The sequence below is a fragment of the Thalassophryne amazonica genome, chromosome 18 (genome assembly GCF_902500255.1).
Source record: "Thalassophryne amazonica chromosome 18, fThaAma1.1, whole genome shotgun sequence".
Classification (NCBI taxonomy): domain Eukaryota; kingdom Metazoa; phylum Chordata; class Actinopteri; order Batrachoidiformes; family Batrachoididae; genus Thalassophryne; species Thalassophryne amazonica.
Window position 1 is genome coordinate 19,038,656 of NC_047120.1, and position 108,322 is coordinate 19,146,977.

General features: G+C 43.3%; 1 protein-coding gene and 3 long non-coding RNA genes across 5 annotated transcripts in view; 2 read left to right on the top strand and 2 right to left on the bottom strand.

Moving 5' to 3' along the window:
* Nucleotides 1-11,678, bottom strand: part of LOC117530507 — a 112,387-nt gene extending 100,709 nt beyond the window's left edge. Inside the window, exon 1 of the long non-coding RNA XR_004566386.1 lies at nucleotides 11,192-11,678. This is a non-coding gene — a long non-coding RNA (uncharacterized LOC117530507). The remainder of the gene's footprint in view (nucleotides 1-11,191) is intronic.
* Nucleotides 11,679-24,743: 13,065 nt separating this feature from the next.
* LOC117530514 lies at nucleotides 24,744-51,124 on the top strand. The gene is made up of 2 exons (XR_004566394.1): nucleotides 24,744-24,944; nucleotides 50,934-51,124. It is a non-coding gene; the product is annotated as an uncharacterized LOC117530514 (long non-coding RNA).
* Nucleotides 51,125-55,067: 3,943 nt separating this feature from the next.
* LOC117530517 lies at nucleotides 55,068-56,960 on the top strand. Its single transcript, XR_004566396.1, has 2 exons — nucleotides 55,068-55,618; nucleotides 55,773-56,960. It is a non-coding gene; the product is annotated as an uncharacterized LOC117530517 (long non-coding RNA).
* A 25,853-nt stretch (nucleotides 56,961-82,813) lies between these two features.
* LOC117530499 (microfibril-associated glycoprotein 4-like) lies at nucleotides 82,814-96,757 on the bottom strand. Of its 2 annotated transcripts, none has more exons than XM_034193415.1 (6): nucleotides 96,660-96,757; nucleotides 94,313-94,465; nucleotides 94,190-94,228; nucleotides 93,681-93,777; nucleotides 85,972-86,134; nucleotides 82,814-83,097 (listed from the first exon to the last, which is right to left on the bottom strand). In XM_034193415.1, exons 1-6 carry the CDS (start codon nucleotides 96,663-96,665, stop codon nucleotides 82,839-82,841), a joined length of 717 nt encoding a protein of 238 aa, XP_034049306.1. In that variant the 5' UTR covers nucleotides 96,666-96,757; the 3' UTR covers nucleotides 82,814-82,838. The 2 variants fall into 2 exon arrangements, with proteins under 2 accessions (XP_034049306.1, XP_034049305.1); XM_034193414.1 differs by having other exon boundaries at nucleotides 82,814-83,092; nucleotides 85,967-86,134.
* Nucleotides 96,758-108,322: the final 11,565 nt, after the last annotated feature.

Here is a 108,322-nt window from a genome sequence, read left to right on the forward strand (position 1 = left end):
GAATGATGAACAGGTAGTTTCTGTAGCTAGCTGAGTTAGCTGAACTAGCTCTCATCCAATGCAATTACCTTAGCCAGCAAATGCTAAATGTCCATATGCTAAACCACTTTAAAATAACAGACACCTTACTGCAGGACAAACTTCGAGTTGAAAAGTGCTCAGTAGTCCAAAAAGCATTAACAAGTGTCCATTAACGACCACTGGCTTTTTTCACTCACGTCAAGCTACTACTCACAACAGACTGACAGCGGTGGTATACAGACACAGCACTTCCTTTTGCTCTTCACAATAAAACAAAAATAAGATACATCAAAAGCATTTTATACTTGTTTTAACTATGCCAGGTAGTTTTAACAGTTTTTCATTCCTTTAAAGATACATGAAATACCCATATTTATGTAATATATTTAACAATTCAAACTTTTTAACCCTCTTAACTAACAAATCTCATGAACTTTGTCATACATTTGTCCGGGTTACACCCTCCCCATGCTAAATGTCTGGTGTCCTCATCAGACAAACAACTACAACTATGTGAAGGTGCAATTAAGTTTACCAATGTGTATGGTAATACCCCTATGTACTATTGTGAGAGGTTGATCTTTGGATTTGCCGGGTTGATCATAAGTCAGTTTGACGACAGGTTTAACCGTTCGTCTGGGTCTAGAAGGTGTTTGTGTCAGTATTATGGCACGAGGACTTGGTTGTCGTGTGTCTTCTTCACTTGAGACAGGTTCAGGCTCTGAATCTGATTCAGTGGCACCATCTTGCTCATTATCCTCTTCAACAGAATGATCTCCTTCTGAGACACTGTCATTCATAGGCATATTTCTTTCTCTCTGGTCAAGGTGTGTCATGACTGGTTTCATTTCTCTCTCTTGAGTAGCTGTTCAAGGTAAGTACTGTAGGATCTTGGGGTCTTACATACTCAAAATCGGAAGACTTGGATGACAGCTCGGCTCCATTTGTGCTGAATGATCAACAGAAGTATGCTCACTCCGCAGATTTCTTTGTGCAGTGGCTTTCTTTGCACCTCTTCCACTTCATCTTGCATAGGGATTCTCACAAGATCTCCAATCGGCAAGAGATTGTCCCTGTGCAGGGTTTTCACTTTTCCATAGCCATTTTGGGGTTTCAACTTGTACACTGGGAGGTTTGGTAGCTGTTCAAGGATGATGTAGGGAACATCATTCCAACGATTTTCAAGTTTGTGTTTCCCCTTTAGACCAAGGTTCTTCACCAAGACTCTGTCCCCTGGTTAAAGGTTCTGGACCCCAATCTTTTGTCATAGGCTTTCTTGTTGCGAAGGTGAGCTTTGTTAGAGACTTCAGCAGCCATTTTGTAAGCCTTTTGTAGGTCTTTCTTCAGCTTTGTAACATAAGCCCAGTGTTGCGTTTCTCCTTTGTCATTTGGAAAGGTACCAAAGCACAGATCAACAGGGAGCCTGGCTTCTCGCCCAAACATAAGGAAATAAGGGAGTACCAGTGGAATCACATTTGGGTACTGTTATAAGCATGTACGAGATGAACACATGCTGGCTCCATTGACGTTTCTTCTCTTGACTTAGGGTGCCTAGCATTGACAGTAGGGTTCTGGTTGAAGCGCTCAGGTTGCGGGTCACCCTGGGGATGATACAGCCTTGTACGTGACTTCCATATTCCTAATATTTTCAGAAGCTCTTTAATGAGTCTGGACTCAAAGTCTCTGCCTTGATCCGAATGGATACGTGCAGGTAAGCCATAGTGGATGAAAATACTTTTCCACAAGGATTTTGGCGACTGTGAGAGCTGTTTGGTTTGGTGGTGGGAAAAGCTTGGGCGTATCTCGTAAAGTGGTCTGTTACCACTAGCTCATTGCTTATTCCTTTTGAATCAAGTTCCATCGAAGGAATCTATGCAGACCAGGTCCATGGGGCCTGTGGTCACAATCTGGTGCAAGGGTGCAGCTCTTTGGCATGGAGTTTTTCCTTAGAACACACTCTCTACAGTTTTTTATGTACTGCTTACCACCTGCATGGCCATTCTTTGCCAGAAGAACCTGCTTCTGAGCATGTCAGTGGTTCTCATCCACCCCTAAATGGCCAAGGTCATCATGCATGGACTTCAAGACAACTGTCCTAAACTTAGTTGCAGTACAAGCTGGTTGTCTGCTGGTTTGTCTGTTTTCCCTGTGTGGCTAGGTACTCACACGGTATAGTAGTCCATCTTTCATGACTAACTTTGCAATGTCTCTTTTCATGGCTTGCATTTCAGGATTTGACTTTACATCTTCAGGCAACTTGCCTGAGTTCATGGCCTGCATGGTAGTCTTTATGACTACATCTTGACTTTGGGCAATGATCAGCTCTTGTTGAGACATTTGGTTTAAGGTATTGAGTTGTATGCGTGTTGGGTAAGCATACACATCAGGGAGGACTTCGGGAGGAGCTCCAAGTTGCTAATGTACTTGGGGGAGTCTTTAGGAGAGTCAAGAGCACCAACATGCTGGCATATTGACTTAACGCCAGAGTGTGAGATACTTTGCCACTCCATCTCGTCTCTTGGTTCCATCCTGGGACAACAGATCTGCATCAATATTGTTCCGTCCAGGGACGGTAGATGATGTCAAAATCGTACACTGACAGATCCGACAAGCCACCAATGTCCCGTTGCGTTAAGTTTGGCAGTGGTGAGGGCATACGTTAGCGGATTGTTGTCAGTGGCGTACAGTGAAGCGGGCTCCATATAAATAATCATGGAACTTCTCAACCTATCGCCCACTTTAAGGACAGGAACTCCAGCTGGTGGATGGGGTAGTTTCTCTCAGAGGGGCTTAGTTGGCGACTCGCAAAGGCCACAGATCTCAGTCCTTTGGGCTACTCTCGATAAAGGACGGCCGCAAGACCACTTAGCTTGCATCAACATGCAATACATATTGCTTGTTTTGGATCAGCAAAAGCCAATACTGGGGCGTTTGTGAGGCAATGTTTGATCTTTTCCAAAAGCCTCGGGTGCATGACTCATCCCATCTGTCAACAAATGGTTCCCTTTCATTCAAATAGGTATTGTTTGTTTGTTTTTGGGACTTTTCCCTCGCTGTGTGGGGAGGAATATCCCTTGGTAAGGGATGTCAGAGGGCGAACAATTGACGAGTAGCTTTTGATGAATCGTCGGTAGTAACCACAGAAACCTAAGAAGGATCGCATGGCCTTTAGGTTGTGGGGTCTGGGCCAGTGGGTAACAGCTTCAATCTTTGTCGAGTCAGCAGCAATGCCATCAGCTGAGACAATGTGGCCGACGTACTTGACTTCTGTCTGACAAAACTGGCACTTGTCAATCGAAATCTTTAGACCTACTTCTTGAAGTCGGTCGATGACTTTCAACAGCCTTTCCTCGTGTTCCTCTAATGTGTCGGCCAAACACGATCAAATCATCCAAATACTACAAGGACTTGAAGGAGGTTCATGTCACCAACCTTCGCTTCTCCATCAAGCTTGGAAGGTTGCAGGTGCTCCAGTGATGCCCTTGGGGCATTCTATCAAACTCATAGAAGCCCAGAGGACAGATAAAGGCAGTTTTTTTTCTTTGTCCTCTTCTTTCATGGGGATATCTGATAATAGCCACTCTCAGATCCAGAATGGTAAACCACTGCTACCTGAGAGGCAATCAAGGCTTCGTCAAATGCGTGGAGTAGTATGTTGTCCGTATGGTACGGCTATTCAGTGTACGGTAGTCTATACACATCCGGACATCTCCGTTTTTTTTCTGACGATTAAGGGCTTCTGGACTCTTTGATAATCCCGGCTGCTAACAGTAGTTCTGATGTGACAGCGCACATCATCGATATCTGCAGGAGCGATGCGACGGGATAGTTCACGGAATGGTCTTGGATCTGACATACGGATGCTGTGCTCAACTCCCTTGGCTAATCCTACATCACGCTCATCTAGGGAGAAGACTGTTGCTCTTTCAGCTAGCCTTTGATGTAGTCTTGTATTCCATTGCTCAGGAACAGGCGATTCTCCGAAGTCTATCTGACTGGCATCAAATTGCTTGGGCTTGGACTGATGACAGGGTACTGTTGTGACAACATCAGCAACACAGAGTTGCCCTACAATAGCGCCAACAGGTAAATTTACACTCTTTAGCGACTCATTTTGAATCAGGACCATACATTGGTTGTTTTCAGTGGCACTGCTCGGTATCACCATAGGTTGGAGTAATACCTCTGCAGGCAGTGGATTGGTTGCTGAGGCTTCAATCATCAGGATTTCTTTAGGGAGGAGCAAATCTAACATGACAGAACAGGTAGCTTTGAGGCTGCCCCCTGCAGGTATGGTTAGGGATCCAGAACCTTCCCATTTTACAAAGCCTACTGCAGCGTCCTCTTCAGTGGTTGATGGGGTAATGCTTGTCTTTGTACTGGGGCAAGAGCTTTGAATACCAAGAGCATGAGCTGAAATGCCAGGGGTGTCACAGCATAGCTGGGCCAAGCGTTTGGAAAGACTGGCTTTGGCATTAGTCCCTATGATGACAGGTGTCTGATCAGGACCTGGCTGATCGGGACAAATCAGGGCTAGGACAGACATGGTGGTTGGGGCTCCAGTCACTTTCTTTGGGAACTCCATATCAACAACCACATAACCAAGGTAGGGGTAGCTAGAGTCACTTAGGCCCCATATATCAAGTTTGTTCACTGATGAGTGATGGGCATATTTGGCAGTATCGTCTGTACCAGGACTCAAAAATGATGCTGACACGGGAACCACTGTCCAACAGTGCATCACATAGGTGCCCATTTACTTTTAAGGGCTCAACTGAAGGTGGGCCTATTAAGCCTTCAGGTACTCCGGGCTCCAGGAGATCTATCGCACTTTTTCTCATTGTGCAGTTAGGATCAGTAGGGGGTGTGGCTTCAGCTTTTGGCAGTGACCTATTGGTCTTGGCTTTTTTTAGTGCTTGGAGCAGTCTCGAATAACTTGCTTTGGTTTTCAGGTCTGCTGCATTTTCCCTGCCATATGACCATTTTCACCACAACGGTAGCAAAGCGTTCTTCACTTTCGGTTGAGGGACTTGACTGGTATGTTAACCACCATTACAACTTGTGGAGCTGAGTTTGACGTCTTGAGGTCTTGGAATTCACTTTTTGCTGCAAGTGCTTGACCGTGTTTTTCAGTGTTATTACTTCAGGATCCAATCTGGTTGCGGTATCAGTATTAGCTGGACTCCTTTCAGTAATTGCCTCTTCAGGCTGAGGTTGAGTGGCGAGAGCTGCAAACATTCGACTTGACTTCCTTTATTTCTGCTCGCAGGTGTTGTATTTCCGACTGTCTATTCTCTGCTTGAAACTTTGGTATGGACAGTGTGGACTGACTGGTTGAGCTTTACTCGGGAGGCTTCGTACTCCTCTTCTGTCCGGATTTCTCTTAATAGCTCTAAAAAGGTGGGGGGTTTGGCTCGCCTTTCTCTTAATCTGAGTTGCAACAACATTAAGTCAGCATTGACTGCCCCTTTAAGCAGCTGATCGACTCTGTTTGTGTCCATATTTTTGGCTGGCAGGCCACCTCGTTGTATGACTTTGGTCAGTGTACGCTCAAGCCTTCTGAGGAAGTCTGACAGCTTTTCCCCAGGTTGTTGTTGTAAGAGTCTAAAAGAGAAATACAAATCATCACCAGACTCAGCTAGGCCAAAAGCACTTTCGAGGGCTTCTAAGCACTTTACTGGTGTAATATCAGGACCTGATAGGCGTATTGCTTTGATCACTTCCAGAGCTGGTCTCTTTAAACTCTCCATTATCCTTCTTCTTTTGTCTTTGTCAGAGCCATCACTTTCCTCAACCATCAGGTAAGCTTGCTCTAGCCAATGGTCAAATTGTTCCTCTCCAGCTGAAGTAGGTAAAATACCTGAGAAGACACGCAGGCGGCGATACCCTCCGCTCTCTGCAGCAGGTTTGTTTGTCTTGTCTATTAGGTCAGTAACAGCACGAATGAGGGACTCTTCTGGAGAGGGAGTAGGCTGTGAATCAGCAAACAGAGCTTGTACATCATTCATGGTTTTTCCCTCTGCCTGTAAGAGAGCGATCAGTTTAAGGTTAAAGTCATCCTGAAGACTGGACTCATCAAATGCAGTGATAATTGGCCAGGCTGCCAAGGCTTCTGGTGCTGCCATTTCTGGTGGGACACGTTCTCTCGGCATTCACAAAGCACAAGCATTTCCTTTTCAGAGTCACCAAAAGTCCTTCCTCTGACTCGGACTCGACCAAGACACTTAATGGTTTGCATCGTCTCTTCGATGACTGTTATCGCTGTGTTTTCAGGGACAACTGTCAGCAGGGCATGGCCCTCACTGAGCCCCTCTACACGACACCACTTCTTCAGCTTGTCAACTAAGGTGTTGGCCATGTTGTATGTGTATAAATGTGAATATTAGGGGGGAAATTAGAACTATAGGTGTGACTGTAGGGTTATAAAACACAGTAAGCAAAGTAAGTATATCCCAATTAATCTCAATATGATCCCAATTAATCTCAATACTATCCCAGCAGTGCCTCCATTTTATGTAGCCTGTTATGGATTGGGGGGTGTTTGGCTGGCCCTGTTTTCTCTGTGTCTCCCCAGGTGGTTCTGGGGGGGTTTATTGTCATGGAGTGGGGGGTGTTTGGCTGGGCCTGCTTTCTCTGTGTCTCCCCAGGTGGTTTGCATTTGGTCCTGAGTTGAGAAGAGGTGAAGTGTGCAGAGGATCAGAGAACCTTACTCATTGCCTGCACCTGCTGCCTGTCTACAAGTGCAGATCAACAGGAGAACAGCTGGAGTGCATTCCCTGATGAGGCCTGCTGGATTTAAGCCCTGAAGATACAGGGCTTCTTTGCCAGAGGATTACCTTTGTGCCATCCGTGTGAGGCTGACTTGGAGAGATCAGCTTCATTACAATAGACGCTGAGGACCGCTCCGGGTTTGACGCACGTGTCTGAGAGAGAGGAGAAGTGAGGTTCTCAAGCTGTACTGCGCACTTCCTGAGGTACCTTAATGTTTATGGTTTCTAATAATTAACAGCTGTAATTGAGCGTGTTACGTTAATTGTTTGGTTCGCTCCTCACCGCCGTTCATGGAAAGTGTTGGTTGGCACTTGCGGTGAGGAGCTACCTTTAACGTAAGCCTGGAAGTGTTTGCTGAGTATATGCTTGCGTGAACTTCCCTCTGAGTTGAAGGTTTGGGCTGACTAACCTCGTTCTCCTCTTCACAGACGCGGTGGTCCGTGCAGCCGCCTGGGGGGGGGTGTCAGCAGGGTTCCTGAGTCCAGAACATTTGTGGCTCCGGTCCATTTGCACGCGCCGTCCTCCCACGCCAGACCGCTGCTCCCTTTTGCACATTATCACACAGTTGGTTAATAAATCAGTTTTCTTTGAACCGCTCTCTGTTCTTTTAACGCTGGGTCCGGTCAGACGCTGGTTCGGGTCCTCCGGGCCGCGTCAGCACACAGAACAGAATCCTCTGGCCAAACATCACGGACCCAGCGGCAGCAGAGTTGGTACCGTGCCGGGAAGGTGGCAGCAGACGTTGGAAGTTATCCGGGATCAGTTGCGGGTGCTCTCCGCCCGGGTTGTGCGTGTTAGTGATCCTAATATTGAATAATAGTTTGAACTCTCTTGCAGCCGTGTTCCTGTGATGTTGCCTTGTCTATGGAATTGGCGTTAAGCGTGATCAGCGACAGCTTCGCTTCACACTCCAACCGGATGAGAGGTTAGACGGGAGCTGCATGAGTGTGTGATTGGAGGGTGAACGCGCACGGCGGAGTTCTGCAGCACGGGTCGCTTTGCGTCCTGCTGTTACAGTCGTAGCCCCGTTTCCCCGGGTGAAGATGGCTACTACGTCTGTTGTATCAGCTCCGGACTTATTAGTTAAATCACACTTTAGCTGTATGCTACACGTAGCTGCTCACAAGTAAAGCAGTGTGTGTTGAGTTTACTCGGGTGCCACAGGGCTTTTCATTTTTAGCACTCTGGCTCCCCCTGCTGGTGACTGAGCCACATTACCATCACAGCTCTTAAGGTAGAACATAGATGTTCTATTTTTTGAGCATGACGGTATAAGTCACTTATCAGTTAGTTTCTTGTTGCTTTATTAATTGTGGGGGTTTTATATGTGGGATTTAAACTGTTTTTTGTGGGTTATAGCACTGGTAGTTGGTCCGGTGGTATGGACAGATAGGCTGTCTGGAGCACAGTACTGGACTCAGGTAATTAGATGCCAAAACTCACTCGTTTAAGTTTGTGGTAGGACAATAGCTGTGTTGACACAGATGTATCTGTGCACGTGTCTAGTGGTGTCTGAATGAGAGTGTTTGACTTAAGGTGAAGGTTTGAGGCTGAGAGATGAGAGGCACATTAATCACTCCTCAAAGCTTGGACTGTCACTTTGGTCACAGGAGCAAGGTGAATGACCAAAAAAAAAAAAAAAAAAAAAAAAAAAAAAAAAAAAAAAAGGTAAATGCAAGTCATCATACTCCACATTCAATGCTGCTGGTTATCAGTGCACATGTACTTTTTGTTTTATTATTTGTTAGGTTTTTATTTTAGTCCCACCCCCAGGATTTGATTGTAAATGTCCTCTGGGGGGTGATGAGGGAGGGGTGATTGGGGTCGTTTTGTTTTTTATTTCCCGGTCCTCTACCTCCAACCCTAGTCACTTCTGTACCGTTTGTCATTAGTGTTGCTAGGGTGGTGCAGGTTGGTGACGCTGGGGGTTTCCCCGAAAACCTCTGCACCTGGGAGGGGGGGTTTAGGGGCGTTTTATTTTATGTTAATTCCCTGTTCCACCTCCGGCCTCAGCGCGCTGTTGAGCCGTACGCCATCGGCATGGCTGAGGTTTGATGCAGTGGAATATACTTCCAGCTAGGAGCTGGGTTGAAAGTCGGGGGCGTGGCGCCGGTTTGTGCCGTACGCCATTACCGCAGTTCCACTCCTCCCGTTTGACTTTTAGGTATAGTCATAGGTAATGACACTGGACGTACTTCCAGTTTCCCCTGCGCTAAGGGGGTGGGGTTGGGCTCGTTTTGTCCTGTTTTCTCCCCTGGATTCAGTTGTTTTGAGCTGTTTGCCATTACAGTACCTGACAACTGGTTCTGGAGGGTTTCCAGGGTCTCTCTGGGTTCTGGGGGGGGGCAACAGGTTTTTCCGTTTTCTGTTTTCCCCCGGGGTTGTTTGTGTGTCCACTGGGGGGCTTGGGGTTTGTTATGTTTCTCCCAGTTTCCATTCTCAGGGTATGACTGTGATGTCCTCTGGGGAGAAATATGGCTGTGGGTCCAACTGGCCGTGAGTGGCCGGGGCTGGGTTTGTTTGGTCATGGGGGTGTCTCCTGGAGTTTGATGGGACGGTCCTCTGGGAGACGCAAAAAGCTAATGTATGCGACTTTGGATCTCAGATGAACCTCGGCTATGGTTATTACTCCTGGAGCTGGCGATGATGTCCTCTGGGGAGTGTTGGGCTCTACATGTCGTCTGGGGGGGTGTTAATTTGTTTTTCTTTTATTGGGATTATGTTTGGATTGTGTTTGTGGGGCTCTGTTGGGGTTTTGGGATTGTATTTTTTCTTTTCCTCCCCAGGGTTTGATGGGACGGTCCTCTGGGGGGGTTGTTGGGGTTCTTCTATTTGTTTTATGTTGGACTATATTGTGGGACTCCTTTGGGGTGTTTTGGACTGTTTTTGTTTTGCTACCAGCCAACATGCCAGCCAAGTTGCCTTGTCTCGTCACCGGCCTGTCATGTGTTTCCGCCGTGGACCCAGGAGGGTCGCGCCACATGTCTCCCTGCCGTGGACCATGGAGGATGGTGCCGTTTTCGGAGCAGGTCCGTGTGGTCGCCGGGAGGCTTCCCTTTGAGGAAGGGGTATTGTTATGGATTGGGGGGTGTTTGGCTGGCCCTGTTTTTCTCTGTCTCCCCAGGTGGTTCTGGGGGGGGGGGTTATTGTCATGGAGTGGGGGGTGTTTGGCTGGGCCTGCTTTCTCTGTGTCTCCCCAGGTGGTTTGCATTTGGTCCTGAGTTGAGAAGAGGTGAAGTGTGCAGAGGATCAGAGAACCTTACTCATTGCCTGCACCTGCTGCCTGTCTACACGTGCAAATCAACAGGAGAACAGCTGGAGTGCATTCCCTGATGAGGCCTGCAGGATTTAAGCCCTGAAGATACAGGGCTTCTTTGCCAGAGGATTACCTTTGTGCCATCCGTGTGAGGCTGACTTGGAGAGATCAGCTTCATTACAATAGACGCTGAGGACCGCTCCGGGTTTGATGCACGTGTCTGTGAGAGAGGAGAAGTGAGGTTCTCAAGCTGTACTGCGCACTTCCTGAGGTACCTTAATGTTTATGGTTTCTAATAATTAACAGCTGTAATTGAGCGTGTTACATAATTGTTTGGTTCGCTCCTCACCGCCGTTCATGGAAAGTGTTGGTTGGCACTTGCGGTGAGGAGCTACCTTTAACGTAAGCCTGGAAGTGTTTGCTGAGTATATGCTTGTGTGAACTTCCCTCTGAGTTGAAGGTTTGGGCTGACTAACCTCGTTCTCCTCTTCACAGACTTGGTGGTCCGTGCAGCCGCCTAGGGGGGTGTCAGAAAGGTTCCTGAGTCCAGAACATTTGTGGCTCCGGTCCATTTGCACGCGCCGTCCTCCCACGCCAGACCGCTGCTCCCTTTTGCACATTATCACACAGTTGGTTAATAAATCTGTTTTCTTTGAACCGCTCTCTGTTCTTTTAACGCTGGGTCCGGTCAGACGCTGGTTCGGGTCCTCCGGGCCGCGTCGGCACACAGAACATAGCCCACCTTTACCCACGGTACTAGGTAAGGGCTCCCCGAGCTCTTATATTTAGTATTAGAGACTACTGAAGGTTAACTACTTTAACTTACTGCCTCTTTAGTCTCATGTGCCCTTTAAGTGCAATATTACTCTTAATTCACCCTTCAACACACAGTGGTCAAATCAAATCACAGCCACATACACTCTTAGACTTCTCCAAAATGACCAAACCATAATTAAGTTTGAACTTATTTACTGAACATATAACAGAAAACATACAGAGCTCATAAAACACATTTTATCCCAAACAGAGCTCACAAAACACATCTTATCCCAAATTTTGCACTATATACTCTATGTGAGTGGCCCACTCACCACACACACACACACACACACCAGCCAGCTTATTTAGTTACCAAAACCTTACAGTTGCAGGCCCGAGTGATGCTTGGGAGCGGCGACGCCCAGAACTTAACGGCCGCCTCACTCTCGGAGCAAAACCAAAATAAAGAGGTCCCTGGTTTAGTAGTTCAACAGGTATGGACTCTTGTCCAAGTTCAGGGGAAGAGGAAGAAACCAAACCGTGTCCTAAGATGGTGATGCTGCCACCCCTCTGCTGGTTCAGGCTTAAGCTCCAGTGAGTGATCTCCAGGAAAGGATGTCCTCCAAAGGCACACTTTTAGCACTTCACAAATGACTAGTCGTCATCTCCAAGCCGTAATGATGAACAGGTAGTTTCTGTAGCTAGCTGAGTTAGCTGAACTAGCTCTCATCCAATGCAATTACTTAGCCAGCAAATGCTAAATGTCCATATGCTAAACCACTTTAAAATAACACAGACACCTTACTGCAGGACAAACTTCGAGTTGAAAAGTCCTCAGGTAGTCCAAAAAGCATTAACAAGTGTCCATTAACGGCCACTGAGTTAACGATCAGGAAACTTAGTCAAAAAGCGGCGCACATGTTAACTTCAAAGTGCGTACCTGGCGGTACATCAAAAGCATCTCCCTCCTGACTTTTTTCACTCACGTCAAGCAACTACAACAGACTGACAGCGGTGGTATACAGACACAGCACTTCCTTTCGCTCTTCACAATAAAACAAAAATAAGATCCATCAAACTTTTCTAATAATTTTCCAAATTATTAGAAAAGTTATTCAATAATAGATTAGACAAATTCATAAATAAACATAAATTACTTACTGATAGTCAATATGGATTCAGAGCACATAGTTCAACATCACTTGCATTAATAGAATCAGTTGAGGAGATTACAAACGCCATAGACCACAAATTACATTCAGTTGGAATATTTATAGACCTTAAAAAGGCTTTTGATACAATCAATCATGACATATTAATCAATAAACTTGAACAGTATGGGATTAGGGGGTTGGTGTTGCACTGGGTGAGAAGCTACTTAAGTAACAGAAAACAATTTGTGAAGTTGGGGGAATATACATCATCATGCTTGGACAATGCTTGTGGCGTCCCACAGGGGTCAGTATTGGGTCCAAAACTGTTTCTAATTTATATAAATGATATTGTCGATGTTTCCAAAATATTAAAATTAGTATTATTTGCAGATGACACAAGCATTTTTTGTTCAGGGGGGGGATTTGCAGGAGTTACTGAGGAGGATCAGTATAGAAATGGGAAAATTGAAAATATGGTTTGACAGAAACAAATTATCATTAAACTTAAGTAAAACAAAATACATGTTATTTGGCTATTGTAATACAGACATACAGGTTCAGTTACAAGTCGAGGGGGTAGATATTGAAAGGGTACATAAAAATAAGTTTCTGGGGGGTGATAATAGATGATAAGATAAACTGGAAGACTCATATAAAACATATACAAAGTAAACTGTCAAGAAGCATTTCAGTTCTAAACAAAGCAAAACATATTCTGGACCACAACGCACTCCGCATTCTTTACTGCTCACTGGTTTTACCATATTTACAGTACTGTGCAAAGGTATGAGGTAATACTTATAAAGGTACAACACAATCACTATCAGTAATGCAGAAAAGAGCTATAAGAATTATTCATAATACTGGCTATAGAGATCATACAAATCCACTATTTTTTACAATCCAAATTCTTAAAATTCACAGACTTTCACAGACTTCATTTTCAAACAGTACAAATCGTGTATAAAGCAATAAACAATTTACTTCCAGCAAATATTAAAAATATGTTTTTTAACAGATCAGGGGATTGCAGTCTGAGGGAGAAATTTAATTTAAAGCATCAGTGGGCACGAACAACATTAAAAGGTTTCTGTATTTCTGTCTGTGGGGTGAGGATGTGGAACAGATTGGGAGTGGGGCTCAAGCAATGTCCAAGCATGAACCAGTTCAAACAGCGGTACAAAAATATGTTTTTTTTCTAGGTATAGGGAGGAGGAAGGGTAATGAGGGTTAGGGTGTTTTTGTTTTTTGCTTCGGCTTGTAAATATATAGTATTTTGTATGTAAGTAGGTATGTGTAGGTGTATATTTATGTTTGTATATATATATATATATATATATATATATATATATATATATATATATATATATATATATATATATATATATATATATATATATATATATATATATATATATATATATATATTGATATCGGTTTAGGTGTGTAGGAATCTATGTATATATGTGGCAAAGGGTATCACTGGTTGTGGGGAAGAAGGGGTAGGGAAAAATAAGCTGATGCTTCACCCTACCCCTTTTCGGACATGTTGGGTACACAGTAGGAACTTTTTTGTTGTTGTCTTCACTGATCTATCTTGTAATTGTTGTATCAAATGTTCGAAATAAACAGTTTTCATTCATTTATTCATTCATTCATTCAAAAGCATTTTATACTTTACTTGTTTTTAACTATGCCCAGGTAGTTTTAACAGTTCTCATTCCTTTAAAACATACATGAAATACCCATATTTATGTAATATATGTTGTGTGTTGGGGTGCTTGGCTGGACACTGTTTTGTTGGGTTTGTGTTTGTTTTCCTTCCTAGGTGGTCTGGGACTGACCTCTGGGAAAATTGTGCTGCAGAAGAGTCTCTCACCTGTTGTGAAAGTGTTGGAACACGGACCCACAACAGGGGGCGCAATGAACGGACAATGGAGAAGGTAAATAACAAGATTTACTTCTGTGAAACAGGCACAATTAATATAACAAACACAATTTGGGGTCGAATCCGCTGGTGTCGTGTGGGCAGGCTCGAAGGTAGGAGACGTCCGTCTCAGTCGAACCGGAACCACCCAGATCTCCTCTGCCACCGAACCCTGGAAATACTGGAACCGCCAAGTCCCGAATTCCCAGGTGGCCACTGCCTCCGCTCGTCGGATCCGGTACTGCTGGCAGGAGAGAGCGACAACACACAGGCGTGGATGACCGCACCCAGTAACGGAGAGGGGAGAAGCCGCCTCCACCTCTTGTCAAAGAACGGCAGGAAGGTGAGTACTTATCCAAAACAGTGAAGCTATCTGTAGTCACCAGTCCTGAAAAGGTTTAATAGGTTTAGCTGGTTAATATATATAAATGCAGAGAATACTACCTTAGTCTTAGGCGATATCTCGGCACTGAGGTGGAGACGCCGTCCTCCTGATATACCTCTGTGCTGAGTGGAACAGCTGTGTCTGGTGATGGGTGACAGCTGTCACCCAGGCTACTCCCATGATGCGGCAGCGCCCTCTGGTGCCTGGAGCCCGCACTCCAGGCAGGGCGCCCTCTGGTGGTGGTGGGCCAGCAGTACCTCCTCTTCAGCGGCCCACACAACACTCACCTCTGTGATGATTGGTTGCACCTGTTGCATCCTCGTGCGGCTCTTTATCAGGATGATCTGCAACACCTGTGACATTCACGTGCAGACTAAGGACTCTCAGCTGGCATCAATGAAGAAATGAGGAGTTGCATTTAAGCCAGCAGTGATGAGGGCTGTTTGCCGGAGAATACAACCTTGTTACGACCTTGTATCGACCGTTGGGGACGCTGAGGGCCGCTCCAGAGTTTGACGTTACATCTGTGAAGGAGGACTAGGGTGAGAGGCAAAAGCTGTCAGCACACGTCAGAGGTGATTATCTTTAAAGGCTTATTTGTGAATATAATGTGGTGTTTTTTGCACAGCTAAATTTGAACATTGAAGAAATTGTCTTGTTTGCTCCTCGCGGCTGTGGTGTGCGGAATAATAAACCTACACAAGCCATGAGCAGCTGTTCATCTGAATTAACTCTGAAACCTGAACTGAACGTGTTGCTGATAAGTGTTCCTTTAATAGCTTTCTGGTAATAGTATCAAATAATCTCACCTCTGTTCCCCCTCCACAGAGTACAGTTCTGGGAAAAGCCCCCTGGGGGGTGTCGGCGGAAAACCTGAGTCCAGAACGTTCGGGCTCCAGTCCGTTGAGGCGCTGAGAGAGCGCACATCCTCTTCACCCCACCAGTATTATTTAATTTGTATTTCTTGTACAGTACCGAAGGGTGATTAGAAAATAAAATTGTTTCTTTTGGAGCTGCTTCTGGTTATTTAGCGCTGGGTTCAGTCAGACGCTGGACCGCTCCTCGAGCCGCGTCCCACACATAACAGAATTCTCCGGCCACACCAGTATGGACCCAGCGGCAAAAGCAGCTCCATTTCAGGAGAGAGTCCAGAAACACCTGGAGATGATTTGGGAGCAAGTACAGCACCTTTCAATCCAAATTAAGCAGACAGACGCCCGAGTGACGGAGCTTCTAGCGCAGGCTGTTCCGCTTCCTGCGGCTGCAGCTCCGGTTCCATCAAGCCCGGGGCGGATAAGTTCGCCATCTAGAGATTCGGCAGTTGAACCGGTTATTTGTCACCCAGAGCCTTATTCGGGAAATGTAGAGGCTTGTGCTCCTGTTATGTGGGCCGCTGAAGAGGAGGTACTGCTGGCCCACCACCACCAGAGGGCACCCTGCTTGGAGTGCGGGCTCCAAGCACGAGAGGGCGCCAGACCCAGAAGAAGTAACAGCTGTCATTCATCCTCTGCACCAGCTGTCACTCGTTCATCATCATCATCACCATAAAGGCCGGACTGCAACTCCACCTCCTCGCCGAGAAATCGACTACTGAAGAGGTAATTTCTCTGCTGACTCATACGTTGTGTAATAATCTGAACTTCTGTTGCAGCCGTTTTCCTGGTGTTTTCCTTATCTGTGGGATTGGCGTTTGGTGTGGTTAATCAGGAGCTGCACGAGTGTGTGATTGGAGGTGGAGGTGCTCCCTCCTAACTGTGTGCAGACTGTGGATTACTGAGTGTGCGGACTCACACTCATTCATCTTGTCTCTGCTTTCTGCCAGCAGTACCAGGGTCGACAGCCGAAGACAGAGGCCACCTGGGGACTCGGGACTTGGCGGCTCCGGTGTTCTTCAGACCGTTGGTGGTGGAAGCCGTGTGGGACGCGGCTTCTCTCTCATCGGGGGTCTTCTATCTTCGAGCCTGCCCACACGTCACCTGGTATCAATTGACTTTGCAAATTCTGTGTATTTAGTTGTGTATTATCACAACATTAAATTGTTACTTTTTGGCTTATTCATTGTCCGTTCATTTGCGCCCCCTGTTGTGGGTCCGTGCTACGACACCTTCCCAACAGGATTTCTCGGCCATTCGTCATGGATTCCGAGGGGCGTCAACCCGAGCTTGAACGGCCAATGAAAGAGCCAGGAGCGCAGGCGTCAGCGGGAGGCGTGTTGAGTGAGCTGCAGCAAATCTTAACCGCCTTCACGGCTCGGCTGGATTTAGTGGCCGAGCAGAATGTTCTCCTTAACCGGAGGGTGGAGGCTCTCACCACCAGGGTGGAAGCGCGCGATCAGGGCGCTGCTGCAGCCACTCCTCTTGCTGGTCCTGGGCCCGTAACAGACGTTCCACTGGTCATTCAACGACCCCCCCCACCGTCCCCTGAAGCATACATAAGCCCTCCGGAACCATACGGAGGCTGTGTTGAGACGTGCGCAGACTTCCTCATGCAGTGTTCGCTCGTCTTTTCACAGCCTCCTGTCATGTACGAGTCAGACGCCAGCCGGGTGGCTTATGTTATTAGTCTGCTTCGAGGAGAGGCACGCGCCTGGGCTACGGCGCTTTGGGAGCAGAATTCTCGGCTCCTAACGTCTTATGCTGAGTTTATACGGGAGTTCAAACAAGTTTTTGACCATCCCAACAGAGGCGAGACCGCTTCGAGCGTGCTGCTGTCAATGAGACAGGGGCGTCGCAGCGCAGCCGAGTATGCAGTCGACTTCCGCATCGCGGCAGCGAGGTCCGGCTGGAATAACGTTGCGCTCTGCGCCGCCTTCGTAAATGGACTATCTCCGGTCCTGAAGGAGCACCTGCTGGCTAAGGAGGAACCGCGGGATTTTGACGGGCTTGTCGATTTGGTTATACGCTTAGACAACCGTTTGAATGAGCATCGTCGGGAGCAGGCCAGGGGGCATGACCGGGCACAAGCCGTCCCTCCCCCTTCCGGTTCCGAAAGGGTGACGTCGTCCCCACGCTTCACTGCAAGAGAGCTCCGTGTGGCTACAGCTCCCCCTGCTGAGGAGGCTATGGACACGAGCAGGGCCAAAGTAAAAACAAACGTCAGACAAAGGAGGCTGGCCCACGGGGAGTGTTTTGTCTGCGGCTCTTGTGAGCATATGCAGAAGGACTGCCCCAAAACGGTCAAACTACAACGCCCGTCCTTAGAAACTGGGCTAAGGGTGGGTCATAACACGCACGCGGGGAAATCCCGCAAATCTGCACGAATCCCAGTAACGATCCTTTGTGGGGATTTAACCCTTCATGCCCCAGCACTGGTAGACACGGGGTCAGAAGGGAATCTGCTGGATAGCAGATGGGCAAAGGAAGTAGGGCTCCCCCTGGTGGCTCTGCCGGCACCATTGCAGGTGCGAGCACTAGATGGCACCCTGCTTCCATTAATCACACATCAGACACAGCCAGTGGCCTTGGTTGTGTCTGGAAATCACAGGGAGGAGATCGTGTTCCATGTAACACCTTCTACCTCCCGAGTGATTTTGGGATTTCCATGGATGGTGAAGCACAATCCCCGGATAGATTGGCCGTCCGGGGTTGTGACGCAGTGGAGCGAAACCTGCCACAGGGAGTGTTTAGGATCCTCGGTTCCTCCCGGCACGACGGCTAATGAGGAGGTTAAAGTCCCCCCCAATCTATCGGCGGTGCCAAAGGAGTACCACGATCTTGCTGACGTTTTCAGCAAAGATCTGGCGCTCACTCTTCCCCCGCACCGACCGTACGATTGTGCCATCCATTTGGTCCCGGGCGCTGAGTACCCGTCCAGTAGGTTGTACAACCTCTCACGTCCGGAACGTGAATCAATGGAGACCTACATCCGGGACTCTTTAGCTGCCGGGCTGATCCGGAACTCCACCTCCCCGATGGGTGCTGGTTTCTTTTTTGTGGGCAAAAAGGACGGCGGACTCCGTCCATGCATTGATTACAGAGGGCTGAACGAGATCACGGTTCGCAACCGATACCCGTTACCTCTGTTGGATTCAATCTTCACGCCCCTGCATGGAACCCAAATTTTCACTAAATTGGATCTTAGAAACGCGTACCACCTGGTTCGGATCCAGAAGGGAGAGGAATGGAAGACGGGAATTAACACCCCGTTAGGTCACTTTGAGTACCTGGTCATGCCGTTCGGCCTCACTAACGCCCCTGCGACATTCCAAGCTTTGGTAAATGATGTCTTGCCGGACTTCCTGCATCGGTTCGTCTTCGTATATCTGGACGATATACTCATCTTTTCCCCGGACCGTGAGACCCATGTCCAGCATGTACGTCAGGTCCTACAGCGGTTGTTGGAGAACCGGCTGTTTGTGAAGGGCGAGAAGTGCGAGTTCCACCGCACTTCTTTGTCCTTCCTGGGGTTCATCATCTCCTCCAACTCCGTCCCCCTGATCCAGCCAAGGTTGCGGCGGTGAGAGATTGGCCCCAACCAACAAGCCACAGGAAATTGCAGCAGTTCCTCGGCTTTGCAAATTTCTACAGGAGGTTCATTAAAGGCTACAGTCAGGTAGTTAGCCCTCTGACTGCCCTGACCTCCACCAAGGTCCCCTTCACCTGGTCAGATCGGTGCGATGCCGCGTTCCAGGAGTTGAAACACCGGTTCTTGACTGCACCAGTTCTGGTGCAGCCTGATCCTGATCGCCAGTACATAGTGGAAGTGGACGCCTCTGACTCAGGGATAGGAGCCGTGCTGTCCCAGAGCGTGGAGGCTGATAAGGTTCTCCATCCTTGTGCCTATTTTTCCCGCAGGTTGACCCCAGCTGAACGGAACTATGACGTCGGCAATCGGGAGCTCCTCGCGGTGAAGGAGGCTCTTGAAGAGTGGAGACACCTGCTGGAGGGGGCGTCGTTGCCTTTCACGGTTTTCACGGACCATCGGAACCTGGAGTACATCCGGACCGCCAAGCGGCTGAACCCCAGGCAAGCCCGCTGGTCTCTGTTCTTCGGGCGCTTTGACTTCCGGATCACGTATCGCCCCGGGACCAAAAACCAAAAATCAGATGCATTGTCCCGGGTGCACGAAGAATAAGCCAAAGCGGGGCTGTCGAACCCCACCGAGACCATCATCCCCGAGTCCACTGTCATAGCCTCCCTCACCTGGGACATGGAGAAGACCGTCCGGGAGGCCCTGGCAAGGAGCCCGGACCCAGGGACGGGCCCCAAGAACAGAATGTACGTCCCACCAGAGGCAAGAGCTGCCGTATTGGACTTCTGTCACGGGTCCAAGCTCTCCTGTCATCCCGGAGTGCGTAGGACCGTGGCAGTAGTCCAGCAGCGCTTCTGGTGGGCGTCCCTGGAAACCGACGTCCGGGACTACGTCCAGGCCTGTACCATCTGCGCCAGGGGCAAGGCAGACCATCGGAGGACCTCGGGGCTCCTCCAACCCCTGCCGGTGCCTCATCGCCCCTGGTCTCACATCGGCCTGGACTTCATCATGGGCCTTCCGCCGTCCCAGGGCAACACCATTATTCTCATGATAGTGGACCGGTTCTCCAAGGCGGCCCACTTCATGGCCCTCCCGAAGCTCCCGACGGCCCAGGAGATGGCAGACCTCCTGGTCCACCACGTCATGCGGCTGCATGGGATACCATCGGACATTGTATCAGATCATGGTCCCCAGTTCTCTTCGCAGGTGTGGAAGAGTTTCTGTAAGGAGCTGGGGGCCACCGTGAGTCTCTCGTCTGGGTACCACCCCCAGACAAATGGCCAGGCAGAGCGGGCTAACCAGGAGTTGGAACAGGCCCTTCGCTGCGTCACCTCCGTGCACCCGGCGGCCTGGAGTCACCATCTGGCCTGGATCGAGTATGCCCATAACAGCCAAGTCTCGTCTGCTACCGGCCTCTCCCCTTTTCAGGCATGTTTGGGGTACCAGCCCCCATTGTTCCCGCTGGTGGAGGGAGAGGTCGGTGTGCCCTCGGTCCAGGCCCACCTCAGGAGGTGCCGCCGGGTGTGGCGGACCGCCCGCTCTGCCCTGTTAAAGGCCCGGACGAGGGCCAAGACCCATGCGGACCGCCGGCGTTCCCCGGCCCCCACATACCAGCCCGGGCAGGAGGTGTGGCTCTCAACCAAGGACATCCCTCTCCATGTTGACTCCCCAAAACTGAAGGACAGGTACATCGGACCATTTCGTATCCTCAAGATATCCTCCACTGCAGTGGAAGTTGATCAACCCGCAGTGAAGCCGGGAGTTGGAGCTTCACTGCGGATTCACCCTGTGTTTCATGTGTCCCGTCTGAAACCACACCACACCTCGCCCCTCTGTGCCCCGGGACCTACACCGCCTCCTGCCCGGCTCATTGACGGGGAGCCTGCCTGGACAGTCTGCAGGCTCCTGGACGTCCGTCGTAAGGGCCGGGGGTTCCAATATCTGGTGGACTGGGAGGGGTATGGACCTGAAGAACGCTCCTGGGTGAAGAGGAGCTTCATCCTGGACCCAGCCCTCCTGGCCGATTTTTACACGAGACATCCGGACAAGCCTGGTCGGATGCCAGGAGGCGCCCGTTGAGGGGGGGTCCTGTTATGTGGGCCACTGAAGAGAAGGTACTGCTGGCCCACCACCACCAGAGGGCACCCTGCTTGGAGTGCGGGCTCCAAGCACGAGAGGGCGCCAGACCCAGAAGAAGTGACAGCTGTCATTCATCCTCTGCACCAGCTGTCACTCGTTCATCATCATCATCATCATCACCATAAAGGCCGGACTGCAACTCCACCTCCTCACCGAGAAATCGACTACTGAAGAGGTAATTTCTCTGCTGACTCATACGTTGTGTAATAATCTGAACTTCTGTTGCAGCCGTTTTCCTGGTGTTTTCCTTATCTGTGGGATTGGCGTTTGGTGTGACAGCGACAGCTTCGCCTCACACCCCAAACCAGATAAGTGGTTAATCAGGAGCTGCACGAGTGTGTGATTGGAGGTGGAGGTGCTCCCTCCTAACTGTGTGCAGACTGTGGATTACTGAGTGTGCGGACTCACACTCATTCATCTTGTCTCTGCTTTCTGCCAGCAGTACCAGGGTCGACAGCCGAAGACAGAGGCCACCTGGGGACTCGGGACTTGGCGGCTCCCGTGTTCTTCAGACCGTTGGTGGTGGAAGCCGTGTGGGACGCGGCTTCTCTCTCGTCGGGGGTCTTCTATCTTCGAGCCTGCCCACACGTCACCTGGTGTCAATTGACTTTGCAAATTCTGTGTATTTAGTTGTGTATTATCACAACATTAAATTGTTACTTTTTGGCTTATTCATTGTCCGTTCATTTGCGCCCCCTGTTGTGGGTCCGTGCTACGACACCTTCCCAACATGCTCCGTTTTTAATGCAGTGTTCTTTAGTTTTTTCTCAGCGACCGGCATCTTTTTCTTCTGAGAGTAGCCGCGTTGCATACGTTATAAATCTGCTGCGGGGTGATGCCCTGACGTGGGCCACTGCATTGTGGAGCAGCAAATCACCACTGTTGGAAACCTTCAATGAATTTTCCCGTGAATTTCGTTTGGTTTTTGATCATCCGGTGAAGGCAGATACATCGGTTCAGCGATTGCTGAATCTCCGACAGGGGCGACGTAGTGCAGCAGACTATTCTGTGGATTTTCAAATCTTTTCTGCACAATCTGGTGGAACGCTGCTGCTTTGAGGGGGGTGTTTATAGACGGGTTGAACGATTTCCTGAAAGACGAGCTAGCGGTCCATGACGAACCGAAGGAATTAGATGAGTTGATATCCTTGGTTATCCGTCTGGACGATCGGATTAAGGAGCGTGGACGGGAGAGAGGGCGAGTGTCCGAGCGGACTTTTGGGTCTCAGGGTTCTCCCCGACACAAGTCCGGACCACTTCTTCTTCGTGCCACTGAGACTCCTCCGACGGGACCTCTAGCTCCTCTAGTGGAGGAGCCGATGCAACTCGGAAGGAATAGAACTGTTATATTGCCCCGGTCGACTGAGCGACAGGAAACAGCTCAGTGATGTTGCTCCAGGTGTTTTTTGGAGGGGTTGAGATGTAAATGGGGAAAAATTGGTATTTTGATTTATGGGCACAGAATTTGTATGTAGTCCTGGTGGAGTGAACAGGCTGATTGGAGTTCGTTTGGACTCAGGTGAGTAGGAGTTTTTTTTATTGTTTATAGTTATTTACATTTTTTTTTTTTTTTTAGTGGGGTGGGTTGTTTTGTTTTGTTGTTTTTTACTTCCCTGTCCCCTACCCCTGCCTCACACACTTCTGGCCGTCTGTCTTTGGTGTTGTGGGGTGGTGCAGGTTGGTTACGCTGGGCGTTCCCATGAAAACCTCTGCACCTGGGGGGGGTCCAGGGTCCTTTGTTTGAGTTTAGTTGATTCCCGGTTCCACTCCAGCCTCAGCAAGCCTCTGACCGTTCGCCATTGGCATCGCTGAGGTGTTGGGCAGTGGGGATATACTCCGGTCGGAGCGGTGGGGCCGATCAGAGCCATACACCTTTTCTGTTGCTCCCCCCTCCCGATAGGCTGGAGTATGGTCGGAGAGACGACTCCGGCCTTGGTGCCGGTTTTCCCCTGCCCTTGGGGATGGAGCTGGGTTATTTTTTCCCCCGTCGTCTTCCCCGGCTCAGTGGTCCTGAGCCGTTCGCCATGACGTACTTGCCGACCGACTCTAAGGGTGTTCCGGGGTTTTCGGTGTGCTGGGGAGGTCCACGGGGCTGTCATTTGTTTTTGTTTGCCCCTGGGGTGGTTTTTGGGGTTCCCTGGGGTTCTGTGAATTTTATGTTGTTTGTGTTTCCTCCTATCTCCCCCTCTGGGGTTTTGATGGAACGGTCCTCTGGGGGGGGGGAGGTTGACTGTGGAGCCAGCTGGCCGAGTTTGGCTGGGGTGGGGGTTTTTCTGGGTCGTGGGAGTGTCCCCTGGGGTTTGATGGGACGGTCCTCTGAGGGGCGTTTGAGACTCCCGGATACACCTGGGGACTCCTGGAAGGTCCCGGCCATGGTTACTACTCCTGGAGTTGCCATGGATGACCTCTGGGAGGAATTGGGCTCTACAGGTCGGAAGGAGGGTGTTATTTGTTTTTTGTTTCTCGCCGGGGTTTGATGAGACGGTCCCCTGGGGTGGTGTTGGGGTGGGTGTTATGATTTTCTTTTTGTGTTTTCCCCAGTGTGCTTCCCTGGGATGTGTTGATGGTGTTCTCTGGGGGGATGCTGGTTTTTTTTTTTTTGTATTTTTGTTTTTTTATGTGGGGTTGTGTTGGGACTCTTTTGGGGTTTTTGGGGGTGTTTTTGTTTTGTTGCCAGCCTGCCTTCTGGCCGCATTTCCTGGCCCTGTTGCCTGCTGTGGACCCTGTGGGCGTCGTTGCTGCCTGTTTCCTGTTTGGACCCCGACGAGAGGGGCGGTTTTCGGGTCAGGTCTGTGCGGTCGCCGGGAGGCTTCCCGTTAATGGGGGGGGGGTACTGTTGTGTGTTGGGGGGCTTGGCTGGACACTGTTTTGTTGGGTTTGTGTTTGTTTTCCTTCCTAGGTGGTCTGGGACTGACCTCTGGGAAAATTGTGCTGCAGAAGAGTCTCTCACCTCTGTGATGATTGGTTGCTCCTGTTGCATCCTCATGTTGCATCCCACACATAACAATATATTTAACAATTCAAACTTTTTAACCCTCTTTAACTAACAAATCTCATGAACTTTGTCAATACATTTGTCCGGGTTACACACAAATGCAAGGCTATTAAGCTAAGATAACAATATTTAACTTCTTTATTAACAACTGAAAACAGAAAGGAAGTTTGAAAAGAGGAAAGCTTTACTAACACAAACAAACTTCAACAAATACTTTTTTTAAAAGGCAGGTTAGTAACAACAAAAATACAAACAGAAATATTTTAGGGTTACCTTACAAAAAGTTTCAGCATGTTCTGATCTGCAACAAAATGACTGTTCTATAAGAAATTTCATTGATAGGGTAAAACAGCCTACAGATGTAAATCTCAGTGTCCACTATCAGCGTAAACTTTATGTTCATTTTGCATGTTTAACTGCTGCAGTTTTTTGGGAGGGTATATCCACAGACATATATGGACTATATACATGTGATGATTTTTTTTACTCCATGATCTTAACCAGTCTAATTTAGCAAGTCAATATCAATTTGATCTTATTTTGAGTGGTTGTGCACCTTAATAAGGCAGTCAAACAGGCAATATGTATACAAAGCCCATGGTAATAAAAATAACCATAAGATATACATTACAAAGACAATATTAGTACTTAATTTGGATTTAATACATTACATGGTTAAAAATTTGTAAATTAATCTTGCTTTTATTTTATTTTTTAAAACGGCTAAAAAAAAAAATGTTTAGACTCTTATTTTGAACGGTCACATTGCAGCCCATGTGACTAGCCACAGCCTATCGGGTTTGTTTTTTGTTTGTTTTTTTTTCTCCTGCAAGTACCAGAGAGAAACGCGCAGCATTTTGGCGCTGCTGTTTGAGAGAAGTTGCTGCTTTAAAGAGAAAAATGAGTGGAAAAGGCATCTATTTAACATTTTGGAGCTGCTGCTTTAAAGAGATAAACAAGCGGAAAAGCCGTCAATTTAAAGTGGTTTTGTTCTTTGAGGAGTCATTTTTGTTTTTTCGCATTGTCCAACGTTTGGTGAGATTTTCTACATTGCTGAACGGGACTTGGTGAGTAAACATTGTATTTTATGCAAAGGATATTTTGACATTGGTCATTTCGTAGAAGTGTGGTGGCAGATGTTTTATGGTAATTTTGAAACTGAATTCTGTTTAATTGAAGCATGGGCCTGTTCATTGTCTTTTGTGTGTGTGTGTGTTTTTGTTTGTTTTTTTGTTGTTTTTTTTTTTTCGTCGTGAGAGTGCTTCACATAAGCGCTAATTAAGATGAAAATTTACATTTATTGGTACTGGAAGCTACTTTTGTATTATGTAACTTATTTATGCATTTTGTTACTATGGTAGGCTAATGTCTGAGTTGGATTCCACGTGCGAGAAACAAGATGGCACTTGTCCTCAGTCGAACCTTGTGTTTTTACGTGCGCACGTAAGCGAATTGTCTGTGAACATTATTTTTATTAACTACACAGATGTATAATTAAACAAATGGTGACTGGTTTATCACACAACTATGACAGAGTTTTGGGGGGAAGAGCGAGCAGCAGCCTCGCAGCAGGGGCAGCGGACAGTTTTTTTTTTTTAATTGATTACATATGCACGCGTGAATGGGACAGGACGTCCTCAAGCAGAGGCGGTAGGACCGCTGAAAGCAGCTGTCATCCAGACACAGCTCTTGCAGCAAATAATGAAACTCCCCATGAGGATGTTGTGAACCCAGGGACGGTGCCGCTGGCGACGTCTGTCAGCTTTCCACAACAATTAAGAGCACAGCAACTCGCTCCATGTGATCAAGGTCCGCCATGTTGACTTGACGGACACACCACCATCGCCCGGTGTGTCGCTCTGCTTTCGCTGCGAAAATTCGCCCCAGTGCGTCATCAAATAGGAGGAGCTTCCATTCCGCTCGCCGGCTCCGGTTGTCAGTCAAGTTAACATGGCAGACCTTGATCACACGGAGGGAGTTACTGTGCTCTTAATTGTTGTGGAAAGCTGACAAACGTCGCCAGCGGCGCCGTCCCTGGGTTCACAATATCCTCATGAGACGTTCCCAATTCAGGGAGTTTCATTATTTGCTGCAGGGGCTGCGTATGAATGACGGCCGCTTTCAGCGGTCCTACCGCCTCTACAGGACCCAGTTTGAGTACCTTCTGTCCTGTCAAGCACACACATGTAAACAATATAAAAAAAAACTGGCTGCTGCTCACTCTTCCCCCCAAACTCTCATAATTGTTTATAAACCAGTCACCATTTGTTTTATTATACATCTGTGTAGTTAATAGATAAAATAATCTTCACGGATGATTCACTCACGCACGCACGTGAAAGGAAAAAAAACTGTCCACTGCAGCTCGCTCTTCCCCCACTCTGTCATAATTGTGAAATAAAGGACAAAAGGGACATAAGTCCTGCTCACAGGCTGGCTACCAGAGACAGGACATGTTCACATCCAACTCAGTGAAACTCCAGACATCTCCACGTCACTACATATTCACTCCCTGATTGGTCATCACGGTGCGACAAGATGAAAATGTTCAGATTTTTCAACTTGGGGAGGAGGGCGATGCGATATCGCGCCACAAACGCGCCATTCACTTTATTCGCGTCGCTTCATTTGCGTCCATTGCGTCGCGGTGCGTGTCTGGGCGCCCGGTGTGAACGCGGATTTACTATGCACAACTGTTTAAAAAAAAATGCTGCAAGTGTCTAATTCTCCCGTTTATGCCGATGAAATTTTAATGTTTGCACTTTCTGTATTAATATATGACTTTCAACAGAAAAGTTTGATAACGGTTTCCTGATAAAATGCAACTGCATGATATTAACCAAAGTCTAATTTATTGAATCAATATCAATTTTGGGCTTTTGTTACTATGGTAGGCTATTAAGGTGGTCGACTTAAAGGTTTTGTTGTGCGCTTGTTAGCAAGGCAGTCGAACAGGCATAGTTAGCAAGCTGTTTAAAAAAACCCCACAAATGTCCGTTTCTCCCGTTTATGCCAATGGCATTTTGAGAGTGGACTTAGATTAGTGGTTGGTGAATTAGGTGATTTTTGTCTCTAGTTTTTTTTTTTTTTTGTTGTTGTTGTTTTGTTTTAAATTTGGCTACATTATTTGTACAAAAGAAAAATTAATGGCCTTTCACATAGAGTGCATAAACGCATCACACCAAAAAACAGTGCTTGCGGGACGCTCCGCCGAAATCACACACTGCCACTGTCATCAAGATGCCACGGTCAAAGTTTTTCGACATATACAGAACATAACATACAACTCTGTCATTTGCAGTTTTCCTCAAGAGTTTGCCATTCTCAATCCTCAAACGCTAATCTGGTGGTTTTTTTTGTTTTGTTTTTTTTTCTCAGAAATAATGGATTATTCAGAAAGAACCAAAAGGAGGAAAATAGCAGCAAGAGTGGAGGAACATTTGCATCTCATTGAAAAGGAATGTATGATTGATTTGTTGTCACGTGATTCTGAACAGGAATACCCACAGGATTTGTTAGAACATTCTGAAAGGAAACATTCGGCAGATACTTTCTACAATGCTAGCGATCAGAACTGTTTTGAAAATTCATCATATGATTAGGGCTGTCACAATTATTACAATATTCGTCATTCACGATTATTTTTCATATTCGCGATTACCGTGAATTATTTTATCCACAAAGCATAAAACGACTCAGAATCTGACGTCATTGTGCTGCAGCCTCGCTGTCGTTTTAAGGCGGGACAATAACATGGAGGCTGAAGAGCGATCCGTCCTGCCGTTTGGATAAGACGGCCGATTAAAACAGTGGCCGTCTTCTTCAAAAGCCGTCTAAAATGCGGAGCTGTCGGTGTGTGTGTTTCTGTGTGTGCACGCGGAGTCAACAGGCTGCAGACTGTGAAGGAGGTGGTGGGTGAGAGAGATTCCTGAATGCAGGCGCGACACGTTACAGTCTGAGAACCATCAGTGCGCAGCGAGCGCGGAGCAGAGAGAGGATTTTAACTTGAGTGAACGTGTTAAAAACAAAACCAAAACGTGAAGCTGCTTTTACTTCTCTCTGAACTTTCTCTAAAGGTGTGATTTTGCCGTTACCGTCCTGTTCACACCATGTGCGAGTCGTATGCTGAATTTATGAGATCATGAGATGAAATAAACGGTCAAATATCTTTAAAAACATATTTAAAAATGAGAATATATGAATGAACTGAGCCACAAAAAAAAAAAAACCCTGACATGAAGAAGCTGTGGTGATGTTCAGACACACAGATCACAAAACGCAGGTGAGAACTCTGAACTTTAACAGCTGTTATTTTCCAAAGGTATTTATTTGTTCAATATGGGCTTAATGCAGTGTTTAAGCACAAAACGTGACTGATGAGGAGAAACAATTTCAGAAATGCAACAGAAACAACAACAATTCAGAAAAGGTTGGGACTGTATGTAAAATGAAGATAAAAATAAAAATGTTGCACCATTCCAGTTTCTCCACTCACAGAAGCCAAACGTTCTTCCAGAGTTATGTAATTATACTACAATACAACCCCTGGCAAAAATTATGGAATCACCGGCCTCGGAGGATGTTCATTCAGTTGTTTAATTTTGTAGAAAAAAAGCAGATCACAGACATGACACGAAACTAAAGTCATTTCAAATGGCAACTTTCTGGCTTTAAGAAACACTATAAGAAATCAAGAAAAAAAGATTGTGGCAGTCAGTAACGGTTACTTTTTTAGACCAAGCAGAGGAAGAAAATATGGAATCACTCAATTCTGAGGAAAAAATTATGGAATCACCCTGTAAATTTTCATCCCCAAAACTAACACCTGCATCATATCAGATCTGCTCGTTAGTCTACATCTAAAAAGGAGTGATCACACCTTGGAGAGCTGTTGCACCAAGTGGACTGACATGAATCATGGCTCCAACACGAGAGATGTCAATTGAAACAAAGGAGAGGATTATCAAACTCTTAAAAGAGAGTAAATCATCACGCAATGTTGCAAAAGATGTTGGTTGTTCACAGTCAGCTGTGTCTAAACTCGACCAAATACAAACATGGGAAGGTTGTTAAAGGCAAACATACTGGTAGACCAAGGAAGACATCAAAGCGTCAAGACAGAAAACTTAAAGCAATATGTCTCAAAAATCGAAAAATGTACAACAAAACAAATGAGGAACGAATGGGAGGAAACTGGAGTCAACGTCTGTGACCGAACTGTAAGAAACCGCCTAAAGGAAATGGGATTTACATACAGAAAAGCTAAACGAAAGGCATCATTAACACCTAAACAGAAAAAAACAAGGTTACAATGGGCTAAAGAAAAGCAATTGTGGACTGTGGATGACTGGATGAAAGTCATATTCAGTGATGAATCTCGAATCTGCATTGGGCAAGGTGATGATGCTGGAACTGTTGTTTGGTGCCTTTCCAATGAGATTTATAAAGATGACTGCCTGAAGAGAACATGTAAATTTCCACAGTCATTGATGATATGGGGCTGCATGTCAGGTAAAGGCACTGGGGAGATGGCTGTCATTACATCATCAATAAATGCACAAGTTTATGTTGATATTTTGGACAATTGAAAGGATGTTTGGGGATGATATCATTTTTCAAGATGATAATGCATCTTGCCATAGAGCAAAAACTGCAAAAACATTCCTTGCAAAAAGACACATAGGGTCAGTGTCAATGAGCAGATCTGATTCGATGCAGGTGTTAATTTGGGGGATGAAAATTTACAGGGTGATCCCATAATTTTTTCCTCAGAATTGAGTGATTCCATATTTTTTTCCTCTGCTTGGTCTAAAAAAGTAACCATTACTGACTGCCACAATCTTTTTTTCTTGATTTCTTATAGTGTTTCTTAAAGCCAGAAAGTTGCCATTTGAAATGACTTTAGTTTTGTGTCATGTCTGTGATCTGCTTTTTTTCTACAAAATTAAACAACTGAATGAACATCCTCTGAGGCCGGTGATTCCATAATTTTTTGCCAGGGGTTGTAGTAGAATATAAAGAAGGGGAAAAAAAGAAAAAAAAAAAGACAATATATTCGTTAGGGCTGCAACAACGAATCGATAAAATCGATTACAACAGGCGATGGCAACACATTGCGTCATCGATGCGTTGTGTCAAGCGATTATGGCGCCAGAAGCTGCTGGCCGCTTCTGACGGCGACCAGTGCACAGAGCAGATCAGACGCTGTTTCGTACAACTACACAGTTACAATATGGCAGATGCAAGTAGACAAAAGAAAGTTAAGACTTTAAAAGTGTGGGAGCACTTTACATTAAACAACGCAAAGACGTTTGTTAACTGCAACGTTTGCAAGTCGGACCTCACATGGCACAGGAGGCTCAGGCTGTCTGCGCGTCTCCCAGAGCAGCAAGGTGAGGGGCAGAGAGGGAGAGAAAAAGAAAGAACAGTAACAGCACCGACAGTTTTTTATTAATGTTGTCAAAGTCCTACCATCGACATTAACGCCTGTCCGATTGTCCGGGACAAGTGTAAAATGTGATCAGACAAGTAAAAGTTCTAAATCGTTGTACGACCGGACAAGTGGCTTTTTTTTTTTTTTTTTTTTTTTCCCCTTGGTTTAAAACATTTAAAGGTTCCTTCTTGCACCTCGTGAGAAAGCGTCTTTGGTTTTTCCTGCCACACTCCACGCAGCTCCAGAAATTCATTTATAGGCTTTATTTTACTGTTGAAAGTCTTCGTTTCCAAAGTTTGCTCAAGTACGGTGTGTGAGAGAGAGGGAGGGAGAAATAAATAAATACGTATATGGGAAATGACCACAATAGTTGACCACATAGTTTATAAGTTATCCAGAGAATGTTGCACATATAGTGAGTCAGGCTACAGTTTTTGATTTAGGTTTTATGGTTAACTGGTTATGCTAATTGCTCATTTGCAGCAATAAAATACCTCTTTTTTCACCATATACGTATTTTATAACATTTATGTTTCACTGTTGTTTTATGGCAACTTAGCACTTTGATAAAGCAGTGCCATTTGAAATAATTATTTTTGTTCTTTATTATAAACTGTTTTATTCTTTATTATTTTATATTTCAACAGCCAAGGGACATTTGACAATTTGTTGATTTTCAAGTATTTTAAGTTTTCAAATAATGTTCTGTTGTTAAATAAAGTGATGAAGGAGGTGGTGGCCAAGTGGTTAATGTAATGTGGAGTTGCGTCAGGAAGGGCATCCGGCGTAAAACCTGTGCCAATTCAACATGCAGATCCACCTTGGATTTGCTGTGGCGACCCCAAGTGCAAACAAGGGAGCAGCCGAAGGGACTTACTATTAAATAAAGTGATGGAAGGAGAGAAAAATTGTTTCCCTGGCACATTTTTTAAAAATTCCCCGCTAATCCGATTAATCGTGTCGAAACCCCATCAGATTAATAGATTACCCAAATAATCGTTTGTTGCAGCCCTAATATTCGTCAATCGCAATTATTTGTCTGACAATTAATCGTCTCCAGAAATTCCTAATCGTGACAGCCCTACATATGATTTAGAAGATGAATATTCCTCTGATATTTTTATATGAGTGTAAGGTCACATTAGAGGATTTAGATGCTGAAAACTGGGTGCCAGGTGATATGCCAGGTTATGATAGTGACTGTGATTTGGGTGGAGATGAATGCTCTGATTTGGAAGATGATCACAATGATTTATGTGGGCTTGCAGAGTGGGCTGCAGAATTCAACATACTGCAAACAGCACTGTCTGCACTTCTTAAAATCTTAAGAAGGAAGGGCCTTGACATCCCAATGGATGCCAGCACTCTTATGGCCACTGACAGATCTTGCAATGTGATGACTGTGGCTCGGGGGGCCCTACTACCACTTTGGAATCGACAATGCTCTCATAACTGAACTAACATCTTTGGGACACTTAGCAAATGTGACTGATACTCTCACACTTCGAATCAACATTGATGGATTGCCTTTATTCCGTAGCTCCAGTATGAGCCTGTGGCCTATTCTGGATATGATTAAAGAAATTCCAGGGTGTAATGTGTTTGTAATTGGAGTGTACTCAGGTGCGTCCAAACCCACAAATGTCCAAGAGTATTTGCAAGAATTCATTGTGGATATGAAAGCCATTTCTCAGAGTGGTATTGTGTACAATGGTTTACATTTCAGGGTGGCATTACCCGACGCTTTTATTTGTGATGCACCTGCTCGTGCCTTTCTTAAATGCTCCAAAGGCCATACGGGCTATTATGGATGTGAGAGGTGCACTCAAAAAGGCCAGCACATGAATGGGAAGGTGGTTTATCCTGAAATATCAGCAGAGCTCAGGATGGATGAACAATTTGGTAGGCAAGGCTATCACCAGCACCAACTGTCAGCCTCTCCCCTAAATGATCTCGGTATAGGTTTAGTTACTGGTTTTGTGTTAGATTATATGCACCTTGTGTGCTTGGGGGCAATGCGTAATCTAATATTTCTTTGGATGAAGGGACCGCTGAAATGCAGGCAGTCTATGAAGTTTTTTGTTGCTATGTCAGCATATATGCTTTCTATCAGGCAGTATTTACCTAGCAATTTTGCAAGGAAACCACAATCGATGTTTGAGTTCAGCACATGGAAAGCTACAGAGCTTTGGCAATTTTTACTTTACACTGGTCCTGTTGTTCTCCGCAATAATATACCCATTAAAATGTACAGAAACGTTTTACTTCTGGCTGTATCTATGAGAACTCTTCTGAGTCCTGTTTTATGTTCTCCTGACCATTGTAACGATGCTGAGGAGATTTTGAAACTCTTTGTAACAGTTTTTTGCTGCAATTTATGGCACTGAATTTGTCAGCTATAACATTCATGCATTGATCCACCTAGCTCAAGATGCACGAAAATTTGGCCCATTGGATAGTGTGTCATCGTTTCCCTTTGAGACATTTTTAGGTAAACTGAAAAAACTTGTCCGTCGGCCTAAAAACCCTGTCCAACAACTTGTCAGGTGGATCCACGAGAAGCAGAAAGTTGCAAGCCAAAAGACCACATCAGCTTTCAGCCCACTTAAGCAGCTCCACTTTTCTGGACCAGTGATTAATTCAATTGCAACATGGGAACAATACAGGTGTTACAATGATGGAAAAACATTGATCTCCTCCTCTCGTGGCGATGACTGCTTTTCTGTAGGGGGGAGGGTTCTTGTTGTGCGGAATATTTTGTCACATTCTGGAACTGTTAAAGTCCTTTGTAACTTTTTCAAAACTGCCAAATCCATTTTCAACTATCCACTGGACTCATCACGCCTCGGAATTCTTTTTGTTTTCAATTTATCTTAACACTTGCAGCTTTTACCTGTGGATGAGTTTAAAAACAAAAGTGGTTTTGTTGCTATTCAAGACTGGATATGTGGCATTGCCACTCCTGCACTAGTGGGGTGTTGTTGTTGTTGTTGTTGTGTTTTTTGTTTTTTTTATTCTGAATTTGTGTATTTGTTTTTCTTTAAGCATGTTACCTTTTGCAATAGTCGAGTTTCAAAATGGAGGTCTGGCTGTGATAGCAACTAGATGGTTTACAAGAATGGAGGAGGATGAGTGCTATTGGCTACCAGCAAGGGTGAACATGAGAAAGGCAGTCATCGAACAACAGGACCCTCGGTGACTGGGAGACATACAAGTTAACCGTCAAGAGAAATTGACATTATCGGATATGATGAGTTCACTGTTGAGTCTGTTTAGATTTGCTCTGAGTGAAACTAATGGCCACTCATTTGTCTGTCTCCCACAGCAACATATGAAATTGCCCGCATAAAATTAGCAGAGTACGAAGAGAACACAGATGTGCCAACAGAGTCTGATTCCACAGAGAATATGGGAAAGGGGAAACGCAAAAAGAGGTCAGGCTATTTGCATTATTAAATGATAGATACTAAAATGGTGATGACACTTTGATTTTTCCAATGGCACAGGAAGGACAAGTTTTGTGGGAGATTTAAGTGCATTTGGCTCAAAGTTGTCAAAACAAGGGAGGGAAAACCAGATATATGATTAAATAATACTAAATGTAATCACTTAATCAAAGTAACAATCACGTTTAAAGGGGGAAAAATACTTATAGAAATGTATGTGTGCATGCCTGAAGCGGGCATAGGGTGTTGGAACAAATAAGGATCCATATGGGGAGTCTCTCTGGTATGGTCCAGAATGTAGTCATACTGTATATAGATCAGATTGATACATTTTGCGATGTTCTTGCGAATCTGCAAATTCAACCCTTTGTGGGTAACCTCCAGCAAAATCAAGCATTTTAAGCTGCAACAAACTTAAAGGTCCGTGAAATTCTGGAAGGAATGATAGATGTATAGTGGTGTCACCTATTGTCCAAAAGTGGTCCTTCGTTTATCGCAGAAGTTACGTTCTAAAAATAACCCGCAATAGGTGAAATCCACAAAGTAGTCAGCGTTATTATTTACAGTTATTATAGATGTTGGCTGTAAAACCCCTCACTACACACTTTATACACTTTTCTCAAACAGGCATTAACATTTTCTCACTTTCGTCTCCAGTGCTTTTAGAACTAATGAATTTAATTTAAATGATCAACATACGAGGTTGGACACATAAGAAATTATTAAATAGTGACTCACCACTATTTCACAGTTCCTCTGACCGCGCCTCTTCATCCTGGCACCGCTTCGCTGTAGCGTCTTTTTCCAGTGAGTCACACCTCAGTGCAGGTGTCTTTCCAAGTGAAGAACACAGTTATGGGTAGTTGTTGGCGCTCTATTCTTCTGGGCGAGAAGATTATAAAGAGACACGCAGAACACAATGTGCGTGCTGTCCCTTTGTCACTGCATCCAGTGTTACAGTTGCAGGGTATGGATGTGGGACCCGCAAAAAATCCAAGTCATTAAAAAGATACAAACCTCTCTGACCATGGAGCTCCGTGACTGCGGTTACCGAGATCATGCAGCGCTGCGGATTTTTCCGCAAGAACTCTATCCTTGCGGGCTGCCAGACTGCTCCGCATCAAAACAGCGAGCATAGTCTCCAGACCTGTTGCTGGAGTTGGTCGCAGCTCCACACATTTGACGGGGGTGGTGTGAGTGGCCCGCTGCGGCGTTTACAGAGTCCACAGATTCGGTAAGCGCATCGTCGGCAGTGAGAGCAGTCGCGGTGATGCCGACTGGTGCTGCGACCGGCCTGCCTGATAAAGACACAATGCGCTGTTAAAAAAAAAAAAAAAGCATGCAAAATTGCACTAAAAAAAAAAATCTGCGAAACTGTGAGGCCGCGAAAGGTGAACCGCGTTATAGCGAGGGACCACTGTATTTTTTACCAAATGTTTTTTAAAATGCTTTAACTCATTGATTGTGCTCGTATATTATACATTTCTAGGCGAGTGATTTCATCCAGTGAGGATGAGGATGATGATTGGTCTGGCAGCAGGCCTACACCTCCATCCACCCTCAGGGCTATGCAGACACCTCCGCCGCCTCCATCCACCCTTGGGTCTTCACCTCCACCACCTCAGGATAACCATAGATGGCCCATTGTTTCGGCCTGTCACGATGTCACCATTTCACCACATACCCCACAAACACAAATTAGGGACAGCATGTTTGCTCGCCTCATAACGCTGATTAAGGATAAGGACAAGAGTGGAATTGTCACTGGCTTCATCAACACACCTGAAAGATAAAAGAAATGGGGAAAAGTGAACTGTGCCCTCAGGAAACACTGTAAGAATTTTTCTATAAATATTGTCCTGTTCAAACAGGATTTTAGATAAGATTATGTGACTTTTTTTCATTAATCTAGATTTTCTTTTATTGGGGAAAAAAATGTTGCTTTGAATGGATTTACATGAATTTACACAAGAATGTAAATGAGTTTTTATTAATGTAGACTTTTTTCATGGGGGAAAAAGACACTGTGGCTTTGAGTGGATTTACAGGAATTTACATAAGATGTGGCTCTTTGTTTAAAAAAAAAAAAAAAAAAAAGTGTGTGAGAAAGAGAGTGAGTGAGTGACAAAACTGACTGGGACCCAGGTTGGCATCCCGGGTGGAGCCCACTCACAAGCCCATATGGGCCCCGTTCAAAACATTTGAACACAAACAACACAATATATTCTTAGCTCAATAAAGGATAAAACAGTAAACTGATTCTGAATAGAGAAAGAAGCACAATTGGTTAATATTAAAACATTCAAATAAAACAATATATCAATATATCCTTCAGACAAAATTGTCGATCTGCACAACTGTTGGTGTAATTATGCCCTTGGTTTCAGTGCAAAAGGCTCCCTGTTCAAACCCCACCTCTGCCACATTTCTTCATTCGGTGTTTCAGCATTTCTCATAATGCCCCTGTCGCATACATGTCAACCCCTTTGAGGGTCCACCTGTATAACCAAGTGAGAAAATCCACAAAATCCTTATAACCTCCAAATCGCACCAAAATCATTATTACAGTACACACAACCTCATAGCGGTATCGCATAACTGGGTTTTTGTCCACATACACTCAACAAAAATATAAACGCAACACTTTTGGTTTTGCTCTCATTTTGTATGAGATGAACTCAAAGATCTAAAACTTTTTCCACATATACAATATTACCATTTCTCTCAAATATTGTTCACAAACCAGTCTGAATCTGTGATAGTGAGCACTTCTCCTTTGTTGAGATAATCCATCCCACCTCACAGGTGTGCCATATCAAGATGCTGATTAGACACCATGATTAGTGCACAGGTGTGCCTTAGACTGCCCACAATAAAAGGCCACTCTGAAAGGTGCAGTTTTATCACACAACACAATGCCACAGATGTCGCAAGATTTGAGGGAGCGTGCAATTGGCATGCTGACAGCAGGAATGTCAACCAGAACTGTTGCTCGTGTATTGAATGTTCATTTCTCTACCATAAGCCGTCTCCAAAGGCGTTTCAGAGAATTTGGCAGTACATCCAACCAGCCTCACAACCGCAGACCACGTGTAACTACACCAGCCCAGGACCTCCACATCCAGCATGTTCACCTCCAAGATCATCTGAGACCATCCACTCGGACAGCTACTGGAACAATCGGTTTGCATAACCAAAGAATTTCTGCACAAACTGTCAGAAACTGTCTCAGGGAAGCTCATCTGCATGCTCGTCGTCCTCATCGGGGTCTCGACCTGACTCAAGTTCGTCGTTGTAACCGATTTGAGTGGGCAAATGCTCACATTTGCTGCCGTTTGGCACGTTGGAGAGGTGTTCTCTTCACGGATGATGCGAAGGAGATGTGTTGCACTGCATGAGGCAAATGGTGGTCACACCAGATACTGACTGGTATCCCCCCCCAATAAAACAAAACTGCACCTTTCAGAGTGGCCTTTTATTGTGGGCAGTCTAAGGCACACCTGTGCACTAATCATGGTGTCTAATCAGCATCTTGATATGGCACACCTGTGAGGTGGGATGGATTATCTCAGCAAAGGAGAAGTGCTCAATATCACAGATTTAGACTGGTTTGTGCACAGTATTTGAGGGAAATGGTGATATTGTGTATGTGGAAAAAGTTTTAGATCGTTGAGTTAATCTCATACAAAATGGGAGCAAAACCAAAAGTGTTGCGTTTATATTTTTTGTTGAGTATATTATGAGTTGCCACAATGACATTAAAGTCAGGATCATTAGTATTTCTTCCACAGTTGAATTTCAAACAATAGAGATCTAGTATTAATGCGTCAAGCTGAATTTTATAGAACTGAATGTGTCAAATTTAGTTATTTTTTACAGAAACAAGAACTGTGTGTCACTAGTGGAAATACATTAATAAAATGAAAAATAAATTGAATATAACGACAAGTCACGAATGCCACGAAGTACACATTCTTGGCCGCTGATCATGAATGTGATTATTCGGGGCAGAGGCGTCAGGTGTCCTCAGGAACTACTGCAACCTGTTACCACACGTTACGATTAATGGCACATGTTGCCGGACAGTTATCAGGAACCATTACGCACGGTCAAGAATAGTGTTCCGTGTTGTTGCGTGCTATTGTGCGTAACAGCGCATCATTAAGTCCTGTCATATTGTAAACGAGGTGAATTGTCTCCACACCCATATTCATCCAACCGAATTCAGATCGCTCCAGTTTTTCAGAAGAACTTTGTGACTGCATACATAGTTGGGCTCTGTGCCATGGAGTGGCGCAGAGAGGAGGAGGAGGAGGACAGCGCCAGATGTGTGGCTTCATGCGGCTCTCGTCTGGCGCGTTTTACCAAACATCAGGCACATGCAGCAGGTGGAACACCTGCAGGAGAGCGCTGAACAGCACTGAAATTAGACTTTTAGCCGACTTGGTGTCAGAAATCAAACTGAATGTTGTGCAGCAGGGTTTAACTGTGCGCGCGCTTCTTCCTCTGCCAGACTGGAGGAGGTGCAGAGATGTCGGGCAGCACGTGAGTCTCCTCTCGCTCCTCTGGTTGCTCAGACTCGTTCTCCCGCTCATCGGTTACAACAGCAGGTGGAACACCTGCAGGAGCATCCTGAGGAGCTTCAAAAGTCCAGCAAACTATGTGGGAGGAGGAAAAAAGAAGCCACAAGAGAAGAGTAAGGACTGCAGCAGTGACACTGAAACATGTTTCTATATATCAGTTAGGAACATAAGATATTACGTTATTTGGACATATATAAATCATGCATATCCAAGAGATATTTTCTCCACTGTCTCTTCAATTAATGTTATCTTCTTATTTGTGGACCTGAACATTTTTTTCTGTTCAGATGAAGTCAGTAACTGAACCCGTTGTTGACACAGGACCAACTAAGGACTACCCCCACCTCAGACTCAAATTCAAGAAGGTTGGTGTTGATTTCATGTTTTTGGTGAATCAGATTCAGGACCAGCGCGTGCTCCCAGACCTGACCCGTCTGTATGAAAACTGTCAGGTTTCTAATGTTGTGTTAAAAATGTCTGTGTGTCTGTTCATTATCATTTGCTTCAGGCTCAAGAAGAATGTCAGAAAAAGATCAAGGCAGACGAAAAGATCCATAAAGAACATCTGGCTGCCATTAAAGCTGGAAGAGGACACTACGCACAAACAAAAGAAAACAGGTTAGTGTGACTTTGGATTTGGATCCAAGTCTCTCTGGACATGTTTCTGTTCCTCAACATTGTTACATGAGACATTTTTTCAAGAACTGAACCAAATGTATTTCACAAAATGGAGAACAGGTTCCACTCACCAAAAAGATGTTGGTTTAATTCCTGGATATTCATCTCTACATGTTGACATGTCCTTGAACCTTGGACACAGCTGTCACTCAAAACAAACACAACCTAATGACTCAGAAATCTATGGTTTAAAGATTTTATGGGAAATTAATTGCTTTAAAAAAAACAAATGGCCTCAAGTCGCCAGTCAAGGAAATGCATGTTTTGGCACTTCTGTGTTGGCTAAATGCCAAGACATGCAGAGTCCTGGTAACAGCCTTGTTGTGGTACATCTGATAAAACCCATCTCTTGAGCTTGCCTGGCTTATCACACAAATGGCCCCTGAGAGACACTACAGAACTCTGGACAGTGGCTCACAAAACCTCCAAGTGACCCTTGATCCATGCTATGCTGAAAAGACATAGATGAAAAGGACCCTTTGGTCATCACACCCCTGTCATTCTTGTAGACAGAAGGGCAAATCATTCAGTCCAGACCTTGTTTTTCCATCCTGTTCCTGTGTAATTGACTCTGTTTATGTTTGAACAGATGCACACTTTTAACACTGTATGCATAATTGCCCCGGCTGTGATGGGGATAAAAGCTGGGCTCAGAAAGCCACACTTTACATTCATTTCATTATTTGTTTTATATAATGGCTAAAATAGATCCTTGTCATTTGACAGTTTATAAACAGAAAAGGGACTTAAGGCCCGATACCACTGCCGTTTAGGAAGATTTGTGTATGGATTGCGCACAAAATTGGCTCATATTCTCCAAACATCCGCAGTATTCGTGAAACATGCTTGTATGAGTCGGCCGACACCCGCACACGTCCGCATTTATTTGCAGGGGCACGTTTTTCTGTTGCCAGGATTTTTGAGCTGCACGTGTGTGCGCGCGCGTGTGTAGGGACGTACTACTTAATTACTTATTAAGTATGTCTTTCTTAATTATTTGTGATGAATTTATTACATTTGATTCATGCATAATTAAGGCTAAGGTGTACTCATTATAAAGTGCCACTTTGATTGTCAAGTTGTCATAATGAAGACAATCCACAAAATGTCAACTTGTCATGACAAAAACTGAATGATAGTGACAGCAGTCATAAACGCTTATGACATCGACATAATGTTTATGGCACATTCATGACTGTCATGTAACAGTTATGACACTGTCATGTTACTATTATGACGGTACCTTCAAGTAAAGTGTTAGCGCATCTTGTGTGTACTCAGTAGTGGCTGAGTTAAAATTCCTTTTTCACAAAAACATGCAAATTGCTATTTTAGTTTTTTTTTGTTTGTTTTGTTGTTTTGTTTGTTTTTTTTTTTTGTTTGTTTGTTTTTTTTTTAAGCTGAGCAAGTCATTCGTTTTAGACTGTGGAATACTCCAAAGAATATTTGACTTCTCTGGGCTGATCTTCATGACATGTAAACTGAAATCAAATTGAAACTACTCAAATATTTTATGACCGAAATGCCAGCATAGCTGCAGCTTGAACACTGGTACAAATAGCCCTGGTCTTCCCTAACCCATTATAACTGGTCCGCTGTACCAATAAAGATCACAGCTTTTACCCACTAAAACAAACAAACATCACTCTTTCGTTTTATCTTAAATTTTCATCCTCATTTTCACACCAGGAGCAAAGTTCTTCTCAGTCTCATTCTCTTTATTTATTTCATTCATAAAATAAAACAAAAACACAAGAGTAAATACAATTACCAAGTTACCATGAATGAAAAGGAGCAGAAAGTAATAACTTATAACATCTGCCCCATCATACACATGAAAATATAACAGTTCCATCAAACGCCATATGGCTTTTTTAAGACATAACGCATAACACAGAGCAGTTTAAAAAGCACTACTCTGAAATTTCATATTTTTTCAGCACAGACAATTTTAAGTTCTTTTTAAACACATGCATTGACTTAGAAATTTATATTTCATTTGTCAACTGTTCCATAAACCAACACCTCTGACTGAAATACACTTTCCTTTAGTTGTAGTTCTATACCTGGGTTTTACGAAAACTTCAGTTCCTTTCAATTCATATTTACTTTCTCTTTTGGTGAATCTATTTTGTAGATTAATAGGTAATTTTTTAAAATGAGTTTTGTACATAGCTTTTAAAATATCCATTTCTACCAATTCAGTAAATTTCAAGATTTTCAACTGTATAAAAATTGGGTTTGTTGGACTTCTGTATCCACTTCCACTCACTATTCTCACAGCTCTTTTCTGTAAAATAAAAACTGGATTAATGTAAGTTTTACAAGCACTTCCCCAAACTTCAGTACAGTAGGTCAGATATGGAACAATCAGTGAGTTATACAACATAAGCAAGGCAACCTTATTTAGAAAGTGTTTAACCCTATGTAATACAGCTATTATTTGTGCTACCTTAATTTTCACATAGTCAATATGTGATTTCCAGGTCAAATGTTCATCTAAAGTAACACCCAAAAACTTCATGTGCTCTTTCGATCTGTAATCCTTCAGTAAATAATGACACATCTATATCTTTACTTTACTTTACCATACTTGTATAGTTTTTTTCAATATTTTATGGTTCAGTGTGGTTCAACAAATATACTTACTAAATACTGTTTTTTTTTTTTTTCTCAAAGGCATTTGCAATTTGTTCCGTTAATTCCATGATTGCTGTAGCAGTTGAATAATTTGGGCGAAATCCATGTTGACTGTTTGTTAAAACATTATATTTACTGATAAATTTAGTAAGTCTTACTACAAATAATTTCTCTAAAATCTTTGATAACTGTGGTAGAAGTGATATAGATCTATAATTTGTGAATTCATGTTTATTTCCTTTTTTATAAAGCGGAATTATTTTAGCGATTTTCATGCAGTGTGGAAATACCCCTTTACTAAATGATAACTTGCAAATCAATCAATCAATCAATTTTTTTTTTATATAGCGCCAAATCACAACAAACAGTTGCCCCAAGGCGCCTTATATTGTAAGGCAAGGCCATACAATAATGATGTAAAACCCCAACGGTCAAAACGACCCCCTGTGAGCAAGCACTTGGCTACAGTGGGAAGGAAAAACTCCCTTTTAACAGGAAGAAACCTCCAGCAGAACCAGGCTCAGGGAGGGGCAGTCTTCTGCTGGGACTGGTTGGGGCTGAGGGAGAGAACCAGGAAAAAGATATGCTGTGGAGGGGAGCAGAGATCGATCACTAATGATTAAATGCAGAGTGGTGCATACAGAGCAAAAAGAGAAAGAAACAGTGCATCATGGGAACCCCCCAGCAGTCTACGTCTATAGCAGCATAACTAAGGGATGGTTCAGGGTCACCTGATCCAGCCCTAACTATAAGCTTTAGCAAAAAGGAAAGTTTTAAGCCTAATCTTAAAAGTAGAGAGGGTGTCTGTCTCCCTGATCTGAATTGGGAGCTGGTTCCACAGGAGAGGAGCCTGAAAGCTGAAGGCTCTGCCTCCCATTCTACTCTTACAAACCCTAGGAACTACAAGTAAGCCTGCAGTCTGAGAGCGAAGCGCTCTATTGGGGTGATATGGTACTACGAGGTCCCTAAGATAAGATGGGACCTGATTATTCAAAACCTTATAAGTAAGAAGAAGAATTTTAAATTCTATTCTAGAATTAACAGGAAGCCAATGAAGAGAGGCCAATATGGGTGAGATATGCTCTCTCCTTCTAGTCCCCGTCAGCACTCTAGCTGCAGCATTTTGAATTAACTGAAGGCTTTTTAGGGAACTTTTAGGACAACCTGATAATAATGAATTACAATAGTCCAGCCTAGAGGAAATAAATGCATGAATTAGTTTTTCAGCATCACTCTGAGACAAGACCTTTCTGATTTTAGAGATATTGCGTAAATGCAAAAAAGCAGTCCTACATATTTGTTTAATATGCGCTTTGAATGACATATCCTGATCAAAAATGACTCCAAGATTTCTCACAGTATTACTAGAGGTCAGGGTAATGCCATCCAGAGTAAGGATCTGGTTAGACACCATGTTTCTAAGATTTGTGGGGCCAAGTACAATAACTTCAGTTTTATCTGAGTTTAAAAGCAGGAAATTAGAGGTCATCCATGTCTTTATGTCTGTAAGACAATCCTGCAGTTTAGCTAATTGGTGTGTGTCCTCTGGCTTCATGGATAGATAAAGCTGGGTATCATCTGCGTAACAATGAAAATTTAAGCAATACCGTCTAATAATACTGCCTAAGGGAAGCATATATAAAGTGAATAAAATTGGTCCTAGCACAGAACCTTGTGGAACTCCATAATTAACTTTAGTCTGTGAAGAAGATTCCCCATTTACATGAACAAATTGTAATCTATTAGACAAATATGATTCAAACCACCGCAGTGCAGTGCCTTTAATACCTATGGCATGCTCTAATCTCTGTAATAAAATGTTATGGTCAACAGTATCAAAAGCAGCACTGAGGTCTAACAGAACAAGCACAGAGATGAGTCCACTGTCCGAGGCCATAAGAAGATCATTTGTAACCTTCACTAATGCTGTTTCTGTACTATGATGAATTCTAAAACCTGACTGAAACTCTTCAAATAGACCATTCCTCTGCAGATGATCAGTTAGCTGTTTTACAACTACCCTTTCAAGAATTTTTGAGAGAAAAGGAAGGTTGGAGATTGGCCTATAATTAGCTAAGATAGCTGGGTCAAGTGATGGCTTTTTAAGTAATGGTTTAATTACTGCCACCTTAAAAGCCTGTGGTACATAGCCAACTAACAAAGATAGATTGATCATATTTAAGATCGAAGCATTAAATAATGGTAGGGCTTCCTTGAGCAGCCTGGTAGGAATGGGGTCTAATAAACATGTTGATGGTTTGGATGAAGTAACTAATGAAAATAACTCAGACAGAACAATCAGAGAGAAAGAGTCTAACCAAATACCGGCATCACTGAAAGCAGCCAAAGATAACGATACGTCTTTGGGATGGTTATGAGTAATTTTTTCTCTAATAGTTAAAATTTTGTTAGCAAAGAAAGTCATGAACTCATTACTAGTTAAAGATAATGGAATACTCAGCTCAATAGAGCTCTGACTCTTTGTCAGCCTGGCTACAGTGCTGAAAAGAAACCTGGGGTTGTTCTTATTTTCTTCAATTAGTGATGAGTAGAAAGATGTCCTAGCTTTACGGAGGGCTTTTTTATAGAGCAACAGACTCTTTTTCCAGGCTAAGTGAAGATCTTCTAAATTAGTGAGACGCCATTTCCTCTCCAACTTACGGGTTATCTGCTTTAAGCTACGAGTTTGAGAGTTATACCATGGAGTCAGACACTTCTGATTTAAAGCTCTCTTTTTCAGAGGAGCTACAGCATCCAAAGTTGTCTTCAATGAGGATGTAAAACTATTGACGAGATACTCTATCTCCCTTACAGAGTTTAGGTAGCTACTCTGCACTGTGTTGTTATATGGCATTAGAGAACATAAAGAAGGAATCATATCCTTAAACCTAGTTACAGCGCTTTCTGAAAGACTTCTAGTGTAATGAAACTTATTCCCTACTGCTGGGTAGTCCATCAGAGTAAATGTAAATGTTATTAAAAAATGATCAGACAGAAGGGAGTTTTCAGGGAATACTGTTAAGTCTTCTATTTCCATACCATAAGTCAGAACAAGATCTAAGATATGATTAAAGTGGTGGGTGGACTCATTTACTTTTTGAGCAAAGCCAATAGAGTCTAATAATAGATTAAATGCAGTGTTGAGGCTGTCATTCTCAGCATCTGTGTGGATGTTAAAATCGCCCACTATAATTATCTTATCTGAGCTAAGCACTAAGTCAGACAAAAGGTCTGAAAATTCACAGAGAAACTCACAGTAACGACCAGGTGGACGATAGATAATAACAAATAAAACTGGTTTTTGGGACTTCCAATTTGGATGGACAAGACTAAGAGACAAGCTTTCAAATGAATTAAAGCTCTGTCTGGGTTTTTGATTAATTAATAAGCTGGAATGGAAGATTGCTGCTAATCCACCGCCCCGGCCCGTGCTACGAGCATTCTGACAGTTAGTGTGACTCGGGGGTGTTGACTCATTTAAACTAACATATTCATCCTGCTGTAACCAGGTTTCTGTTAGGCAGAATAAATCAATATGTTGTTCAATTATTATATCATTTACCAACAGGGACTTAGAAGAGAGAGACCTAATGTTTAATAGACCACATTTAACTGTTTTAGTCTGTGGTGCAGTTGAAGGTGCTATATTATTTTTTCTTTTTGAATTTTTATGCTTAAATAGATTTTTGCTGGTTATTGGTAGTCTGGGAGCAGGCACCGTCTCTACGGGGATGGGGTAATGAGGGGATGGCAGGGGGAGAGAAGCTGCAGAGAGGTGTGTAAGACTACAACTCTGCTTCCTGGTCCCAACCCTGGATAGTCATTGTTTGGAGGATTTAAGAAAATTAGCCAGATTTCTAGAAATGAGAGCTGCTCCATCCAAAGTGGGATGGATGCCGTCTCTCCTAACAAGACCAGGTTTTCCCCAGAAGCTTTGCCAATTATCTATGAAGCCCACCTCAATTATTACATCTATAATTTTCTTAATTACCAACATGTTCATATCTGCATAGTCATTAGATTTTTTTTTTATTTGCACATTGCTGGACAATTTTAATATTTCATTCATTTCTATTTTTTTCAAGAAAAATATTGTTGACATTGTCTTTTATAGTTTCTAGATCAATGTTATCATTTGGAATTTGTTGGGCCAAGGTAGGGCCAATGTTTTTAAAATAATTATTGAATTCATTTGCTATTTCTAATTTGCTACTAATTTCGACTATACGAGTATCTTTAATAAAATGATTTGGAATATTTGGTGTTGTCTTGCCTTTTTGCAAGACTGTTTATTACACCCCAAGTAGCTTTTGTGCTTTCTTTATTTTGATCTAACATTTTGCTGTAATAATCCCTCTTTTGTCTTCTTATAATTCCTAATAGTTTGTTTTATGTTTTATACCTAGTTTCAGCATCTTTTGTTCTTAGTTTAAGAAGCATTCTATAGAGGAAGTTCTTTTTCATACAGGCATTTTTCAACCCATTTGTCATCCATGGATTATTGATACTTTTTTCCATTGCTTGAGCACTTATTTTTACCTTTTTTTTTTTTTTTTTTACAGTGTTTGACATAGAGGCTGACAAGTATGTTCATAAATATGTTGTAAGATGTATCAACATTGTCAGTATACACCAAATCCCAATTCTGAATTCTAAGAGCTTCTCTAAATGCTTCCATTGCCTTGGTTGATCTATCTCTTACAAATATTATACCTTCATCCTGAGCAATAGTGCAAAAAGTATTTTTAAAAATTTCAAATACTGGAAGATGATCACTCACATCTGTCACGACAATACCGCATTTTAAATTACTTAACGTATTATATATTATCTATTTGTTACACTATGTGTGGTGATCCTAGTTGGCTTGGTTATCAAGGGATTTAAACCAACACTTTTCATATTATTTGAATATTCATTAGATGCAGTTGAGTTTCTCCAGATCTCCACATAGAAACACTGATTTGTTGTTGATTTGGTCAAACATCTCTAGTATCTTATCTGTAAATATATTCACACAAGATCCAGGCATTCTATAAACACAACTTACTATAATATTCTTATCCCTTTCATTACAAATTTCTACAGTAAGAATTTCCATCAAACAATTCACTGTAAATGTTTTCTCTTCGATAACTTTGCATTTTATATTTTTATCTATGTAGAGGGCAACACCTCCTTTTTTGTTTATTTAAATCAAACATATTGTACCCTTCTATCTGAACAGTATTAATATCATTATCTTTCAGCCAAGTTTCTGTAACTACAATAACTTCAAAATTTATTTTTAACTGATTCAGATACTGCTATTTTTTGCTAAATTGCATTTTAAACTTCGACTATTGAAATGAATGATGGACAGTGCTTTGGCCTCATTTTTACCCATTTCATCATTATATTTTTGAGCTGTATAATATTCACACTCATTTTTGACCTTACACAGGAAAATGGATTCATCATATTTCTCTAAATCATAAATTTTGCCATCATCTGTATCTATATATGTATTATTCATGTATGTGTCCATAGGAGTGACTTTCCAACCTGTTACTCGCTAATCGGTTGTCCCAGTCCATTCCAGAAGCAACTTACTCCAGTAAAACACACGGAGACAAAAAATAAATATAATTCAAATGTCGGTGGGGTTTTTGTTTCTGCCAAAAACAGCAGCACTTTGATAAATCCAGGAGCAACCCAAGCCATTAAATTTGGTGATGCTGATTGGCCAGATATTTATTATTTGTCCTTAGCAACATATACAATTGGTCATTTTGCTGCACTTCAAGGGGCTGATGAATGATGAGTCAGTTGGTGGAAATGTTGTTTTAATAATTCAGCTTACATGTAGGCACATACTTTAAAGTAAAATTGATACTGATAATACTTAAAAAAAAAAAAAAAAAAAAAAAAAAAAAAATTATAATTTCTCCCACATCCGAGAGGGCAGCACAAAGAAACGCTGCACCTTCTTGGCCCTTTCTGGAACATCTTTGGACACCACTGTCCTAAATGAATCCAGGAGCTGCACAAAGCTCTGTCCTCTGAGCACCCAGATGTGGAGGTAGCAGAAGGAGACCACAGCCAGAGGCACCAGGAAGTTCATCACCATGCTGATGTTGGAGGAGTTGGCAGTCGGTGTGAAGGGGGAAACCCAAAGTTACACTAATCTTTTGTCTTTTGTTTGTGCGTAGTGTCCTCTTCCAGCTTTAATGGCAGCCAGATGTTCTTTATGGATCTTGTCCTCTGTCTTGATCTTTTTCTGACGTTCTTCTTGAGCCTGAAGCAAATAATAATGAACAGACACACAGACATTTTTAACAGAAGATTAGAAACCTGACAGTTTTCCTACAGACGGGTCAGGTCTTGGAGCACGTGCTGGTCCTGAATCTGATTCACCAAAAACATGAAATCAACACCAACCTTCTTGAATTTGAGTCTGAGGTGGGGGTAGTCCTTAGTTGGTCCTGTGTCAACAACGGGTTCAGTTACTGACTTCATCTGAATAGGAAAAAATAAACATGTTCAGGTCCACAAATAAGAAGATAACATTAATTGAAGAGACAGTGGAGAAAATATCTCTTGGATTTGCATGATTTATGTCCAAATAACATGATTTCTTATGTTCCTAACTGATAGAAACATGTTTCAGTGTAACTGTAGCAGTCCTCACTCTTCTCTTGTGGCTTCTTTTTTCCTCCTCCCACATAGTTTGCTGGACTTTTGAAGCAAAGTGTGGTTTATCCTGGCTGTGCTTTATTATTGGCCTGTAATGACAAATGAGTACATTTTAATCAAACATGTTCATGGTGCATCACATTCAAGCCCCAACATCTGCTGCTAATGCTGCGTTTACACATAACATGGACAAGTCACAAATGCCATGAAGTACACATTCTTGGCCGCTGATCACGAATGTGATGATTCGGGGCAGAGGCTTCAGGTGTCCTCAGGAACTGTTGCAACCTGTTACCACGTTATGATTAATGGCACGTGTTGCTGGAGAATTATCAGGAACCATTACGCACAGTCAAGAATAATGTTACGTGTTGTTGCACGCTATTGTGCGTAACAGTGCATCGTTAAGTCCTGTCACATTGTGAACGAGGAGAATTGTCTCTACACACACCCATATTCATCCAGCCGAATTCAGATCGCTCCAGTTTTTCAGAACTTTGTGACTGCATGTGTAGTTGGGCTCTGTGCCATGGAGTGGCGCAGAGAGGAGGAGGAGGAGGAGACGGACAGAGCCAGATGTGTGGCTTCATGCGGCTCTCGTCTGGCGCGTTTTACCAAACATCAGGCACATGCAGCAGGTGGAACACATGCAGCAGGTGGAACACCTGCAGGAGCGCACTGAAGAGCACTGAAATGAGACTTTTAGCCGACTTGGTGTCAGCAATCAAACGGAATGCGGTGCATCAGGGTTTAATTGTGTGCACGCTTCTTCCTCTGCTGGACTGGAGGAGGTGCAGAGATGCCTCGCTGCATATGAGTCTCCTCTCGCTCCTCTGGCTCAGACTCGTTCTCCCGCTCATCAGTTAGAACAGCAGGTGTAACACCTGCAGGAGCATCCTGAGGAGCTTCAGCAGGAACTGTGGAATGACACTTGGCTGACTTCGCGTCACTGTTCCTCTTCGGCATACTGCATCAAACTGAACGCTGTGGAGCCGAGTTTAATTGTGCGCACGTGACAGAAAACTGATTCGTCGTGGCACGCGCAGTGAAATGTGACGCCGCGTTACAAGTCGTGTCAAAACTTGACAATTTCTGTGTCACGTCGTAATAACTCGTGACAGTTTGGGCGCCAAGAACCATCACAGGAACCACTATGAACGTTGTCACGTTCTATTAAGGATCACGACTCCAGACAGATCAACACGCTCAGTTGCGACCTCCACGACGTGAGATGAAATGAGGGTGGTGTGTGACATTCGTGGAAGATTTTTTGACAGGCAAAAACATGCTCCACGAATATCAAGAATATCACACACCAACACGTGCTATTAAGAAACCTATTCAGATGCATTAAGTCACGTTAAGAATGTCAGGAATGTGTCACGAATGACAGAACAATTACATTCATAACGCATCTTGCTCATGTGTAAACGCACCTTGAAGTGAAGCCAACACAGAAGTGCCAAAACATGCATTTCCTTGACTGGCCACTTGAGGCCATTTGTTTTTTTTAAAGCAATGAATTCCCCATAAAATCTTTAAACCATAAATTTTTGTCATTAGGCTGTGTTTATTTTGAGTGACAGCTGTGTCCATTGTTCAAAGACACGTCAACATGTAGACATGAATATCCAGGAATTAAACCAACATCTTTTTGGTGAGTGGAACCTGTTCTCCATTATGTAAAATACATTTGGTTCAGTTCTTGAAAAATGTCTCATGTAACAATGTTGAAGAACAGATACATGTCCAGAGAGACTTGGATCCAAATCCAAAGTCACACTAACCTGTTTTCTTTTGTTTGTGCATAGTGTCCTCTTCCAGCTTTAATGGCAGCCAGATGTTCTTTATGTATCTTGTCCTCTGCCTTGATCTTTTTCTGACATTCTTCTTGAGCCTGAAGCAAATGATAATGAACAGACAGACATTTTTAACACAAGATTAGAAACCTGACAGTTTTCATACAGATGGGTCAGGTCTTGGAGCACGTGCTGGTCCTGAATCTGATTCACCAAAAACATGAAATCAACACCAACCTTCTTGAATTTGAGTCTGAGGTGGGGGTAGTCCTTAGTTGGTCCTGTATCAACAACGGGTTCAGTTACTGACTTCATCTGAATATAAAAAAAAAACATGTTCAAGTCCACAAATAAGAAGATACCATTAATTGAAGAGACAGTGGAGAAAATATCTCTTGGATTTGCATGACTTATATATGTCCAATAACATGATATCTTATGTTCCTAACTGATACATAGAAACATGTTTCAGTGTAACTGTAGCAGTCCTCACTCTTCTCTTGTGGCTTCTTTTTTCCTCCTCCCACATAGTTTGCTGGACTTTTGAAGCAAAGGGATCCAGTGGTTTATCCTGGTTGTGCTTTATTATCGGCCTGTAATGACAAATGAGTACATTTTAATCAAACATGTTCATGGTGCATCACATTCAAGCCCCAACATCTGCTGCTAAAAAAGTGAAGCCAACACAGAAGTGCCAAACATGCATTTCCTTGACTGGCCACTTGAGGCTGTTTGTTTTTTTCTTTTTTAAAGCAATTAATTTCACATAAAATCTTTAAACCATATTTTTCTGAGTCATTAGGCTGTGTTTGTTTTGAGTGACAGCTGTGTCCAGGGTTCAAGGACACGTCAACATGTAGACATGAATATCCAGGAATTAAACCAACATCTTTTTGGTGAGTGGAACCTGTTCTCCATTATGTGAAATACATTTGGTTCAGTTCTTGAAAAATGTCTCATGTAACAATGTTGAGGAACAGAAACATGTCCAGAGAGACTTGGATCCAAATCCAAAGTCACACTAACCTGTTTTCTTTTGTTTGTGCATAGTGTCCTCTTCTAGCTTTAATGGCAGCCAGATGTTCTTTATGGATCTTTTCCTCTGCATTGATCTTTTTCTGACGTTCTTCTTGAGCCTGAAGCAAATGATAATGAACAGACACACAGACATTTTTTACACAACATTAGAAACCTGACAGTTTTCATACAGACGGGTCAGGTCTTGGAGCACGTGCTGGTCCTGAATCTGATTCACCAAAAACATGAAATCAACACCAACCTTCTTGAATTTGAGTCTGAGGTGGGGGTAGTCCTTAGTTGGTCCTGTGTCAACAACGGGTTCAGTTACTGACTTCATCTGAATAGAAAAAAAAACATGTCCAGGTCCACAAATAAGAAGATAACATTAATTAAAGAGACAGTGGAGAAAATATCTCTTGGATTTGCATGACTTATATATGTCCAATAACATGATATCTTATGTTCCTAACTGATACATAGAAACATGTTTCAGTGTAACTGTAGCAGTCCTCACTCTTCTCTTGTGGCTTCTTTTTTCCTCCTCCCACATAGTTTGCTGGACTTTTGAAGCAAAGGGATCCAGTGGTTTATCCTGGTTGTGCTTTATTATCGGCCTGTAATGACAAATGAGTACATTTTAATCAAGCATGTTCATGGTGCATCACATTCAAGCCCCAACATCTGCTGCTAAAAAAGTGAAGCCAACACAGAAGTGCCAAACATGCATTTCCTTGACTGGCCACTTGAGGCTGTTTGTTTTTTTTCTTTTTTAAAGCAATTAATTTCACATAAAATCTTTAAACCATATTTTTCTGAGTCATTAGGCTGTGTTTGTTTTGAGTGACAGCTGTGTCCAGGGTTCAAGGACACGTCAACATGTAGACATGAATATCCAGGAATTAAATCAACATCTTTTTGGTGAGTGGAACCTGTTCTCCATTATGTGAAATACATTTGGTTCAGTTCTTGAAAAATGTCTCATGTAACAATGTTGAGGAACAGAAACATGTCCAGAGAGACTTGGATCCAAATCCAAAGTCACACTAACCTGTTTTCTTTTGTTTGTGCATAGTGTCCTCTTCTAGCTTTAATGGCAGCCAGATGTTCTTTATGGATCTTTTCCTCTGCCTTGATCTTTTTCTGACGTTCTTCTTGAGCCTGAAGCAAATGATAATGAACAGACACACAGACATTTTTTACACAACATTAGAAACCTGACAGTTTTCATACAGACGGGTCAGGTCTTGGAGCACGTGCTGGTCCTGAATCTGATTCACCAAAAACATGAAATCAACACCAACCTTCTTGAATTTGAGTCTGAGGTGGGGGTAGTCCTTAGTTGGTCCTGTGTCAACAACGGGTTCAGTTACTGACTTCATCTGAATAGAAAAAAAAACATGTCCAGGTCCACAAATAAGAAGATAACATTAATTAAAGAGACAGTGGAGAAAATATCTCTTGGATTTGCATGACTTATATATGTCCAATAACATGATATCTTATGTTCCTAACTGATACATAGAAACATGTTTCAGTGTAACTGTAGCAGTCCTCACTCTTCTCTTGTGGCTTCTTTTTTCCTCCTCCCACATAGTTTGCTGGACTTTTGAAGCAAAGGGATCCAGTGGTTTATCCTGGTTGTGCTTTATTATCGGCCTGTAATGACAAATGAGTACATTTTAATCAAACATGTTCATGGTGCATCACATTCAAGCCCCAACATCTGCTGCTAAAAAAGTGAAGCCAACACAGAAGTGCCAAACATGCATTTCCTTGACTGGCCACTTGAGGCTGTTTGTTTTTTCTTTTTTAAAGCAATTAATTTCACATAAAATCTTTAAACCATATTTTTCTGAGTCATTAGGCTGTGTTTGTTTTGAGTGACAGCTGTGTCCAGGGTTCAAGGACACGTCAACATGTAGACATGAATATCCAGGAATTAAACCAACATCTTTTTGGTGAGTGGAACCTGTTCTCCATTATGTGAAATACATTTGGTTCAGTTCTTGAAAAATGTCTCATGTAACAATGTTGAGGAACAGAAACATGTCCAGAGAGACTTGGATCCAAATCCAAAGTCACACTAACCTGTTTTCTTTTGTTTGTGCATAGTGTCCTCTTCTAGCTTTAATGGCAGCCAGATGTTCTTTATGGATCTTTTCCTCTGCCTTGATCTTTTTCTGACGTTCTTCTTGAGCCTGAAGCAAATGATAATGAACAGACACACAGACATTTTTTACACAACATTAGAAACCTGACAGTTTTCATACAGACGGGTCAGGTCTTGGAGCACGTGCTGGTCCTGAATCTGATTCACCAAAAACATGAAATCAACACCAACCTTCTTGAATTTGAGTCTGAGGTGGGGGTAGTCCTTAGTTGGTCCTGTGTCAACAACGGGTTCAGTTACTGACTTCATCTGAATAGAAAAAAAAACATGTCCAGGTCCACAAATAAGAAGATAACATTAATTAAAGAGACAGTGGAGAAAATATCTCTTGGATTTGCATGACTTATATATGTCCAATAACATGATATCTTATGTTCCTAACTAATATATACAACCCCTGGCAAAAATTATGGAATCACCGGCCTCAGAGGATGTTCATTCAGTTGTTTAATTTTGTAGAAAAAAAGCAGATCACAGACATGACACAAAACTAAAGTCATTTCAAATGGCAACTTTCTGGCTTTAAGAAACACTATAAGAAATCAAGAAAAAAAGATTGTGGCAGTCAGTAACGGTTACTTTTTTAGACCAAGCAGAGGAAAAAAATATGGAATCACTCAATTCTGAGGAAAAAAATATGGAATCATCCTGTAAATTTTCATCCCCCAAATTAACACCTGCATCAAATCAGATCTGCTCATTGACATTGACCCTATGTGTCTTTTTGCAAGGAATGTTTTTGCAGTTTTTGCTCTATGGCAAGATGCATTATCATCTTGAAAAATGATTTCATCATCCCCAAACATCCTTTCAATTGTCCAAAATATCAACATAAACTTGTGCATTTATTGATGATGTAATGACAGCCATCTCCCCAGTGTCTTTACCTGACATGCAGCCCCATATCATCAATGACTGTGGAAATTTACATGTTCTCTTCAGGCAGTCATCTTTATAAATCTCATTGGAAAGGCACCAAACAAAAGTTCCAGCATCATCACCTTGCCCAATGCAGATTCGAGATTCATCACTGAATGACTTTCATCCAGTCATCCACAGTCCACAATTGCTTTTCCTTAGCCCATTGTAACCTTGTTTTTTTCTGTTTAGGTGTTAATGATGCCTTTCGTTTAGCTTATCTGTATGTAAATCCCATTTCCTTTAGGCGGTTTCTTACAGTTCGGTCACAGACGTTGACTCCAGTTTCCTCCCATTCGTTCCACATTTGTTTTGTTGTGCATTTTTCGATTTTTGAGTTATATTGCTTTAAGTTTTCTGTCTTGACACTTTGATGTCTTCCTTGGTCTACCAGTATGTTTGCCTTTAACAACCTTCCCATGTTGTTTGTATTTGGTCCAGAGTTTAGACACAGCTGACTGTGAACAACCAACATCTTTTGCAACATTGCGTGATGATTTACTCTCTTTTAAGAGTTTGATAATCCTCTCCTTTGTTTCAATTGACATCTCTCGTGTTGGAGCCATGATTCATGTCAGTCCACTTGGTGCAGCAGCTCTCCAAGGTGTGTTCACTCCTTTTTAGATGCAGACGAACGAGCAGATCTGATATGATGCAGGTGTTAGTTTTGGGGATGAAAATTTACAGGGTGATTCCATAATTTTTTCCTCAGAATTGAGTGATTCCATATTTTTTTCCTCTGCTTGGTCTAAAAAAGTAACCGTTACTGACTGCCACAATCTTTTTTTCTTGATTTCTTATAGTGTTTCTTAAAGCCAGAAAGTTGCCATTTGCAATGACTTTAGTTTTGTGTCATGTCTGTGATCTGCTTTTTTCTACAAAATTAAACAACTGAATGAACATCCTCCGAGGCCGGTGATTCCATAATTTTTGCCAGAGGTTGTAGAAACATGTTTCAGTGTAACTGTAGCAGTCCTCACTCTTCTCTTGTGGCTTCTTTTTTCCTCCTCCCACATAGTTTGCTGGACTTTTGAAGCAAAGGGATCCAGTGGTTTATCCTGGTTGTGCTTTATTATCGGCCTGTAATGACAAATGAGTACATTTTAATCAAACGTTCATGGTGCATCACATTCAAGCCCCAACATCTGCTGCTAAAAAAGTGAAGCCAACACAGAAGTGCCAAACATGCATTTCCTTGACTGGCCACTTGAGGCTGTTTGTTTTTTTCTTTTTTAAAGCAATTAATTTCCCATAAAATCTTTAAACCATATTTTTCTGTCATTAGGCTGTGTTTGTTTTGAGTGACAGCTGTGTCCAGGGTTCAAGGACAAGTCAACGTGTAGACATGAATATCCAGGAATTAAACCAACATCTTTTTGGTGAGTGGAACCTCTTCTCCATTATGTGAAATACATTTGGTTCAGTTCTTGAAAAATGTCTCATGTAACAATGTTGAAGAACAGATACATGTCCAGAGAGACTTGGATCCAAATCCAAAGTCACACTAACCTGTTTTCTTTTGTTTGTGTGTAGTGTCCTCTTCCAGCTTTAATGGCAGCCAGATGTTCTTTATGGATCTTTTCCTCTGCCTTGATCTTTTTCTGACGTTCTTCTTGAGCCTGAAGCAAATGATAATGAACAGACACAGACATTTTTAACACGAGATTAGAAACCTGACAGTTTTCATACAGACGGGTCAGGTCTTGGAGCACGTGCTGGTCCTGAATCTGATTCACCAAAAACATGAAATCAACACCAACCTTCTTGAATTTGAGTCTGAGGTGGGGGTAGTCCTTAGTTGGTCCTGTGTCAACAACGGGTTCAGTTACTGACTTCATCTGAATAGAAAAAAAAAACATGTTCAGGTCCACAAATAAGAAGATAACATTAATTGAAGAGACAGTGGAGAAAATATCTCTTGGATTTGCATGACTTATATATGTCCAATAACATGATATCTTATGTTCCTAACTGATATATAGAAACATGTTTCAGTGTAACTGTAGCAGTCCTCACTCTTCTCTTGTGGCTTCTTTTTTCCTCCTCCCACATAGTTTGCTCGAATTTTGAATCAAAGTGTGGTTTATTCTGGCTGCGCTTTGTCATCGCCCTGTAATGACAAATGAGTACATTTTAATCAAACATGTTCATGGTGCATCACATTCAAGCCCCAACATCTGCTGCTAAAAAAGTGACGCACAGAAGTGCCAAAACATGCATTTCCTTGACTGGCCACTTGAGGCTTTTTTTTAAAGTGATTCATTCCCTGTAAAACCTTTAAGCCATGACTCGTTAGGCCGTGTTTGTTTTGAGTGACAGCTGTGTCCAGGGTTCAAGGCCCCACTAACAGCGGCTGGTGCGGAATCTGCCGCATTTGTTGAAGAAAAATGCATTTCCAGACAGACTTGGATCAAATCCCAAAGTAACACTAACCTGTTGTTTTGTATGTTGGGGTGTTGTCCTCTTTCAACCTTGATGACAAGCAGGTGATGTTTGTCACTTTTTGTTCTTTAGTTTGAAGCACATGTTAATGAACAACACAGAAAGACGATTTTAACAAAAGATAAGAAAATGAACAGTAATTAAGAGATATATTCTTGAGGCAAAACAGGACTTGGCATTGGCTGAGACAAAACCTAATCAAATTCAAACAAAACATGGCTGTTTTTGTGGAGCGTGTGTCTGTGCTGTGTTTGAAATGAGACAGTGTTGAAAAAAAAAAAAAGATGATGATACGGGATGGTGTTTTATTAGATTTCTATTCAGTCACTGACTAATGATAGTTGTGCCCAATCATGCCTAAAGCGCTTTATAGAGCGTTTTGTGAACTACTTTCTTGAAAGATTTCCCACATGATACTACAGATAATCCATATTATAACTTTACCGAGGCATTGCTAGGCCAGTAGCATAGATTTACGTCGACGCTACCTGGCTATACCCACCCACACTAGCGAACGAGTATCGGCATACCCGCTTGCTGTGCATAAACAAATGACGTCATAGCGCACGCGCTTCCCAAGAACTGTCCGCAGAGGAAAAGATGAAAAGGCGAGAAGTGTGTGTGTCCCAATATGGATATTCCGGATGATTTTATCATGGATAGTACGACAATGAACAGCAGCCAAAGCAGCCAGTTTGATAAAGGACGCACTGGCAAATTTGGAGAGCAGCGCGCGCCAGCCAACACTTAGAGACAACTTTTTATGTATGCATTTGCTGGGTGTTGTGCGTTTTGAAATGACATTAAATATTGTTAATGTGATTCCACGTGTTGTGTATCTCAGTAAGTGGTAATGAAGACTAAGTGAAGACAGTGCTGTTCACTAAGTATACTTAGTGAACAGCAGTATGGTTTTAGAAAAAGTTGCACTACTTCACTGGCTATAATTGACTGCTGAGCAAGTTACAAATGCAATAGAGATGAAGCAATATACTGTAGGGGTTTTCTTTGATTTACAGAAAGCATTTGCTACCATAGATAATTCTTTATTATTGGACAAATTACAGAAGTATGGCATTAGAGGATTAGCACTTGATTGGTTAGCCAGTTATTTATCAAACAGGTAGTGTGTTCATTTTGGACAAATTCAAAATTGTTGAGGATCACATGTGGGGTGCCCCAAGGATCAGTCCTTGGGCCATTGTTTTTGTTGTATGTTAACGATATAGGTTTGGTGTCAAAGTCTGTGCATTGTATTTTGTTTGCTGATGACACGACTGTGTTCGGTAGCGAGGACAATTTGGAAGAGCTTTTGGAAAGGATGGAGAGGGAATTATTAAAATTTAATTACTGGTTTGATTCTAATAAATTGTCACTTGATTTTGGTAAGAATAAGTGTATTATATTTGGAAATAAGCCTAGAAATTTAAATAGAAATTTATCATTGAACAATGTTGAAATTGAAACTGTATTTGAAACTAAATTTCTTGGCATTTTTATGGATGATAAATTAAGTTGGAACACCCAGATAAATTATGTCAAATCTAAAATTTCAAGTTATTTCAATTTTGTACAAAGCACATTATTTTCTCCCCCAACATTCATTGGTCATGCTGTATCATTCATTACTTGTCCCATATATGACCTATTGTATTGAAGTTTGGGGAAACATGTAGAAAACAAAAACAAATTCAGTATTTCTGTTACAAAAGAGGGCTATAACAGTTATAAGTAAAAAAAAAAAAAAAAAAAAAAAAAAAAAACATATTTGCTTGTCTGGGTATTTTGAAATTTCAAGATTTGGTTGATTATTTTACGATACAGATCATTTACAAAGTTAAAAATAATCTCTTGCCTCTGCATGTTCAGGAGTTGTTTAAAATGAGGGAGTCCAGTTATCATTTGCAAGGAACATTGAGATTTGAAAGAAAGATTCGAACTACTGTTAAGTCAATGTATCTCTGTAAAAGGTGTTAGAATATGGAATAATTGTGATGATAGTGTTAAATCATGTGGTTCATTTTGGTAGGTGTTAAAAGGCTCTATTATGGTATTTCACAAACATATATTTATACTCAGAGAATCATAAATTTACCTGCTCGCTAATCCCACCAGAATTGCACCGAGAATCAACTCAAATCAGCATTTAAGTGGAAACATATTAAAGCACTATACATGTCATAAAGTGTACAAGATTAAAGTAATTGTTTTTTATTTCAGAATTCCCTTTTGTGGAAGATTAAAGTCAATATATTTTTTCGTTTTATGTCAGAATTCACTTTTGCCCCAATTAAAGTTAAATTATAATTCATTTTATTTAAGAATTCTGAACTAATTTGAACATTTTTAAACATATGAGAGTTTGTTACTTTAAATGTTAGGAAGATAAGAAAAATGAAAATCCAAAAATAAAATAAAATACACTGCTCTAAACAATTAAGGGGTTGCCCAAGGTTATTGCATTTTTTCACAAATTGGGGAACCTGGACCATCACAAATTGGTGAAAATGGTATTGGCCACTTATTAATGCCAATTTTGAGAGATTTTCATTTATTGTTTTTATGAACTGCTTTCTTAAAAGGGATTCCACATATGATACCACGGATAATCTCTATTATAGATCTAATTGTTGAACAGTTCTGGAAAGTCTGTTGACTAGTTAAATTAGTTTGCCTTTTATTACTTATTATTGGGGCAGTTTCAGTGCTTCTGTCATCAAAGTCATCTGTTATTACACTTATTATTGCACACTGATCACACTATTATGGTATTTCACACACAAATATTATACTCAGAGAGAATAATAAATTTACCTGCTCACTAATCTCGACAGAATAGCACTGAGAATCAACTCAAGTCAGTGCTTAATTCATTAAAACACTACACATCTCACAATGCTTTTATCTTCACTTGAATGTCAGAATTTATTTTTGTACCACATTTTTATATATTTATATATATATCACATTGTATGATTTTTAAATAATCTTAATTATTACTTTAATCTCCTTCTTATGAATAGTTTTTATTTTATCAGTTTTGTTATTTTACTTCTGTTTTTAATTATGTATTTTAATTTTTATTTTACATTTTTTATGTTGAACTGTTCTGTGTGAAGCACCTTGAGACAGCTTTTGTTGTGATTTGGCACTTTATAAGCTGATTAAATTGAAAATGAACAACATTTTATTGAGTCTTAAATACGAGGTCTGTCAAAGTATAGGTCCTTTTTATTTTTTTCAAAAACTATGGATTTCATTCATATGTTTTTACGTCAGACATGCTTGAACCCTCGTGCGCATGCGTGAGTTTTTCCACGCCTGTCGGTGACGTCATTCGGCTGTGAGCACTCCTTGTAGGAGTCGTCGTCCAGCCCCTCGTCGCAATTCCTTTGAGAAGTTGAATGAAATCCATATAGTTTTTGAAAAAAATAAAAAGGACCTATACTTTATTGACAGCCCTCGTAAATGTGAAATTGGTTACTGGATCCTTAAACTCTGGATATAATAAACTCTACATGGTGGATCCTTGATCTCTCGACATAAACAGAAATAAAATCTGTAGTTTTTGTCAAAAGCATTTCCTTTCAGACATTATTGGCATGAATGTCTTTCCACTGAGCTGAGCTCGTACAGCTGGCTGTGCTGCACGAATGCAGCACGTCTCATTTTGGGAGGAAAAAATGTTAGTCAATTGTAGTTTCTTGTCTGTATTGCAACGTTTGTAAGAGGTGTTATTTTATTTAAAGCAGCAATTCGTTTTGAAGTTATTAATTGCGAGCGGACTCTGTCTCGGCAGAGAGCCACGCAGCGTTTGGAGCTGTGCCAACGGAACGGAGGACGATTCTCGTTTCTTGACTGCAACAAGACGAGTCCCAGTTAGTGACTTTAATACACACAAAAGTGACTCATGACATTTTAATGGCTTTGAGAGGGGTTAAGAAGTGGACTTACCGCATCTGAAGAACAGCAAATCAAAGAACCAACAAGCCAGTGGATTGAAGCATTGTTCATTGATTCACGCTTCAAACTGGAGTCGCGCTGCAGAAACGGTTGATTACAGAGCCACTGCAGGGTCTGCAATCAACGTAGAGGAATGATCATTATCCTGACAAACACCCTCAAAAACAATAGCTGCTCTGAAGGACCGATAAGGGAATCGTTAAGCAAAAAGGCTATTGATATCAGTGGATCGAATCATTTCTTAACAATACTCGAAAAGAACCGGTTCTCGATACCCAACCCTAGCCACAAGCCTGGCGCTATCTTTGAGCAGTTTTGCCCATTCCTCTTTGTAGCACCTTTCACGCTCCATCAGATTGGATGGAGAGCATCGGTGCACAGCCATTTTCAGATCTCTCCAGATATGTTCAGCAGGATTCAGGTCTGGACTCTGGCTGGGCCACTCAAGTAATCATACTAAGTAATAATAATAATACAATATAATAATAATAATAATGTAATACCAGACTACATATTCATCCTGTGATTTGGTGCCAAATCTTTGTTCAAGTCCCTGTTTCAGACCCAGAACCAGGGGAATCCTAGCACTGTGACTATTTTGAGTCATTAAGAGAGGGGTAATCCTCTTTATTTTCTTAGATTCACATTAGGAATCCTGACGGGCACAAGAAGTCCCTAACAAGACCAATACAAAATGTGGAAGAAGTTAATTCAGTTCAGTTGCATGGATGTGCAAAGCAATGAACCTGGTGTGCTGCCATGCAAATTGACATACTCTTGTAAACAAATCATTTATGTGTGTGGTTCCTAAAATCACATGGACTTCATGTAAATTCCATCCATCACAGTCTTCCATCACCAACCAGGGCGACGATATGGAACAAGCCAGCTTGGAGCTGCACAGTGGAGTTCATCTAAGAACGTTTTTCTGGAAATTTCTCTTGCATTTAACTCTATAGAAAGTTAGCTACCAGCCTGTGATGTTGCCATGCTAACATCCACAAAATAAATTCAGAGGTGTTATTAGGTTCCAAAGACGGTGTGTTCAGTTTTAGAAGTGTTTATTTCTTGCTAGCTTTTACATAATACATTAGAAACTTGTATATAACCATACAAAACGAAGCGGCTTTGGAGAGACCAGCTACTGACGTCACTGTACAGCTCTACTCTGATTGGCTGTCACGTCCACCACTCAAAAACAAAACAGAACAGGTTCAAACAATGAGTTTTTAACCTCTCAAAACTGTACCTTTTTAAAATATGTCAAGGTTAGATAGCCATCTTCGAACTTGTCCAAGGTCTGTGTCCCAAGAATGTTCACTGTGAATTTCAAGACTGTGGCAGTAATAGGACTGGACTTATGCTGTACTCAGACAGACGGATGGATGAACAGAGAGACAGACGGACAGATGCCAGGTCTTCACAATACCCGATGGCAATTTGGTGTCCTTGGGTATGCTCATAAATCCAGGAACTTCTGCATCACACTTGGGTGGATCAGACCACACCCAGACCACCTCCCCAAGTCTCCCATGGGGAATAAGTTTTGTGGTTCTAGATTCAAGATTTCCTTTATTTGTCATTACTTTTTCACTTTCCATACATAAATTTAAAAAAAAAATGAAATTGTGTTTCTCCTTAAAACATATCTTAGGACAATAAAAAAAACTACAGATCCACAAAAACAGTGCAGATCAAGATAATAAATATTAAGTAAAGAATAAATACCTTAAAACTGGCCTTAGATGGTCATAGGTTCAGTGTAACCGATCACGGCACGAACCCAACACAAAGAACCACAATGAAAGGTGGTTTGAACAGATTTAATTCTCCACAATAGCAGTTTAACACAAGTAACAGGCTCGACCACAAACAGTCAGCCTTCAGTACCTTGGTGATCAATACTTCTTACAGTGGTTCTTCAGGGGGTTAGGCAGCAGAATTATCCAAAATACAGGCTCATTTCTGAGTTCATTCTCCTGAGATTCTCACACCACAGATTCCAAGAGCAGGTGAAAGACAGGAGTCCAGAATAGCATCAAAGGTCTGTAACCTGGTCTCAAAAACACAGTAACTTGGAAAACGAGAAAGCTGGGTGGAACCTAATACTATCTGGCAACATTCAAACAGCGGTTATAATGGATGTTGAACCTGGAGGTCAAAAACACAGAAGTCAAACTAACCAGTGGAAAAAAGGGAAAACATCACAATAAGAGTTCATCTAACAAACACCACAAGAGGAAAATACCAAATAACATGGAGGGAAATGACCCAGAATGACTATAATATTTGATGAAAACAGAACTGGAGCCAAAAATGAGGGTCATGACATGAAACACTTTAAACATCTAACGTAAATATGCACTGTTGAGTGTGCGTAAGGTGCATCGTGCATAAAGGAATACATTATTTTAAATAACAGTACATCACAGCAGTGGAACCTGCATGATAAGAGAGCTTTACCTTGAAAGGTAGTGCACCGGATAATGTTTGCAGCCATACGTAGATTTCACTTAACAACATACGTCATATATACCCGTACTTTATCATAAAAAAGTTGCTCCAGTTTTGATAAAACGTTGGTTAAGCTAATTGGGTTTTAAAAAGGAATAGTTATCACCACCTGTCATGCTTAGTTATCACATTACAGGGTAACATACGTATGTCACAGAACCGAATGGACGTAGGCCTTGTTTGACCTTTACTTTGGAGTCCAAGACTTCAGCATGGTCAAAACTATTCCATTTCCATATTCCATTTACTATTAGCTCAGCCAGTAATTTACAACGTTTTGTAACTTTAACTTTTGACCTGTTAAAACTAAAATTGACCTTTGACCTTTTTCCCAATAACTCCACAATGTTCAGTCACACAGAGTCCTAACTATAGCTTTTTGGAATTATGATCAGACAAATAATGTGGTATACAGTTGGTCCCTCGCTATAACACGGTTCACCTTTCGCGGCCTCCCAGTTTTGCAGATTTTTTTTAGTGCAATATTGCATGCATTTTTTTTAACAGCGCATTGTGTTCTGCGTCCTTATCAGGCGGGCCGGTCGCGGCACCGCAATTGCTCTCACTGCCTCCAATGGACTTTCTGCGGGGTCGGTAAACGCAGCAGCGGGCCACTCACACCGCCCTCCTGTCTGCTGTGCGGAGCTGCGCCGAATCTGGCAACAGGTCCAAAGACTACGCTCGCTGTTTTGATGCAGATGTTGACCACAGCCGCAGAGCTCCGTGGCCACCGAGAGAGGACTTGGATTCTTTGCTGGTCCCGCATCCGTACCTCCGGAGGCAGTGAGCGAAGGGAGAGTTCTGCGTGTCTGTTTATAATCTTCTCGCCCAGAAGAAAAAAGAGAGTGTTTACACAGGAGAGAAAAGTGAGAAAATGTTAATGCCTGTTTGAGAAAAGTGTATAAAGTGTGTAGTGAGAGGTTTTACAGCCTTAAAACGTCTATAATAATTGCAAAAAATAGCGCTGACTACTTCGCGGATTTCGCTTATCGCGGGTTATTTTTAGAACATAACTCCCGCGATAAACGAGGGACCACTGTACTTTTCAATATGATTGGAGCGTTTTTAAATTTTGACCCCGTGTAATTTTTCATTGATCCCAACCTGGCTACAGCTACCACCTTGGGATGGCCACCATACACTTTGTGTAGGCCATCGTTTACTGAGGCTAGTTATGGGTCGTTTAGTCCCCTTAAGTGGTACTGAACAGGTCAAAATTGACTTCTGGTTGATGGACTATGTCCTGTTATATGATAAGGGAAGCTCAGCTGTGACATTTTGGTCATGTGGCACATCAGCATTCAAGACTCCATTGACTGGAGAAGATGAAGGAGATGCCCAAGCTCCACAGATGGATGGGTACCACCTTGGATCCTGGATGACAACCATCTAAGCAGACAAGCATGGCACCAGTTCACACTTTCTGACCAGACCTGAACGTACGTAAAGGCCCCTTCACACTTACCTTGAAGCAATCGCAAAAAGTTTTTTTTTTTTTTTCAGTTCCCGGCAGAGAAGTAAAGGCGAGGAGGTGGGAGATGTGGTGTCAGTAAGTGCTAGCCTACACAGCAAACCAGAGTAGGTCCATTCTCTTGCCTGCAAAACCGCCTCGACACGTTTGTGCTCCAGGTCATAAACAAACCGCAACACATGTCCACTTTCCCACCGCATCATCACTTTTTCTTTGCATTTTCACTTTGTTTGTGTGTAATTTGCCCAAATACCCACTGAAAATGCCATGGTTTGTACCCCGGAAGTAGAGAAATCGCATCATATGTGTCATAGTTTACCCCTTTAGCGCCCGCCCCCCAAACGAGACTGCCCTGCCCTATTATTCGCAAACAAACGTGAAAAGAACATGTTTCATTGACTGCTGTTCTCAAAAGTCATTCTTCTGCAGTCTGTTTCCTCACTTTACTCTGACATTGACGTTGCAGCTCTTGATCAGAGTTGACTTACTGTCGTGAGACGCCACAGAGGGTGCCATCTTGGAAGTAGTAATGTTATGATGTCAAAATAAAGGTTTTGAAAATTAATCCCAAAAATGTTCATAATAAAGGATGCACATCGTGCCATGTGCAAGCCATATCCAAAGGCTGAGAATGATCTGACAAACAGTCAGAGATATGCAAGCCACATACCCACACACAGATGCTTCTTCCTTTATAGATAGATGTGTTTTCAGTATATTTCTGATTGATGTGTGTTTAATCCAGTGTGGGCAGCGGCCCCCTGGTTGTCCATGAAGGGACTGCAGGTGGGCCAAAAGAGGTCATTCATACAGTGCATCCAGGAATTATTCACAGCGCTTCAGCCTTATTCCAAAATAGATGAAATTCCTTTTTTTCCTCAAAATTCTACACACAATACCCCATAATGACCATGTGAAAATGTTTTTTTTTTGCAGATTTTTGCTAATTTATTAAAAAAACAGAAATAAGGAATCATGTGTGCATAAGATTTCACAGCCTTTGCCATAAAGCTCAAAATTGAGCTCAGGTGCATCTTGTTTCCACTGATCATCCTTGAGATGTTTCTACAGCTTAACTGGAATCAACCAGGGGTAAATTCAGTTGATTGGACATGATGTGGAAAGGCACACACCTGTCTAGATATAAGGTCCCACAGTTGAGCTGACAGTGCATGTTGTTCTATCATGTCTAACCATGCACGTGTGTGCCAGTATGTCAGGAGACACTTATAGCTCTTGCCCTGAAGCTTTATTCACATAGCTTGACACTGTTCATTCCTTCTTTTGGGTCCATCCTCTAAATGTGTCCCCCCCGGATGTCTACATACACACATTGGTTCCTATCTATGATATGCTCACAGTACATCTCCCCCTTTTCCTTGTATGTTCCATTTTTTTTCCACAGAGCCTTTTACTTCTTTATTTTTAACTGTCCTTTCTTCAGCAATGTATAACCACACTGAAAGTTTAACAATTAACCTCAATAGACTAAAACCAAAAGCTGTAAAGTTCTTTATAAAAAGATTTCACTACTATTCGTTTGGATCTTCTTTTCTTTCTTTGTTTTTTTTTTTTTTCAACACTTTTTTTGTAAACAACAACTGTAACAAGTATGACAAACTTATTATGATTATCACAAATCCAGTCTCTGCAGGGCACAAACCACCCGCCCTGACCTGGTGACTGTGGGGTCAAGTATCACCTGGATGTGCGGCCTGGTCCTTCTGAGACATCCAGTTGGCATTTCCACGTAATACGTAGGATCTTGGGGTGTTGGCTGGGCTGCTGATAATCCCAGAGTTTTTCGTGTTCTTCACCCAGACCTGTTGCCCTGGCTTGAGCTCTGGTTTAGTCTGGGTCCTGTGTCTCTTGTTAAACCAGAAAGCTTGTTTTTGTTTCATGTCCTGGTCTTTTCTCCGGAACAGATGGAGGTTTGGCCATCTTGGCTGAAGTTTCTCCTCACTGACGGTCAAGAGTGTCCTGATGTTACGACCCATCAGCAACTGCGAAGGTGACAAGCCTTGTGCCAAGGGTGTGACTCTGTATGCCATAAGAGTCTTATGCGGATCTTCTTCCTTCTTTTTGAGGGTTTTTACAATCCGTACAGCCCTCTCTGCTTCCCCGTTACTTTGAGGATAGTGGAGACTTGTCGTAACACGCTTGAAATAATAGTCCCTTGCAAAGGCAGCAAACTCAGCCGCTGAAAACTGGGGGCTATTATCTGTAACAAGGGTTTCCAGGACCCCATGCCTTGCAAAAATGGCTTTCATTTTATTGATAACCGGGACCATAGCAGTGGATGTGAGGTTGGCTACTTCAATGTAGCGGAAAAAGTCATCTATCACGACCAGGTACATGGCACAATTCCACTGTAACAGATCTGTTGCCACATGCTGTCACGGTCGATTAGGAAGTTGTGTCATCATAAGAGGTTCTGGCGCACTGTGAACCTCCCGTGCACACACCGTACAGTTTTCAACTTTGAGTTTGATTTGTTTAGTCAGACCAGGCCACCATATGGACCCGTGCTCTGGCAATACCTTTTAACATGTCCTGGTGACCTTTGTGTACCATATTGAGCATTTCTTCCTGTTTGTTGGCAGGAATGACAAGTCTTTCACTTTTCATTAATAGCCCATCTACCAAAAGTAGATTTTAGTGATACTGCCAATACACTTGAAGTTCAGGTAGGAGAGCCACCCTGCTTATTGGCCATCCTTTTTATACCAATTCTTTTAGTTTTTTGCATGTACTGTCCGTTTCTTGTGCCTGTTTGATTTGTGCAAGCTCTCTTTCTGATGCTGGCAAATGTTGCAAAATCTGGTTAACAGACAGGCAAACATCTTCTTCCACCTGCTTGTCCTGCATTGTGGATGGAGCTTTTATTGGTGCTCTGGACAGTGCATCCACTGTGATCAAGTTCTTTCCTGGGACTTGTTCTATTTTATATGTGAATTGAAGTAGTCGTAATCGAAACCTCAGAACACGAGGTGGCAGGTCATCCAGAGCTCTGTTGCCTAGTAGAGAAATGAGAGGCTTATGATCAGTCTGAATCAAAAAGTCCATTCCTACCACGTAACACTGAAACTCTTTTTCAATTTGGGCAGATCTGTGCTCTGCTTTAAGTCATGCTGCGTAAAATGAAAGCCACTGGATGCCATTCACCTGTAGGTTGCTTTTGGGACAGGACCCCACCTAAGCCGAAGGATGAAGCATCTGCGGCACCTTTTGTCTCTCTGTTTAGACAGTACTGAGCCAGGACTGTGGGTGAGCTTAGTTCCTGTTGTAACTCGTCAAAGGCACGCTGCTGTGCTGTCCCCCATTCCCAGGTGGTGTCTGCTTTGAGGAGCTCTCTCAGTGGCAATGTGAGCTCAGCAATGCGTGGGGAAAACTTTACAACATACAGTGGGGCCAAAAAGTATTTAGTCAGCCCCTGATTGTGCAAGTTCTCCTACTTAGGAAGATGAGAGAGGTCTGTAATTTTCAACATAGGTACACTTCAATTATGAGAGACAACATGAGAAAAAAAATCCAGAAAATCACATTGTAGGATTTTTAAAGAATTTATTTGTAAATTATGGTGGAAAATAAGTATTTGGTCAATAACAAACAAAGAAGATTTCTGGCTCTCACAGACCTGTTACTTCTTCTTTAAAAAGCTCTTCTGTCCTGCACCTGTTACCTGTATTAATGGCACCTTTTTGAACTTATCTGTATAAAAGACACCTATCCACAGTCTCAAACACTCAGACTCCAAACTCAACCATGGCTAAGACCAAAGAGCTGTCAAAGAACACCAGGAAGACAATTGTAGATGTGCACCAGGCTGGGAAGAGTGAATCTAATAGTCAAGTAGGTTGGTGTGAATAAATCAACTGTGGGACTAATTGTAAGAAAATGGAAGACATACAAGACGATTGATAATCTCCCTCGATCTGGGGCTCCACGCAAGATGTCATCCTGTGGGATCAAAATGATCATGAGAACGGTGGACAAAAATACCAGCACTACACGGAAGGACCTGATGAATGACCTGCAGAGAGCTGGGACCAAAGTAACAAAGGCTAAACACTATGCAGAGAGGGACTCAAATCCTGCAGTGCCAGGCGTGTCCCCCTGCTTAAGCCAGTACATGTCCAGGCCCGTCTGTTGTGTGGGCCGCCAGAAGAGGAGGTACTGCTGGCCCACCACCAGAGGGCGCCCTGCCTGAAGTGCGGGCTTCAGGCACGAGAGGGCGCTGCCGCCACGGACACAGCCGGGGGTGACAGCTGTCACTCATTATCTCTTGACAGCTGTCACCCATCCATGCTTCATCATCTCACTCCATAAAACCCGGACGCCATCTCCACCTCATTGCCGAGATATCGTCAAACCGTTCAGGTACTATTCTCAGCCTTAAAGTAAACTGTGTGTCAGTCTGAACTCTTTTTTGCAGCCGCTTACCTGTGGTGATCCTTATCTGAGAGACCGGCGTTTGGTGTGAACAGCGACAGCTTCGCTTCACACCACTACCAGATAAGTGGTAGACAGGAGCTGCACGAGTGTGTGTTAGAGGTGGAGGTGGAATTCCCACCGTTGTTGTTACTGGGTGTGCAAACACCCATATCTTATTGTCTCTGCTCCCTGCCAGCAGTACCAGATCAGACCTTCGAAGGCGGTGGCCACCTGGGGACTCGGGACTTGGCGGCTCCAGTATTCTCCGGGTTCGGTGACGGAGGAAATCGTGTGGTTCCGGTTCATCTCAGGACAGACGTCTTCTATCCTTGAGCCTGCCCACACGTCACCCTTGTGATTGACTGTCTGCAAAATTTCACATTCCTCTGTGTTGTGCTCATTCACAACAGTAAAGTGTTTATATTCGACTCTTTCATTGTCCGTTCATTTACGCCCCCTGTTGTGGGTCCGTGTCACTACACTTTCACAACACCGTCTGAAGTTTTCCAGAGAGCATATGGATGAGCCAGAAGAGGATTGGGAGAATATCATGTGGTCAGATGAAACTAAATTATAACATTTTGGTAAAAACTCAACTCATCATGTTTGGAGGAAGAAGAATGCTGAGTTGCATTCCAAGAACACCATACCTACTGTGAAGCATGGGGGTGAAAACATCATGCTTTGGGGCTGTTTTTCTGCAAAGGGGACAGGACGACTGATGTGTGTTAAGGGAAGAATGAACATGGCCATGTATTGTGAGATTTTAAGCCAAACCTCCTTCCACCAGTGAGAGCACTGAAGATGCAACATGGCTGGGTCTTCCAGCATGGCAGTGATCTCAAACACACCGCTCAGGCAATGAAGGAGTGGCTCCATAAAAAGCATTTCAAGGTCCTGGAGTGGCCGAGCCAGTCTCCAGACCTCAACCCCATAGAAAATTTGTTGAGGGAGTTGAAAGTCCATGTTGCCCAGTGACAGCCCCAAAACATCACTGCTCTAGAGGAGATCTGCATGGAGGAATGGGCCAAAATACCAGCTACAGTATGTGCAAACCTGGTGAAGACTTACAGGAAACGTTTGACCTCTGTCACTGCCAACAAAGATTATTTTACAAAGTATTGAGTTGAATTTTTGTTATTGACCAAATACTTATTTTCCACCATAACTTACAAATAAATTCTTTAAAAATCCTACAGTGTGATTTCTGGATTTTTTTTTTTTCCTCATTTTGTCTCTCACAGTTGAAGTGTACCTATGTTGAAAATTACAGACCTCTCTCATCTTTCTAAGTAGGAGAATTTGCACAATCAGGGACTGACTAAATACTTTTTACCCCACTGTAGTTCACCATTCTCACGAATCTTTTCACATCTGCAGCATCTTTTGGTATAGGCATCACCTTTATCGCTTTGATTTTGCCAGGGTTTGCTTCAATGCCCTGGGCTGTGACAATGTGACCCAAAAACATTACTTTTTCCACAGCAAACTGGCATTTGTCATTGTTGAGAGTCAGCCCCTCCTGCTGGAGCCGCTCTAACTCTGTGCAGTCTCTGATCGTGTTCTTCACAAGTGGATCCAAAACCTAGTATGCCGTCTGCATGACACACCATCCCCTCAAGTCCTGATAGCATCTGGGTCAGTCTCTTTTGAAAGTGTTCAGGTGCTGACGAGATTCCAAATGGCAACCTTTTGTAGCAGTACCTTCCAAACAGGGTGATAAATGTGGCCAAAGGGACTGACTCTGGGTGTAGAGGTACCTGCCAGAATCCTGCATTAGCATCCAGTTTTGTGAAAACAGTTGCACCAGCAAACTTAGCCAATGTTTCATCCACAGCAGGGAATATGTGGCATTCTCTGCAAACTGACTCATTTAGGTGAGTCAAATCCGAGCAAATCCTGACCTTTTCATTGGGCTTAGGGGCCACCACCATTCCAGCACACCACTCTGTTGGTTCCTCAATGGCTTTGATTGCCCTCATTTTCACCATTCTCTCAAGTTCTGCCTTCACCTTGTCATATAAAGGCAGTGGGACTTGTAGTGGAAGTGGCAATTCATAGGGTTTAGTGCCTTCTTTCAGTTTTATTTTGTACTCCCCTTTAAGGAGGCCTAACCCCGTAAAGACTTTGGGGTACTGATCTTTCATGTCTTTCTCCAGGTCTTTGACACTGTCTGCAGGGTGCAGCAGGCTTAATACTGCAATAGTTGGGAATCCGAGCAGAGGCATCAGCTGGCTTTCTTTGGCTTGGCTTAGTGGCCTGGCACACTGAACAAGAGACCACATACTTTTTGACATCAGAGACCAGGTTTGGCCAGAAGAACGTGAGTCTCAGGCGAGCTAGTGTTTCTGAAGTACCCAGGTGCCCGGCTGTGGGGTGGTCATGGTAATACCTCAGCAGAATACCACGGATGGTAGTGGGGGCATAGAGCTTCATTCGCTTGAGTGGATGCAGACCACATTTAGGTTTTTGGTCATGAAAGTAAAGTCCGTCCAGAGCAGCATACTGGGAGAGATCACTATTGTCCTCATTCTGGCTGCATTCCTCCATTTTACGGAGCAACTCTCCAGTTACAGAGTCATCCAGTTGCAGCTGTCATACCTGCAAGCGGTCCATCAACACTACCAAGGGCAGAGTACGAAGATCAAGGCTGCCAATGACAGCATGAGCAGGTAGGAGGTCCATCGGAGCATCTGTTGCTGGGAGAGGGTTGTATGAGAGTGCATCAGGAACTTTGTTATGCTCACCGGGCTTGTGAACTATGCTGAAATCAAAGTCCTGGAGGCAAAGGGACCATCTGGCAAGCCTGTCAGAGGGATTTGGGCAAGACATTAGCCATCTCAGGCTGCTGTGGTCTGAGTAGACCTGAAGTGCTCTAACGCCAAAATAACAGCCAAGCACTCCTTTTCTTGAGTGGAGTATGGTTTTTCTGACTTGTGTAGCGCACGGCTGGCAAATGCCACAGCAACATCTCTCCCCTCATCATCTTTCTGCATTAGTGCAGCACCAAGTCCAGCATCACACGCATCTGTGTGAATGAAGAAGGGATGCTCAAAGTTGGGGAACCTTAACATGGGTGCAGAAGTGATGTGGTTTTTCAACAGATCCAAGGATGCTTGACATGTACTGTTCCAGTCGAAAGGTGCATCCTTTTTTGTAAGTGCAAAAAGTGGCTCTGCATGACGAGTGTAGTCCCTCACGAAGCACAAATAATAGCCTGACAGGCCAACCAACTGTCGCACTTGCTTTGCAGAAGTTGGCACTTTAAAGTCCATTATGGCTTTGACTTTGTCAGGGTCAAGGTATATGCCAGATGGAGTGACACGATAACCAAGGAAGGTGAGCTCACTGGTGCAGAACTGGCATTTACTTGGTTTTAGGGATAGGCCAGCTGATTTTAATCTCGCCAAGACCTCCTTCAGATCTGCTAGGTGCTGTTCAAAGGTTGGAGAAGCAACAACTATATCATCCAGGTAAACTGCACAGGACTTGTAAATGATGCCAGCCAGGACTGTGTTCATGAGCCTCTGAAAAGTCGCTGGTGCATTGCAGAGGCCAAAGGGGAGGACTCTGAACTGGAACAGTCCGCAGTGTGTGACAAAAGCTGATTTTTGTCTTGACTCCTCAACAATGGCCACTTGCCAATAACCTCGAGCAAGATCTAAGGTGGAAATGTACTTTCGTCTGGACAGAAAGTCTAGGGACTCATCCACACGTGGGCGTGGATATGAGTCTTTCACAGTCAGCTGAGTGAGACCTCAAAAATCTACACAAAATCTTGGATCTCATGAGGGTCTGTTTACGATGACCACAGGAGCAGACCATGGCCCTGATGCTGGCTCGATGATGCCATCCTTTAACATTTTTTGAACCTGCTCCTCAATGTTTTTGTTGTTGTTTAACGGGTGAAGTGCGGTAAGGAGGGAGATTAACAGGTTTTGCTTCCCCTTTGACAATAACATGTTCAGCTAATGACGTGCAGCCCAAGAAACCATCAAACAGACCACTGTAGTTCTCAAGCAATCTTAACAGTTCAGCTTTTTCCTCCTTCACCAAACAAGCTTCCTCCACTTTGTCACTCAGACCGATGATGAAACATAAAGAAACATCATAGTTCCACCTAAAGTCACAAGTATCCGACCTGTCATCCTCAAGATCATCAGGAAAGGGTTGGTTTTCATCCATCATTACTGTTCTGGTAGGCACATGTATGGTCAGGGAGGTACGTATCATAAAGTCCATTCCCAGAACAATAGGGGAGGAGACCTCTTAGATTATAACGAATCTCTGGTAGACACACTTGCCCATAAATCCGAGTGTGGTGTCCAGTGCTGCACCTTTAAAGTTCACTTTGACTTTAAATGGGGTGTTCCATGAAGACAGTGAAGTTATGTCCTCAGCGTGATTGAGGACAGACTTCTCATCTGGGACAGGAGAGAGTGGGGGAGGCAGGGTTATTGTCTGGAGGGAGGGTTGCCTCTGCAAAATGACCTCCCCCCTTGGAAGTTTCCCTGCCTCCTACCAGGGGGCCTTGACTCTGATGCTGAGCCACCCTCAGCAGTGCTTGCACCATCAGTGTTGAAGTTTAAGCCTTGTTGGGGTTCAGACGTGGAGTTGGGAGGACTTGGGGGACCCCACGGGGTGATGGAGCACTTAGGGCAGGTACGGGATGTAAAACCAGGCATGGAGCATCTGAAGTAGTGAGTGCCACCAACATTTCTACTCTTTACTTGAGAGTGGGGAATCTGCAGGATATTGCATCCAAGGACAGAATGAGGGTCATGTACTCTCAACATGAGGTCAGTGACTGAATCAATAGGTGTGCCAAAAAGAACGACTCTGTATTTCTCCTGAGCGTGTTTACAGATCAGCTCTATCTGCTCTATTTCAGATGGGGGATTCCTCAGTTTCTTGAACTCACCAAGCATGTGGGCTGCAAATGTGGGTAGGGGCTCCTCAGGACCCTGGAAGCGGTCAAGAATGCCTCTCATCACACACTCTTATCAGAGGGGAGGAAGACTGTTCTGAACAGCATACAAAAATCACTCCAACTGACAACATGGTTATTAAGCACACTGAACCAGTTCTTTGCTTCACCAAACAGAAAGCATGACAACTTCCTGAGGATTTGAGCATCTGACAGTTCAAGGGAGGACCTGTAAGTACTAATGGATTGCAGCCAGTCCTCTGGGTCGATTATACCATTGCCAGGAAACACAAGAAGCTCAAGTTTAGCTTGGTGTAATGCAGCTGCGAGAACCCTTGTAGAATTGGCAAGTTCCATAGAATATGACTGGTGATGTTTTGTATCCTCTGCGGCTTTAGCATGTGATGGTGTCGCCACATTGGAGTATGCAGTTCTTCTGGAAAGAGGAGCAGGCACATAGGGGGTTGGGGGGGTCAGCAGGGGGGCATGCAGTGGCTAACTTGTCATCTCTGTCCCAATTCTCCAGAATTTTTCCTTGTAGACTAAAGCCCCATTTACACATAGACGGTAAGAGCTCCCGGAAGCGTCCCGGAAAAGTTTTTGGCCGTCTTAAGGATCACACGCCGTTGTTAATGCCGGCACTAGGGGGCGTGGCTTAGTTCTGGCTTTACCGGGAATCGTCGAAAAAATTATTCAACGTCGAATAATTCCAGGAGCGCTCCCGGAGAATTTGCGTGACGACGGAGACAGCACGATCAACGGCGTTTGACACTTTTTAATCGCCGTTTCATCCTGCCCCTCCCTGTAGTGCCGCAGTTTACACCGCCGTAGTATCCCTAATCAACGGCGTGTAAAACGGCGATAGAGCCCACATTGGCGTCCTCAAAGGCATTTTTACCGGTGACAGAGGAAGACAAAATGGCGGCGCTAGCAGACAGTATGCCGTTCTAAACGCCACCTCCCGGTTAACGCCGTTCCAAACGGCCGATAGGCGGCAGTCAGTATAAAAACGCTAGCGCGCTGCATGCATGCCTCTCACTCGCGGCCAGCTCCAGATATTTTTGCAGAGAAGCTCCTGTATGCCTCCTAAAAGAAAATTGGCAGCGGCAAGGACTTACCAAGAGGTCTGGTTCAGAAGCAGAGGGTAGCCCTGTGGTGGAGACGAGCAATACGTTGAGGAGGGGAAAAGGAAAGGAGAAGAAAAGGCTGAGGATGAGCTCCCTCCCCCTGCAGTGACAGCTGCTTCAGCCTATTATACTCTGGGGGCGGTGCCTATATGCAAACGTTCCTGGAGTAACGCAGGATTTGCCTGGATAAATCCAGCGGTACACAGGGCATTATCGGCGGCAGCAGAACACCGCCGTTATCACGCGCGTCTTAACCTGCAATTGTAAAGGACAGAACTGGGTATTAACCCCCGTTGTCTGACGTGTGCCGGATGCTACAGCGTCAAAACGCCGCTTTATTCGGCGGATTTAGCGGCGTTTTATCCGCGTATTTGCGGCTAGTACGGCGCTCAAAACGCCGGCGAAATGCTCCGCCACTTTCCACCGCGAAAACAGCCGGAATTACCGCGAACTTTGGTCTACGTACTACCCGCCGACAAAACCGTCTGTGTGTAACCTGGGCTTAAGAGATTCATATAGCCACTCCTGATGCATGTCGACTTTGGCCTGCAAGCTCACTACTTTGCGTTCAAGGTCCACATTTTCATGTCTGGGAGCGGTCAGTCTTGGGAGAACTTCAATGTCAGTGTCATCATGGGGGTCTTCAAAGTCGAAGTACTCAGGATACTTAGCCAATGGCTTTAACTCGACAAGTCAGTCTGAGGTCTCTAAAACCTTTCGCTTTATCGCACATACGTCCATAACGAGAGCACCACACAGACTGAAAAAAATAATATTAACTGTTGTGCTCTCTGGTGGCGTGGTATAGTCTCTCTTAAAGGCACATCACGCAACCTCGACTGTTACAATGTTCATCTCCCATTGTTTTACTATTGTGGCAGTGTCACTACTGCCCCCGCAGTTGGAGAGCGAACTGCAACCTGCAGCCATACTGCAGCTGCATCATACAATCAAATGAGAAAACTCTGTTTGCTCCATCACCAGTCTCGGGTTTTTTTTTTTTTTCCTATTTTCAACATACTGGAATTATGCTGGAAGTCTTAGTTCAAGCAAAGGTCAAGGTCACTGGGTCAAAATTTGGATTTCATTTTCCTCCCTCTGATACAGTTGTATGCAAAAGCTTGGGCACCCCTGATAATTTTTCATGATTTTCCTTTATAAATCATTTGTTATCTGGATCAGTTAAATATATCATATAGCAGACAAACACACTGATATTTAAGAAGTGAAATTAAGTTTCTAGTATTTCGTTCTCAGTGTGTCTTGTATAATGGCACTACCTCTGACCTTGCTGACATGAGATTTGGGCTTCTACAGGGATCTGTTTTAGGCCCCTTGCTTTTCTCCCTGTATGTGGCACCCCTTGGGCGTATACTGCAGAGTTTTGGGATTGCCTTTCATTGTTATGCTGATGATACTCAGTTGTACATGCCGATAACTGCAGGAAATCTCACTCCCATAAAATCCCTGGAGGACTGTCTTCTATCAGTGAGAAGTTGGATGTCTAGTAACTTCCTACTTTTAAACTTTGATAAGACTGAAATGATGGTTCTTGGTCCAGCGAGACATCGGCATCAGTTTGACCAGCTGGCGCTCAGCCTGGGTTCCTGTGTCATACATCATACGGACAAAATGAGGAACCTTGGGGTAATTTGTGATCCCACATTGTCTTTTGACCTCCACATCAGGGATGTTACTAGGACTGATTTTTCCATCTGAGAAATATAGCGAGGATCTGCCCCATCCTGTCCATGGCTGATGCTGAGACCCTGATTCATGCTTTTGTTTCTTCTAGACTAGATTATTGTAATGTTGTATTTTCAGGGTTACAACAGTCCAGCATTAGGGGTCTTCAGCTGGTTCAGAATGCTGTCGCCAGACTTCTGACATGTAGCAGAAGGCCTGAACATATCACACCCATTTTGGCATCTTTGCACTGGCTCCCTGTCTCTGTGAGAGCAGAGTTTAAGGTTTTGTTATTGACTTATAGGGTTGTTCATGGACTGGCGCCATCTTATCTGGGTGATCTGGTGGAACTCTATGTGCCGGCCCGGGCTTTGCGGTCACAGGATGCGGGACTTCTCTGTGTTCCCAGGGTGAAGAAGAAGTCAGCAGGTCAAAGAGCCTTTTTGTATCGTGCACCCACCCTGTGGAACAGTCTTCCTGCGACCGTGAGGCAGTCTGAGTCTGTGGACATTTTTAAGTCAAGACTCAAAACCTATTTTTATTCTCTTTCTTATGGATAGTTTTTATTTTTATTTGTTTTATTCTTTTACTTCTGTTTTTATTCATGTATTTGAATTTTTTATTCATTTTTAATTATTTATTTAATTTTATGTCGACTTGTTTTATGTAAGGCGCTTTGAGACGGCTTTTGCTGTAATTTGGCGCATTATAAGCTAATTAAATTAAATTAGTATTTACAGAAAGTGTACAATAATTATTTAAACAAAATTGGGCAGGTGCATACATTTGGGCACCCTTGTCATTTTATTGATTTGAATCCATTTAGCACTAATTATTGGAACACAAAATTGGTTTGGTAAGGTTACTGACCCTTGACCTGAAAACAATGATTGTTCAACATCATGGTTTAGGGGAAGGATACAAAATGCTATCTCAGCGATTTCAGCTGTCAGATTCCACTGTGAGGAACATAGTGAGGAAATGGAAGACCACAGGCACAATACTAGTTAAGGCCCGAAGTGGCAGGCCAAGAAAAATCTCACATTAGCTGAAGCAAAGGATGGTGAGAACAGTCATAGTCAACCCACAGACCTGCTCCAAAGAGCTACAACATGATCTTGCTGCAGGCAGATCTCTGTGCATCGTTGAACTGTACAGCGCACTTTGCACAAAGAGATGCTGTATGATGCTGTAATGCAGAGGAAGCCTTTTCTGCGTACACACCACAACCAGTCACTTGAGGTATGCTAAAGCACATTTGGACAAGCCAGCTTCATTTTGGAATAAGGTGCTGTGGACTGATGAAACTAAAATTGAGTTATTTGGACATAACAAGGGGCGGGATGCATGGCTGAAAAAGAACACAGCATTCCAAGAAAAACACTTGCTACCTAGAGTAAAATTTGGAGGTGGTTCCATCATGCTGTGTGCCCAGTGCAGGTACTAGGAATCTTGTTAAAGTTGAAGGTCACATGGATTCCAGTCAATATAGGCAGATTCTTGAGAACAATGTTCATGAATCAGTGACAAAGTTGAAGTTGCGCCGGGGCTGGATCTTTCAACAAGACAACAACTCTAAACACTGCTCAAAATCTACTAAGGCATTCATGCAGAGGAACAAGTACAGTGTTCTGGAATGGCCATCTCAGTCCCCAGACCTGAATATTATTGAAAATCTGTGGTGTTATTTTAAGCAGGCTGTCCATGCTCAGAAACCAATAAACCTGAGATGTTTTGTAAAGAAGAATGGCCCAAAATACTTTCAACCAGAATCCAAACTCTCATTGGAAGCTATAGGAAGCATTTAGAGGCTGTTATTTCTGCAAAAGGAGGATCTACTAAATATTGATGTATTTTTTCTGTTGGGGTGCCCAAATTTTTCACCTGCTTCATTTTGTTTAAAGAATTATTGCACACTTTCTGTAAATCCTATAAACTTAATTTCACTTCTCAAATATCACTGTGTTTGTCTGCTATATGATATATTTAACTGAAATTTCTGATCCAAACAACCAATGAGTTATCAAGGAAAATCATGGAAATCATCAGGGGTGCCCAAACAAAACAAAAATAATCAGAATCAAATTCATTGCCAAGCAGTTTCTTACATACAAGGAATTTGATCTGGTGTTATTGGTGCATAAACAACAATGAAAAGAAAAGGAAAAAGAAAAAACCCAACAAAAATACTTCTGTAAGAAGTAATTGGTGCATAAACAACAATAAAAGAAAAGGAAAAAAGAAAAAATACTTCTGTAAGAAGTAATTGGTGCATAAACAACAATAAAAGAAAAAATACTTCTGTAAGAAGTAAAGGAGTCAAATAGACAAATGTTTACTGTCAAATAAATATAATGGAATGGGGCTGTGCAGGCATGGAGATGTACAGTATCTTTCATTCTGTACTTTGTGGTAGTGGGGGGGGGGGGGCAGGGTAAGTGAGGGTGTCTGGCATTATTTATAAGTCTAGCTGCGGACGGAGAGAAGCTGTTTTTGTGTCTTGAGGTTTTAATCCTGATGGATCTCAGCTGTTTGCCAAAGAGGAGGGTAACAAAAAGTTTGTGTCCTGGGTGAGAGGGATTGACCACTATCTTCCTTGCTTGCCTCAGGGCCCTGGAGGTGTACAGGTTCTGTAGGGATGGCAGATTGCAGTCAATCACCTTCTCTGCTGCGTGGATGATACGCTGCAGTCTGCTCCTGTCCTTAGCTAAGCTGAAGGGTTTTAGTCATGTTAATGCTCCCCAAAGCCATTTAATGAAAAAGAAGTCTAAAGGACCTAAAAGATGTGGTGAGATGTCGGCAGCTGTTGAAAGTAATTAATAAAGTAATTAGTAATCTAACTTAGTTACTTTTAAAATTGATTAATTAGTAACTAAGTTACGTTTCCAAGGAGTAAGCAGTAATTGGGTTACTTTTTCAAAGTAACTGTGGCAACACTGCCGGTGTCCCTGCCCATTCCAATACAGCAGCTGAAGGGTTTCAGTTAAAAAGTCTGAAGGACCTAAATGAGATGGCAAGGAGCTTCCAGACATGAGGCAAATAAACAAAACTCTTGAGAATACAGAGGTTTCTCTTCTTGATATTCTACTTAGCAATGATATTTTCATGACTACCTTTAATAATGTATGCACCATTAAAGTCTACAATAGTTTATTATTAACAAATCGTGTCAATCCTATTTAAAATACCTTCATCTCAAAACCTTCATACACGCAAGCACAGTGATGCCGGTAACGTGTTACTCTAATCTGACCGCTTTTTTCAATAACAAGTAATCTAAAGCATACCATCTTTCCAAATCAGTAGTCAGATTAAAGTTACTTCTCTGGAATCTGGAAACATAAGACCTGAAAACTTCAGAATCGAATGGAACCGTGGAACTTACAACAGTGGAAACATCGGACCTGGGAACTTAGGAGTCAGTACAGATAATTGCCATTTTTTTAAGTTTCATTGTGTTTATTCCTTGGTAATAATGTAGATTTTATGTGTATTTCATATGTAGTTTTACTGCAGAAAAAAAAGTCTTGTCAAGTGACGAGAACACAGGATACTACACTCAACAAAAATATAAACGCAACACTTTTGGTTTTGCTCCCATTTTGTATGAGATGAACTCAAAGATCTAAAACTTTTTCCACATACACAATATCACCATTTCCCTCACATATTGTTCACAAACCAGTCTAAATCTGTGATAGTGAGCACTTCTCCTTTGCTGAGATAATCCATCCCACCTCACAGGTGTGCCATATCAAGATGCTGATTAGACACCATGATTAGTGCACAGGTGTGCCATAGACTGCCCACAATAAAAGGCCACTCTGAAAGGTGCAGTTTTATCACACAGCACAATGCCACAGATGTCACAAGATTTGAGGGAGCGTGCAGTTGGCATGCTGACAGCAGGAATGTCAACCAGAGCTGTTGCTCGTGTATTGAATGTTCATTTCTCTACCATAAGCCGTCTCCAAAGGCGTTTCAGAGAATTTGGCAGTACATCCAACCAGCCTCACAAGCGCAGACCATGTGTAACCACACCATCCCAGGACCTCCACATCCAGCATGTTCACCTCCAAGATCGTCTGAGACCAGCCACTCGGACAGCTGCTGAAACAATCGGTTTGCATAACCAAAGAATTTCTGCACAAACTGTCAGAAACCGTCTCAGGGAAGCTCATCTGCATGCTCGGCGTCCTCATCGGGGTCTCAACCTGACTCCAGTTCGTCGTCGTAATTGACTTGAGTGGGCAAATGCTCACATTCGCTGGCATTTGGCATGTTGGAGAGGTGTTCTCTTCACGGATGAATCCCGGTTCACACTGTCCAGGGCAGAGGGCAGACAGCGTGTGTGGCGTCGTGTGGGGGAGAGGTTTTCTGATATCAATGTTGTGGATCGAGTGGCCCATGGTGACGGTGGGGTTATGGTATGGGCAGGTGTCTGTTATGGACGAAGAACACAGGTGCATTTTATTGATGGCATTTTGAATGCACAGAGATACTGTGACGAGATCTTGAGGCCCATTGTTGTGCCATACATCCAAGAACATCACCTCATGTTGCAGCAGGATAATGCCTGGCCCCATGTTGCAAGGATCTGTACACAATTCTTGGAAGCTGAAAATGTCCCAGTTCTTGCATGGCCGGCATACTCACCGGACATGTCACCCATTGAGCATGTTTGGGATGCTCTGGACCGGCGTATACGACAGCGTGTACCAGTTCCTGCCAATATCCAGCAACTTCGCACAGCCATTGAAGAGGAGTGGACCAACATTCCACAGGCCACAATTGACAACCTGATCAACTCTATGCGAAGGAGATGTGTTGCACTGCATGAGGCAAATGGTGGTCACACCAGATACTGACTGGTATCCCCCCCAATAAAACAAAACTGCACCTTTCAGAGTGGCCTTTTATTGTGGACAGTCTAAGACACACCTGTGCACTAATCATGGTGTCTAATCAGCATCTTGGTATGGCACACCTGTGAGGTGGGATGGATTATCTCAGCAAAGGAGAAGTGCTCACTATCACAGATTTAGACTGGTTTGTGAACAATCTGAGGGAAATGGTGATATTGTGTATGTGGAAAAAGTTTTAGATCTTTGAGTTCATCTCATACAAAATGGGAGCAAAACCAAAAGTGTTGCGTTTATATTTTTGTTGAGTGTACGAATCTACGGTCATAGAAACATAAGACCTGGAAACTCTGATTTTTCGCCACTTGATTTTTGAACAGACCAAAAAAAAAAAAAAGCCGTGCCATCTAATGGACAGGATGCCAGTCTGTCGCAGGGCTCTTGTTTTTTTGTTTGTTTGATTTGCTATTTAATATTTTATTATTATTTTCAGTGCTTTTTCTGGCTAAAGACTGGGAAATTTTCACAACCTATTTGACATAACAACAAAATAATAGTTGTCTTCCATCCTGAGCACTGTGTGCACAAACATGTCACCATTTCAGCCACACTAGTGGCTCTGAACATCTGAGAGTGCCACGTGATGTTCACATGTAAATCCTTGTGCCCGCAAAGACCGCGCCAGTGCTGCTAACCTTTCACGTGTGTGACGTGCGCCATGTCAGTAGCTCTCATAGGATATGTGTGTGGACTGCTCTGGATTTTTGGGTGTATTTTCACCGCCACTCTGGACGGCATTTAGCAGTCAGTGAGCACGCACACGTGTCGGGAGGAACAATTCTGTGAAATTTCAAATGAAAAAGTTATCCTTTAGCAATTTTGTATTTCCACCTACTCTCCACCAGTCATGCGTCAGTGAGATACTAGCCTTAAAGCTATATCGTCTAGGTCTATGATTCTCAACCTGTGGGAGGTGACCCCCTCAAGGCCAGGTTTTGTTTGCTCAGAAATCATCAAAATTAGATGTGCTCATGGTAAATTAATTCAAAACAACAACAACAAAATACACAGATACAACTGATTTGAATTTTTGCTAAAAAGATTTGGTTTAATCAATTTTTTGGGGCGGGACTGGAACAGGGGGCAGAGTTACTGCTGCAAAGGTGAACAAATCTAAGAAACAGGACGGATTTGCATGTGGATGGATTTCAGGGAATAGTAATAACCCTTCCAAGTCGCCCACACCACTCCAGTTGCGTACACTGATTTATCGCTACCCCAGCGGTAAACCCCATTAGGGTTAGCATAGTGACAGCTACCGTACCAGAATCCTCCATAGAACACTTTAGCACAACTTTTTGACCAGATGTCTTGGTCTTTGTCAAATGTGGAGAATTTACATCCATTATGATGAGCCAGGGAATCTCCTGCAGAAACACAAACACAACCACAGTGTGTAATCACTCCATTTTAATACAATAATTAAGTTAATGTAACTCAAACATTGAAAAAAGTTATAGTCACTCATTTCCATTTATTAAACTAACTCAAAAATGAATTGTTGTCATAACTCAGTTCCTTTAAGTGCATTTAAAGTTTTGGGGCATTTAAGTTTGGTGATGTATGTCCAGTGCATTCCACTCACTCGTTTTAATTGAGTTTATGTAACGGAGGCCAGCAGGTGTCGCTGTGCATATGTAGTAAGTAAACCTCACTTCCAGCAGCTCAAACGAATTCTCTGGTCACAAGGCCAGAGCCCTGGGTTTTAGCCTTCTGGTTAGAGAGTCCGACTTCCATGCCGGAGATCGTGAATTCGCGTCCCGAGGGGAGCGAATGGGCAGAGTCATAACAACGCAACACAGAGTCAACAAGTAAATTAAAGAATGCATCAAAAAATCTAATCCAAAATGTAATGCAAATTTTTTAGGTAGAAATTTGTCACTTCTTTATTGAAAAACATAAACTAGATTTACATAAGTTTAATTAACTATAAATTGTTAAGTTGGCAAACTCAAATGGTTTAAGGCAATCGGTTTCCTCAAATGGTTTGAGTTCAGCTAACTCACTGAGTTGTACAGTGTATTATCGTAACTTTGTAAGCGGTAAATAGCTGCAATTTTCCATCTGCCACCCAAAGTGTCTGACAGTGACATGCAAACACACTGACATATGTGTGTGTGTGGGGTAGAGAGAGAGAGAGAGAGAGATGGGCCACCATCTCCATACTAACTCTACTTCTTAAAATACTGGATGTGGTGACCAAGCGGTTAAATGCGCTTGTTTCCAGTGTGGAAGATTCTCGGTTCAAAACCCACCCCTGCCCATCCTCCACGTCATATAGAGGCTTTGCAGTCACGTGACCTGCCCACTTCCAGGCCACTCCCCATCGCCACTCTGCCGGTCAAGCGCAGGACTTCCAGGATTATTTACACAAGTAACAACGTACATACTGCAAAGTGTCGGACAAACTTTGAGATAAACTCCTCATGCCTGAACCTGATAGTGGAGTAAATTAACATACTAGGCATCTTTCTGGCTCTGAATTACTGCGGTACAAGGAGAAAATTGCATTTTTGGGTGCTTGTACACAGCAGTTGACTGGACCTGGAGTGGCATTGTTCTCACCACACATGTAAGTACACTCAGGAGGTAACTGAGGATTGCAGACTTGCAGATTTCTAATAGTATTCAGTGAAAATGTTCATCATTAACTTTATTGAAAGCTGTGTACTCTGCTGTGTGTTTGTGGAGATAAACCAAGTCAAGTCTACCTCTTTTGTTTTTTGTAGTCCCATTGTGCGTGGCTTCCTTAACAAAATGAGTGTGCGTTTATTTTTATTTCACTATTTCTAGCCTTACCCTTTGTGATATTATTCATCATTAACTTTATTGAATGTTGTGTACACTGCTGTGGGACTGTGGAGACAAATCCGTCTGTCTTTTTTCTCTTTTTTTTGTGGTAGCTACTTCCTTAATGAAAGGAGTAATGTTTTAGTGACACATTTTGTTCAAATCTTACTATTTCTAACCCTACCTATGATGTAATAGTGGAAAAACAGCAAAAAAACAGAGGAAAGAATGGTTGAGATGGCTTGTTTTCACAGCCATGTGTAATGTGACCAACTAAACTTGACCTGCAGCTGTGGATGGTACCACCGCGCACGTGACCTGTGACGTCACATGCAAAGCCTCTATACAGTTGCATCAGGAAAGGCATCCTGCTTTGAACTTGTGCCAAATTAACATGCAGGTCTGCTGTGGTGATCTCAGTAACATTGAGAACTGCATTGAGACGCTCTGATCACGCTGCACTTTAACCGCTGCACACAGATACCATTAACATGGCAACATAAAACTACTATTATATTGTGCCTAAAACTCTCATGAATATATTCACTGGGATTATAGACGTTATTGCGTTTGTTTTATGTAAACATGCCTTATTTTCAATGGGAGTTGCTGTGAGCTATGCTCGCTTCCTGATCACGTCGTTCTGGGGGAAAGTGAAGTTTGCTCTTTAACGTCTTGGCTATTGTTCTTTACAACACTGTTTGTCCTCTTTGTTCCAGACTAATATATATAATATGTCTGAAATTCGGTTTGCGTTTATTAAATTCCACGCAGATTAAACGTAGCAGACACAGATTATTTGTTAGAATTGTTTTAGCAAGTTTTCAGGGTATCATGCAGCAATCTCTTATTAACGTGATGAAAAGCATAAAAAAAATTACATTTTTGTAGTATAATATTCATTTACAATTGTCATCATGTGGATTCTCTATGTTGTTTGACTGCAGCGACTCTCTGGCGTGCAAGGGATTATGGGATACGTCAATAGGGCGAATGATCTTACAGTGTTAGCTGTCATTTTATTCTGGTGTCATCTGTTTCAGACAAGCTGAAAAATCAGTGGATAGATACCTTTGTAGATTCAGCATTTTGTCCCACTTGTCAATAGGACAATTTTCACTTGTCTGATGTAAAATGGGACTTGTCCTACATTGAAATTCAAAATTACTGTCAGGATGTCAGACAAAGTCCCGCTTAACACGTAATATTGATTTCTTACATGTAATTTATTTTAGGGTTGCACAATATTGGATTAAATATATTGAATACTGGATTGAATGTATTGAAAGTTCAAGCATAGCAGTTGTATCAAAATCTGTATCCTATTGGCAGTTGTGTATCAGAATCAAATCAACTTGGGGAAAAAATGTGACTCGGCCCATCTGCACTGCCAATTTGATGTGTTAGCATGCACTGCTAACCTGAGTTGCCAGCGTGTACTGCTAACTCACCCGCCCCTCCCTTAATGAATCCTGACACGTGCAGTTTGTAGCCAGAATATTCTGTATCCACTGAGAACAATTTGTAACGAGCGTAGACTTTTTTTCCAGAGAAATCCTCCATCAGCACCAGAAGCTCAGACTTTCGCTGGTTCGTCAGGTGGTGGATGTTGTCGAGACCTGAAGATCCACAAACAAACATTACAAAGAAGATGCAGGGATACAATATGTGTAATTTCATAATTGATTAGAAATGCAGGAAAATAATTCTGGTCCAACATATTTAAGCATGACTGTCATTTATCTGCTGGGTTCAGTACAAAGTTTGATCATTTTGTTAATTCGGGTATTTTTAATCACAAAACTTTTGCGGGCAGAATAAATCTTCAGTAGGAATATTGGCCTTGTTCATTTATTAATGTGGGCTATAAATCTTTTGTTGTGTGGGCCGCTGAAGAGGAAGTACTGCTGGCACACCACCACCAGATGGTGCCCTGCTTGGAGTGCGGGCTCCAAGCACGAGAGGGCATCGGAACCGCTGGGAGTGACAGCTGTCACTCATCAGCACCAGCTGTCACTCATCACCATCACTACAAAGGCCGGACTGCAACTCCACCTCCTCGCCGAGAAATCAGCTACAGAACAAGGTAACTTTCTCTGCTGTGATATCGTTGTCTAAATATATATTGGTCTGTGTGCAGCCGTGTTCCTGTGGGCTCTATCGGAGACTGGATTGGCGGACAGTGAGAGGACGACGTTCTTCGCCTCTCACTCCATCCAGGAAAGAGACCAACAGGAGCTGCACGGGTGACGTTGTATCTGGAGGTGGAGGTTCTCCCTCCCGGAGGAACTATTCAGGGAACAATTACTGGGTGTGTCTTCACACACCCACCATTAACTGTTTCTGTTTCTGCCAGCAGTACCTAGTCTGACACCTGGAGACGGTGGCCACCTGGGACCCAGGACTTGGTGGCTCCGGTGTTCTTCAGATCCGTTGGCAGTGGAAGCCGTGTGGGATCCAGCTCTTCTCTGGACAGACGTCTTCTATCCTTGAGCCTGCCCACACGTCACCTTGTGCATGATTGACTGTACTCCTCAACTGCAATTGTCTGTATTCCGTTGTGTAATTCACAACATTAAATTGTTACTTTTTGGCTCATCCATTGTCCGTTCATTACCGCCCCCTGTTGTGGGTCCATGTCACTACACCTTCCCAACAGGATTTCTCGGCCAGCGTCATGGATCCCGAGGGGCGTCAACCATCGCTTGAACAGCCAATGGAAGAGCGAGGTGAACAGGCGTCAGCAGGAGGTGTGTTAGGTGAGCTGCAGCAAATCTTAACCGCTTTCACTGCTCGGTTGGACTTAGTCACTGAGCAGAATGTTATTCTCAATCGGAGGATGGAGGCTCTCACCGCCCGGGTGGAAGCACAAGCTCAGGGCGCTGCTGCAGCACCTCCTCCTGCTGACCGGAGGCCTGAATCAGACATTCCGCTGGTCGTTCAATGACCCCCCCCACCATCCCCTGAAGCTTACATAAGCCCTCCGGAGCCATACGGAGGCTGTGTTGAGACGTGCGCGGACTTCTTAATGCAGTGCTCGCTCGTCTTTTCACAGCGTCCCGTCATGTACGAGTCAGACGCCAGCCGGGTTGCTTACGTAATAAATTTGCTTCGAGGAGAGGCACGCGCCTGGGCTACGGCGCTCTGGGAGCAGAATTCACGGCTCCTAACGATGTATACTGGGTTTGTGAGGGAGTTCAAACAGGTTTTTGATCACCCCCATAGAGGCGAATCTGCTTCTAACTTGCTGCTGTCAATCAGACAGGGGCGTCGGAGCGCAGCGGAGTACGCAGTCGACTTCCGCATCGCGGCAGCGAGGTCCGGCTGGAACAACGTTGCGCTCCGCGCCGCCTTCGTAAATGGACTGTCTCCGGTCCTGAAGGAGCATTTACTGGCTAAGGACGAACCGTGGGATTTTGATGGGCTTGTTGATCTGGTTATACGATTAGATAACCGATTAGAGGAACACCGTCGGGAGCAGGGCGGGGGGCGTGGCCGGGCACGAGCCGTCCCTCTTCCTTCCGGGTCCGAAAGCGTGCCACCTTCCCCACGCTCCATAGCCTGTGACTCCCGTGTGGCAACAGCTCCCCCTGCTGATGAAGCTATGGACACAAGCAGGGCCAAAGTTAAATCAAATAACAGACAATGGAGGCTGGCCCGCGGGGAGTGTTTTTTCTGTGGCTCGAGTGAGCACCTACAGAGGAACTGCCCCAAGCGGTTAAACGACAACGCCCGCCCTTAGAAACTGGGCTAAAGGTGGGCCATAACACGCACGCGAGGAAACCCAGCAAATCCGCACGCATCCCAGTTACGATCCTGAGTAAGGATCTGACCCTTCACGCCCCAGCACTGGTAGACACGGGGTCGGAAGGGAATCTGCTGGACAGCAGATGGGCAAGGGAAGTCGGGCTCCCTCTAGTGGCTCTACCTTCACCAATGAAGGTACGGGCACTAGATGGCACCCTTCTTCCATTAATCACACCAGACACAACCAGTGACATTGGTGGTGTCTGGTAATCACAGGGAGGAGATTGTGTTATGTAACACCTTCTACCTCCCGTGTGATTTTGGGTTATCCTTGGATGATAAAGCACAATCCCTGGATTGATTGGCCGTCTGGGGTTGTGGCTCAGTGGAGCAAAACCTGCCACCAGGAGTGTCTCGGATCCTCGGTTCCGCCTGGTGTGACAGCTAGTGAGGAGGTTAAAGTCCCCCCCAATCTGACAGCGGTGCCATGTGAGTACCACGATCTTGCTAACGTTTTCAGCAAAGATCTGGTGCTCACCCTTCCCCCGCACCGTCCGTATGATTGTGCCATTGATTTGATACCGGGCGCTGAGTACCCGTCCAGCAGGCTGTACAACCTCTCACGTCCGGAACGCGAATCAATGGAGACCTACATCCGGGACTCGTTAGCTGCCGGGCTGATCTGGAACTCCACCTCCCCGATGGGTGCTGGTTTCTTTTTTGTGGGCAAGAAAGATGGCGGACTCCGTCCATGCATTGATTACAGGGGGCTGAACGAGATCACGGTTCGCAACCGATACCCTCTGCCCCTGTTAGATTCAGTGTTCACACCCCTGCATGGAGCCCAAATTTTCACAAAACTGGATCTTAGAAATGAGTACCACCTGGTTCGGATCCGGAAGGGAGACGAATGGAAGACGGCATTTAACACCCCGTTAGGTCATTTTGAGTACCTGGTCATGCCGTTCGGCCTCACTAACGCCCCCGCAACGTTCCAAGCTTTGGTAAATGATGTCTTGCGGGACTTCCTGCATCGGTTTGTCTTCGTATATCTAGACGATATACTCATCTTTTCCCCGGATCCTGAGACTCATGTTACGCATGTACGTCAGGTCCTGCAGCAGTTGTTGGAGAACCGGCTGTTTGTGAAAGGCGAGAAGTACGAGTTCCACTGTACTTCTTTGTCCTTCCTGGGGTTTATTATCTCCTCCAACTCCGTCACCCCTGATCCGGCCAAGGTTGCGGCGGTGAGAGATTGGCCCCAACCAACAAACCGTAGGAAACTACAGCAGTTCCTTGGTTTTGCTAATTTTTACCGGAGGTTCATCAAAGGCTACAGTCAGGTAGTTAGCCCCTTGACAGCCCTGACCTCCACAAAAGTCCCCTTCACCTGGTCGGATCAGTGCAAAGCCGCGTTTAGGGAGTTGAAACGCCGGTTTTCGACTGCGCCAGTTCTGGTGCAGCCCGAACCAAAACGCCAGTTTATTGTTGAAGTGGATGCCTCTGACTCAGGGATAGGAGCCGTGCTATCCCAGAGTAGGGAGTCCGACAAGGTTCTCCACCCATGTGCCTACTTTTCCCGCAGGTTGACCCCGGCTGAAAGGAACTATGACGTCGGCAATCGGGACCTTCTTGCGGTGAAGGAGGCTCTGGAGGAGTGGAGACACCTGTTGGAGGGAGCTTCGGTACCATTCACGGTTTTCATGGACCATCGGAACCTGGAGTACATCCGGACCGCCAAGCGTCTGAATCCCAGGCAAGCCCGCTGGTCACTGTTCTTCGGGCGTTTTGACTTTCAGATCACATACCACCCCGGGACGAAGAACCAACGGTCTGACGCCCTGTCCCGGGTGCACGAGGAGGAAGTCAGGACCGAGCTGTCAGACCCAACGGAAACCATCATCCCCAAGTCCACTGTCGTGGCCACCCTTACCTGGGACGTGGAGAAGACCGTCCAGGAGGCCCTGACACGGAACCCGGACCAGGGGACTGGACCCAAGAACAAGATGTACGTCCCACCAGAAGCCAGGGCTGCAGTCCTTGACTTCTGTCACGGTTCTAAACTCTCCTGCCACCCAGGGGTGCGAAGAACCGTGGCAGTGGTCCGGCAGCGCTTCTGGTGGGCGTCTCTGGAAGCCGACGTCCGGGAGTACGTCCAGGCCTGCACCACCTGCGCCAGGGGCAAAGCCGACCATCACAGGACCCAAGGCCTAATCCAGCCTCTGCCCGTGCCTCATTGCCCCTGGTCTCACATCGGCTTGGACTTTGTCACGGGCCTCCCGCCGTCCCAGGGCATGACTACCATCCTCATGATAGTGGACCGGTTCTCCAAGGCGGCCCACTTCGTGGCCCTCCCGAAGCTCCCGACGGCCCAGGAGACTGCAGACCTCCTGGTCCACCACATCGTGCGTCTACATGGGATTCCATCGGACATTGTCTCAGACCGTGGTCCTCAGTTCTCCTCCCAGGTCTGGAGGAGTTTCTGCAGGGAACTGGGGGCCACCGTAAGTCTCTCGTCCGGGTACCACCCCCAGACGAACGGACAGGCAGAGCGGGCAAACCAGGAATTGGAGCAGGCCCTCCGCTGCGTGACCTCTGCGCACCCGACGGCCTGTAGTGACCATCTGGCCTGGATCGAGTACGCTCATAATAGCCAAGTTTTATCTGCCACCGGCCTCTCCCCATTTGAAGTATGTTTGGGGTACCAGCCCCCATTGTTTCCGCTTGTGGAGGGAGAGGTCGGGGTGCCCTCGGTCCAGGCCCATCTGAGGAAGTGCCGTCGGGTGTGGCGTACCGCCCGTTCTGCCCTGCTCAGAGCCCGGACGAAGGCTAAGGCCCATGCAGACCGCCGGCATTCCCCGGCCCCTGCATACCAGCCCGGGCAGGAGGTTTGGCTATCCACGAAGGACATCCCCCTGCAGGTGGAATCCCAGAAACTTAAGGACAGGTACATAGGACCTTTCACCATACTCAAAGTCCTCAGTCCGGCCGCAGTGAAGCTGAAGCTACCAGCTTCACTGCGGATACACCCCGTTTTTCATGTGTCCAGACTCAAGCCCTGCCATACCTCACCACTGTGTGCCCCTGGACCGGCGCCGCCTCATGCTCGGATCATCGACGGGGAGCCCGCGTGGACAGTATGCCGGCTCCTGGACGTCCGTCGAAAGGGTCGGGGTTTCCAGTACCTGGTGGACTGGGAGGGTTATGGACCCGAAGAGCGCTCCTGGGTGAAGAGGAGCTTCATCCTGGACCCGGCCCTCCTGGCCGACTTCTACACCCGGCACCCGGACAAGCCTGGTCGGGCTCCAGGAGGCGCCCGTTGAGGGGGGGGGTCCTGTTGTGTGGGCCGCTGAAGAGGAGGTACTGCTGGCCCACCACCACCAGATGGTGCCCTGCTTGGAGTGCGGGCTCCAAGCACGAGAGGGCGTCGGAGCCGCTGGGAGTGACAGCTGTCACTCATCAGCACCAGCTGTCACTCATCAGCACCAGCTGTCACTCATCACCATCACTACAAAGGCCGGACTGCAACTCCACCTCCTCGCCGAGAAATCAGCTACCGAACAAGGTAACTTTCTCTGCTGTGATATCGTTGTCTAAATATATATTGGTCTGTGTGCAGCCGTGTTCCTGCGGGCTCTATCGGAGACTGGATTGGCGGACAGTGAGAGGACGACGTTCTTCGCCTCTCACTCCATCCAGGAAAGAGACCAACAGGAGCTGCACTGGTGACGTTGTATCTGGAGGTGGAGGTTCTCCCTCCCGGAGGAACTACTCAGGGAGCAATTACTGGGTGTGTCTTCACACACCCACCATTAACTGTTTCTGTTTCTGCCAGCAGTACCTAGTCTGACAGCTGGAGACGGTGGCCACCTGGGACCCAGGACTTGGTGGCTCCGGTGTTCTTCAGATCCGTTTGCAGTGGAAGCCGTGTGGGATCCGACTCTTCTCTGGACAGACGTCTTCTATCCTCGAGCCTGCCCACACGTCACCTTGTGTATGATTGACTGTACTCCTCAACTGCAATTGTCTGTATTCCGTTGTGTAATTCACAACATTAAATTGTTACTTTTTGGCTCATCCATTGTCCGTTCATTACCGCCCCCTGTTGTGGGTCCGTGTCACTACACCTTCCCAACATCTTTGAAAAAGTTAAAATTGTAGCTCCTGTTGAACAATTGTAGCAGAAAGCCACACTCCCTGACCACAGCCACAAATTGAATTGAAGGGTCAGATGGAGATCAAAAAAGTTTATTTCAGTCAGTAGGGATATCCCAATCAGGTTTTGTTGCCCTCAATCCCGATCACAGTCATTTCATAGAGTATCTGCCACTGCCGATTCCTTATCTGAAAGTTTTTCCTCAATAATAATAATATATAGCCTTTATTGTCATTGTACATGTACACACTACGGAATTTGTCCTCTGCATTTAACCCATCCTAATTACAGTAGACACAATCCAACCATGAGGAGCAGTGGGCAGCCACAGTCCAGTGACCGGGGGCCAACTCCAGATGTAGAGATGCTACCTTGGTCAGGAGCAGAGAAAGGAGTAGAGCCTAAATAAGCATGTTTTTGAGCAATATTACATTTGCTCATTGCAGAATGCAATCAGATTAAAGTCACCCCATTGGAAATTATCACTTTAACAGCTCTGCCATGCATTAAGAAAAAACACCTTCAATCATGCTGCTACTTATGTGAATGAATGAATGAGTTTATTCAGCACACAATTCAACAACAACAACAACAAAAAAAAAACTCATAACAAAGCAACTTTACAAAGGTCCCGCGTGGCCGAAAAGGTGAGGGCAGAAGCAAAGCTTGTGTTCATTGTGTTCAATGAACACACATTGAACACACATTGAACACAATGAAATGTTTTTCAAATGTCTTCTTTAAAGGGAACCTTTAATGGGTGGGGGGGCTTTACACTCGCCTGTCTGGTTGGGTGCCTGTACTGTCTCTGTAAGCAGGAGCAAAACAAAAGCAGACAAGCAGGAAGTCATGTTTGGTTGGGAGGAAGGACATATCACACTCACCGTCAATCAGAAACAGCATGTATTTGAAGCAATGTGAAATATGTTTTAAAACTTAGTGTGGCAGCGCGGGATGCTACCTTATCACTTCACACTGTGGAGTGAGACTGATGTGCACTGTTGATGATCTGTGTGTTGCACATTTAAAGCAGAGTGTTTGCTTTTAAAAAACGTGCTCTGTAGTGAAGCAACAGCAAAATCTCTATTCAGTCTGCTACCACCATGCTTCGAAAGCGAAACAGAGTGAATGTACACACGCGTGTTTGGCGAGTCAGGTTTAGGGTATTTAATACTTAAATGCCTTGATCAGGCCACCCTTTGATCAGCTCCGATAAGGCTGGAACATCCTTAGGTTGTTGTTGATGAAGTTTTGTAGCTCACCGAGCCAGTACTCTACAGCGGCGCTGCCGAAGCCCAATTTATAGAGACTCCAGGGCTGGTAGAAGTTCACCGTGCCGTCCACCCTCTTCTGGAACACCTGAAGCCATAATTATTAAACATCAAAATCTTCACTGTGTCCATACAGGGCACAGGATTTATGGCAACAGACAAAAGTGCAGAATGTTGAGGAAAAATATCTCCACAATTATTTTTGAATTCAATTTCAGTAAAACACTGGGTGAATTAATTGTTTCAGGTGATCAACACTACACAGCACTAAAGTCCACAGGGACTAAAGTGTTTCTATGTGGACTCTCTGGGATGACAAGAAGATGAACCTCAGAATATTTTTAATCCTGAGTGGAAGCAGCTCACTTTCACGGATTTTAAAAAATGTGTTTTTAATGGCATTTAAAGTCTTTGGGAAACTTTTATTCTGACAGACTAACAGGAAGTGCTCAGAACCACTCTGTGCGACTTTATGATTGAACATAATTTGAAATACTCACCGTCCAGCGGCCCCCCTGTGAATCCATGTCACAGTACACCTACATGAGGACACATTATAAAGGAATTAAAAGTCAGCAAACATCTGAAAATCAAAAAGTCTCTCAGAGAGGATGAAAGTCTACCTCCACACGAGATGTGGCTCCAATGGGATAGATGACATACACTCCACTGGGTTTGGCTTTGTTCTTGTTGTGGATGTCACTGCAGTCCCGTGGTAGGAAGGACGTCTGTCCCAAAGTCAACACTGGAGCCAACAACAGGAGGATGATGTAGACCTGAAAGCAGAGGTGATGATGAAGACTCTTCAATATGACAAAGCCACTAAATTTGTTTTACATGTTAGATAAAGCAACAACTCAACTGCACACAACAGCAACTTTGGGATTAGTCCTGAGAGCCCAAAGGGTATTTTCTTGATTTTACCATACGTTCAGTACTTCCCATTTTAAGAATGCCCATGTGTTGCATATCAAAATGTTCAGAACAATCCCAGCTTTCTTAATGTATAACTAATAATGCAGCACACATCTGGAGCAAATTATGACACCATTTGGGATATTTGTATAGTCTACAAGAAAATAAAAAAATTAAAGCACTTTTGAGGTCATGTGGGGGTAAAATAAATCCATAAGATTCCTGAGTGCACAAAAAGAATAAGACCATGAATAACTGATGTTTCAGTGTAAATCCACAGTTGGCCTGTGCAATACATTCACATGAAAAAAGACAATCTCTGCATGTTTTTCTGTGAGGATTACCTTTTGAGAAAGAATGGATACAAATTTAAGTGTTTTCCCGTTGTTAACAGGGCTCTTCTTTATTTGATGTTATGAAGGTTTATTTATGTCTTCTGTTACAAAGAAATTCAAATGCTGCCTTCAACTGCACTCAAAAAAAAAAATTCCAACTGAGAAAGGTGCTATAGCACAGCCATTCAAGTCAGAAATTCGGGCAGGATCTGTGAAGACTGAGGTTGCTGATATGACATCACAGCAATATGGCAGCACACACAGTGAAGTGTAAAAAGAATAACCTTTTCATAAATCTTTACTTCTATTTAGTTTTTGATGGCATATTTATGGAATAAATGTATGCAACTGGTCCTGATTTCAGTTGTGGATGTTGGTCTTACTCTCAGTGTTGCAAGCTTGTGACAATCCCTCTCTCCTCCTCCTCCCACAAAACAATTACAGAAAGGAGCTCGATGTCCTTTTCTGAACAGAAGCACTGAAACTCATTCAGACTGGACGTCAACTGACTGAATGAACAACTTCAGTCATGCAATCAAATGCTGCATAAGACATGGTTCATATCGCTCTCTCTCACTCACACAGGTGGAGGAGATGGTGATGGTTGAGTGATTAAACATTGGTCTTGAGACTAGAGGATCCTCGGTTCAAATCCCAGCCTGACTGGAAATTGGTTAAGGTAAGGGCCCTTGGGCAAGGTCCTTAATCCTCAAGTTGCTCCCGGTGTGTAGTGAGCGCCTTGCATGGCAGCGCACTGACATCAGTGTGTGTGTTCACGTTTGTGTAAATGGATGATTGTAAGGCATCACTGTAAAGCCCTTTGAGCATCTTATGCAGATGGAAAAGCGCTATATAAATGCAGTCCATTTACCATTTACACACACACACACACACACACACAGCACTTCTCTCTCACGACACTGGCCGAGCAGAGAATCTTTGGCAATGTGACCTTCTCTGGACTTTCGGATTGGCTGTGAGTGGTTGAATGACATCTTTGTAACATTCCATTACTGATGTATTGATAGAAATGAGAAAATATTGTGTGTGACGCGGAGGCGCATCATTAGGGCTCATTAAGGACGTGGATCAAAGGACGAGTGATTCTGATCCGGTCATGATGGAATAAAGTGACAGAGTATTTAACAAAGCACATTTACTAAAAGCGTTTGGCCCTAGAGACATAAGAGCTCAGCAAATTTACTGCTCTGAAGGTGCCAGCGGTGTGCTCAGCAGCTTTTAATACCTGCTGCAGGGCCAGCGGGTCAGTAGCAGTGGAAACAATGTGCAAACAGTAGTACAGAGTAAATGTGCAAATAAAAGACAGGGTCAATATTTGGACATGTCAAACCAAGAGAATGAAAAACAGAGAAATAAGAAGAAGATGGATATAAATATAAATACTACAACCAGTGGGTCAAGTAAAGTGTTAAGAGGACAGATTCATTGGTTATGACTTTTTTGCCTAAATTTTTGATCTTAAACGCAGAAATTCTGTTTTTTTTTACTCTCAGAAATACCCCCCAACCACCCAAAAAAGGTCACTTTTGTCCTATGCTGACCTTAAATTACTGTATTACATTTAGAGATAAATTAAAAACAAAGATAAACATGAACATTTTATTGTCCAAAATGATGAAGCTGTTTCTTCTTATGCGAAGCTGGATTTTATTTATTTATTTATTTATAGCCTGAAATCAGTCTGAACTTTCAGACCTACCTTCATTGTTCACTTTGTGCTGTACTGAGCTGATGGAAATCCTGAATCAGATCCTAAATCCTGAAGCAGTTCCGGATCGTCTGAAGTTTGGGGTGGGGGGAAATGTCAATGATTAAAGCAGTTTTCTCCAAGGAGTTCATCAAAGCAGTGACTGACAGCTGTCAGGTTACCTATCTGAGGTCAAAGTTCACAGATGTCTGTCAAACTACATGTTGCTGCAACACTTGTTTATAGCTCAACATGCTGTGATGTCACATCAGTTTGACCAATCACAAAGCAGTTTGTCACACACAGGTGATGCAGACAAAGAAAAAATAAACACACACCCAAAGAAACAAACAGTTTGTGTTGAATCATAAACATCTGAACAGGTATCCTGGATTTTTTTTTTTTTTTTTTTTTTTTTGGTGGTGGCAGCCTCAGAGTTTAAAGGTCAAAGGCTAAATATTTCAAGCATTCATTGAAGTGCTCCACAGGAACACCTTCAATTCAATAGACTGGATGTCTTCTTGTTGATGTATGGCAACACTCCGCAACCAAGAAAATGCCAGCTATGCTTTTTTCACGTATCACAGGATGCAATCCTGACTCATCTTGTTGAAGCCAAGTCTAGCAGCAGAAGTGAAACATGCACAAGAGACACACTGTGCTCACTGAGAGACACACACAAAAGACAGATTATTCAAGGTGGGAGAGAAAGTGCTTGTTCGGATTGTGGGAGAGAAGTGGATGCCTGGTGTGGTTTCCACTGGGACTCGTCTTGTGTCTTACACAGCCAATGTCTGTTCTTCAGAATGCTGGAGATGACATGCTGACCAGATGCTGAACTGACACGCTAAGTTGGAGGATCCCCGCTCATCGAAGAGATGGAGTCATCACCTGTTCCTGCAAATCTGCCTGTGCTGGAGAAGACAGTTTCAGAAACTGCTGTTCATCCATCTCCTGCTCCAGTGAGTGTGTCATCACCTCAGGTAATGTCTGAAGTCCCTTACCAAAAAGTAGTACTGATAAGTATATAAAAAGTAAACTGGAAGTATACTTGAAACATACTTGCATGTACTACTTTTTGGTAAGGGGTCACCAATTCGGTGTTTCATAGTTGTGAATCTCATGCCGTATGGCGGTCCGTGACTCACGCAAGAGGTCGGTTTCAGCAAAGTTCCGATGTCAGGAGCTCAGCACTCAGTGTAAATACATCTCGTGAAGCGTGGACAATAAGACAACATTGGGGCACAGCAGATGTCCATCACAGTCGCTACACCTCCTCTAGATAACCCTCTCAACTTGGGAGAGCACATAATCATCATAATTGCCCGTGAACTCGCTAAATTAACGCCATCCACATCATCGCTTTGTCATCGTTTACATGTGATGTGAGACTGCGGGACTCTGCTGGCACCGTGGTGTATTCTGGGAAGCGCAGGCGGTCGCCAGGGGCATTATGGGAAATGCTGAAACACCAAATGCACCATCCCATCCTCATCGCCACTTGATGTTACAGTTTATTGGATCCTACCTTGGATTACCATATCATTATAAATGATACGCGGAGAGTTCTGCACAGTAGAACTGCATTTGTCTTTTACTGAGGAATCACCTGTGAACGTGTAGACCACATAGTGTTCAGAATAATAGTAGTGCTATGTGACTAAAAAGATTAATCCAGGTTTTGAGTATATTTCTTATTGTTACATGGGAAACAAGGCACCAGTAGATTCAATAGATTCTCACAAATCCAACAAGACCAAGCATTCATGATATGCACACTCTTGAGGCTATGAAATTGGGCTAGTAGTAAAAAAAAAAAAAAAAGTAGAAAAGGGGGTGTTCACAATAATAGTAGTGTGGCATTCAGTCAGTGAGTTCGTCAATTTTGTGGAACAAACAGGTGTGAATCAGGTGTCCCCTATTTAAGGATGAAGCCAGCACCTGTTGAACATGCTTTTCTCTTTGAAAGCCTGAGGAAAATGGGACGTTCAAGACATTGTTCAGAAGAACAGCGTAGTTTGATTTTAAAAGTTGATTGGAGAGGGGAAAACTTATACGCAGGTGCAAAAAATTATAGGCTGTTCATCTACAATGATCTCCAATGCTTTAAAATGGACCAAAAAAAAAAACAAAAAACAAAAAAAACAGACGCGTGGAAGAAAACGGAAAACAACCATCAAAATGGATAGAAGAATAACCAAAATGGCAAAGGCTCACCCACTGATCAGCTCCAGGATGATCAAAGACTGTCTGGAGTTACCTGTAAGCATGCTTGGGGAGTAACGGAATACATGTAACGGCGTTACGTAATAAGGATACAAAAAAAGGTAACTGTATTCCGCTAGTTACAGAAAAAGAGACGTATTCAGATTACAGGTATATTTAGTAAAAAATGGGGATTAGTTCGCAAGATTACAATTTTAATGCATTTTATATTATCTGTATATATTTTTTTTTCTTTGAAATGAAAACGTCCCTTCATGGACAGCGACATGACGTCTCCTAACCGGGCAAATATTGATGAAGTTCCCGGATGTTAATGCATTTTCAATGGAGATGCGCGAGTGAACACAAAAAAATGCTCACAAAATACGTGTTAAAATGCCATTTTGAACTGGATATCGAGCCAGTAAAATTAAATGACATTAAATTATGTCAGGAAAGTATTAAACTTACTCTGACACAAACACACATTCCCAAATATTAGTGTTGAAAGTTACACGGATCTGCGCTATTCAAGCTGCTGAGCTGAGGCGTCCTGCTGCTGCAGCTGCTCTGTTCAACGCAACGCAGCTCCTAAAACCATTACAATACATTTATATATATATATATATATATATATTTTTTTTTTTACACAATTATCCTTTATTGGCCGAGTTTCATTCATGAAGTCAGTGGTGTGGGTACACATTTCTATGTGTGGGTGTGACTGTGAGCAGCACAGCGCAGGTCATTACGTATAATCTCATTTTATGGTGCAAATTAAAAAAAAATCCCCAATCTTGTCGAACAATTTTAATCACTAACGACAAGTAGACATTGCTAGACATTGGTCTCGCAGTGGAAAATATCAACTAGACATAAGTGAAGAGTTAATGGTCCGTGTTATCGGGCGACACAGGTACGGCAGGAGACATACAGCTGTTTATCATCCAAATATCACAGACAAAGTGACCAGAATAACCAAAACCACTTACTTATGGAAGGAAATATTGTTTCCCTTGTTCCTCCGTTTGTGGCTTTGCCAACATGCACAGTTTTCCGGCATATTCCACCTGTTTCTTGAACTTCTATGCACGCAAATCACTAACTTGCCCAGAAATAAAATGGCGACCACGCCTCCTTACTGACAGTATTTACTTAATGGTTTTCATTACGCTGTTGTTATTTTGAAAATTCGATAAGTGGACTGATATATTAAACATGGTGCGAATGCTATGTGAAAGACTAAAGTAAGATCATTTTATGTTTACTGAACAAGTAATAGACTTTTTTTTTTGTTTTGTATATTGTTCTGCAAGCCACTTTTAATTACAAATTCATCCGCACACCGCCTGAGTTTTCATTATCCTTCATTTGTTTGGCATTTTTTGGTGAAAATTTAGCAGGTGAACACTGAGTGTGTTTAAAATAATATTGTGGGTGCTCTTAATTCATAATGTGAAGTAAAACAGAGCATGCCATGTAAAAGAAACAGTTTCATTTTTGCTTAATAAACTGTACTATGTGGTCAAGACTATTTATATTTAGTTTCTTTTGTCTGTATTAGCATATTTGATATTGGAGTAATCCAGAAGTAATTGAAAGTAATCAAATTACATTACTTTCATATTATGGTCCTTGGATTACATTACTGACTACATTTTTCAACAGGTAACTAGTAACTGTATCGGAATACATTTTTAAAGTAACCCTCCCAACCCTGATTCTGGGAAGCACAGGCGGTCGCCAGAGCAATTATGGGAAATGCCAAAACACCAAATGCACCATCCCATCCTCATCGCCACTTGATGTTACAGTTCATTGGTTCCTACCTTGGATTACCATATCATTATAAATGATACGCGGAGAGTTCTGCACGGTAGAACTGGATTTGTCTTTTACTGAGGAATCACCTGTGAACGTGTAGACCACATACACCCAAATATATAATTGACGGCACAGCACTGACTAGTGGTGTGAGGGTACACAACGGCAGACACATCACATCACCTTTCTGCTGTTTGCAGTTGCTGGACAAAAACAAGACCTCCTCCACCCCACTGCCACCAGTTGGTTCCCAATTTGATGATGGGGGTAGGCTCTCTGCCTGTGCCTTCTTCCAACAGCAAGATTCAAATTCAACTTACCCCTCACATTTACGACTGGGACTTGCTATCAAGGCTGTCCTAATATTTTGTACAGTTTCTCTATGGGTCAAATGCTTGATCGTTTCAAGTTTCCTGAGTCTTAATGGTGGAATTGAAGGAAATGAAGCATTTTATATGAATTCATTCCAAATCAAAACATGAAGAAAAATGTATCAAATTTGTTATTACTTAAAGGAATTATTAAAGGAATGTTAGGCTGTTCAAAAAATAGCAGTGTCTGCATTTTTCTTTCCGTGAACCATATTTAAGGATGAAGGCTGCAAATGTTGTACATGCTGGTTCATGGATTTCTCTCTGAAAATCGGAGTAAAACGGGTCGTTCCACTCAATGTTCAGAAGAACACTGTACTTTGATTAAAAAGTTTATTAGAGACATTATGATAGGCTATTCTTATAGCCTATCATAGCCTTAAGAGTGTGCATATCATGAAAGCTTGGTCTTGTTGGATTTGTGAGAATCTACTGAATCTACTGGCACCTTGTTTCCCATGTAACAATAAGAAATATACTCAAAACCTGGAGTAATCTTTTTAGTCACATAGCACTACTATTATTCTGAACACTACTGTAAGTTCAGTGATTCACAGGAAAGATAAATGTTCAAGCATTTGAGAATTTGAATTCATTTGTGGAAAAAGGTTGTATTAATTTATCTGTGAATACATTGCTTGTAAACGAGGCTCCTGCAGTTGCATCAGTTAAACGCTGTTCCAAATTAACATATGGTTCAGTATCAGATCTACCCCATGCAAAAATAGGAACAGTCACAACAATGCCCCCCCCCCCCCCCCCCCCCAAAAAAAAGACTATTACTTATATTCATAACATGAAAAACAAATAAACAGATTGCTGCTTTGGGCAAAGCTTTTATTACATTTACAAATACAACAAATAGTTTCTCTCATATAAATTATGTAACATGTAAAGACAAACCTATATATAAACCAAGACACACTAGTGATGTTTGTGGTGGCGTTACATAATAGGGGTGGGTAGGGGGAATTTGTTCTTAGATGCATTACAATGCAGAAAAATATCAATTTTATATGGAAACGTGGCGGACCAAGCAGTTTTCATATTCTTTATGCAAACCTGTATTTCTACTTTTCTGAGCTAGCAATGTACTTTTTACAATGCACAATTGCTATATACCGCTTCATTCCACACTCTGGAGATGGACTGTGTGTGGTGCAGCTACAGGTGTTGAGATGAACAAGAGTCTGGACTTTGAAATTCAAGGTTCAGTCCCATATTCACTACATACATGCAAAATGAGATTTGGCTTTACCACTTCAGACAATACTGAAATATTAGTCATCTATACTATAATAGCCAGGTGGCCTCTTGTGCATGTATGTGTGTGTGTATGGTTTCGATCACGGAGAAATGGGAGATCTGACATTTGCAGTTCGGTATGCTTATAATTTTGGTCAAGGATGAACACTGCAAAAACCAAAAGCTGATAGGACAAATATTTTTGGAGAAATTAGCGATATTAGCTAACAACACTGAATAATAGACATTGTGCAGCAATGCAGCATGGGAGTTTGGGGCTTGGGGGTTTTAAATGTTGTTATTGTGGTTCATGTTAGTTTAACAGTGTTCTTACTGTTATTGATTTATTGTGTTTTTGTAGCTCAATTGGTTTAGTCAGTTTAGTTAAGTGCCAAGTTGACATTATCATGAGTGAGAAGTGTAGTGTGTCTGACGTCTTCCGCCAACATCTCTGTTTGTGGGTGTGTAAAAATAAAAGCACCTGCTGGCAGCAGAATCCAGAAAAAAAAAGTTGTGCGTGCGTGTGTAACTTTGATCATGGACAAACTGTGGGGAGCTGATATTTGCCGTTTGGTGTTCTTATGTATTTTGGGTCAAGGGTGAACACCACCAAAATGGAACATTGATAGCACTAACATTTTTGAAGAAACTATGGATATTAGCTAACAACACTGAACAATAGATATTGATAATTACATTCTGGGCTCGCACTCCATTCCAGCAGGGGGCGGTAAATCATCCATAAGTACATAATATAATTGTAAATACGTTAACAATAAATGGATGACAAGAAAGTGAAACCACTTATTGTGGTCCATTTAAAAATCAAATGAGAAAATAGAAGTAATAATAAAATAATAATACTGCTAATAATAATACTGTGTATATAACACAAACCTAAACAATTTATAAATATATTAAGTCAGTAAATTAACATTTAAAAAATTATGTAATTAACAGGAAATAAAGGGTTGAGTTCTTCCATGGGCAATGCACTAGTATATATTAATATTAATCCCTTCTGCCTGATGAACATATGCTTGTCTCACCCAGAGATTCATATTTCAAAAGGGTGGGATGGACAGGCCCCTCAGTGCCTGTAGTTTCTCCATATGAGAAAATCATGATTTTTATTTTTTTAATCTACTTCAAGAGCCACAACGTGAGGCAGTTTAAGTTTAATATTACACAAATTTGATATTTTGTTATGTTTAATGTTATTTGATGTTATGCATAGGTCATAAATAATGTTTATATGGTTAAAACATTAATATTGGATGGACCCAGCATTTGCTGCCATTTTCTAAAGTTACATACAGTGGCTTTAATCTGGTGACACAGAGAGCTGCAGTCAGGAGACTCTCGTCATTCACGATGGATGAAGGTACTGCTCGGTACGTGGTTCTTTTCATGACCTCTGAATGCACACTGACCGTTATGCCAGACAGCATTCAGTATTTTGTCATTTTTAAATTTGTTGGATTTAGCCCAAATAATGGCCTCCCATAAAACATCACTCGTTGCAGATGTAAAATCATCACAGGCAGCATCACAGTTTGGAGAACACCTCGTATGAATTCATATAAAATGACAGCTTTTGTAATTAGTTTATTGGTCACAATGTGCTGCTGGTGGCAGTAAACGGAAAAAACGGGGAAAGCAGCTCACAAATGTGGATCATAGTTATAGAAAAAGTGTAGCATTACGTGTAAGGATGCATTTTGGAGCTTCTTGATGTGTTATGAATTACTGGATTAAATGGATGAAGCAGATAAGCTCAATTTGGCAGCTATTTTTTTATGTTGTACACTATCACACACTTTATACACTCAACAAAAATATAAACGCAACACTTTTGGTTTTGCTCCCATTTTGTATGAGATGAACTCAAAGATCTAAAACTTTTTCCACATACACAATATCACCATTTCCCTCAAATATTGTTCACAAACCAGTCTAAATCTGTGATAGTGAGCACTTCTCCTTTGCTGAGATAATCCATCCCACCTCACAGGTGTGACATATCAAGATGCTGATTAGACACCATGATTAGTGCACAGGTGTGTCTTAGACTGTCCACAATAAAAGGCCACTCTGAAAGGTGCAGTTTTGTTTTATTGGGGGGGATACCAGTCAGTATCTGGTGTGACCACCATTTGCCTCATGCAGTGCAACACATCTCCTTCGCATAGAGTTGATCAGGTTGTCAGTTGTGGCCTGTGGAATGTTGGTCCACTCCTCTTCAATGGCTGTGCGAAGTTGCTGGATATTGGCAGGAACTGGTACACGCTGTCGTATACGCCGGTCCAGAGCATCCCAAACATGCTCAATGGGTGACATGTCCGGTGAGTATGCCGGCCATGCAAGAACTGGGACATTTTCAGCTTCCAAGAATTGTGTACAGATCCTTGCAACATGGGGCCGTGCATTATCCTGCTGCAACATGAGGTGATGTTCTTGGATGTATGGCACAACAATGGGCCTCAGGATCTCGTCACGGTATCTCTGTGCATTCAAAATGCCATCAATAAAATGCACCTGTGTTCTTTGACCATAACAGATGCCTGCCCATACCATAACCCCACCGCCACCATGGGCTACTCGATCCACAACATTGACATCAGAAAACCGCTCACCCACACGACGCCACACATGCTGTCTACCATCTGCCCTGGACAGTGTGAACCGGGATTCATCCGTGAAGAGAACACCTCTCCAACGTGCCAAATGCCAGCGAATGTGAGCATTTGCCCACTCAAGTCGGTTATGACAACAAACTGGAGTCAGGTCGAGACCCCGATGAGGACGACGAGCATGCAGATGAGCTTCCCTGAGACGGTTTCTGACAGTTTGTGCAGAAATTCTTTGGTTATGCAAACCGATTGTTTCAGCAGCTGTCCGAGTGGCTGGTCTCAGACGATCTTGGAGGTGAACATGCTGGATGTGGAGGTCCTGGGCTGGTGTGGTTACACGTGGTCTGCGGTTGTGAGGCTGGTTGGATGTACTGCCAAATTCTCTGAAACGCCTTTGGAGATGGCTTATGGTAGAGAAATGAACATTCAATACACGAGCAACAGCTCTGGTTGACATTCCTGCTGTCAGCATGCCAATTGCACGCTCCCTCAAATCTTGCAACATCTGTGGCATTGTGCTGTGTGATAAAACTGCACCTTTCAGTGGCCTTTTATTGTGGGCAGTCTAAGGCACACCTGTGCACTAATCATGGTGTCTAATCAGTATCTTGATATGGCACACCTGTGAGCTGGGATGGATTATCTCAGCCATGGAGAAGTGCTCACTATAACAGATTTAGACTGGTTTGTGAACAATATTTGAGGGAAATGGTGATATTGTGTATGTGGAAAAAGTTTTAGATCTTTGAGTTCATCTCATACAATATGGGAGCAAAACCAAAAGTGATGCGTTTATATTTTTGTTGAGTGTATTTACTCAGTGTGTGAATGGTTTTAATACCTGAAACAGTCTGAACTCTTCGCATGAGGACTGCAGCTTTCAGTTGTTGAGCCAACCAATGCACAGCATCAATGGACGTATTTCGATGTATGCGTACCTTACAAATAACGTATGTCAACAATCACATAGTTTACGTACAACTTATGGTCCGCGTATGCGTGACAAGGCCATTAACAGCTCTTCAGGGTCCCAAATATAACCCATTTAAACATTTGGCTTGCTGTACCATTCAGGCTGCCACATACAGTCAGAATCATAAAAAAAAAAATAGACATGTTACTTTTTCAACATTTAAAGGCCCCCAGAACCATATTTCAAATTCTTAGATGAATTTGGTGAGTTTATCTCTAATTTGGCAACTTTTGCTGATAACATTCTTATTGCTGGTGACTTCAATGGCCATGTAATGCTGCGTTTACTCATTCTTGGCACATTCCTAACTTGACTTAACGTATCTGAATAGGTTTCTTAATAGTGCGTGATATTAGTGATTTTCGTGGAGCATGTTTTTGGCTGTCAAAAAAATCTTCCACGAATGTCACGCACCACCCTCATTTCGCCTCATGTAGTGGAGGTCGCAACTGAGTGTGTTGATCTATCTTGATTAGTGGTGATCATTAATAGAGCGTGACAGCGTTCCTCTCTGACGTGCGCACAATTAAACCCTGCTGCACCGCACTGCACAATGCTCCTCAGCACGCTCCTCAGGCTCCAGCACTTGCTGCTGTGCCTGATGTTTGGGCAAACACGCGAGACGAGAGCCGCGTGGAGCAACATATTTGGCTCTCTCAATCTCCTCCTCCTCTTTGTGCCACTCCATGGCACAGAGCCCAACTAAGCATGCAATCACAAAGTTCTTCTGCTGTGGATTTTGAGGAGCAAACTGGAGCGATCTAAAGTCTTCAGCAACTGATGGATGAATATGGGCATTATTCTTGACCATGCATAATGGTTCCTGATAATTCACCAGCAACACGTGCCATTAATCATAACGTGTGGTAACAGGTTGCAGCAGTTCCTGAGGACACCTGATGCTTCTCTGCCTCAAATCATCACATTCGTGATCAGCGGCCAAGAATGCATACTTTGTGGCATTCGTGACTTGTCGTCGTTATGTCTAAATGCAGCATAAATAAGCCCTCTGATCCCCTCTGCAAATCATTTATGGACATTATTATACTATTATTATTATTATATTATACATTGATATGCTAATCAACACATTCAGCCTTCACCTTTGCAGAAACCTGTATCTGGTCCTCATGCATTGTAAATGGTAAATGGACTGCATTTATATAGCGCTTTTCCATCTGCATCAGACGCTCAAAGCGCTTTACAATTATGTAGTGATTAGTGATTTTCCAGTCAGGCGGGGATTTGAACCCATGATCTTCTGGACTCAAGCCCAACACGTTAACCACTAAGCCATCAGATTAGGGCTCTGTATTGTTTCTCAAAACGTGATACAATATGTTGGACAGCCGATACTCGAAACGTATCACAAGGCTGATACATTTTTGTGCTTAATACTGCTTATATAAATTTAATTTAAATGGATTCATAAATGATAGTGTCTGGTGTTGGTGTGTAACCCAGCTTTTTACTGTACTTATATTACTTAATGTGTTGTATTAGTATTTTCTTTTCCACATTTTTTGTTTTCTTTGCCTTTATCCCAATTGACATAATAACCTACATGCTTGTTTGATAAGATTACTAACACGAAGAGATCCCTCACCCTAACTGACCTGATTTTAAAGCTAGAATCCCAAACAGGCCTAGTAATGCCCAAACTTAGATATTGCTTAAAAATAAAAGTTAGTGCTTCACATCCCACTGTAGTTATGCAGAAAAGTTAAACAAAGCAAACATATATTTATATGGCTCAATAAATCTTAGTGCAGAATTGTAGTAAAACTTCAGCCCAGAGTAATACTGATTAAACATCTTAATTGTTAACATTATTACTATTATCGTCATTATAATGACGATAATGATAATAATGATAATAATAATAATAATAATAGAGGGTTCGATGGGTTCGCACAGTGCACACTGTCTTTCAGCCGCTGGTGTGCACAAATTGTAGAAAAAGGTGTATGAGGCGTTTGAGACAGCTACGAATTTACACGTTTTGCATATGATTCCTGCTTCATGCGTACTTTGACCAAATTTGCACTATGAGTGAAGGGGCCCTAAGCAATGGCACAATGTTGCTGCGCCAAAGTCTTGACACTTTGCTGAAATGGCAATGGGATGTGGATTTGGTGTCTCCCCCCCCCCCCCCCCCCCCCCCCACTTGTAAAATTTAACCATTTATTTTTTTGTTTATTTATTTATTTATTAACATTGGTGGACTGGGTCCCTGCATGATTTTTTTTTTTTAGCCCTCTTTCTCTGTGATTCAGCAGATGCATTTCACCTGGAGGTTGAAGATGCAAGCCTCGCAGTCACTGTTTTTTTTGTTCGTTTTTCATTTAAGTGACCGTGTTTGTGAAGCGTTGTTTTGCCCAAAAAAGCGAAAATTAAAAAGCGGAACACTCAGTGCGAGTCTGA

Excerpts from the sequence above, each read along its gene's own strand:
- LOC117530499 (XM_034193415.1), bottom strand. Across the intron at positions 94,229-94,312 it reads GAGCCACATCTCGTGTGGAG|GTGTACTGTGACATGGATTC; the intron begins GTAGACTTTCAT and ends GTCCTCATGTAG. Across the intron at positions 93,778-94,189 it reads CACAGGGGGGCCGCTGGACG|GTGTTCCAGAAGAGGGTGGA; the intron begins GTGAGTATTTCA and ends TTATGGCTTCAG.